The sequence below is a fragment of the Cololabis saira genome, chromosome 4 (assembly GCF_033807715.1).
Source record: "Cololabis saira isolate AMF1-May2022 chromosome 4, fColSai1.1, whole genome shotgun sequence".
NCBI classification, from domain to species: domain Eukaryota; kingdom Metazoa; phylum Chordata; class Actinopteri; order Beloniformes; family Belonidae; genus Cololabis; species Cololabis saira.
Genome location: NC_084590.1, coordinates 9,229,591 through 9,373,769, shown reverse-complemented (window position 1 = coordinate 9,373,769; position 144,179 = coordinate 9,229,591). Strand labels below are relative to the sequence as shown.

General features: G+C 42.2%; 5 protein-coding genes across 6 annotated transcripts; 2 read left to right on the top strand and 3 right to left on the bottom strand.

Annotated features, from left to right (window-relative positions):
• Positions 1-31,651: 31,651 nt before the first annotated feature.
• On the bottom strand, positions 31,652-34,735 carry kcne4 (potassium voltage-gated channel, Isk-related family, member 4). Its single transcript, XM_061720192.1, has 2 exons — positions 34,633-34,735; positions 31,652-34,037 (listed from the first exon to the last, which is right to left on the bottom strand). The coding sequence occupies exon 2, from the start codon at positions 34,021-34,023 to the stop codon at positions 33,496-33,498; it is 528 nt and encodes a 175-aa protein (XP_061576176.1). The 5' UTR covers positions 34,024-34,037; positions 34,633-34,735; the 3' UTR covers positions 31,652-33,495.
• A 2,450-nt stretch (positions 34,736-37,185) lies between these two features.
• acsl3a (acyl-CoA synthetase long chain family member 3a) lies at positions 37,186-70,688 on the bottom strand. Its single transcript, XM_061718770.1, has 15 exons — positions 70,631-70,688; positions 63,462-63,950; positions 61,182-61,359; positions 57,756-57,865; positions 56,624-56,762; positions 50,624-50,774; positions 49,820-49,943; positions 49,083-49,154; positions 44,250-44,389; positions 43,984-44,156; positions 41,742-41,816; positions 41,325-41,516; positions 40,754-40,868; positions 39,413-39,570; positions 37,186-38,832 (listed from the first exon to the last, which is right to left on the bottom strand). Exons 2-15 carry the CDS (start codon positions 63,834-63,836, stop codon positions 38,675-38,677), a joined length of 2,160 nt encoding a protein of 719 aa, XP_061574754.1. The 5' UTR covers positions 63,837-63,950; positions 70,631-70,688; the 3' UTR covers positions 37,186-38,674.
• A 3,829-nt stretch (positions 70,689-74,517) lies between these two features.
• Positions 74,518-99,597, top strand: farsb (phenylalanyl-tRNA synthetase subunit beta). Its single transcript, XM_061718769.1, has 18 exons — positions 74,518-74,635; positions 76,127-76,182; positions 76,314-76,468; positions 79,568-79,640; positions 79,757-79,872; positions 81,090-81,240; positions 81,330-81,438; positions 81,721-81,791; positions 81,870-81,931; positions 83,020-83,071; positions 83,175-83,236; positions 86,062-86,263; positions 86,340-86,420; positions 86,512-86,604; positions 89,057-89,174; positions 89,389-89,541; positions 98,147-98,294; positions 98,642-99,597. The coding sequence occupies exons 1-18, from the start codon at positions 74,578-74,580 to the stop codon at positions 99,408-99,410; spliced, it is 2,529 nt and encodes an 842-aa protein (XP_061574753.1). The 5' UTR covers positions 74,518-74,577; the 3' UTR covers positions 99,411-99,597.
• Positions 99,598-100,932: 1,335 nt separating this feature from the next.
• On the bottom strand, positions 100,933-131,935 carry sgpp2 (sphingosine-1-phosphate phosphatase 2). 2 transcript variants are annotated; one of them, XM_061720191.1, is made up of 5 exons: positions 131,628-131,935; positions 130,530-130,691; positions 116,573-116,752; positions 107,756-107,845; positions 100,933-102,028 (listed from the first exon to the last, which is right to left on the bottom strand). In XM_061720191.1, the coding sequence occupies exons 1-5, from the start codon at positions 131,919-131,921 to the stop codon at positions 101,483-101,485; spliced, it is 1,272 nt and encodes a 423-aa protein (XP_061576175.1). In that variant the 5' UTR covers positions 131,922-131,935; the 3' UTR covers positions 100,933-101,482. The 2 variants fall into 2 exon arrangements, with proteins under 2 accessions (XP_061576175.1, XP_061576174.1); XM_061720190.1 differs by having other exon boundaries at positions 100,935-102,028; positions 130,530-130,694.
• A 5,799-nt stretch (positions 131,936-137,734) lies between these two features.
• On the top strand, positions 137,735-140,632 carry LOC133442233 (E3 ubiquitin-protein ligase RNF182). The gene has a single exon (XM_061720188.1). The coding sequence runs from the start codon at positions 137,995-137,997 to the stop codon at positions 138,829-138,831; it is 837 nt and encodes a 278-aa protein (XP_061576172.1). The 5' UTR covers positions 137,735-137,994; the 3' UTR covers positions 138,832-140,632.
• Positions 140,633-144,179: the final 3,547 nt, after the last annotated feature.

The following is a 144,179-nucleotide window of genomic DNA, read 5'->3' as shown; positions in this document are numbered from 1 at the left end:
TTCAGATTTATAGCTGATAACATTCTCCCGGGTCCTTTCCATCTTTGATTCAAAGTTCATGGCAGCCATTTCTTCCAAATAAAGATCTGGAATACTGATTGATCTAACCAAGGTTTCTGTAGTGATACCTTTGTGCTCAACAAAATGAACAAACTCTAATAAAGTCAACATGAGCCATCCTTTTTGCACAGTACATTTTCCTGGGGTGTTTGTGAATATGGCTCCATATTGCTGAGCTTGTCACATGTTTTTACAAAGTAATTCCTTGCCCATGTGGTTATATCAGCTATTGACAAGACATTTATGAGGTATTAAAGATATTTTATCAGTATTCCAGCTTAGTCTTTTGTCACTGCTCTCTATGTTCTTATTCTATAGATTCCTTATATTGTTTAGATATAATGCTTTGAAGAAAAAATACATGCAATTCCTTCCAGTCTTTCTCAAAGGAGCAGTATTTTTAAAACATTTGTTCCCAAACGAGAGCTCTTCCGCCCGTCTTTGATCCTCAGTGACTCAGCCTTTCCTTGATGAAGCTTTTGCATCAAACGACCTGGTGGCATCCTCAGTTTAAAATAAGCATAGTAATGTTTTTTTTTCTTGGTGTCATCCTTACTAGCCCCAAGTCAGCTTTTTTTGGAAAAGTGTTGCACACCTGAAACTCAAAGATGGAGCCTTATTATTCCATTTATTTCCAATGTGGTATTGTAGATGTTCACAGTATTAGTAGTAGAGTATTACAGTTATTACAGCTACCACTGATAAAACCTGAAATGTGGGTGTATTGATGGACTCAGAGCTGAACCTTCAGAGACATTAAAACAATTACAAACACTTCTATCACCTGAAGAATGTCTCCAGGATCAAAGGACTAATGTTTCAGCAGGATCCTGAAAAACTCATCCATGTGTTTATCTTCAGTTGAATTGCAACAGGCACATCTAAATCGAGCTATTGGCAATAATCGCGCTAAGGATTTAGCTGGAGTTTCCGAGAAATCCAAGTATACATGCACAGGAAGGAAATCGAATTATTGAGTGAGGTGTGTTCAACTCTGTGATGCTAGGTGGCGCCACACACCCTTTACTGTTGGTATTCTTCCAGTTAGTTGGAAGAATTGGTAAATAATTGTGGCAGATTTGAAGCAGATGTAGAAGGAGGACAACAACAAAAAAATATGGACGCCAACGACGGAGCAGCCCTTTCCTGCTGCAACTGTCTTGTTATGATGCCGTGACTGTTGTTATTCCCGTTTCTAGAGTCTCATCCTTTCTGGGAGGGGGAGTCCCAGACCAGTCAGTCGCTCGATTTAGAACCACATTATCTGTCTCCAATAGCTTGATTTCAAGATCTCCAGTTACAGCCTGACTAAGGTGTATACATGGATTTTAAAACAACATCAGTCGGACTAAGGCTATAATTCGACTTTTTCTTAGTGCATGTAAATGTACTGAGTGTCTTCACATGTCTGCCTAAAAAGTCAATCATACAGATACAGCTGACCCAGAATGCTGTTTCCCGGGTTCTCACCAGAACTAAGAAGGTGGAGCACATCACTCCGGTTCTGAAATCTTTACACTGGCTCCCTGTACTCCAGAGAATAGACTATGAAATACATCAGAGACTGGTTGCTGCCATAGCAACCATCCAGACCTCTCAGGTCTTCTGGTTCAGGTCTGCTTTGAGTCCACAGAATCAGAACAAAACATGGAGAAGCAGCATTCAGCTTCTATGCTCCACAGATCTGAAACAAAATTCCAGAAAAATGCAGCAACTGAAACCCTCAGTTCCTTTAAATCAAAGTTAAAATCTCATTTGTTTACAGCTGTTTTTGACTCCATCCATCCATCTTCTTCTTCTTATCCGTTCCCGGGTCGCGGGGGCAGCAGCCTCAGCAGAGATGCCCAGACTTCCCTCACCCCAGACACTTCCTCCAGCTCTTCCTCCAGCTCCTCCGAGGGGAGTCCGAGGCGTTCCCAGGCCAGCCGAGAGACATAGTCTCCCCAGCGTGTCCTGGGTCTTCCCCGGGGTCTCCTCCCGGTGGGACATGCCTGGAACACCTCCCTAGTGTTGTGCGCGCCCATATGCTCATGTGAACTCTGAACTTATAAAATGTATGAACACTTTGTGAATGTGTATATTCAAATTTGAAACTGCTCAGCTGAAAATCGGCTGTAATGTGCCTCCAAAAATGGCCGCCTGGTCATGAACTACAACCCCCAGCATGCCTTGCGTGGGGGGGGTGGCGCCTACAAGCAGCGCGCATCCAATCGCAATGAGGCACCGATGACGTCACCGCAGCGCGCGTAGGATCAAAACGCTGCGCTGCTCGTTCATCTGCCTCTTTTTCCTTCATTCAACTGGCGGGTCAACACGTCTTTCTGGCTCCGGGCCAAAGGGACCACGGCCTCCCCCCCCCAAAGGGGGGGATAAGAGGAGAGGTCTGCAGCGTGGTCTGGCCGGAGGATCAGCGAGGACCCGCGGCGCAGAATCCCTCTCTCTCCTTTTCCTCTCTCTCTTCCGATCAACCTCTCTTCCTGAACAGCGGGACTTTTGGCTCCGGGCCAAGGTCCCATCTTCCTTTCTCCCCCCGGCTGGGGGGAGGTGTAAGCCCCCCATCGGATCGGGCCGCTCCGTTGGACCTGCAGCCCGTTGAAGCCGCGGAGCCGCTCCCATTAACTCGGTCTCAACTTTTCATCCGGAGCTCCGACTCCTGCTTCACGTGTCCCCGGTCCCTGGGAGCTGGAAAGGGGGGGGAAGCCGCTTCGAAGCTCGGCCCCGGCCCAGGGTGAGACCTGTTCCTCTTTCCTAACTTCTCTCTCTCTGCTCTTGAGTTCACCTGAAAGGACCTGTGGACAGCCTGCCCCGCGCAGAACCGAGACGCATCCCGCCGCCCCGTCCGGGGGCCACGCGCTCAGGCCGACGGGCACCCGCACTCTGGAAGAAGTGGACCGGCCCCGCGTGCACCCGAGACGACGTGATAGCCTCCGGACCGGGGGGGGAGCGCCGGCTGCTTCAGCTGTACCCCCGTCCTCTCGTGATTCCAGAGTCAGGAGGAGGAGCGGGAGAGGCGGGAGGACTCTCTTGGATCGGACTCCGACCAAAGACCCGGCAGGAACCCCTGATCGGCACCCGGAGACCCGAGGAGGCGTGAGGTTTTGAGACCTGGGTGTATGAGTTTAACTGGGAGTGTTACAGAGCTAAATCTGTGGTCAGAGCTGAGATTACATCAGCATCATTATCATGACTGTTGTCATTAATTTGTAGTCACTACTTTCTGCTAGTCATTCATGTTTTAAAGCGCTGTTTTCTGCCGTAGTCACGTTTAAAACACCGGGAGTAACATCCGGTCTAGATCTGCACGGGGCGTGGTTACAGTCCCGCCATCTTTATGCAGCCACAATATTTTAAACCGTACATGTTCGTGATATCATTTTTATTATTGCTTTGATTTCTTTTTCCCATTCCATCCATTTAACTTTCATTTAATTTTTATTGATTGTTGTTTTCCTAGTTAATTAATTGTTTTATAATACTTAAGTTCTGCCATCAGGTTTATTTGGGGTGTTGCGTTTATCATCTTTTGACACCTGTATGTAAATAAATCCTGATTGATTTTTAATGAGTGGTTGTTGTTATTTCATGCAAGATTTGGTCACAAATTGATTTGTTTAAGCAGAGCCTAGTGTTCGGACATCACTCCTTCTTCACCACGACGGTCCAGTACATCGACCGCATAACTGCGGACGCTGCACCGATCCGCCTGTCAATCTCACACTCCATCGTTCCCTCACTCGTGAACAAGAACAAGACCCTGAGATACTTGAACTCCTCCACCTGAGGCAGGACTTCTCCACCCACCCGGAGAAGGCACGCCACCCTTTCCCGATGGAGAACCATGGCCTCGGTCTTGGAGGTGCTGATTCTCATCCCTGCCGCGTCGCACTCGGCCGCAAACCGCCCCAGCACATGCTGAAGGTCCCGGTCTGATGAAGCGAACAGCACAACATCATCTGCAAAAAGCAGAGATGAAATCCTGAGGTTCCCAAACCGGATCCCCTCCGGCCCCTGGCTATGCCTAGAAATCCTGTCCTTAAAAATATGAACACGACCATGTGACAAATGGCAGCCCTGCCGGAGTCCAACATGCACCGGGAACAAGTCTGACCTACTGCCGGCAATGCGAACCAGACTCCTGCTCCGATCATATAGAGACCGGACAGCCCTTAATAGAGGGCCCCGGACTCCATACTCACTGAGCACCCCCCACAGAATGACACGAGGGACACGGTCAAATGCCTTCTCCAGATCCACAAAACACATGTAGACTGGTTGGGCAAATTGCCATGAACCCTCGAGCACCCTGCGGAGGGTATAGAGCTGGTCCAGTGTTCCACGACCGGGACGAAAACTGCATTGTTCCTCCTGAATCCGAGGTTCAACTATCGGCCGTAATCTCCTCTCCAGTACCCTGGAGTAGACTTTCCCGGGGAGGCTGAGAAGTGTGATCCCCCTGTAGTTGGAGCACACTCTCTGGTCCCCCTTTTTGAAAAGAGGGACCACCACCCCGGTTTGCCACTCCAGTGGCACTGTCCCCTTCCTTTTGTTTTTGACTGAATTATTTAAACCTTTCTGAATTATTAAAAAAGAAAATTCAGTACTAAACTGTAACTTAGTTTGCAGCTTAATTTGTCTGCCTACACTGTTACAATAATCCAGGCCTAGACCTAACCCACTGTTTGCTATGATAGTTTGCTGGTTGTGGTTGTCCGTGTGTTCATGATTGTAGAAGTGTAGTTTCTGATGTAGGAAAAAAGAGGCTGAGCATTTTCAAAACTCATTTCTTTCTTGCCCGGTTTCCAGGTCAAATCCATTCCACCTTTCAAAGAGTCATTTACTCCTTTAATCCCAAAGTCCCAAAGAAACAAGGTGTGAAGTTGTGAAGTGCAGATAATGATGTGGAGGCTGGATAATTTTCCTCTGATATGTCTTTGATGTTACAGTAGGTTGCAAAGTTTGATGGCTCATAAAGAGACATTGTTTCAGGATCAGATGGCCCAAAACCAAGTTACAGGGTTTTGTTAAACTGGACTGTCTTGTTAGTCGTTGCCGCACGGTCAAACATATGCAAGTAATTTCAAAAAGAAATGGGTAAAAGAATACATTTGTGATTCAGACAGATTAACCCCACTCATCTTTCCAAATATTTATACCTAGGATCCATATAGCATAAGCCTATAGCACTGTGCACATTCACAAGTCACATTCATCAACACTGATACCAGCTAACGTTGCTTCTGTGCTAACACAGTGTGAAGATGATTAACGCTCACCCGTATGAAAACATCTGGAGGGAACTTCCTTCTGCCTCCAAGCAGTGAAGGTATTAAACATAAGCGCTGTGGGAACATTCTAAATCAATCATCACTCACTTCTTAAAAGGGGAAATCCACCACCTCTCTGGAAAAACATCCATAGATACAGAGGTGGACAGAGTACTCGACCCCAGTACTTGAGTAAGAGTACAAATACTACTGGTCAAAATTTACTCCGTTACAAGTAAAAGTAGCTCAGTCAAAATATTACTCGAGTAAGAGTAGAAAAGTACTTGCTTTTAAAGGTACTTAAGTATCCAAAAGTAAATGCTTTTAAATTTACTTTAAGTAAAAGTAAAAGTAAGAGTAAGAGTAAATTTCTTATTTTCCACATCAGTAAATTACTATATTTTTTCTAAATTAATTTAAGGATCTTTTAACTCTTTCTGAGAATTAACTCTTTGAAACCAGCTGCACTGATGTGCTGCTTTTAGAACCACAATGTTATATAAAACCTGCAGAAACACCAAAAACAAATCAAATGAATGGGATCATAAGAGGACAGCAGATGATGCAGAGTTTATTAACAATCATGAACTGAAACCAAATGGTACCTGCACCATCCAACTAAGTCTGGATCCCCCTCAAAGACCACTGCTTTACAAAAAACTACATCTCTGCTTTCAATAACTCAATGTTGAAGTCACTTAACTTTACAGGAAGGACATGTACCAGTACAATATAGCAATATAGAGCATAACAAACTGTCTCCCCATGTCTGTCTGAGAGCGTGCACTGTGATAGATCTCCTCCTTTGACAAAAACAGCTTGTGTCCAATAGGATTTTAGGGAAGAAGAAAAAAGAGCAGACCTGAAAGTAACGAGTACTTTTCAGCCTTCCTAGAAATTTACTCGAGTAAAAGTAAAAATATTTGTCTTGGAAATGTATTCAAGTAAGAGTAATAAGTACCAAAGAAATCTAATACTCAAGTAAAGTACAAATCCTCTGGATATGTACTTAAGTACAGTACTCAAGTAAATTTACTCCGTTACTGTGCACCACTGCATAGATATTCATCTATAACTAATCCTACTACCAAATAAAAAAAAGAAAAGACAAAACATTAAGGACACATATCTAGAGGTGAAGATATGATTGCACAGTATGTCTGAATTCACTTCTATAACCAAGAACAGCAATCTGAGGGTGTGATGGAAAGAGACTCACGAGACAAAAGACATTTGTCATACACTCAAATGAATCTATGAATGAAGCCGTCATTCTGTCACAAATCAAAGCTTGGTGCCAGAGATGTTATGTTAGAGGATTATAGTTCTTTTTTCATTTTTATGCAACTATTTGGGGCATTAAAAGCAATCTATATTTCTCTGATTAATACATTGAACTGTGCTATGGTTATAGTTCCTACCAAGATCACCCCTTTACAATATTTTACAAAGACAACTTTCAGATTTGTAATTCATTGGTTTCATGAACACGACATGACAGTCTGTGCACTTGACTTGTTCTCCCAGACACCAGATAGGTCAAATGTAACACCTCTAGGATGTCACGGGACAGGAGAAATGGTGTGATTTAATCCTGTGAGCAAATAGCAGACTCTTGTGGCATCTGTGACGCCAAGGGCCGAAGCTACACACCCTTTGCAATTTTCACAACAAGTTAAAACAATAGTCATTCTGGGCTCTGTGAAGTAATTTTACAATAAAGTGACATTCTTGACAGGATGGAAGTTAGTCGTCTGTATTCCTGGCTGAATGTAATCTCAGACAAACTGAACCAAACGTCAGCGTCAGCGACACAGACACACCTAACTGAACTGATTTATGTGACCGCTGACGGAAACTGGTATTTCATTTATTTATTTTTATTTTTTTCTTGAAATAATCATGTGAATTTTAGTTCACCAATTACAGCATGTTAAGTACATCCATTTCATGCACATAATTATAAGTTCAGGTTGGCATGGCAACAACAAAAAAGAAAAGTAGAAAATGAAAAAGGAAAGAAAGAACGCCAAGAGGGATTAATATGTTCTCAAGACACATTTTAAGGTGCCCGACATTTCATAATTAAATGAAGAAGGAATGAAATACACATAAACAGGACTTTTTTAAAATGATTTACAATCCTCTTCTAAGATTAGATGATTCATCAGAAGCTGCACTGTGGGTATGAAATTTTATGGACTTCCAGCCTTCAGAGTTTGTGTGTGTGTGTGTGTGTGTGTGTGTGTGTGTGTGTGTGTGTGTGTGTGTGTGTGTGTGTGTGTGTGTGTGTGTGTATATATATATATATATATATACAGTATGTATGTGTGTGTGTGTGTGTGTGTGTGTGTGTGTGGTGGTAGTGGGGGACTTGAATTGGTACAATCAGTGAGCTAATTAGAAGCCTGAAACTTACAAGTATGATAGCAAAGGCTTGTATCCCTGGTGTGTTTTCTAATGTGAAAACATAATAGAAAGATAATAATAACATAATAAGATTATTATGGGTCTCAGCATTAGACACATGCAACCTCAGATGAACAACAATGGGCCATTATTTATCTAACAAAAGAGACAAAAAATCATGTGAGCATTAATGAACGTATCCATAAATCACTTGCTTGTTGATGCACCTTCAGCAGAGATAAACTAAAACAACATTTCCTGTTTGACTTAAATCTCTTAAATCATTGTGCAGGAATTTTGACCCCTTCTCTATTACAACATTACTTCAATTCATTGGACTTCAATTATGTCTTCAGGTCCCACCACCTCAATTGCCTTGAGGGGTGAAGTTTGACCAAACTATTCAAAACCTGGATTCTTTTATTTCTCAGCCATTCTGATGTAGATTTACTAGTGTTTGACATTATTGTCTTGTTGCATGACTCAATTCCACTAAGCTTTAAGTGTTGAGCTCACCTATGTCTCTAAAATACACTCACCTCAGTTAGTGGCTGAAACAAACCCATGTCATCATCATCCTTCCCTCCTTGTGCTTGACAGTGTGTATGAGGTGTTTCTGTTGAGATGCTACTGTATGTTAGACCAGGGGTGGGCAACTCCGGCCCTCGAGGGCCGCTTTCATGCAGGTTTTAGTTGTTTCCCTGCACCTGAAACAAATGTGTCATTAACAGACTTGTGCAGACCTTTATGACAAATGAATGACGAGCATTAATGTGAATCAGGTGTGTTATTCAATTCAATTCAATTTTATTGCTACCGTTAGAATAACCGTTTACACTACGAATAAAATAATATGAACCGTAGAAGGTAAAATAACATGCCTGAACAAAAAAACTTCACACACAAAAGAGAAAAAAAGGGGAGGGCAGACCAGCAGAACTGTTACACCATGGAAACATCTAAAAGACCCTGTTACACTCTGTTTGCTTTCCTTTTCTTCCCTGTGTGTTTGTGGGAGAAGACTCCAGCACACCTGCTACCAATTCCACAATCACCTGTTGCCGTATGAAGCCATTAGGCTTCAATCAGGTTTCCATCAATTATTTTTCCTGATTCTAATTTTCACTTCTTCACACCAGATTCTGAGAATAATTAGTTTTTGAAGAACATGGCACTGGCTGTTATGATCAAACAATGATGGATATTGTCTATTGGTTTGGTTTGGTATCTGTGTGGAATGTTATTCCCTTGCATATAAACATTCTGTTCAATTTCCATTTGTTTTGTTTTGCACCAGTTCACAACAGAAGTAATTTCAAGACTGTTTGCAGATGACAAGTCCAATAAAGCTTAGTCAATCCCATTCATTTAAATTATATTCCAATTAAATCCAGACCATTGTTATCCAGGTAATCCAATTTATTCTAACGTAACTCAACCAGTTAGGATCTGAGATGGCAGGAAAAGTAGACCAACAACTTAATTACGTCTTATCCAAGGTGGGACCGTGGAGGCCAGGGCCCTGTACTACGAAGCAAGTTCAACATATCCAGGATATCTTTTCCTTATCCAGATTCACTAAGCGGGACAATTGCAATCACGCTAAGCGGTCACACGACGGCGGTTATCAACTCGGTATATCAACCCAGGTTTCTCCAATCTGGATATGAGCGCGTGCACATAAAAGGGGCGGTGTTTTCAGCGTATGACCAATCGCAAGCATGGAGAAGTCCGCTGTCAGAGCCGCTTACTTCAGCAGTGAAGAACTATAATTCTACAGAAATACGATGAGTATAGGAATATTATAAAGGCAAAAAGCAACACAGTTGCAGCTGCAAAATCCAGGAAAGACAGCTGGCAAAAGATCGCTGACTGTATAAATGCATAAGTTCATAGGGATATAAACATATATTTGAATATTCTGGGAATCTTAATCTTAAACTGTAAACCATGATCAGCAATATTAAAATAATAAAAGGCTTGCAATATTTCAGTTGATTTGTAATGAATCCAGAATGTATGAGATTTTTTTTGTTTTTGTGTTTGCATTACAGAAAATCACAATATTCTAATTTTCTGAGACAGTCCTGTATATATTGGTTCTATAAGTATTGTTGTTGACCGATAACTTGTGCTGATGCTGTACCAAAGAATTGGGTTTATTTATTTATTTTATTTAATTTTTTATTTTTTCAGGAGGGGGGTATTTAGTATTTTAAAGTGACTTCTCTGAATGTTCGAGGGACGAAATTGAAAATCCCTTTTTTGCTATCCCCTTACAAATGCATCTTCTTTTTGATTTCTTCTTGATTTATTTATTTAATTGGTATTAGTTTTGGATTGACTGTACATCGGATTTTGGGTGATGATTTGTTTTATTTATTCATTGATTGATTTATTTTTTATTTTCTCCTCCACCTATTTTTTCTTTTTTTCCTTTTTTTTTGGATCGTTCATACAGGTACTCATCAGGGAAAGCAAAGGGGTTTTGGTGGTCCCTGAATACGCGTTCTCTTCGGGATCCTCTCACGATCCGCGCACCAAGCTCCACTGGATTCTCTTCGAAAGGGCATGCCATTTTCCAAGAGAGCTGATTGGTCAGTGGGCGGTGCTTTTATACCCGGCGATCTGTATCTCGAACATAACCTGCTCCGGAGCAGGTTAGCTGTTCAGCATAAGTTACCATGGCGATGTACCCCGGTGAGAAGTGAACCACCGTCGTAGTCCTGAAAACTCAGGGTTAAACCTGAAGTTACCTCGCTAACCCCAAATCCCGCTTCGTAGTACAGGCCCCAGGCCTCCATCTCCCTGGACACCACCTCTGTCCAGTGTCACCTGGGTCTTCCCAGAGGTGTCAAGTAACAAAGTACAAATACTTAGTTAGCTTACTTAAGTAGAAATTTTGGTTATCTATACTTCACTGGAGTAACTTTTTACTTTTACTCCTTACATTTTCACGCAATTATCTGTACTTTTTACTCCTTACATTTTAAAAACAGCCTTGTTACTCTATTTCATTTCGGCCTTTAAAAAAAAACTATCCAGTTAAATTGCTCCATCCGGATAGAGTGAATTTGGTTGTGGTTGTTTCAGATGTTCTTGTCCAGTTTTGTTCTTACATCCGTTCCCTCAGATTCCTGCAACTAAACTTGGATGTACATTCCAATAAAGGTTAGGATAAATGATAACATGAACATGAAGTTTGACTTTTTGCACCATTACAATACTTATAGGCAACTAGTCATCATATCTGCTGCTCTCTGAAACACATGTTAATGCTCAATAGTACACATGTATGGTTCTTTAATATATTTGCATTATACTAAGATGCATTCATTTTCAATGGCTTTTGTCCTTTTTTCCTTACATTACTTTTACTTTTATACTTTAAGTAGTTTTAAACCTTTTATACTTTTACTTGAGTAAAACACTTGAGTTGATACTTCAACTTCTTCAGGAGTATTTTTAAACTCTAGTATCTATACTTCTACCTGAGTAATGAATGTGAATACTGAAGACACCTCTGGGTCTTCCCCGGGCTCACCTCCCAGGTGGATGTCTGAGACACCTCCTGAGCGAGGCGTCCAGGGGGCGTCCTCACTCAAACTCTGCACCTAAACTGACTCCTCTCGATGTAGAGGTTCCAGTCCCTTCCAAATGACTGAGCTTCTCGCCCTATCTCTAAGGGGGACCCCTGCCACCATACGGAGGAAACTCATTTCAGCCACTGGTTTGCACAATCTTATTTTTTGGTAACTGACCACAGCAACAAGGTTACCAAAGTGCTTAATATACTTAAGATACTAAAATACTTCCATCCCTCGCGTGTTACGTGAGCTCAGATATTGAGGCTGGGTTTGGGGCTGATTCACTGACTTGTGTAGTAGATTGCTACTCCTCCTCACCCCGTACTGTGTCAAATGTGAACATTTAAAGGACGAGGACGCGTTGATTCATTAACGCTACCATGATCCTCCTGCCACAGCCAGGTTTCTGTAAGATTAACTGTAACAATCACAAATCATTTACCAGCAGTTTCAGATGAGAGCCAGAGCCCTGGCTGAACGATACAACTCGTGCTGTCAGACAGAAAAGCTGAACGTAAGTGGAAGAAGGACGAGTCTCCGGTGTCATTTCAACTGTTAAAAGACTGTTGGCACAGATATCAGATGGTTGTGATAGGTATTAAAAGGCTACACTTTTCTCATATCATTCTGTTGAATGTTGATAAGCCATGTGTATTATTTAAAGGAGCTTGAGGCTCCTTTTAAGAAATGAGACTCTCTAGCGCCACCCTTCACCACGACGGCCGTTGGGGGTACTGCAGCCAACAGTGAAGCCGTCACGGGAGAACGGGGAGAACGCACATGCAGCGTCATGTGACGTCACATCCGCAGCCCAGCGCGGGAAATTCGGCACCGAATTGCAGCACATTTTGCAGCACACAGCCTGTTCAAGGCAACGGAGAGATACATTAGAGGGCTCATTCTTTTGGGTTTGGAACGCTTCATCTGACATTATTACTAGAAAACTTAAAATGTATACAGATTTTTTTCATAAATCCTGCCACAATCCGGCCTCAAGCTCCTTTAATGTTGTTGATCGTGTTCTCAATACTTCTCAGTCTGCCTGTATTAATCCCTCTCCTGAGGTATGTGAAAGGTTTAACTTTTTTGTGGACAAGGTGACTAATACTAGGGCTCATATTCGGCCTCCTGCCTTTGACCCTTCAGTCTCAGTTCCTTGTTCTGCTGTTTTTGACCAGTTTGAACCTGTGACTTTGTCATGTTTGTATGAGATTGTTTGTCATCTGAAGCCCTCTGGCTCCCTCACTGATCCTGTCCCGCCTCGATTGTTTCAAGAAATGATTTCTGTTCTGGGACCATCAGTTCTTGCTCTTATTAATAGCAGTCTTTCCTCAGGTGTGGTCCCTTAAAGATTTTAAACATGCAGTAGCTCAATCACTGATTAAAACACCTGGACTGGATCACACTGTACTATTTCCAAGCTTCCTTTTCTCTCAAAGATTTTGGAGAAGGTTGTTTGTGGTCAACTGAAAGCCTTCTTGGACAAAAATAATATCCCTGAGATTTTTCAATCTGGTTTGAAGCCTCTCCGTGGCACAGAGTCTGCGCTGTTGAGGGGTTTTAATGGCATCTTCTTGGCTACAGATTCAGAGAATTATGTAATTTTAGTTCTTTTAGATTTAACAGCTGCTTTTGACACTGTGGATCACACTATCTTAAAGCCGAGGACACACCAACCCGACGTCGCCCGCTTTTAGCCGACTGCTGTGTCGCCTCGCGTCGCGTGTGTTGGGCTGGGTCGGGCTCAAAAAGAAGCACTTGGACACACCGCAAAGACGACACCCAGCGGCCGACTAGCACGTACGTTCTGCGCAGTCTGCGTTTCAATTTGCTGCAATGTTTTCGGAGAAGAGCTGCCGGTCCGGGGCGCAGCAGCAGCTCATGTACAGACGTGATCGCCAGGTCAACCTGCCGTCGTCCTGGGGAGAAACCTGCAGCTCTGTTGAGAATTACCGCTGGCTGAAATAAATCATTTAAGAAGATAAATGTTGGTTTAATAGATGAAATAACAGTTGTAGCTACGCCTGTTAAGAAATTTGCTCCGAAAATTTCGGGACTTCCGTCTGCCTGCCGGCTCCGGAGCTGATTTATGGTTCCACGTTAAATCGACGCAGAGCCTACGGCGTAGGGTACGGCGTAGGGTACGGCGTAGGGTATGGCGTAGGGTACGGCGTAGGGTACGGCGTAGGGTACGGCGTAGGGTACGGCGTAGGGTGCGGCGTAGGGTACGGCGTAGGGTACGGCGTAGGGTACAGCGTACGGCGCGCGTCGCCGCGTTACCTACGCCGTAGGCTCTGCGTTGGTGTAACGCAGAACCATAAATCAGCCTTTATTCTGGCGAGGTTTGAAAAAGACTTCGCAACAACAACCAAGCGAGTGATTATATACATTCACTGAGTGAATATTATTAAAGTAAAATATATATTTCTCACTAGAAATGTAATCAAAACGCATTTTTATGCAGAAACTAACTCAAAATATTGATTTTATTCACTAAAAAATAAGAATTGTCCGCCATGTTGTTTTTTTTTATTCAGTCCGCAAATGACGACGAAAAGATTTCTGGGAAATTCTGGGAACAGCCAATCACAGAGTGAGCTGTTGACCGACGTCCCGACGCCGGCTGAAAAGCTCCCGACGGGAGGCCGACCTGTGGCGACGTGCGGGACACATCGGGGAAGCTAGCCCGACAGACGCGCACCGACGCTCATCGATGGCCCGACGGCCGATTATCGGCTTGGTGTGTCAGGGCCTTGACTCGTTTAGAGCACTGCGTAGGCATCCATGGAACGGCCCTGAAGTGGCTCAGAAATCTTTTTGTGTTGGTCTCAACGATTTCATGTCCTCATTTGCACCTTTGTCGTGTGGCGTCACACAGGGCTCAATACTCGGGCCTCTGCTTTTTCCTTTGTACAGTACGTGCTGCCTCTTTTTTTTTTACAAAGCACAATTTAGCCTTTCATTGTCATGCAAACGACACTAAGGCCTAAAACAGGAGGATGATAACTCCTTGCAAATTTTAACAAAGTGCCTTGAAGAATTGGAAGCCTGGATGGCACTAAACTTCTTAGTTTTTAATGAAAACAAGACAGAAGTGGTCATTTTTAGTCCCAGTGTCACTAAGGTTTCTCTCTTCCTGATTTAGTAGTAGGACAGTACGTCAAGCCGATTGTAACTGACCCAGGGGCCTCATCTATAAAGCTTGCTTGCGCAGAAAAAGCGCCTGAAAGTTGCGGAAGCCACCTTCTACGCAAATCCTCGGATCTAAAAAGAAAAAACTAACCGAAAAATCTGCTTATCTTTACGGCAACCCTGACCCTCCCGTAAGAATTTACTTAAGACACGGGGAACTGGCGACGCAGGCTGTGAGGTGGTGAAATGAAGCCAGATTCATGTCATACTCTTAATAATGTCATCACACATCACAACATATATCAGACTTAAAATAATAAAATAATAAAATAGAATAAAATAGCGCTGATCGTGTTCCTCTGTGTGAAGCTCAGTCAGTCAGGACTCTGGTGCTGCTGGAGCTGCTGCCTCCTCTTCACCAACCGCTTTACAGAACAAATGAGGGGCTGCGTTTAGGGAGCCCCACGGAGCCCCTAAAGGGACTCAGATTTTTTTTCATATATATGAGTTTTACGCGCGCGTGAAACCTTTAGGTGCGTGTATGGTGCCTAAATTAGGGTCCCGCGTTAAAACGACGCAGAGCTACGGCGTAGGGTACGCGGCGACGCGCTCCTACGCCGTAGGCTCTGCGTTGGTGTGACGCAGAACCATAAACCCGCCCTGAGCAGCTCTGAGGGGAGACGGGAGAGGAGGAGGGGGGTGAAGCGGGGCTGCGGGGCTGCAGGGCCGTTTTCGTATCGCTTTCATACAGTGTCTTGATAATTTGCAATTTAAGGCTGAGCCTACCGTTAGTTTTTAAACTGTAAAAAGTAAGGGGAAAAAAACATGATTTTGAAAAGACGGGGGGACGTGTGTCCCCCTGTTGCACCGGGGAACTCACGGCGTTTAGCGCAGCAACGGCGTGCTGCCACTCACTCGCTTTATTTTATTGTATACTATTTATATAGTTATTCTAACTTTTACTGTGACCACCAAATAATGTGGTTTTCCTGTCCTCCACATCATCTACAACATCTCTGTCTCCGTGAAAGTCAGTGTCACGGTAGCTGCTACTTCTAATTAATTCTGACGCCAAACAGGCTGCAGGAAGCCACTGCGCATGCTCAGTAGGCTCATCCATATGCATTTATGGGCGTGTAGAGGGCGGGATTAGAGGCGGATTCAGCTGCGCAGGTCTGTGATTCATAAAGGAACGTTGCGTGCAAATCTGCGTGCACATGGTTTTATTGATCCGGATTTTTTTTTGCGCCCGGCATTTTCGGCTTTTGAGCGTACGTGCACTTTTAGTATGACTGCTACGCAGTCCATTTTAAATGAGGCCCCTGGGTTTTAAGCTGGACCAGGATTTTAGACTGAACAATAAGATCAGTGCAGTGGTGTAATCTAGCTTTGGTCATCTGAGACAGTTATCAAAAATAAAGACTATTTTATCAAATGATAATTTTAAGGCCATGATCCATGCTTTTATCACCAGTAGGCTTATTGTAAGTCCTTGTACGTTGGTGTTAATCAGCCCGCCCTGTCTCGTCTGCAGCTGTGCAAAACGCTGTTGCATGGCTTTTAAAGGGAACACGGAAGAGAGGGCACATTACTCTTGCTTTGTCCTCACCGCACCGGCAGCCTGTCCACTTTAGAGTTCATTTTAAAATCCTTTTATTTGTTTTTAAATCTGTAAATGGCCTTGCCTCACCCCACCTCTCTGAGCTGAGCCACCTCAGATCAGCTGAGCAGCTGATCCTGGATGTACCGAGGACTCAGCGGAGGCTCAGGGGGAAGGAGCATCTGCTTTTGTAGCCCTCAAAAATCGTGGAAGACATTACCAGTAAATATCAGACTGTCTTCTTCCTTGGGCATTTTTAAATCATGTCTTAGGACCCACCTTTTCTGCTAGGCTTTTAACCCAGTATGAGATGTTCACCTTAGCTTTAGCTTATTTTAATTTATTTTCATTATTTTTATCTTAATCTTATTTCTTTGTGTTTTTTATTTTATGTTTTTGATTTTGTGTGTTTTAGTGGTGTAAAGTGTATCTTATGTTCAGCACTTTGGTCAGTGTTTGCTGTTTTTAAAGTGCTTTATAAATAAAGTTGGCTTGGCTTGGTTGGCTTATATTTAATAAGCCACATTTGGTCTTGTTCCTTGGTCCTACACTGATCATTAGTTTAATCTGTGTGGTTAAGGAACAGGCACAGTACCTATGGCGAGGTTGCTCTCAGTGCTGTAAAGCTATGCTTCAAATTTGCGAGCCTACCTCCAAAGCTCTAAAAAGACGGCATTCATTAGACGTATTATTATCTATAAAGGTGGCAGAGAAACATAAGTAGTACAGGAAAAGCAGAATGAGAACTAGCAACCATGCTTAAGCTGTGAAACTTGGTACATTTTGATATAAATATAAATAAATAAGCACAGTGGAAATCTCCAAAAAAATGACACCAGGTGGTGGACCAGAGGTTAAATAAATCTGTTGAATTAAAATATGTGACTAGGAACCTCAACTCACCACTGCTGTTATCAGCTAAATTGTGTTTTTTGCTAAATTCTAATAATGCATGACTCAGGTGTTGCAGAGAAATATTAATATAAAACTTGTACATAATCAAAACAAACTACATGGCCTGAACTGGTAATCTATATCAGTTGGCCAGTAACATAATCACACACTGTAGCTCAGTTAAACATTTCATAGGAAGGAGAAGAACATTTATGTGTTTCCCTAACACGCTCGAATGCTTGGAATACTTCATCTTTACAAACACAAACTGTTCCGGTTAAAGGTTCCAAGAATAAGTGCAATTCTTTAAAAGTAACTTCCGCCTACTCCCAGCAAAGCGGAGGAGTAACCTTTAAGAACCGCTCCCCAGTGATACACTGATTAATCACACATAAGCTCGGAGCAGGGAGAAAGCACCAGGGTTATGTGGGCAAATCTCCAGCCAAGAGCTTGTGTGACGAGCTGTGTGGAGCTTGAAAAACAGAACGATTTACTGTGTTTGTCGTTACCCATTCTGGACACTGAAAGCCAAGCTAAGCTCACTTCTCCAGATTAATGTCCCTTTGAAAGTATGAGGGTCCGCCTACTTTATAAACCTGAAAGTGCTGAAGTAGACGGTGATCTTTCCTTGGTTCTGGCTTTTAAGTTCTTGCATAGCCATTCACACCCTGACAATCTGGCAGGGAGGATATGAGACCTTTATGTAAGGGAGACAATCCATCTCACTGTGGCATCACATATGAACAAAAACTGATCAACTCATTGCATAAATGAGTGTTCACTTGATTTTCCTCTGACTGTGGCTCTAGCCCCGAAGCAATGCTAAAAGCATTACCACTGTCCCAAACACTGGTACTTCAAAATCCTATGTTTGTAATGGCAAAATGAAAAAGGAGGCTCCTGGTTCCCCCAAGACCCCCAAAAGAATAAAGCAACTATGGAGGACAGAAGAAGAGAGAGGAGAAGAGATTTTTGTTTTTGACATGAAGGCCGAAAACATCTAATGCCATGTTTGGTAATTTCTGATGAAAAATAAAGAAACATGAACCTACCATACAGGACTGTCTCAGAAAATTAGAATATTGTGATAAAGTTCTTTATTTTCTGTAATGCAATTAAAAAAACAAAAACGGCACACATTCTGGATTCATTACAAATCAACTGAAATATTGCAAGCCTTTTATTATTTTAATATTGCTGAATATGGCTTACAGTTTAAGATTCCCAGAATATTATAATTTTGTGAGATAGGATATTTGAGTTTTCTTAAGCTGTAAGCCATGATCAGCAATATTAAAATAATAAAAGGCTTGCAATATTTCAGTTGATTTGTAATGAATCCAGAATGTATGACATTTTTGCATTATAGAAAATAAAGGACTTTATCACAATATTCAAATTTTCTGAGACAGTCCTGTAAGTCCTTGCCACTGTTTGGCTTAAGGCTTTTCTCCCACTAAGGGAGTTTTTACCTGCCATTGTTTATATAATAATTGCTCGGGGGTTTATGTTTATGTTTATGTTTATGTTTATGTTCATGTTCTGGATCTCTGGAAAGCGTCTAGAGACAACATCTGTTGTATTAGACGCTATATAAATAAAATTGAATTGAATTGAATTGAATTAAGTAAAATATGGTATATTTGCAAATAGCCAGATTCTAAAAGAGAAAAATATCTTCTACTAGAACCCTGACCCAACAGTGAGTACCGGTGGAAAGCCATGACGGAAAAACAAAGATATCTGTGTGAGTTTAGCTTATCGGTGCTCTCGTGCGGATAAGCTGAAGGCTTTGCTGGATTCCCATATCCTTTATTGCAATGAAATGAATGAATAATTGAAGAAATAGTTCATGTGTGAGAATGTGATGACGTTGGCAGACAACCGTTGGGGCCTCTAACTCCACAGAGGAAACAAACACACAAATAGACAAAGATCTTACAGGTATCAGCTATAAGTACACTATTACTGTGAACCACAGTAATGTGCTCACAAATATAACTCAGACCCATTACACACATTCAAAAGATCTGACAAGATCCCCGCTTTAAGACTGTAAAGAAGACTGCAAAAACTTTATTTTTTAAATGTCTTTCTGGTAGCAGTTATGTTTGTTGTTAGCTGTAAACATGTAAACGTTTCATGCAAATAATTAAGACAAATTATTATTTTTTTAATTGATGCAGGGTTGTTGTGGTAACAAGCCCAAAAGGAGCAGCTTTTTGAGTCCATAATTGGCAACAGTGTGGTTCACTCTGGCATTCATTAGTGAGGAGTGATTATACAGAGCTTTGTATGCCATCAAAGACGAGGACTGCAGCTCGTCTGCTTCGGTCCAGGAAAAAAAGCTATCGCTACAGCTCGAGAGTAACTCCTGGTTGTGGTCATTAGCTGTGATTTAGGACAATGTTGTGTGAAGGCTCAGCACCTCCTATAGACTTGGAGAAATGTCACACATGAGCAGACATAATGAGATGTGGATACTGTTTGATATCTCAGTGATCCTGCCAAACACACATCATATTGGTAGTTAAAGGGCACCAGCGCATGCACTGGCTGATACTGGGTGACAATAATAGACACTGCTGACAAAACAACAGGGAGGAAATATCATTTATGTAGTTTTTTATGACAAATAAATTAAGCTGATTAATTCCACAATGCTATGAAGACAAAACAGCTAACTAAACACAGCCTGTTTGATGTATCCTTTTTCCATTTGGGTATTTGTAGTGCATTGATCATGTACATGTCAGGAAAGCCATTGTAAAATAAATAAATAAAATGAAAACTGCTTGGCAGTGGCCCTGGCTTGGCAGCTCTGGGTGGATCTTTCTGGCAGCGATGCACAGGTCAAGACTTTTCCAAGCTGAGCTCACCCGTCCTCTAATATCACTTGACCATGACCTGAACCACAAATATTACACATGAACAATGACTCTACGCTAGACCTGATTGAAAGGAGGAGGAAAGTCTGGGTAGCTGGCTCAACAGCAGCCAAGAAGTTGACGGTTCAACGGCTTCCTCCTCACTCTCTCTCTGATCAAAAGGGTCTGGGTTATTTTCTAGACATAGTGATGCTGGAACTCTCTACAGCAAGGATAAACGAGGCAAGACTTAAGACTATTAACCTCTGGAGGGATTTGGCAGTGTGGGTTTCTAATATATGGGCAGGTGAGTGTCATGCTGGTTTGGTACTAAAGCAGTATTTTTGAAAGGCTGAATGTGAGTTTCAAAAATTGAAAGGGCATTTCCACTTTGCTGAAGAAATGTGTTAAGGAATAAAAACGTTTTTTGAAAACATTGTTCCTCAAATGATTGGAAGGGATGCTCATACTTCCCTCTTTACAGTAGCCTACTAATAAACCTGAAAAGTCAAGCATTCTAGTGAATAAAGGGCGAGGTGCAAAGTTTAGCTGGATTTCTCTAAGAATATCATTTTTCATCACCGTCCATCCATCATCCATCCATCATCCATCCATCATCCATCCATCCATCCATCATCCATCCATCATCCATCCATCATCCATCCATCCATCCATCATCCATCCATCCATCATCCATCCATCATCCATCATCCATCCATCCATCCATCCATCCATCCATCCATCCATCCGTCCGTCCGTCCATCCATCCATCCATCCATCCATCCATCATCCATCCATCATCCATCATCCATCCATCCATCCATCCATCCATCCATCCATCCGTCCGTCCGTCCATCCATCCATCCATCCATCCATCCATCATCCATCCATCATCCATCCATCCATCCATCATCCATCCATCCATCATCCATCCATCATCCATCATCCATCCATCCATCCATCCATCCATCCATCCGTCCGTCCGTCCATCCATCCATCCATCCATCCATCCATCATCCATCCATCATCCATCATCCATCCATCCATCCATCCATCCATCCATCCGTCCGTCCGTCCATCCATCCATCCATCCATCCATCCATCATCCATCCATCCATCTATCCATCGTCCGTCCGTCCGTCCATCCATCCATCCATCCATCATCCATCCATCTATCATCCATCCATCCATCCATCATCCATCCGTCCGTCCGTCCGTCCATCCATCCATCCATCCATCCATCCATCCATCCATCATCCATCCATCCATCTATCATCCATCCATCATCCATCCATCCATCCATCCATCATCTATCCATCCATCCATCATCCATCCTCCATCCTCCATCCATCCATCCATCTATCCATCGTCCGTCCGTCCGTCCATCCATCCATCCATCCATCATCCATCCATCCATCATCCATCCATCCATCTATCATCCATCCATCCATCATCCATCCTCCATCCTCCATCCATCCATCCATCCATCCATCATCCATCCTCCATCCATCATCCATCCTCTATCCATCCATCCATCATCCATCCTCCATCCATCCATCCATCCATCCTCCATCCATCCATCCATCCATCCATCCATCCATCCATCCATCCATCCATCCATCCATCCATCCATCCATCCATCCATCCATCCATCCATCCTCCATCCTCCATCCATCCATCCATCCATCCATCCATCCATCATCCATCCATCCATCATCCATCCTCCATCCATCCATCCATCCATCCATCATCCATCCTCCATCCATCCTCCATCCTCCATCCATCCATCCATCCATCCATCATCCATCCATCCATCCATCCATCCATCCATCCATCCATCATCCATCCTCCATCCTCCATCCATCATCCATCCATCCATCATCCATCCATCCATCCATCCATCCATCCTCCATCCTCCATCCATCCATCCATCCATCCATCATCCATCCTCCATCCTCCATCCATCATCCATCATCCATCCTCCATCCTCCATCCATCCATCCATCCATCCATCATCCATCCATCCATCCATCCATCCATCCATCCATCCATCCATCCTCCATCCTCCATCCATCCATCCATCCATCATCCATCCTCCATCCTCCATCCATCATCCATCCATCCATCCATCCATCCATCCATCCATCCATCCATCCATCCATCCATCCATCCATCATCCATCCATCCTCCATCCATCCATGCATCCATCCATCCTCCATCCATCCATGCATCCATCCATCCATCATCCATCCATCCATCATCTATACCGACATATTCCTTCTCAAGGTCAGTGGATCTGCTAAAGCAAAACAAATACTTCCCTCCACGTCAAAATACAAAGATAAATGACTTCTCTTTTTACATTTATTTACATTAACTTGAATGGCTCTATTTTATCCAGTCATTCTTCATATTTTAAGTTCTCTCTCTCTCTACTGAAACTGCACAGATGCAAATTAGCCTTTGGCTTACGTTTCCATGGTAACACCCATTAGGTAAAAGGTTGTCTCCTGATGGGTGTTTGTATAATGGAAAACAAGACGGTCCACACTGAAAGAAGCACACGAAAGAGTGGACGAGCCAAAACACAAGTCCATTTGCTGCTTCTTTTGTTGATGCTGACAGTTTGTGTGAATGCATTTTGAAGATAAAGGTTGTTGACAAGAAAGACCAAAAAAAGTGGGAATGCTGCACATTAAGCAATACAAACTGTGCTGCAGTAAAACCAAAAAAAAACCTGGAACACCTTGTAACAGCGTAGCCAAAACTCATTCATTCAGTTACATTAGGATCCATTCAAACAAAAGGCTACTTTAACAAAGCAAATACAGTTTAAAGCTTTTAGAGATTAGACACTAATGGTCTCCGAGATGAAGATAAAAAGGTCATGGATGATATCATAACTTAGAAGACATTTATGTTTTTCATAATAAGCTGAAGTGGAGTCTCTGAGCACGTTACCGTCCTCTGCTCACGTGTACAGTAGAAAAGAGGAGTCATACAAATCTGCAGCAGAGGAGTGTCAGCTCCTCTTTACTGCTCGCCATCACAGTCATGCAAGAAAAGAAGAGAAATGGAAAGACACCACTCAGAAAGAAATCATTGACAGAAAAACAGCTAACGCAAGAAATGGTAATGCGTCATCCAGCTGTGGGAGTCCGTCTTTAACGGAGCGGCGTAACCACAATCAGACTGTTCCCTCATATCAAACCCTCAGCCCCCTCAGGAGCGTGACGCAGACCTGCCGTACTGACCATGAACACATCGCAGCCAGAACCCAGAGTTTGCATATCAGCTGGAAACAGACGTATTAGACTCTAGTGGCTCTTATCAGGTGGATTGGGTTAAATAATCCTCAGGCCGCAGAAAGAAGAGGAATGATTAGCCGTATTTCTCTTGTCAGAACTGTTTCAGGAATCAAGTCTGACACACACATTACTGTACTGAGATGAGTTAGACTTATTTCCCTGTCTTTCATCAGAATCACAAATCACAAAAACTCATTTTAGTTACTATGATGAAACCAAACAAGCGAATACACTAAAACAGACATGGCTACTGTGACATCATCAGCTCGTCTGTGGGTTACTAGCTTGAAGTCTCATTTTTGTATCTTGTTTCTTTTAAACCTCCCATAAAAGCCCACTCACAACTAGACCTACATAACAGATACCATGTCAGCTAGTGTGAGCACAGGTGTCAAAAGTATTCACATTCATTACTCAGGTAGAAGTATAGATACTAGAGTTTAAAAATACTCCTGTAGAAGTTGAAGTATCAACTCAAGTTTTTTACTCAAGTAAAAGTATAAAAGTACTGGTTTCAAAACTACTTAAAGTATAAAAGTAAAAGTAATGTAAGGGGGAAAAAAGCCATTAAGGACAAAAGCCATTGAAAATGAATGTATCTTAGTATAATGCAAATATATTAAAGAAGCATATATGTGTACTATTGAGCATTAACATGTGTTTCAGAGAGCAGCAGATATGATGACTAGTTGCCTACAAGTATTGTAATGGTGCAAAAAGTCAAACTTCAGAGGCATGGTATCATTTATCCTAACCTTTATTGGAATGTACATCCAAGTTTAGTTGCAGGAATCTGAGGGAACGGATGTAAGAACAAAACTGGACAAGAACATCTGAAACAACCACAACCAAATTCACTCTATCCGGATGGAGCAATTTAACTGGATAGTTTTTATTAAAGACCCAAATGAAATAGAGTAACAAGGCTGTTTTTAAAGGAGTAAAAAGTACAGATAATTGCGTGAAAATGTAAGGAGTAAAAGTAAAAAGTCGTCTGAAAAAGAATCACTCCAGTAAAGTATAGATAACCAGAATTTCTACTTAAGTAAGGTAACTAAGTATTTGTACTTCGTTACTTGAGTCCACACTGCTGAATGATACTGCTCTCATGCTGCCGTCCATATCTATATCCAGGTACCAAAATGAACTTTGACGGCTGCTTCTACACTGTACTTCTAAATTTGCGCTTTGAAAAAAAAGATAGGAAAAGCTGCCTCTCTGTTGAGAACTGCTTCTAATGAGTTGATGAGTCGATGGTATCTTCCAAATCACCGTGGAGGACATCAGAGGAGAACAAACGGGCTTCACAGAGCCCATCAGTGCCAGAGACTGATACGGCAGTGTTGCTAAGACCATTTATCGCTTCCAATTTTTATGATGTATTTTAATTGGCTGTGTGTTTTTTCAAATCAAATCAAATCAAATCAAACTTTATTTATATAGCACTTTTCATACAGATAATGAAACACAAAGTGCTTAACAGAAAAAAAACAAGAAAAGCAAATAAACATAAAACTTATTAATGCTAAAAAAAAAAAGAAAAAGAAAAATTTTTTTTATCGTACTTTCTTTTTACCAACGACCAAGCTAGCTGCTACTCTTAAACACTGGGGTCCTAACGTCCTCCTGTATGCTCAGGACAAGAGTCTGTCAGGAGAAGAGGGTGGGCAGCTCATTACTCCCCCAACCCCTGGTGTAGGTGTAGTTAGTGGATAGTAGGGGTGTAACAATATATCGTGCCACGAAATTTCCATCCATCCATCCATCCATTATCTATACCCGCTTTATCCCTTGCGGGGTCACGGGGGTCTGCTGGAGCCTATCTCAGCTATTTTCAGGTGAGAGGCAGGAGTTACACCCTGGACAGGTCACCAGTCCATCACAGGGCCACATATAAACACACAAACCATGCTCACAACCACACTCACGCTCACACCTACGGGCAATTTAGAATCACCAATTAACCTAATATGCATGTTTTTGGACTGTGGGAGGAAGCCGGAGTACCCGGAGAGAACCCACGCGAGCACGGGGAGAACATGCAAACTCCACACAGAAAGGGCCTGCCTCTTGCTGTGAGGCAACAGTGCTAACCACTAAGCCACCGTGCTGTAGTAGTGCGATATTGAATTATTAATATTAATATATTGTGTTTACTAGTAACATCCTATTGGTGCAGCGGGATCACGTGACGACCTCGACCCGCGGACCAAAATCTTTCTACGCTCAGAAGAAACTAGTACCGTTTTGCGGTCCTGATCACGGGACTCTTGCGGGGTTTTAAGCTCCAAACTTTTACTTCTAAGATGAGCATGAATCAATCTTTTTTGTGATGTAACGACAATTGTGTCGTCCCCAAAGATGGGAGGGATGAATCGATAACGGGGTTCACCTTACGGCCTCAGGCTGGAGCAGGTGAAGCTCTGAGCTCTGGCACAAGATAAATAACAGTCATGTTGCATTTGGAGTTTGGGACTTTTCATAGTTTATTTATTTACTTTATGTATTCATTTAATATTAGTTTACATTTCTGGAAAAGAAAAAATCATACATGAGAGAAACTATTCAGTTTGTGGCAAAAGATTTGTACTTGTATGAAACTGAAGATGCATAATGACATTTACTTTTAGTTCAGTTTGTGGAAAATGGTTGGCCTGACTTGCTCTTTAAAACTTAAACAGTTATAAAGCATTACAAACTGTAACAATAGGGCAAACGCACAGCATTGTTTTGTATTTTGTGTCTTTCAAATAAAAGACATTTTTTTCCAGTCATATGTTCCTCATTCAAGGTTGTTAAAAAAATACTGCTATAATATCGTATCGTGACCTCAATATCGTGTATCGTACCGTATCGTGAGATTAGTGCATCGTTACACCCCTAGTGGCTAGTGATATTTGGAGTAAACTGATGCCACATTCTGGGTATTGTGTTCCAGCTGAATCTTCCCAGTTTCCCAGAATCTTCCATTTTTGAGCACTCATGGAATAACACATGGGTTCAACAATGTCAACAGAATGAATACATGTATATATGCACTCAGGATCAGTAACACTTACTGTATCTGTGATGAAATTTCCTTGTAACAAAAAGAGGTTTAATGAGACAAAAGAAGGGAAGACGGGAACGGGAGTGACTCATTTCCACCCTCATTATTGATGTATATGTGTGAGGCCGCGGGCAGGACGTGGATCCCACCATCCACTCCCACAGGACGACACTAATGACAAACATCCTGCTTTACGATGAGGGAGGCGCTCCATGCATCACATCTGCTTCTTATGCTCACCCTGCTTACCTTCACTTGCTTTTCTTCTTACTGTTCCAGAGACAGATGTTTCTGCACGACAAAAGGGAACAAGGCAGCTATCAAATATTTGTCCTGCTTGCATCACAGCAGCACATCCCCTTCAACTTCCTCATTGATAATAAATAAATGGCTTGCTGTTGCGGTTTCGTGTTTTTGCTGCACATGAATAATTCAGCGGGGTGTTTATGGTGTGTAGGAAATGAGATTTAAAGTACGTCAACAAGTCTGTATGTGTGTCAACCTCTCCGGAAGATAAGAAGTGGAGAGAAGATCACTGTTGCTCTTCTTTTTGTCTTTTTTTTAATCTCAGTGGCGACAGTAGTACTGAAAAAGGGACCTGCTCTCTCTTTTATAGAGGAACTTGGAGCTCTTGTTGGAGAAACCTTAGCAATGATTACAGTACAGAATTGTTTCTTTCTTTTTTTTACAAATCAAATGTGTTCTGTTATTTTATTCAATTATTTTATTAATAATGTTCATAAAAGCCTTTAGATTTCTGTGAAATTACTTTTATTACACGGTGGGAATTTGTGACTGGCTTGTTATCTAATAGGATGAATGGAAATGGGAATACACCTAATATCCACCTGGCTGACATGTAGAAAGGCTGAGTGAGGACCAGAAGGAGAGAGACGTCTGCTGTTGAGGTGGGACGGGATTGTACTGGTATTTATTCAGTCTATCATTTTATGAAAACAAATAGGTAAGATAAAATGGAAACATGCCTGTCAAACTGTAACATAAGGATTAATTGATGACATTCATCGATTAAGAAAATATAATATTAGAAAGAGGAGAGAATCTAGAGTTGCAAAGTGTGAACCAATTTGTTGGTACCTTTCAATCAAAAAACAGGGGTCACAGAAATGACTAAATACGGATAAAAGTAAAAATTTTAAATCATTTACTAAACTACAACTAGTGAAACTTGTGACTTCTCCACACAGCATGTTTCAGCTCTTTGCAAAGATGTTCAAAGGGATTTAAAGGAGCTTGAGGCCGGATTGTGGCAAGATTTATGAAAAAAATCCGTATACGTTTTAAGTTTTCTAGTAATAATGTCAGATGAAGCGTTCCAAACCAAAAAGAATGAGCCCTCTAGTGTATCTCTCCGTTGCCTTGAACAGGCTGTGTGCTGCAAAATGTGCTGCAATTCGGTCCCGAATTTCCCGCGCTGTCCTGCGGATGTGACGTCACATGACGCTGCATGCACGTTCTCCCCGTTCTCCCGTGCCGGCTTCACTGTTGGCTGCAGTACCCCCAACGGCCGTCGTGGTGAAGGGTGGCGCTAGAGAGTCTCATTTCTTAAAAGGAGCCTCAAGCTCCTTTAAATAAGAGTTCGTAGAAGGACACCTCAAAAAAGTCCACTTTTTTATTCTGAGTCATTCTTGGGGGCTTTCAGTTGTGTGTTTGGGGTCATTACCCTGTTGGGCGACCTATGACCTTGGACTGCGACCAAGCTCTCTGACACTGGGCAGAATGTCTCAACACTCATTGGACTTGCACAGATTCAAGGCACCCTGTACCAGACGCAGCAAGTCTCTGCGTGGCTCATCACATGGTGCTAAGCCGGATACAACTGTTGCCTCAAACTTCCTGGTTCAAATCTTGGCTCGAGACAGTTTTTCTGTCTGGTGCTGGTTCTGGTACTCAGCCTTCTCCCAGAGTCTAATGGCACGCATGTTTGTTCATTCTAAGCTCTATGTGTGTTGCTCTTGTTTGTCTCTGTGATGCCCTGATTGACTCGTGACTAAATCATGACTGGTGCAAATGGTTTCAGAAGTCAGGCTATAGTTACAGGGACTAAAGAGAAGATATGCCAGAATCTGTAAAGTGCAACTTGTTTTGTTTTGCACTAAATGGATTACAACCATCACCATAGAGAGAAGGGAGCAGGAATAAAGCAGACAAGAGAAGCAAGTCCAAAGGCAAAGTCTTTCGATTTGGTGGAGTCCAGACAAAACAAGGACAGGGAGCTGCCATGCCTAAAATAATACCTCCTATTTTGCGCTTGAACGTCGACAATGTTAAATTCAAACGTTATTAAATAATGGTCGGTTAGGATGGAGTTTACAGGCGACACTCACAGATCATCGGGTTCAACACTGTAGACGAAAACGAGATGGACGGTTTGTTTAAAACAGTGCATCGGTTTGTTTGTGAGATGCCCATTGATTCTAGAAGAGAATCAAAAGCTAATATACGATTATCACATTAAAGCATTTGAGAACATAGAGCTGATGTGACTTGTCAAAAGCTCCAGTTACATCTCATCTGTCCAAAAGACATTCTCCCAGAAGCTTTGTGGCTTGTCGATATGCATTTAGATAAAGTCCAGTCTTCTTTTTAACGATTTGCTTTAAACAGTGGAGTCCTCCTTAGTTGTCCACTTTGATCCAAAAAGAACTTGTTCTGGGCTCTTTCGTCACTGTTCATAGCTCTCTCTTTGGGTTGTCATTAGTTTCTCTTTTGTGTCCATGTCCAGGGAGGTTGACTAACACTCCTGTCGACCCTAAACTTCTGGATAAAATTTAAAACTGTAGTCACAGGACGTCTGCTAGCCTTCACCTTTAACATGCTTGTCCAGAATGCTCCGATCTCCTCAGACAACCCTCTCGTTTGCGTTCTCTGGTCCGTGTTCAGTGTGGCGAACAGTACTGGAGTTGAGGGGGGATGAGGGGGGATGGCATCCCCCCTGAAATAAAAACGGTCCAAATCATCTCCCCTGTAAAACTGCCATCCCCACTTTCCATCCCTTATGTCATTTCATCAATGAATGTGGTTTTACTGATATTTCAACATTTAGAGTCATCACCAGAAAAATAACTTATTTGACAATTTTCACCTGTTTCAAGTCAATTTTCACTTGAAATAAGTAGGAAAATCTGCCAGTGGGACAAGATTTATCTTCTCATTACAAGCAAAAAAATCTTGTTCCACTGGCAGATTTTTCTACTTATTTCAAGTGAAAATCTACTTGAAACAGGTGAAAATTGTTTTTTCCAGTGATGAGTCTTGTTTTAAGTGTAATGAGATTTTTTTTACTAAAATGAGACATTTTAACTAGAAATAAGACAAATATTCTTGTTAAGATTGTGAGTTTTTGCAGTGATCCATGTTACTTATCCTGTGAAGGACAGAGTCATATTGATAAGTTCAGAAAAGTGTTTTTTATTGTTGTGTTTTGATGTATTTGATGTAAGCCCAGTGGATATTTAAAGCTTACAGAAGGCTGCATTTAACTGCTGCTATGTCATTCCTGCAGTATTTCTGCAGCTGTTTTGGTCACTGCTATTATTTGTAATATATTTTATTATTTGTAATCAGCACAAATGATCTGTCCCCATATGATCAAATCCACCATCCCCCCCTGATCTTTTTTTACAACTCGAGTACTGGTGGCGAACACCACGATACCAAACAGCAGAGGGACGACTTTTCATCCTGTAAATAGTCACACTGACTGACTAAAGATTGGCAACACTGTGATGTTAATTACAGGACACGCTTAAACATGTCACCATGGTCCCATTATTTGACGTTTTCTAGAGGTACCAACGTATTTGTTCAAGTCAGTTTAATTCATTTCTTTTCTTTTTTTAAATATTCTGTTGAACCACAATTCAAAAGCAAAGTTTTCAGTAAATGTCAAGGTTTTTCATTGACGATTGTGGGATTTAATTTGTTAAATACTGGGATACCGACACATTTAACCACCTGCTTTCAAGGTCCATATCAGCCTGATCCCAAAAAACTTTGGTAATGCTAGTGACACACTGATCATTTAATAACTTTAAGCCAAACCATTATGAAAATGTAACTAAAATCTGTAAATTAGTGGGTAGTACTAAAATAATAGTACATCCATTCAGTGTCTATACCCACTTCATACTGTTCATGTGTGTGGTGGGATGGAGACAACCTCTGATCTAAAAGAAAGCGCCTAGAGACAACTTCTGTTGTCATATAGACACCATATAAATAACATTGAACTGAACTGAATCTATCACATGTCCAAAAGTCAGTCATGATTCAAAACCATCTCAAGTTGACACATGCATTAATCATCTCCCCGAAACAGCCTGTCAGTCACCTCTTATGTACATCAAAAACAGAAAGGACCAGTCTGAGGGATTGTGTTGGGCCGACTCCTGCTGACTACCACGTGATCTGCGGTTGTTTGAGGATATTCTACACTGGATTCAGTTTAATAATCCACATTTATCATGGAGCCTTGTGAAGCTTGAGCTGTTGTCCAAAGGGAAATGCTGGGAGAAATGCAGTCAGGCCAAGCTCTTAACATACTTGAGGGCCCATAAAAACTAATTAACAAACAGTTCAAACGGATTGCCAGTATTTATGCAGTAACAAGAAAAGAGGAAGTATTGCCACGCCCACGCGTGCTGGGAAACAAGCCAGACCTTCGCACACACACATCTGGGACTGTCAGGGCTACTTCACGGTCAATACGTGTACGTCACCAAGTCTATGCGTGTGTTCCCTGTGGCCATTATCGTGGCTAATGTTTGTGTGGCTGTCACTTCAGTGGGTTGAGGACTCGGAGCCTGCAGTGATGCTGATAGAGCGCGTTCATGTGCTTTGTGTGTCTAGAAAAGTGAGTTTGCGTGCGAGAGAAAGGGCAGTGTCTGAGCTGGAGAAAAGAGAAAGCCTGAAACTGCCTCTTGATATCTGTCCCTTCCAAACAGGATGTCATTTTTATCAACAGAAAAGAAGAAAGCATTTATGTGCCATTGCTGGTGTCTGCTTGTCTTCTGCATCAGATCAACATGTGATAATTCTGACTGATGGGTCTATAAATGCAGTTCATCATCTCCCCAGGGAGCTTGTGCATGACCTTAAGTCTCCACAGCAGCCAAATCTTAAAAGATAAAGAAAGAAAATCTAACAAGTACAGGCTTCTTTGTTACCATGAAAGGGTTTTTGTTCTCTATTTGATCATGCAGACAAACATTAAGGTGTCTCTTATAGACGATGAACAAAGAAGTTGTGCTTCGGTGAGCTTTTCCAGTTATGAATTGCAAGATTCTGCATCATTCTAATGATAATGTAGCTATTCTAAAAATAACGATGATAATAATAGAGTCAGACTACCCATTTAATCTCCATTTCATCTCCCCTATTAGTAAGAAGCAGCTACTGCAACACTGTCCTCTGCTGGGGAAACAACACAATTCCAGAAATGAAAGATCAAAGTAATGCTTGAATTCAAAAGAATACATTTATTTTCAATGAACATCTTAAATTAAGCCTGACAGGGTGTAAAATATAGAAACATGTAGCCTACAGTCATGGCTTTCATCAAGTAAACCAAACGCATTGGTATTATGTGAACAGTGGGTGTCCGTCATGAAGCCACCGACAAACACATGTGAGTTCAGACAACCTTTCAAGTGTGTTCCAGGTTCGTTTCAGTCTTCAGGACCTAGCTGGTCCCAGTGAGTCAAGTTCAGTTAGACGGCAACAGAGCCAGTCTTGCTCTCAGTCCCCTGCAGGATGAGTCATCAGCCCAAACCAGTGAGGCGCATCAGGAGGGGGTCCGACAGGGAGGGGTCGCCACGGAAAGAGGCAAAATCATACAGTAGAATGATATAGCACAAAAACAAAGCCTTCTACGTTACTTCTGCTGGCAGTAGTGGAGTTTAATAGTGAAACAGAATTGCATCTTATACCTGCAAGTGATGCCAACACTAATATAAAACGACCTTTGTATTTCTTTTAGAATTGTAGAAGTGCATCAGTGTTTAAATGATTACAAACGCAGCCTACCGTGATGTGTGTGTGTGTGTGTGTGTGTGTGTGTGTGTGTGTGTGTGTGTTTGTGTGTGTGTGTGTGTGTGTGTGTGTGCTTTCATGTGGATGCAGAATATGGTGTAGTGTGCCATTGAGGTGTTCTTAAAGTCAGAAAATGCAGAGCACATCTAAACACATTACACAAAAATTGCATGACAAAATACAGTGTGCAATCGGTAGGAATGGGCGATATTTTACCGTTCGCGATATACCGTTAAAAAAATTCCCCACGGTAAGAATTTGTCATCCCGCGGTAAAAACGATAAATTCCCGTTGATGACGTTTTTGTGTGAAGCTGATTTATGGTTCTGTGTTAAATCCACGCACAACGTAAGTGAAGGAAGGAAGGAAGGAAGGAAGGAAGGAAGGAAGGAAGGAAGGAAGGAAGGAAGGAAGGAAGGAAGGAAGGAAGGAAGGAAGGAAGGAAGGAAGGAAGGAAGGAGGAAGGGAGAAAGGAAGGAGGGATGAAGGAAGGAAGGAAGGAAGGAGGAAGGGAGAAAGGAAGGAGGAAGGAAGAAAGAAAGGAAGGAAGAAAGAAAGGAAGGAAGAAAGGAAGGATGGAGGAAGGAAGAAAGGAAGGAAGAAAGGAAAGAAGGAAGGAAGGAAGAAAGGAGGAAGGAAATGAGCCAGAAAGAAAGAAAGAAAGAAAGAAAGAAAGAAAGAAAGAAAGAAAGAAAGAAAGAAAGAAAGAAAGAAAGAAAGAAAGAAAGAAAGAAAGAAAGAAAGAAAGAAAGAAAGAAAGAAAGAAAGAAAGAAAGAAAGAAAGAAAGATAAATTCCCATTGGTGTAGTTTAGTATTTAGTATCTTTTAGAGCAGTGTTTTGGCTCCAAAGACTGAATGTAGTGATAGATTTGTAGTTAAAAAGGTGGAGTTGAATTGGTATTTTTTTTATCGTCATTTTTATCGTTATCGGGATAAATGCCAGAAATGATCGTGATACATTTTTTAGTCCATACCGCCCATCCCTAGCAATCGGGTCCTCTAAATGTTCTGCAGATCAAATCTGACATGTTTCAGCCCAGTCATCTTTGCTTCTCTGTTCATGGACGTCAGCAGATCGTGCTCATGTGTGTGTGTGTGTGTGTGTGTGTGTGTGTGTGTGTGTGTGTGTGTTTTAACAGCTGTTTATTGTCCTCTTTGACCCTCTAGAATAATAATAAAGCCTCCTCGGGGCCTCCTGGTCTCCTCTCAGGTGAAGTGTCTCCCGTGTTTTCATCCCTGGATCGTGTCATCTTGGTGGGAGGAGGAGAGTTCAGCCCGAGTTGTCCCCGCTGCTCTCCGACCCCCCCTGGGCGCGCTCCCGCGGCGGCTCCGGCGCGCCGCCGTCCGCGTCCTCCTCCTCGATGGTGAAGCGCGTGTCCGCGGAGGAGCACAGCGAGCTCACGCTGCTCTGCTCGATGCACAGCGCGCACGCCAGCGGGGACGGGAGCGAGCCGTCGTAGCGGACGTGTGCGCAGAAGGGCAGGCTGACCTGCGCGCAGCGCGGCCCCGCGGCGGCGCAGCGCGGCCCCGCGGTGCCCAGGCTGCTCTTCTTGGGGAGCGCGCCCCACTCCCGCTGCTCCTCCTCGTGCAGGAGCCGCGTGAAGATGTTGATCCGTCTCTTCTCCCTCCTCTTGGAGCGGAAGTATCCCAGCATGATCCCGCACAGGAACACCACGTAGAAGGACATGACTATGAGGATGTAGAGGTGCGCGCTCCCGTCTCTGCCCGCCGGCGACTCCGCGCTGCTCTGGGAGAACACGCGTCTGGATGAGGCCGTGGAGTTCTCCACGTGTTCCATCTTTATCGTGAAATCTGCAGAAAGTAAACAAAATAAACATTAAAGATTTAAAAACATTAAAAAATTACATTGGTAAATGTAAAGCCAGGTATCTTTTGCGCCTTTACGCACGCGTTACGCATAAAACATGCTTCCAGTCTCCCTTTCCATACAGCTGTGTATTTGAAATGAAATAACAATGGTAACCTTTTTTTAAACTTTAAACTAAAATATTATTTAATTTAAAGCCAGGTATTTTATGTTAGTGACTTTATATCTTTTGCGCCTTTACGCACGCGTTACGCATAAAACTGGCTTCCAGTCTCCCTTTCCATATAACTGTGTATTTGAAATGAAATAACAATGGTAAACTTTTTTTAAACTTTAGCCTTTAAACTAAAAGAATATTTAATTTAAAACCAGGTATTTTAAGTTAGTAACTTTATATCTTTTGCGCCTTTACGCACGCGTTACGCATAAAACTGGCATCCAGTTTCCCTTTCCATACAGCTGTGTACTTGAAATGAAATAACAATGGTAAACTTTTTTTAAACTTTAAACTAAAAGAACATTTAAAAAAATAACAGAGTTAATATAGGACTAAGGAATTACAACAACTTCTGAACTCACCAAACTTATGCGAACCTCCACTTCGTGTATCTTGTTGCAGCGCGTCTGGAGTTTGGCACAACTGGAAAGTGGATGATGGTATTTATACAGAAACCCTGTCGTGTCATCAGGATCCACGTCACACGGTCTGATGTGTGTATGGAAGCCCTGAGGAATATCATGCTTAAGAATGGAGGAAAAAAGGGACGTCTTTAACTTTATTTACACCTCCGGGGATTCTTAAGACGATATCATATGCTCACGAGCATATTGGAATTAAAAACTTGCTGAAGAGGAATGACGCCATGTCTCCAGAGTGCGACAAAAAGAAATCCAGAGGGGGTGTGATGGAAAAGTACTTTTTCAGGAACATTTTTGAATTGCTTTTGAAAAACACTTGCATACAAACATATAAACAAGTGTCCCCATATTTTCTTTTGATCAAGTCTGTTTCTTTGCAAATGATATATAAACTATTTGAATGAAATCTCTAAAAGCTGTTGATTTCTAAAAACATATTTCAATAACAAATCTGGCTTTTGTTTTTCTTAAAAAAATAAATAAACAGAACTTAAATTACATTAAGTAAATCATAAAATCATTTTTGGGTGGAAGGGTTTTGGCGATACTTTGTTATCTACCATTAACCAAACACAATTTAAGACCTAATCAAAATTAAAACTAATTCTTATCAATTTAGACAATTGCTCTAATGGAATATTAGCTCATTGTTGGAAAAGCAGTCCATTTAAAAAGAAAGAAAAATATCTGAGTCCATGAGATTGTTAGTTTAATCAAAAATATAATTTTATTGTCTGTTTTATTGCTCATGAAATCCACAATAAAGGCTACCTCTGTCAGAAGAAAAGACAAGCACAAGGTGTGAGTGAGCTCAACGGACAAATCTGCAAGCAGCTCACAGGACTGAAACGAAACGAAATTAAATATAGTCTGTACTACACTGAAACTGCCTGGTTTCACGCTGCCTCATTGTGCATCAGTGATGTGCACATTATTATGCATGATGGGCTCCTGTCAATTTGTCATTTCTAAAACCCAGAGCAAGGTCAGTTTCAAAAAACAAGTGAAGAAACACATAGCTCACAAAAGGTAGTGTATCCATAAATTATTTATTTACGGTGTGTCTTGCTGTATCTGAGTGTGTTTTTTGACACTGTATATGTGTGATGATCCCCCACAAAATCACGTCACTATATCTGATTGGATGTTAAGACTATGCTTTGCTGCTATTCGCTTGCTAAATGATTTGCTAAATTTGCTGATTTGCTAATGGCTGGTACTTTTATAGACTGTTCGTTGTCTATCTAAATCTTTTTGTGATGTTTGTTAGTGTATTTCTGAACTATTTTTATCATATTTTTATTGATCGGACCCCAGGTAGTTGATGTAAACTACATCAGCTAATGGGGATCCAAATCAAATCAAATCAAATCAAAGGCTGCAAGATGCCCCGGCCCCCTGGCTGCAGAACAAGCTGGAATCATCATCCCTCCCCGCATGCTGGACAGTGAGATGTTTGAACTTTGTTTAGTACCTAAAGTACCCAACTAACCATGGACCAGTTGTAATAGAACATTTACTTCTCCAGCTGATGGATAGTAGCTACAGATATATTTTGTCCCATGTGATATTGGCAGTACATTTGTGCTCCCCCCCCTCTCTGTTCTTCATTATCTCTTTCCGATCTTCCTTTTCCTGCCTGACCTAGCTGGCCTTTGGCAGGGGGGGTAGGGGTCCCCCCTTATGGTCCAGGTCCAGGACCAAGGTTTCTGCCTCTTAAAAGGGATGTTTTTTCTCACGATTGTTTGGCTCAAATCTTTTTACTTACCATTGTTTTGTTTTTTTATTTGCTTGGGGGTCAAGCTACGGGTTTCTGAAAAGCACTGAGGGACTATTTGTATTGTAGTAGACGTTATATCAATAGACTGCAATTGAATTGAACACTTGCCACGCCAGTTGTGGTGTATAGAGTCTGACATTTGTTTCAGTTTCTCTGAGCATTACCTGGTCTGACCTTGAGGACTTGCAAGGATGTCCAGCCTGTAGAAATTTGTTTTCAGCATCTTCTACTTGTAAATAATCTTTGTAAAATAATGTTCTCCAAATTAACAACCTAACTATTCCCAGACTGATAAGATCTTTTGTTCTTTGGCGTTTTGACAACACGCTCCAGAGGGTGTACTTTCTTTTTCCCATCACTGTAATTCAGTTACTGATCTTAATTTCACCAGAACAGCAACCAAAGATCAGCCCAACAGTGGGAGTTAACGCCTAAAATCCGTGATGACGGCTGAGCGATGATGGTGGAATTGAATTACGTTTCAGTTTTTTCTTTTATTACAGTTATTGAATTAGTAATGGCTGACTTCATATCCTTAGCTGAAGTTCAGACATAAAACAAATACAATCATCTGTCTGTCTTCTGGCAAGAGTTCTAACTTTGTGTGGCTTGTGAAGCACTTTGTGGCTTTTAACCTATGAAATGTGCTATATAAATAAACTTTACTACTTACTTGTGGTGGCAGAAATAAAACACTGTCACATGTAGTCCAAACAGTCTTTATTTACTTCATTTGAGGTTTTATTTTTTCAAAGACAGATTACAAATAAATAGTTGGATGAACTTGTTATGAGGCAGACTCTCAATACAGAGCGGGAGCGGAGTTAATCCCAAACCCATCCATTCACTTCTCTGCTGATCACAGCACCACCCAATTAATAATCAGTCTGGAATCACGAAGGCGACTTTCAGAATCACAAAAAAAGGCACCAGGTGTCACACAGCGAGGGATGCTGGGGCCGTGTTGGTGCTGTGAAAGGACAAACTGACTCACACACTCTGTCACACAGATGGCAGAAAATATGTGGCAAAGCTTTAAACAGAATGTTTTCCACACACACCCAAACACACGAGCAAGCGTGCTTCCTCTTCAGCTGCTTCACCAACAAACTGGGACAGTTTTAATTTTGTCCTGCATTTAATTAACCGCCTTAATTGGGCAGACATGGTACATTTTCATATTGCACTATGATTTATCAAATACGACAACGATTACACAGTAATTCCATCTGTTAAACAAGCATTTTTCCTGCAAACTGTGTTCTGCACATTTGCAAAAGTGTCTTCTGTCACTGTAGGAAGATTCAACAGACTAACAAGCATGCAGTTTTGTTTCTTTCTTTTTAACCCATACAGAGGGAGACTCCTCTCTTACCACTGGAACAACACACTGCATGGTAATGCATTCAACAGTCCCAGTAGTGGCAGTTACACTACATACATTTCTTACATCCACTTCACTGAAAGACATATCATTAAACCAGATAACAGCTACATATTTCATCTGCTCGGTCTCATTTGTTGTGATGTGATTTTGTGCTTTTGTTATTAGGACATCCCACAAGTGTGGGGGAGTCGGTCTGAGTGTGAGTGGGAGACTTAATAAATTAATGATAATGCTCTAAACAATTTAAAGAAAAAAAGGAGAAACAAAACGGTTAACTGTCTCCTGACCTGCAGGAAAAGCAGAAGGAATCCAAGAACACATCTGAAATCTTTAAGTTAAAAGTAACTTAAGAAAAGACTCAAGAACAGATTTTTAAATGTACCAATCCCAAACCGGATTTCTCGTGGAAGACCACAGAAAAAAACTGAGGGAACAAACAGACCTGAGTTTCTGCTGTAGCACTCAGACAGGAGCTCAACAGACAACATCCACTAAAACATGCTCTGTTTCATAACTCACATCTGGAACAATAAAGCTTTCCACAAAAAGGGTCTGACACCTATTCACTGACAGGGCAGGCGAGGACGTTTCTGGTTTTCTTTTAGTATCTCTTTTGTAAGAAATTCAAGTAAAACATGCTTCCGTTGCAAGTTGTTAAACCTCCTTTCTGTGAGATCTTAGGAACCTTAAGATGTAGGTCACTACGGCCTTTTCACTGATGGGCTGGAGGGCTGGTGGTTGGGGTTAGGAACTCTGGGAGTGTTTTTTTGAGTCTAGTGCTGGTCTAAGAGACAAAGCTGTGCTGGTCCTGGTTGTTACTTTCCACCGTACATTCTTTCAATATCATCCTTGTAATGCGATTTCAGCTCCTTGCGTTTGAGCTTGAAGGCGTCAGTCACTAATCCCGTCTCCGGGGTCCACGGCTCTGCACTCAGACAGATCTTGCGAGGTATCTCAAAGCGCTCTAGCTGGGCTGCAACGAAGAAGACAAAAGGTAAAGTTGAAATGTGGTAAAAACTACAAAAAAGAGCTACTAGTATTATTATTACCGTATTTTCTCGACTATAAACCGCACCTGCATAAGCCACATTCGCTCTATTTTTAAAAAAAATAATTAAAAAAAGATACAAGCCGCACCTGCATACAAGCCGCATCCGCTCAATTTAAAAAAAAAAAAAAAGATATGCAAGCCGCAGATATTTATGTTGTTAGATTAGATATTTACTACATGTACAGAACAATTTTGAACTGTAAATGATGTACATGTATGTACCTAAATAGATCCTTTCCTAACAGTGTCTTTTAACACGGCAGCAACTTTGCAACTTTGCTTCTACCTACTTCTATCTGCTAAAGAAGAAGTAGTGTATTCTTCTTTGCCTTTATTTTGTCTTAGTTTTGGTTCTAATTCCGGTTAGAGCGCCCCGAGCGGTGGAAGGAAAATCCACAGAATAGCTGCACCTTTGTATAAGCTGCTGGTTCAAAACCTATGAAAAAAGTAGCGGCTTATAGTCCAGGAAATACGGTATTATTATTGATCGGCCTCCTGTTACCTGTCAGCGCAGCCTCAGTGATGACCTTCAGAACCAGCTCCTCCATGGCCTTGCTGTTGCACAGCTCCTCCCGTGACCCGCGGATACCGTACTCACCAGCTAGAGCCAGCAGCTGTCTCTGATTGGGCACCACGAAGCCAATCGCGTACGTCTCGTCACTACAAGCAGGGAGGAGGAAATGAGGTGTCAAAGGTGAGGAGAAACAGCCTTGTAATCATGCAACACTAATCCTTAGCAACTGGGCCAAATAAGGTGGTGCAGGACAAACAGAGTGAAGGAAGCATCATTTATTCACTGGAATATCTACCCTTGTAGGGAGATGAAAACTGAAGTGAGAATGATTAAAGTGCAACCTCCACACTGATGAGAACAGATTTGTATGACACGACAGAAGCGAATAAACAAGCTTTGATCAGGTTGGGAGTGAGGCAGGCCAGACACGTTGCCTCTTGTAGCTGTACAGGATACGAGGCTGTTACCTGCAGAGTACGCTGCAATGTACAAAACCCAATCCAAACTAAAGATGCAACACTGTGTAAAATAGAAATAACCCAAAAACCATGATAACATGTTGTGTTCTGTTTTTATGTACAGAAATGTCTCAGAAAATGAGAATATTGTGATTTTCTGTAATGTAATTACAAAAACAAAAATGTCATACATTCTGGATTCATTACAAATCAACTGAAATATTGCAAGCCTTTTATTATTTTAATATTGCTGATCATGGCTTACAGCTTAAGAAAACTCAAATATCCTATCTCAAAAAATTATAATAAGATTAAGAATCCCAGAATATTCTAATTTTGTGAGATAGGATATTTGAGTTTTCTTAAACTGTAAACCATAATCAGCAATATTAGAATAATAAAAGGCTTGCAATATTTCATTTGATTTGTAATGAATCCAGAATGTATGACATTTTTGTTTTTTTAAAATTGCATTACAGAAAATAAAGAACTTTATCACAATATTCCAATTTTCTGAGACAGTCCTGTATAAGTTTTGGTATTTAGGTTCCCGTTTTATTTTGAAACCCCGTGTCCTTGTGTTTCAATTATGTCTTGACTTCCCTGGTTCCCATCTGCCCTGATCGTTTGCACCCGTGTCTCATCAAAACTTCTGTGTCTATCTTGTCTTTCCCTTGCTCCCTGCTGGTCCGTACTGTTCCTACTTGCCATTTGTCACGTCATGTTTTGGGGGATTTTTCATGATCAAGCTCTTATTTTTTGGAGATCCTGCTCAGCAGCGCTGAGCAGTGTCAACATCTTTTGTAAATGGAGTTGTAATTGAATTAATTGTAATGTGTGTAAATGATCAGCAACTATAAGCAGCACAGACCTGTTGGCATAGACACAGATGTTGTCGACCAGGGGACAGTTCTTTAACACGGCCTCCACCTTTCCCAGGGAGACGTACTCTCCTGCCTGCAGCTTCACCAAGTCTTTCTTTCTGTCTGGAAACACAGCAGAAGCAGGTGCTTGTAACATCACCCGTGTATCCATGTGCATATATGTACATGTCTGTTTGTAGACATCTAAAAAGGAATGAGGGTGTATGTGTGATCATCAGGGTGTATGTGCAGGAGTTAGGTTCCACTGAACTGGCTGTGGTGTAGATAAAACAGAAAAGCTGGAAGTTGTCCGGCTCACTGATGTAAACAGTAACCCGGACAAGTCATTCTAGGAAGTGAAGTCAGATCTGATTTGTTAAGCGCTTTCCTGCCAGATGAAAGAAGCGAAGCAGAGAGGTTGTCTGGAAGAAAGCCAATAATGAGGGATGAAGCACTGACAATTTACAGCTGAACGAAAGAAAAAAAAAAACCCTAAAAGGAAATCTGCATCTAGCAATGACTGATCATCTTCTAATCTACAAACTTCATCAAGATATCCTACTTCCCATGCTCCCTCACCGATTATCTTGAGGCACCCATCTTCATGAAACTCTCCAATGTCTCCCGTGTAGAACCAGCGCTGGCCTTTCTCATCCACAAAGAAGTCTTCCTGGTTTTTTGCTTCACTCTTGTAGTAACCCATGGTTACGTTGGGCCCACCGATGACAATCTCTCCTCTGGGATGTGGTTTGTCAGTGCGTCGATAACCACCTGAAAGGAGGAGCTGAAAGTCAGTTCAATTCAAAATCATTTATTATCAGAACCGCTGTCAAACAATTCTTCTGATCGTGATAAAAAACATGGCTACTTTAAATTCAAAATGAGTGTTGGATGGACTGAGGGACTCATAAGTATGGGTGTGTGTGAAATGAGGACGCAGAGTAATGAAACATGAGCAGTATGCGTGGATGCAGCATGTCTGCCCGTCTCACTCACCCTCCACCCAGTCTTTGAGCTTGATCTCACAGCAAACCAGTGGTCCTCCCACTCTCCCAGTGCTGTAATCCCAAACTGGAACGCACACACACACGGACACACAAAGCCACATCATTTGTTGCCATGGCAACATGACCTCACTTGCTCCCTCGCCATGGAAACCTCATCCCAAAGGAACTCTAACAACTTGCAGTGTTTTCCTGGTTGAGCAGAGTGGACATCAGTGACACTGGGCTGTTTTACGGGTTCGTTTGCCTGGGAAACGCTGAAAGCATTTTCTTTTAACTCACCAAATCCATCAGATAAGCTCCATAGCGTACAACAGTGTGAATAATAATCTTTTAAGCACTTCATTAAAAATTGTTGTCATAATTACAAAAATCAAGAAATGTGTTTCTCATCTACATAATCACCATACAATCTGAGAATGAAAACGCACATCTATCACTAAAAAACAAACAACCCGGCTGCTCATTGCACAATGATTTATTGCTAATGTTGTTTTTTCCTAAACAGATAACCTACTGCCCTGAAACCGACACACTAAAGAGCTTCTTATTCTCCTCCCTTCATCTACGACCCCCTTTCACGTCCTCACTCTCTTTTTAGCATGCTTTCAGGATGTGGAAACTTTTATTGTTTTAGGAACTTCCTGCAATTTCTGACAGATCTGCAACTTTTCCAAGTAATTAATCTTCACATGCAGTGATTATTATTCTAATGTCATTCTAACTACAAATCAGCTGATATGTGTATCAGTTGATATAGTCCTGTTTGCTCGTGTTGAATAATAAAAACATAAAGGTCTTGTTTATGTTTATAAAACACAAACAAGACTAAAAGCCCAAAGGCTTAAAGGAATCCGTCCATCCATTATCTCTACCCACTTAGTCAGGGTCACAGGGGACCGCTGGAGGCAAGGTGAGAGGCATGCTACACCCTGGACAGGTCTCCTTAAATAAATGATGAATTTTAATTTAAAAACAAACCAGCACTAGTGAACTAGTGAACTAAATGACTGGGTTTGATGTGGATCAAGAATCCGTTTATGACTAAATGTGTTGCTTCCATCAACAAATGCTAATGCCAACAAATAATAATTGGCAGTATGCTTCCCATCTGTGTTTTTATATTTAATATGTTAATTAAAAGTTAACAAAATTCCAGTCTAATAAACAGTTCTGCAGTAAATGATTGTTATTTAGGGGTGCTTGTACTACTTAGTTTAGTCTTATTTACATACATGGTTTGGACTAAATAAAAGAAAGACCTATTTGTAAAACAAAAGTTAAAAGCACCAAAGTTATGGGCTCAAATTAAAGCCATAAATATTTTGTATCTGTGAAAAGATGTTCACATGTGTAATAAGGTTTTGCAGCTGTATTAAACAATTCATGCTTGTGAAAATAAACTTTGTACTTGTAGAAATATTTTGTGCATGTGCAAAAAATATTTGTACTTGTAGAAATATTTTGTGCATGTGTAGAACATTTTTGTAGCTGTGGAATTAATTCGTCTGTGTGCAACATTGGATATACAAAGCTACAAAGTTCATTTTGCACATGCACAAAATATTTCTAAAAGTACAAAGTTTATTTTCACAAGCACAAATTGTTTTATACATCTGCAAAACATTATTACACATGTTAACATCTTTCTACAGATACAAAATATCTATGGCTTTAATTTGAGCCCATACAAAGTTTTGCATCCCTCCGTGTTCCTGCAGCTGAATCAGCAGATTTCTAAATGATCTGACGTGAAAACAAGGAGTGCTGCAGCACTGTCATGGGTAAAGCATCTTTAGAACTGGGGAGTGAGTCTGACTTTGGACATATCTGGTCATTAAATTAGAGAAATGAAAGATGAATAAAAACTTTTGATGGTAAAACAGGATTTATGGGCCCCACGAGAAATTCAGTATGTTCAGTTTTTGACTTTTAGTCGTGATTTAAGTTCTGAGGCACTTGACTTGCAAATTCCTTAAGTTTTCACTGATCCTTTCTCGGTTTTCACAGGGAAACTATTCTAAATATTTAAAAAGTGTCATATATTGAAGAACAAGTCCAAGTGCATGAACATATGCTCAAAAAAGACGATGAAAGTAAATCCCATCCCATAAAATGGAATACTTTGTGAGCCATATGCAAGCTCAATGACAGAACTGTAAGGTCATTTATTAATGTGTGATATGTTGGATTGTTCTAGATCTAAGTGATCTAAGAGCGTGAATTCAGCTTACCTTCGCAGACTGTCCCGGCACCACAGGTCTCCGTGAGGCCGTAGCCCTGACCCACCGGGCAGCACAAACACACGTTCATGAAGCGCTGCGTCGCTGCAGAAAGTGGGGCTCCGCCCGATAACAGCACCCGCGTACGACCTCCCAGCAGAGAGCGAACCTTCCTGAACACCAGCCTAGTTGGACAGCAGTGGGACCATACTGGACAAGTCCTTCCAACTCCCAGAAATCTACATTACACCGTCTATAGCAACAGTTCAACTACATACCAGTCACACAGCGGTGTGGCGTTGCCTTTGGCAAGCTGCTCCAGTTTGTAGTTGTATGCCAGAATGAAGAGCGTTCGCTGGATACTGTTCATTTCTTCCACTTTGGTCATTACATTTTTATAGATGCGGTCCATAATCTCCTGTAGATAAGAAGAGGTTCAGCGTGAGGATGTACAATGAAACAGCAGGAATAGTATACAAGATGAGAAATTCTGCTGCTCTACGTAAAGAATAGTGGTGGCGGGAAAAAATCGATATTGCAATATATTGTTGCGCTCTCTGTTGCGATAAATAATCGATAAACTGACGATAAATATGGATATTTTATTACAACACACATAATGTATTTACGCAGTTGTCACCGCACTATTGTTCATGCACTTCAATTTGTCCAGCTGTTCAGTGTTTACATTTACAAGCCTAGGAGGCAGTGAGGAAATAAACAAATGCACTTTCTTTGTACATTATATGAAGTTTTGGCATTGAATAAATGCATAACTACAGATATTTTCCTTTCTATGGGTATTTCTTTCTTTTTCAGTCACATATATCGTGATATATCGTTGATGAAATTTCTTACAATATATCGAATATCGTAGATATCGTGTATCGTGATATTATCGTTATCTTGGGCCACATATCGCCACAGTATTGAATCGTGAGTTACCCGTATCGTCCCACCCCTAGTAAAGAAGCAGTGTTTTTTGCGGAGATGGAGGATCAAGTCTGTGATTTGAACTTGGACATCAGTGACTTGAGATTTGTCCTGCCCTCAAAAGGACCCAAGACTCAACTCAGGCTCATTTTGAGACTCATGAACAATGTTTAGCATTTCATCTTTCCAACATGACCTCCTTTCTGTTGCAAAGTCCTTCCCCTTCTCAGCTTCCACATGTGCAGCCACGGACAGCACCAGCAGTGGCTACCCCGCGTGTGGCTGCAGACACTACATATATTGGGCAAATAAGAGATATTTGACTGACTACATCTGATTTTCTGTGACTTTTCAAAAATGAAAACAGTGAGTCACCTAATAGTTTGAAAAGTTAACATTGACACTGAACTGTCAGAAACTTTTCAAATGTAGCAAAGGGAGGTTCATTTAATTAGACAGGTGTTCAGTGAACCATTTGTAAAATATTTTTTTTTCAAAACATTTATTAGCTTGATGGATTGGCTCAATATTACTGTATATTCTGCCCATTTACGCCAACTGAGAGACCACAGATTAGTGCAGCTACTAATACAGGATGTGAACAGAACAATGGGACATTTATTCCACATATTCCTGTTCTCTGTACCTTTTTTAATCTATGCATCAGTAGTAAAAAAGAATACAATCAGTCAGTAAAGCTTGATGAAACTTGTCCCCGTTGATGTTTTTACTCAGTATCTGAGCTGGGACAAGGTTAGGAAGTCCGACCACTACTAGTCTACAAAGTGGATTTAAACAAACAAACAAACACAAGAATCATAAAGAACAAAACTTTCACAAAGCAGAAAGTACATCAAGCATGTGAAGGAGAACAAATGAGCATAATTTGGACCATATGTCAGTCTAGTACTTGTTGTATATCAGTGGCATCCCCAGTGACTAACATAAGTGCTCTACCAAAATAGAGGGAAACCAAATAAATTAATCTCTGGTTAATCTTAAGGAAACGCTTGAGGGAATTCCACTGAGCTGCAGGGACGAGAGAAATGTGAGTCTGGCCTGCTGTGATCTGGATCGTCCTCCCTTGGAGCTTGTTACAAAAAGGTTTGGCATGATATAAAAATGAGACAGATGTGACTCCCAAAAGGCAGGATTTCACTCTGACCACAACAACAAAGCACAATTTACAGAAAACATGGGATTTATGATTCCTTAGATTTAGGAATGGGACAGAGCATATTACAATTCACTCAGAATATTTTGTGACTATTCCGTATAAGTGGAGGAGCTTGTAGAAGGCTACCCAACATGTCTGACCATAACTGAATAGTTTAAAGGCAAATCTACCAAATACTAGCCAATTGTGTGTAAACTCTCCTGATTATTAATTATTATAATCTAATCTAAAAAACTATTATATATAACTATTCTGACATTTAAAAATTAAATAAAAATGGGGAATCCTGACCGACTTACAGCAGGAAATGCTTCATCAACTTCACTGTCACAGACAGGGAGGAAAAGAAGCTGTAAATGTTTGGTTGCAACTGTCTGGTGGAAAGTAAATAAATCTTAAGTGAAATTATGTTGAAATGTGGAACGCCAATTAGAAAGTACTAATATAATGTTCTCTTAAGGGGGACTACAACGCGTTCTTCTTTGAAGACTCAGTGAAATGGGGGAAAGGACACAAACGCAAAACAATAAAAAGCAGCTGGTCTTGATGGGTGTGTACGTGTGTGCGTGGAGCTGGAGCAGTGAGAGAGGAAGTAGAAACAGGATTCATGCAGCAGCCAGTTACCGTATCACAGCAAACAATTTGGATGTGTGTGCGTGTCATGGGGACAACCACATGGGGCTTTCTCACGTTCTGTTTACAGCTGTGAATGGTTCCAGAGACTGGGGCCCTCTGACCTCTACACCACCACCACTGGGAGATGGGAGGGCTGTCCTCATGACATGAGAGAGCAGGACCATGAAGCAACATGTAGCCTGGATTCAACTCAATCGAGCGTGAACCCATTAGAGCCATGCCAAGAAATTTATTTCATCTCCAAGTATTAGTTTCAATTTCATTTGAAGGAATGTTTGATTATTTTTAGGAGAATTGTCTTGCTCTTGCCGTTTCTCGTCTCTTCTATTGGCTCAAAATACCCAAAATTAACTCTGGACTACCATCCAGCTGGTGTCTAGTGATGACCGCGTGTCGCTTGCAACGATGTTACGCATCAGAAACGATGGTCATTGACAGCTATGCAATGAAGCCGGGCCATAGTAGAGCTGCAGTGGAAATCATGGCAGAGGCAACTAAAAGAGGAATGTTGAGGAAGTGAGGAAGAGAGAATAAAAGTTGCACAGCAGAGATCGACTAATAGTAAATGTCAGACCATGTTGTAAAACCAACTAGACCTCCACCTTTATAGTTTTATTTAGATCCCCATTAGCTACAGCAAAACTGCAGCTATTCTTCCTGAGGTCCGACACATAACACACAGCTCAGTTATAGAGCGACCATCTGAGCTAAAAACAACATTTATTTGGGGTTATATCTGCCTGCGACTGAATTTCCGTCTGTATTTTCTTCTGTTTCGATATCAACCATCTCCTGATGGAATCATCTTGGTTTGTACCACCAAAATCCTCACTATCTGACCAGACACACGATAAGCCCAGCTGTTTTTACACCTAACCAGATCTTTACACCCTTACGCTGTTCTTGTGCTGTTCATATAGATCGAGCTAAGAGAAGTCCGGCTGATAGCCCCGTCAGGCCCGGTTGTTAGTTCCAGCACCAGCCTCTACCTCTGCTGCTGCTGGGATTTCCACACGTGACCCGTCCTAACAGCCAGTGTTGCTCTTGCCACTCCTATCTCTCTACAATGAAATTGCTAAAACGAGGATGTCTGCAAAAACCTTCTACAGATAAAAACTTTAAACAACACTGAATGCTCCAGTGTTCCAAAATGTCATAACTAAAGCAGATAACATTGACTTTTTCTGAGAAATCATTGACTACGTTTACATGCAGTCAAAATTCAGGTTAAGGTCAATGTTCCGGTTACTGAAACATTGGGAATAATCTGTTTCCATGCGTGAGCAAACAGGGTCATCCCTGTATACATGGTGATTAATCATTTGGGATATCTGGATCAAACCAGCGACTCAATTCCCGCCATTTCCGCTTCTTCTTCCTGTATCCAAATCCAAAGCAACAACAATAACAGCAGCACGGCGGATAATCAACAGCCTAGTAGAAGTCGTTTTGTTTCTTGTCCCTGTAGTTCACCTTTTTCAGCGTCTTCCAGCAGTGCTTGATCTTGTCTGGCGTTCAACAAATCCTGCTTCGCTCACCTTTTTGTAAATCTCGCTATCCGGTACTTTCTACCGTCTACAAATGCCAAAATGTTCATATCTTTCATTACATTTATGAAGTGATTAGTCTCCTCCTGGTCTTGTGTTTCTCCGTGTTTATAAGAACTTCCTGGACTCAAAAGAGCAAGATTCCTTGTGAAAAGAACATGCGCAGAAAACAAATTCATGCTCCTTTTGATGGGGATATCCTGTTTGGCTTTTTTTCTAACCCGAACCAAATATTCGGGTTGGAAAAGGAGTAACCCAGGGGTCATATTCGGGTTTTAAAAACCGGAATATGAGCAAATTCCGGTTATTCAAAGGGGTTATTGGTGTTTACATGGCCGTGCAAAACCAGGTTATTGCTAATATTCCGGTTAGAAAAGGGTTATTGATGCATGTTAACGCAGTAATTTTTGTCATGGAGAAATCAAACAGTGTCACCTCAGTTTCACTATCATGTGAGGCAGCTCTAACTCATTAACACGAGCACCAACATTTACAGCTTGAGGCTCAGTAACACAAATAGCAGGGGAACAATATGACATCATAAAGATGAACTCAAAAGTGACTGTGTCATTATGCGAGTTGTTCATTTGTGCAATATCTGTATAAAATGAGAATTACACAGGCTCCAGTCCTGATATGCTTTGTGTCCTGTCACATTAAACTCCGAGTGCAGACAGATGTAGCAGACTCAGACCTGCTGGAATCTGATCTGCTTGTAGAGCAGACCTCAGTCAAGCCACAAAGACTTATGGGACGGTGAGTCAGAGGGAGATACTGTAAATGATAAGGTTTCTCAGACATGAGTACTCAGGACATACCGGGACGGCTGCCATCAGGGTGGGCTGCAGGACACTGGTGTCTCCCTTGCTTCCTTTTTTGATCTTAGATGACTTTAAGTTAGAAGAAAGAGACAAAAAAACAGGGTCAATATAACGACTGCTCACATCAGATCTCTGGTGTATTATTTGCATCAAAACAATGACAGCATTTCTTAATACTTGCTATTAATGGACGATGGACATTTTTACAGGTGAATGGAGTGTCTGTATTATTAATAAACGGCTAACAATTATTCTTTTTAATAACCATCTTTAAGCGAATTTAGAAATAATTGAGATGTTCTGTTTTGTTGCAGCTTTTTAAACTTTGCAATTACGACTGTAAAAGCTGCATCAATTGCTCACTCTGTGTCTGTAAGTGGTGCAACTTTCTGAGATGATTGGATGCTAAGTTCTTTGCAAATTTGTCTTCTACGGGTGCAATTTTTTTGCAATTTGAAAATGTCCCTGAAAGGCTTATAAGTCAAACTTCTTCATCACATGATGCAGTCTTAGAATAACAATATTTACTTTCCATCATACTTCAAAAGACGCTTTTAAATCTTTTTAGCAAAGACATGGATGGACCCCTGCAGCTTGACTGCTTTGCTTGCTTGCACCCAAACGCCCAAATGTGAATATTTCCTAAAGTGTCAAATCCACTAAACGTCTCTGAGCGAGCCAGTTTTCCATTCTTGGTTGAAGTTGGCTGTTCTTTGGTGTCGGGATGGCTTTACTTGGTCAGCGAGAGTCTGAGGCGAGGAATAGCCGATCCTACATCCATGAGAAATACACAGGTGCTCTGCACACAGCTCCAGCACATGGGCCAGAGGGAGGTATCCGATGTAGGTGTCCTCCTCACTGCAAACACAAACAAAGTCATGAAGCAACCCTGACATGTAAAACAACATCACTGTATCTCGTTCCACCTGATTATGTACAAACTATACACAAGAAAGAGAATCTGTTCAAAACATAGCCCCTTTTTTCTTTGCTCTTTGGTTAACTATAATCTGGTCACATTTGATCTTAGTAGAACTTGTACTCAGATGAAATATAGCCTTTCAGCATTCATGTTTGATATTCAGGGGGCGCACATGAGGAGGAAGTTTAATACTGAAGAGCCTGGTCTGTCCCAGCTCCATCCATCTCACCCCGACTTCCACCCTCCCACATTTTTTAAGCTTCCTCTCACGTGCATTTCCTCTTAACCCCATCGATCTTTAAAGAAATGGGTCAGAATATGTTTAAATTGGACAATTTATATAGCTGTAAAATGAAAAAATAAAGTATTTTAAAAGAGGAAACTTACAATTGAAAAAAAAAAGACAAAAAAAGGGAAAATAATATTGAGCAATAGAACAAATAGTCATGAAGTAAAGTTATTGCAGTGGACAAGAAGGAATGAACTATTGTAATGTTTCATATTTCAGGTGAAACTGAAAAACACACTTAAAATAATGAAAAAACATGGAAAAAGTATATGCAGCTCTTACAGGCATCACATGCGGTAACAAGGTAAGGGAGGTGGATGGCTTTACCAGAGGTTGGGCACCCTTTCAGCTATCCCTGTGATGCTGGACATGATGTTGCTGTGGGAGATCACCACTCCCTTCGGGACCCCAGTGGATCCACTGGTGTACATGATGACGGCAACGTCTGAGGGCAGTGGCTGCTTGCGCTCACGTGTCGCTGGAGTGTCAGAGGAAACACACATGTACATTTTAGATGAGTGTGACAACACTAAATGACAACACGACTGTGACTGAGTCCATGTCTGCATCAGACCAAACGGCGTTGAGGGTTTGCAGAGTTGTTCCCAGCTGAACAGCGGAGCACAGACAGCACGTGCTGCTCTGTGAATCCTTACTAGGACTCTTTTTGTCTGAATAAAAAAGTGAAGTCTAAATCCATTTCAAAGTTTACAAGTAACCCCCCCCGGTACAAAAACAGAAGTAAAACGTGACATCTAAGCTTAACAGGCCCCGGCAAACCAAACAGAGGATAAAAGGCTGAGTGAAGTTTACAGTCACGAGGCCGTTGAAGTGAGTGCTACTAGAGCTGATGTCATGTGAATTTAACAATGCTCTGTGTAAACATGGTCCTCCCTTATTTCTCTGTGCTCCATCCTCCCTTCCGGATCCTCACTCTTTTTCCCTTTTATCTGTGCAATGACAGCACCAGCATGTCCTGTTTGGGGTCAGTCAGTTCAAGGAGGCCTCAATAGGCAAGAGGGGTGAGGACTCCACATCCCTGCACTACCATAACATGCATGGTCTCAAACTTAATCTGACGCAGATGTTAGAACTTCCTCATTCACACGACCTAAAGGGAATTCTACAAATCCACCCCATGCATGTGAGAGAAAGTCCACCATGACCACTAATTTGGAGGAGGAGTCTCGACCACATCAAGATTCTGTAGGCTGCTACCAACATACGAGAATTTTCATGAGATACTTTATGTTTGATTAACAGTGGTTCTGTGGAGGGTTTTTTTTTGGGGGGGGGGATAAAACATCTGGGTCAAGGGTTTTGGTGGTTTGATGGTTTTCTTCAGAAATCATGTCAGCAACTGCCTGCAAATTCATCTCAATCTGTTGAGGTAAACACTTGCCTCTGCCTCCCCCAAGAGGCAAAGAAAAATCATTTATAAACTTAATTAGGCGTTAATAAATACACGGTATGAAAACTGATATTGAATTCTTAATGTTTCGGGTTTTTTTACTGAGAAAAAAAATACATTTAGTCTCATACAACTTCATTCAAAGGTCCAACAATAAAAAATAAAATAAAAACAAACCTGACAAATCAATCACAACTAAAACCCAGCAGCAACTACCTTCAAGGCACGCTATATCTGCATAAAACCCCCCATCATTTGAAGGAAGCATATTATGGGAGAGTTCATCCTTCAGTCCCTGACACAAGACCAAGGAGCTTCATCTGGTAATAAAGTTACACCATTGTAGCATAATGTGATGCTTTTTCTTTTCTTGTGCTTTTTACATTTTTCCCAGCTTTTCTGTGTTCTTTGTTTCTTTTCTTCCCGTTTTTGTTTGAAAGTTTGTTATTTCTGTGCATTTAGTTCTTGTTTGACTTCCTTCGTCCGATCAATCACCTTTGCCTCATCAGTCACTATGACCATAAATGCTGTCCATCATCTACAGGACTGTCTCAGAAAATTAGAATATTGTGACAAAGTTCTTTATTTTCTGTAATGCAATTAAGACAAAAATGTCATACATTCTGGATTCATTACAAATCAACTGAAATATTGCAAGCCTTTTATTATTTTAATATTGCTGATTATGGCTTACAGTTTAAGATTAAGATTCCCAGAATATTCTAATTATTTGAGATAGGATATTTGAGTTTTCTTAAAGCAGCACAACGTAACTTTCAGCTTTTCTGAGTTTGGCGGCATCTTTTGGACAAAAGCGGTAGTGCTTTACCAGAAAGAACACTACGTTTCCCATGAGCACCAGCGCATACTGCCGGAAAACTCCTGTCCCCGTCGCGTGCATTTGTTTTGAGAGAAGACGGGACGCTTTTCTGTTTCACCAAGTGAACAGACGGAACGCAAAAAAAAAAGATGTTAAACTGCTGGAAAGGAACTGGAATTTACCGGGATACCTTAAACAAGGAAGCCAGGGAGCCGTATATGGAGAAAATAATGATTATTAACGGTCTGGATCCATATGAAATCCCTACTAAAGAATGGAGCTCCTCGTCGGAGCGCCACTCTTTAGAAGGACTTACTGCCGCAGTTCTGCACAACCCACGTCTTAGGCTACCTTGTTTAGGAGTGTTTGGCAGCTGCTTTGGTAAATGTTTGATTGCCATGTGTTTCAATAAATTTGTATAATAGTACAACATACAGTACATGTTTTGTATTACTCTTACTTTTCTTTTCTTTTTTTTGACTGCTTTGAAGAGGCTCCGAGGCGTGAGCAATATTTTTTTTTCCTCTTGAGATTATCTTTTTCCTCTGCAGCTACAAATCAAATAGTTAATATTTTTTCCTCAACAAAATGAATCGCACCGCGGAGAGCTGGCCAGCAACTGCGTTTAGCTGGAGTAGTGGGGAATAAAACCCGTTTGAATGATCCGACCCCGGTCTGTGAGTGTTTGTTTGTGGTTTAATAAACCCGTGTTTTGATCCGACGCCCGTCTGTGTGCGTGTTTGTTTGTTTACTGAGGAACGTTATGTTTGGTCGGACTCGTTACAGCCGCGATCCAACCGAGCTGACGACTCTTTCACTCTTTTACTCTGTTATATCAGATACTTGGTCTCCGTGGTTCTGCCTCCAAGCAGTAAAGCGGTGAAAAGTTAAACCATTAGCGATCTTTAAAATAATAAAAGGCTTGCAATATTTCCGTTGATTTGTAATGAATCCAGAATGTATGACATTTTTGTTTTTTGTAATTGCATTACAGAAAATCACAATATTCTAATTTTCTGAGACAGCCCTGTATACCTGCTAATACCTATTTAGAGTCACGGGACCCGCTGGAGCTTAGCCCAAGCTCTCTTCAGGCAAAAGACACGTAAATACTCTGTTCAGGTCGCCAGTACGTCACAGGGCCACATAACAACAACAAAAAAACAATCTGTGCATGAAGAGAACATGCAAACTCCACATATTAAGGCCCAAGCAGGGAGTCAAACCAGACAGCTGCTCGCTGAGCCTCCATCTCCAACTGGCCTCTAAACAATGTTTTGTCAACAAAAACATGTGGTAAAAGAAGCATAACCCTGTGCAAAACATAAGCCGCATATTGCACTATCAACAGCTTGGCGGAGGTTTATAGTTTAGCCCCCGACCATCATGTGATGATGTAATGTGCTTAAACCACATTACACCCTTGTTTGTGCCTGTCCTCAGAAAAATGTCACAATCACAACTCAAGGTCTCCTTTCTCTGACAAAGGTAAGTTTTAACATGAGACCAAGTTGCTTAAACTTCTTTACCCTCATTTAGTCCCATGTGAAGAGTTGTATCTAAATGAAAGACAAACAGGAAAATTCAAACTGTACTTGTAGCACATTATGTATTCAAGTGGAGCAGCAAGGAAACACGCACATGCTTAGCCTACGATCTTATGTGACAGGATGAACCACTCTGTAGTGCTGAAAATGCTTTCAAAAAATAATCAGCAAAGGATTTGTTACGGGTCATGATTCAGGAGAAGAAACCCGTTGTGGTTGTCAGTTTTGTAAAAAGAGTGTGTGACCCAGACTGCAGATACGAATGTTATGTGCAACAACTTGTAATGTCTTTATAGAGTTGATTTCTGTTACTACAACTCTGCTTAATCTGATGCGTACTCATAAAGCTTATTTTCTTTTATGTTTCACTTTTTTTTTGAGGGAATTATGCTAGGTTTACTTTAATAGGTGATTCAGTAGACTGACACGTAGCATTTCTGGCACTGCTTGATATCTGTCGCAGCCTGTCTTTGGTCACCGTGGTTCCTTCTTTCACCGCTGTCTCACATTGAGTGTTGTCTTTGAAAAAAATGTTGTAAACATCAAATACGAAATGAGTGAATGAATGCAAAAAAAAAATTTGTTTGAGTTTGAACATTACAGATCTTGTCTTCGACATTAATTCAATTGAATATAAATTGACAAGGATTGGCGAATCATTGTATACTGTTTTGTTATTTGTATTTTACTCAACATCACAACATCCTTGGAATTGGGGATTGTATCTGAAAAATATATTTTTCAAACATTTAAAAGTACAAATCCTAGCTATATATCAGCTCTAATAAGGTGTTGGGCCACCATGTACGTTTCAACAAACATTACTTTAGACTGTTTGGCAGAGTTTGATCTAATGCTTAACAAGGTAAAAGACGATTCACAATTTTTTTCAAACAATTTAGAGGACATCATCATCCTGAGAGACCATCAGGATGAAAAGGTTCCACCAATGTATAAAGAGGACCAGTCATAACACCTTTTATTGTGCAGTAAGCCTTTCCTCTAAGGAGCAAAACAAGCCTGCAATCTGCTTCCACAGCAGAACACAGACACTCATTGTGGTTGCTAAAGGGCTTGGATTTTCCTCTAATTCATTTGCCTGTGGCACAATGTTCCTCAAGACGGATTGTGTTGCAGTATTATCCCTGCTGTTTCTCAAGACGCACAATACCACATGTTTTCTCATGTTAAACATACAGAAGGGTGCAGTGGGTTGTGTACAACGGGTTTGAATTCTGCAATATACACTTGACAGAAAATGTATCGCTTCAAACATCCACTCAGTCTGAACATCTGAAATGTTCTTTTGTGATATTTCCAGCTAGGCTACAATTAAAATCTATTGAACATTTACATCTGGAATAGGGATTTAAAGACTTATGACTATTACTTATCGTCGATAAGACGTTGCTTGATAAACTTAAATGTAATGTCAGGTAATGGCCCTTTCCACTAGTGGCGTCCCCAGTAGAGAATAGCTTGGATGCTTGCATGGAGCGCGTGCATTATCTTCACAACCTGCGATCACCGCGATGTGGGGATGGCAAGTGTAGTCGCTTTCTATTTCCCCTAGATTTGCGTATACTGAAATATCGTGAAGAAAAACCTGTAATGGAGACGCCTCTCATTCGAAAAAACTGACAAATATCGCAAAAACCTTACAACACTTTCACAACAAAAGTGTAATGGAAACATTATTTGGCAAATTTCACATCTCTGGATGTCTAAAGTCATCAAAATCTTATTTTAGCCGTTTTGGCGTCTGTGTTATAACACCACTTAATCATTGTGCATTACTGCATTACATCATTACATAATGGCCTTGTTTCTGAATAATGACTGACATGATGATCTGCTGCTTTCATCCTCTGTTGACTGTTCTCGCAACAGCCATGGCGGTAGTAGCAATAATTAATAACCAAGTGTGGTTTTTCTTTTGAGGAAAAGTGTAATGGAAACAACTTTTGTGATGATAGGAGAGCTGAGAGGCTTCTGAGAGGATGCAGCATGGTTGAGCAAGTTTTGATAAGAAATAATCTGTGTGGTTTTCTATCCAGAAGTTCTTCAGTAAAGTTGCTAAAGTTTCACATGCAACAAATGAGCCAGTCCACAATATATTTTCATGTTAAAGCATTATACATATTTTATTTAATTTCTATAAAGAATGTATTTTGTTATACTACATAAATGTAATTGTCTGTACTGCCGCTAATGCTACGATAATAATTAATTAAGGAATACATACATATTTTTAGTCGGTATATAAACTATATTTATTTATTTATTCTCTTAGACCTTACTGAAACATCTCTGCTTATCCACTAATTGTTAATCGATTGATAAGGTCAACCAACTAATGATTAATTAATTCATTGACAATTTGCATCCCTAACTCGAGGTCCAGAGCAAACCTGGCAACTTCCTCACATCTCCAGTGTCCATGAGTGAAAATGAGATTATAATCACATATTCACAGTTTATAAAACCCTATGAAGTCAGATATTTTTTCTTTGACAGCATGTGCACGTAAACCCAGTCACAGCACTTACCGTTCTCATGCCTGTCCCCCAACTTCTGAACAGCAGCCATGTTGTGGATGTGAACCCCAGCTGGATAGCCGGGCCACGTGGTTGGAGTTTTGTCCACCACGATGATGTGATGCAGCTTTGGAACTTCAGACAGGATATCCTGGACACACAGACACCAAGCTGAAAGCTCAAACATAACGGGCCTGTGCTTCCCCTCCCCAGACAACACTGACATGTGTCCTCTCTGACGGCGTCTTCAAAGTTACTCTTTGGTTGTCGTTCACATCAAAAGTTGAGATGTGATGTATGGCAGCACAGATACGGCTGTTACCGTTCACTAGGGCTGGGCGATATATCGAGATTTTAATATATATCGATATATTTTCAAACGCGATATGGTACGAAACAATATCGTTTATATCGGTTTAAATTTTTTTTTTTTTTTTTTATGATTTTGATATAGCTTATTTTGTGACAAATTGACTTGAATGTTTTATTTGAGATTTGCACAAATGTTTTGTTATTTGCACAACTGTCAACCTCAGTGGAAAAGTCTGCCTGTTACTGTCTACATTGTATTAATTGCACAGTGTATTTTAATTTAATTGTTATGCAGGAAAGGGATATTTGTTTTATTTTATTCAAGAAGCATTTTATTCTATATATGCAGGCAGTTTTTTTTATTTCATTTGTTTTATACATTTTGATATTGTGCAGACCTCTGTTAATAAAGGAACCTGTGTGACATTTGGCACGAGGCTTTGTATTAAAACTGACTGTTTTTTTAAGGGTTTGCCTCAGAAAAAAATGAAGCTAACAGAGATGCTATGCTATAATGCTTTGGGGGAAACCCCAATTATGGCACAGAAAAAATATCGATATATATCGAGTATCGCCATTCAGCTAGAAAATATTGAGATATGACTTTTGGTCCATATCGCCCAGCCCTACCATTCACTGCTTTCTAACATACAAATCTGTCCATAGTTGCACCTGACCTGACAAATCTGTTATCAAGTGATGCTGAAAACCTCATGTGCTATTGACAGAGTAAGTACAAATACTGTGTGCTATTTTCTATCTGCTGTGTCTATAATTGCACTGAGCAAACAGACAGTTCGCTGTGTTTTTCTGCATGTTAGTGTGTTGTTACCTTTAGTCTGGACTCCAGGAGCTCTGTGCTGGTGATGATGTGGGTGACTTGTGTCTCATTCAGGCCATGAGCAATGGCTGGACCTCCCAATGTGGAGTAAAGGGTGACCACTGAGAAAAACAACAGCCCATATGAGATGCATACAGGAAAACATGATTATCCTAATATTTCAAAAGTCAAAGTGACTGTTAATTCATTTCTTTTACTTTCCATGTCACCTCATCTTATTCTGATGTGGGGTTTATCATTTGCCTCCACTGCAATGACAAGTGATATTTCTTGAAACCAGCTGACAGAAAACACTACGTCTGTATGCAAACCGAGTGCAGATGCGACGTGCCAAGACGGACAAAGTACGTGCACTACGTCAACGCTGCTCAGTGGCCTGGATTGGGATTCCCACCCACGTTTGACATCTCCAGGCACCTCCCGGGGCCTCAGCTCCGCCCCCGAGCTGCAGGGACAGAAGCTTCCGAGGATGTAAACAGCACTGGTATGTGGGGGGGTGTAGCATTTTGATTTAGTGCTTTTGTGTGACGGAGAACTGAAAAGCGTGTTTGCATGAAAATAATCAGTTTATGAATCCCAGTCTTTTGAGGATAAAAGGTTAAGTGTTCAGTCCTTTTTTTGATGATTAGTGGCTACTGTAGCTCCGTATCTGATCATGTCTTACAAGAGACTGTAGTTTGAAAATCCAAACACTATAACCTGTTTAATTATTGAGGATTTTAACATAAACTTACAGGTTAGGATTTTTAGAGGTAGTACAGGAGGTTAAGATTAGCACTCTTTGAAGATTTGTCTTTGTTGCTCACTACATGGAGGTGTATATTGTATGAAATACACAACTGTTGCACAGTGTCCAGTTAGTGCTGTTCATTACAGGTAAATCATCCATTATTCTGACATGGAAATCAAAACTTGACTGAATATAGCAGGTGTTTTTTTCCTTTTCCTCCTTTCCTCAGATCTTTACATATCTATAAAAATATCTTACCGTTTAATCCTTATAAATTACTCAATTGAGATGACGGGATTTTGGATACAATTCGGTATTTGGCAGAAAAAACTGACTAAAACACAATCAAAATGTGATGTCCAGGTTAACGCTGTGAGAGAAGGCAAGCAAGGTGATTGGAGGAAATAACAGTGTTGTTGCATCTTGTAGAGGCAACAACACTGCATACCTACTCTGACACAGACATGGGGACTGATAGGACACGGCGACGGTGACGTCACGTTCTTGCGTCATGAAGCTCCATGCTTCCTGTACTGCTACTATGTCCGTGTGTGTGCGCGAGTGTGTGTGTGGTTGAAGGCCATGACACTTCTAGCCGTGAGATCTAAACACTAGATCGAGCCCCATGTATTTAAAACCACACACAACTTGCTAAAAGAAATATTACGAACAAAAGCTAAACAGATGCCCAGACTCCATTCAAAAGCAGCAGAGAGAGAATACGAGAAAAATGTGTAAATTGATCACCAAGCACATTTCAGTAAATCATTTGAATTTCCCTTGAGATTAATTATCTATCTATCCATCCATTCATCTATCAAAACAGTCTTACAAGAGCTTCAAGAGACTGATTTCCTCGACTTTGTGAGGAGAGTGTTTGCAGTATAACTGTTGCATATCATGCACAGTTTTTCTAAGTGACAAGTACCAACAAAAGTTAAACACAACTGCTTCTTCACAAAGACCTAATATATGTAGTGATATCCAATCTACACACAAACACACACACAGTGTGTGAGTTGACTGGGGGCCTTTGGCTGACTCCCCGGTGCCTCTGTCAACATCAGATGCTCACACAGACTCTCTCACCCCTCTTATGACGCCATCAGCCCTCACTCGCCTCGTCCTCCTTCCTCCCCTCTGTTGCTCTTTCTGAAACCAAACTCCTCTCCTACCCTTCAGATTGTGTTATCCGCCGCCCCTGGCTTTTCCAGGGTCCCAGTGTTTGTGTTTGCAAAAGAAGAAGGATGCCTCAGAAGGATTCTTTCTGGCTCGTCCTGACACCATATTTTAAAAGAGTGACAGTTTAATGGAGCCTGAATCACAGTGCACGTACAAAATGAAGTGTACTCTATGGGCAATCAGAACTATATGCTGAACTGCTGTTGACACTTGTGATAAACTAGAGAGTGCTGTACTTTTTAATACAGAACATATTAAAGAGTAAATCTGCACAGAGCACCTCAGGGCAGAGATCTGCAGCGACATTGCTCTCTGCAGGCAGATTTCCACCAGGTGAAGAAAACGCTTCCCATCAGAAACCCTGTGAGCAGCTATATCAGCTCTGCCCTCATAACAAATCAATTCACCTGTCAAAATGAACATCTAAGCCCAGAACCATGTCCTATTAGTCAAAATGCATTTTTATATACGCAGCAACATGATGCATGGAGAAACAGATATGGAAGAGAAAATTAAGGGAAAGAAATGGGACACTTGCATCACAGTAAAAGCAGAAAGGACAGGCTGACCTTCTTGTCTCAACACACGCAAACACAGAAACGGCTATAAATCAGCTGAAGTCTGACACATCTGGAAGCTGCTCGGTGGGAAAGGCCAAATAGGAGAAAATTAAGGGGATATGGTTATCTTACAGTTGCACAACAGTGCAAGTTATACTGAAAGTACAGATAATGGATCAAGATAATTAAATACTATGTTAGGTTTAAACTTGAAGCAGAGGCCAGAAATGACTTCAATGTTCTGTCTGACTGGTGGTTACATGATTCAAAACCCTTACTATTAAATGTCCTTCATGACCAAAAAAGTGCATATAAAAGTAAATCTGAAGGTTGGAGTTGAGCATCTATCTCCCTGCAACAGTCCAATGACCAAAACGGGGTACGAGCTAATGCTTGGCAAAACAGGTTCTGTTCAATGTGTGTTACTTTTTGGAAGAAAGAGTGCAAGTCAATATACTCGTTTTTTGTCCAAAGGACTCTGGGATGACTTTGTTTGAATTGGCACCACCACATGAGCAAGAGCTGAACTAGTTCTACATCGTCAGTGGAGGGCCAGAGTTGAGGCTCGTACAGAACTGAGACGGGTTGCAGTTTCTCGGTTGGAGGCTGGCCCCAAAAGAGAGTCCATCCCTAATGACCCCCATGCTAAAATGTCCAACTTTAGAGCTAGTGGCCCGTCCAGGGATGATGGATAGAGATGTAAGCATTATATGATCTAATAATCTGAAGATAAGAATAACAACCCTCAGTATATATGCAAAGGCTTGATGGAAACAAAGATGCAGACTATAGAAGTGAAGCTTCAACTGGCATGAAACCTGATTCAGTTGGACTTTTTTGGACTCAATTTTACTTTAGCATTTTCATGAGATGTTGGGCTGAAGTGAGGTGTTTGTCATACTCCCTATACTACCTTTCAAGTACTGTTAGTCTTCTTGGACTTACATGGGAAGTTGTATGCGAAGCAGGCCTGGGCAGCTATTAACCACTCCGCTCGTGTCTCACAGAAGATGGCGATGTTGGTTTTGGGCCGTTGCCCCAACGCTGCCAAACCACTGCCCAGCTGAACTGCTGCAGTCAGAGCTTCCTTGTAGGAGAGCCACTGGTACTCACCCAGAACTACCTGAAGGGATTGGGGGAGAGAGACGATGGGTGAGGGTTGAGAGGAAAAAAAGAGTGCTTATGAGTAATGGAGGCCAAAGTATGAGTAGAGAGATACATGTGCTCTGTATTGACCTAACCCCTAACATTTAAGCCAGGAGCCTCCCACTCTTTCTCTCTTCGTGTCAAAACAAATGTCTGCTGCATGCCATTTTCAACCACTTCATTTTTCAAGTCATCATTTGGCATTATATCCCTTTCCCCCTAGACCTGTGCCTTATCTACCTACCTACATATTAGATAGAAGATCTAGATAAATATCTGTTCTCTATCTATTTAACGACAAGATCGTGCAAAGCCACATTCTGCACACATTGCACATGCAATGCTGAAGAAGACCAGGATGCAAGGACTGGCCTGCCTGCAGTGCTGAATGGTCCCCAGCAGAAAATGCGAGTGCAACGAAAACAAAAGTTGTGACAACTCTGAGCTGCAGAAAGAATGGGACAAAACGACACTTTAAACTCTTCATCACTTGGTATCCTCAACAGCAGAACACCTTTTAAATGTTGTGAGAAAAATCACAACATTATAAAGAGGATGAAGTCTTACTGTGACAATTTTTGTGAAATATCTTGCAGACTTGATATGCAAACGTGGATTTATTTTGACAAATTGAATAAAGTCGACAAGGAAAAAACAAAACTTCAATATCTTGAGTTTATACTGTCGGCAAAGTCAAGGTAAATCTAATCACATTTATAGTCATTACATTTACTATGATTAATTAATTGAGTGTTTTTTTTGTTTTGTTTTTTACTTTTGCCAGTTCTACCACCTCCTCTATTATAATCCTCATGCTGCAGCATGTAATGGACAAGACAATCCAGAAACTTCCTACATCAACCAGCGAGGTTATAGCGACTCCTATTGGCTGATGAGTGCTGGTGCACAGAAACAGACAAAGTGACACAAAGTAATGACAAATGTTTCCCATTCGCTGGGAATAATATCCTGCAAATAAAGAGTTAAGCTATTTACTCTTGCACTAATAACTGTTTCAACAAGAGGGTGTAAATGGATCAGCAGAATTAGGCTGGTGGGATTAGTGTTGTAAATCAGAGGTAAGAAAACTGCATTTCAAAGTCTGAAAGTGAAAGTTTGAAAATCAAGTGAAGGAGAAGCAATAATTCAAACCATCTACCGGTAATTTGAATTTAGAAAATGCCCCTTTTATTTATTATTATTTTAATTCACACAATTAATTTAATGCCTGGTATAAAAATGCAGTTCCCACCACTGAGCTTACTGATAACTTGCCTAGTGACAGAAAAAAATAAAAAAAATAATAATGTGCTATACAACACTGCTGTATACTAAAATGATGTCTAACATCACATTGGTGTTCCTTCATTATGATAAAGACCAGCCCTGCAGTGGAGGGGCTTTTTCCCATGTGGACCAGCATCTGTAAAAGCTCACGAGGGTAAAGAATCTGGTCTTAGAAATACAGTTAATACATTGCTCATCAGTTGTTTTGGGAAAGGATTCCAAAGAACATGTGTATATTCTCTTAAGCTCAATAACAAGTGCAAGAAAAACTAAATCTTCCTAACATCGTTGATGATTTGCAGGACCTAGTCATAGAGAGATGGTACTGTAAATCAGACTATCCTTCATTTTTGTTGACGCTCATCCTACACCACCACCACGCAATCAATCAAAACTAATTGTCTAGTAAGTTCTATTTAAGCTTAGATTTATTAAACAAGTCCACACTACTCATTACACAACAGATAATACTACATGTGTCAGCAGATGTAAACTGCTTTTTTTGTATATTTCAAATTGAACATCATTTCAGGTATGTTATTCTGAGTGCCTCCTTCACAGCCGGCCATACTGCATCAGAACAATAGAGGTTTTGTTGTGCAATGTCTGTAAATCCTACTCATTAAACCTTTAAGAGACAGTTATTGTATGAAAGTGATCAAAAATAGGCCTTTTCGGTATCTTGCAATGCTTTTAATACTAATTTTCCCTTTAATATTTTTCTTTGACTACCTTTAATACTCTTCAATATTACAATATTATTCAGCTTTCACATCCACAATCACTTTGTACCTTCTTGAAGACTTTCCCATTGCTCTGTCGCTCATCTTCCTCGCTGATCACCTCCCTGGTCCCGAGACAGTCTTTGTCAGGGAACCTGGTGGCAGCGTATTCAAACATCTTATCCAGAGTATCCACTCCCGGGTGCATGGACACAGCGAGCCTCTTGGTTGCGCTCACTGCTCTGTACGGCCCCTCTGGACGTCCCTGGACGGAGCGAGCCTTTGCTCTCTTGGCTCGCTCCTCCTCCGAACCATAGACGCCTCCATCAGTTCTGGAGGCCCAGCTGAGGAGGTAGGAAGGCAGAAAGGTGATGATAGTATAGGTCCACACCATAAGGTGGAAGAGGAGCAGCAACATGGGGTTTAAGTCCTCTTTCAGCTTCATTTTGGTGAAGGTGTGAGATGCAGGGATGATGGGGTGTGGAGGAAAATACCACTGCTGCCCTCTCCTTTTTGAACTCCCCTTTAGCAATAAAATGTCCACTGGTCCACAGCACCCCTACAAAATAAATAACATTAACCTTTTAGAGTTAGAGCAACAACTTGTATACAACCTGTCTCAAATGTAACATAAAACCACCTGAGGTTTTGCAACTTATTCAAAAAACAAAACATTTTGTCACATGTAGAGATGCACCAATTGATCAGCTGGTGATCACAATAGTCTGATTTTTATCAGAAAGTCTCTTATCCGTATCAGCCAATATAGGGTGCCGATAATACCTGACTTTGTTTTTTTTTTCAGTACATGTCATATGCCCATCTTTGAAAATATTTATCTCATCTAAATTGAGGTGAAGAGGTAATAGTAAATCAATCAGCTTAGAAGCATAAAATACAAGGAAAACCCATTGTTTCCCCACATCACACAGGCGTAGATCCTGGGGAGCATGTTGCGAAAGCTTTTCACTTTCAGCACAGAACAGAAAATTAAAGAAATTTGTATAGCCTGTAAGGCAAAAAAAAAAAAAAAAAAATGAGTGAAGCAAAAGTAACCAAAACATTTGAGAGAATTGGAGATTGGAGAACAGAGTCTGTAACATCCGCTGTCTTTCATTTAGACTAAGGTAATGTATGCAGTTGATTACAGGTCTATGGAAGAAAATCAGAGGTGGCAGAGAACATTGCAACCAGAGCATGTCTGGTCACGTGTTCTGCAGCACTCAGACTGCAGAGGACATGTGGTGACACACCAGGTTTCCTTCTCTGGAACTTCACCCACACTGATGAGGGAAACATGAGCACAGCACATCAATGCCACCCACTGTTAATATCAAAAACAGCTCAAATTTAAACAAACGGGAGGGTTGGGGGTGTGAGAACAAAGCAAGAAACAATGAGCACATAAGGCATATCTGAGTGAGCATAAGTGGATAGGGGAGATGTGGTGTAAATGTTTCAATACATTTCAGAGCTGCAATTGAGACAATATCTTTGGAGATGCAAAGACTAACAACAATCTATTCATGTATCTTATTATCATGCCCACTTGATCCTGTTCAGAATATGGGTTGCTGTTGGAGCCTATCCCACTCTGGTCACAGGTCATACAGAGACAAGTGAGAAATAACCATGTACTCTCACACTCAAACTCAGAAAACTGTTAATTATTAATCAAGCAAACATGCTTTTTTTTATTTTGGACTATGGAAGGAAGTTGGCATACCCAGAGAAAACTCATGCCAACCAATAACTAGTGAACGGTTTGGGAGCTGTCCAGAGTTCTGAACAGAGCTAAACATTAAGGTTATCTCATCAAGCTTCCAACTAGTTCAAGATGTTTCCAGCTATTAAAGGATTTGCAATGAATTTAGTAACATTATTCAGAAAATAAAAAGCTGTCTTATCAAAAAGCGAAGGTATTGTTGAAACATAATACTTGAGTTGACGCAGCCATCAGCTAATAACGGCACTTGGAAAAATAACAAAACAAAATATGTGGACCATTATTATACTCCATTGAAGAAAGAAAAATCCAAAGTCTATGCAGCAGACACGTTTGGATTATGACGAAAGCAGATGGCTGTCTGATACAGTATATATATATATGCTATATATATATATATGTATATGCTTAGGGTATCAACTTAATCTAACTGCAGAAAAAAGGACAGTTTGGACATTAGAACTACGGTATAAAGGGAAACATTTTGTCACGGTAAGTAACTAATGATTCCAGTATCAATACCAACGGCAACAATACATGTTCTTTCTAACAGATTTGACTGTTGTGTCTTTATTCTGCCATCACTCTGAATGGGCAATATCTTGAATGGACTGTCAACTAACTGGCTGAAGATATTGAATGGTTCTGTTTTTTATTGCTTTGTCAGTGTTTTTTTTTTTGTATTTATTTATTACTTTTATTATTATTTTTGGGGCTCAGACAATTAATTTGCTTAGCTGTGTTATGAGTAAACTTTGCCACTACTCTGCTATCCGAGAGGTTCATATTGCCGTTAAATATGGACTCATCATATCTGACAGTCCCAGTATGCAAAAACTAACATCTAACATGCAAATGATATCACAAACACACAGTCCACTTTAGCTGAAGGAATTAATTATTAATTCATACGGAGGGAGAGGCTCATAAAGCAGCAATTTGTTAAACTGCTCACTTTACAGACATAAATGTCTTTTACTTTGACTCTCCCCACTTCCCTCCCGTATGCTCTCATCCGTCAGCTGTCCCTTTAACGCTCATAAATAAATGAAAAGAATTTACCAGCAGTGCTCTCCCATCCTACCATCTGCTCCCTGTGGGATACGGCCTCCTGACTGTGAAACACTGTTTGTCTAGCTGGGGTCTTGTTAGCCAGCCAGGACTTCTTTTTTCACTGCAGGATGCTACAACTTTCCAGTGCTTACTGAATCCCACTGGAGCGCACATTTTACCCAATCACCTTGTATTACCGCTGTGTGCATTTCTCCCTCTCTCTCTTTTAATAAATTAAGTTGTTGTCAACAGAAAAAGAGGCCAAAAGACTGTGGCTGAGTCCAGAGGAAAACACTCAACAGACTTGGATGCTGGCAGAATTCAACTTATTCCACTGTTGCTTCATTGAAATTATAAAACAGGTATTATGTCAGCAGCAAAAGACTAAGAGGCTGAAAAAACAGCTTTGAATATGCACAACTTTTTTCTCCACCGTCTCCTGCCAAGCATTAAATAACATACTGATCTTAACTTTAACAATAAACTGAATTAAGCTTCCTTCTACAGACTGATTTTGTTTCATATGGTGGGGCTGGAACAAAGTAATGAGCAGCCACATCGGTAGTAACATCACAAGGCAATAAATACTGTATAGTGGCTGTAAGAATTGTATATAAAATGAGGATGTCAAACAACATGGTGTCGTATAATTGTGAGAGAGACAGATAAGAAAGAAGAACAAAGCTGAGATAAGTCGTGAGACTTCAGTAACATGTAAACTCAGTAGTCTTTTGGTTTGTAAAAGAGTATGTGACACAATTTAAACAACCACAGCACTGGTTTTAAAATGTGTAGTCGCATCGCATCACAAAGATCCAGTGGCGTGGGTGACACACAAACATCAAATAAACAGTTATGAGTCACGCTGCAGCAACAAGGAGACTTATAAAGCAAACAAAAACAAAACAACTACATTGATACATGCTCTCAACTACTGTCTTTGCCCTTACAAAAAATACATTTCACTTTAGATTGCTGTCGGAGTGTTGAATTTTCACAAGAAGAAAGCCAGGATAGACCTGTTAGCATGAACGGGAGGTGATCTTGATAACTGTAGCTCTGTTGGTGATTCACTGGAAGTAGCTGGCCCTGCGTTGGCAGCTCAGACACACAGCAGCAAGCTGGAGAGGAAAGTGAGCCTTCATTGAACAAATCCTCCTCCTGCAGGTCAGTAAAGACTGTTGTATATACAAACAGCTGAGCCGAGATCCTGATCTGAGCCTACTTTTGGATCGTCTGTTCCTTGTCCAGCGAGTAAAGGAATGCTTGACTAAGTTACAGTGAGTTTGTATTTGTGCCCCCTAACACCACATGGGTTGTAATGGAAGAAAGCAGGATGGCACCGCTGTCTCTGGGGGAAGCCCCGGGGGTTTGGAGGTCCCAGACATGGGGACACTTCTGTAAGGATTCAGACCAAATGGGAACTGCAGTCTGCTGGTACTTGGAGGCACTAGCTCAGGTCTTTTGTTCAAAGTCCATGTGCTTAGGACTTTCACTTTAACATGCAAGCCTCATTCTGTGCCAATACCAATCCATACCCCAAAACCCCAAGAATTGTTGTTGTGGGACAATGATGTCTACTGTGTAAATTATGTCTTTTCCCAAGTGGAAAACATTCAAGACAGTTGTCAATCTCCCCAGGAGTGCATGCCCCAGCAAGTCGACCGCAAGGTCAGACCATGCAATGTTCAGAAATACACACAAAAAAACCCCAACAGCTATGTCTCAGACCAGGCCTTACTGAGCAGGTGCATGACACCACAACTTTGGTTTGTTTGGAAGGATCGTCAGGAGAAAACCTTTTCCGTCTGCAAAGAAAACATGTCCTGCGATTCAAAAAACCACATCTGAGCAAACTGCAAGTCTTTGGAACAGTGTCTTACAGACATAAAGACAATCAACGTGGAGTTGTTTTGCCTTAAAGCCCAGTGGGATGTTGGATTAAAACCAAGCAGCATTCCAGCAGAAAACAACTAATACCCACTGTCAAGCATGGTTGTGACAGGATGCTGATTTGGACTTGCTTTGCAGCCAGTGGACCTGGGCACCTTGCAGTCATTAACTTGATTATGAACTCCACTCTAAACTTCAGTGTTCTTGATTTAATATGAGGCCATCTAATCTGAAATTGCTTGAAACTGGGTCATTTATCTGAAATTGGGACAATTACCTGAAGCACATCAGCAAATCATGAGCAAAAGCCCAAAAACCTTAATGAACTGAAGCAATATGACAGAGAAAAATAGGGCAAATATTCCTCACAACAATGTGCCATACGGATTAGGTCATAGAGAAAACAACTACTTTAAGTGAATGCTGTGGTTGAACTATTGGGATATTTAGTGTTTCCAAAATGTTTAGTTATTTATGAATCTTTGTTAAATAAATAATGGGACAGTGTAAAAAAGGGATATATGTTGCTGTTCATATGAAGTTGAATTTGCCTAATGCTTAGACCCACTACAGTCAGCTGACTTTGGATATAGTTTCACAAAAAAACAACAACATACGATTTACAAGGACTTATTCCCTTTTGCACATGAATAATACTCACATTTTATAGACAGGGGCAAAACAAAGACCTGTAAACTATTTATTTAAAAATCTATTGGGGGGAAAGAACATTTTAGCAAGCCCACTCTAATCTCCTATGTGTGGTAAGTGAATGATTCTCTTTACGCAACTACCAGGTGGTTTGCAGTTAGCCTCCACACGCTGAATTAATTGAATAAAACTGTGGCATGGCCTACGTAGTGGTGGGGTGAGCAGACATGTGAGCGTGCCCCGCGTATGTGATGGAATCATTGCTTCCTCAAGAGACTGTGTGAATGGGGTCTTTTGTGTGCAGATGTTGTCGTGCTGACACCCACTCAGCTGAGCAGGCAGTCTGTCGTCCTGCAGAAACTTCAACATGGCCATTGTGGAGAAAACTATGAAGCAACACAGGACTGTCGCAGAGGTCAGACTGTGGCTGCGTCTGTGCCTGAGCGTAGGTGTGTCAAGAGAAAGAGGAGAAGTGCTGTCCAGTATGTGGTGCGTATATGTGGTCAGGCGGCGGGGGCGTCGCAGGACAGACCAGCTTATGCCAAATAGTGACATAATCGAAAGCTCTCAACACAACTGCAGTGTTTTAATTGTGATTTCATTAACTGAGAAAGCATAAAATGGAATTGTGTGGATTATGCGGATAAAAGTGCAGCTTTACTCTGCTTTTGTGTGCACAAACTGGTGGCAGACATGCCTGTCACCAACCTCTCTGCTGTAAGGCTCTTAAAGCCTCTAAACTGGATCTAACATTTTTTGCGCAAAAGCTACAAAAGCCCCTAAACATGTAAAACCTTAGATTAAGAGAGGCAAATCAATTTTTAAAAGCATTTGCACTGATTTTTCTTTTGAAATATTAAAATGTGTAAATTCCGATGAGCCTCATAATGCCATTCCAGAGCAGACATGTTGATTCCTGCCTCTCAAGTCTGACAAATCAGGCTTCTCAGGAGGAGGAATGTGTGTCTGTGTGCTTTCTAATCACATCGGACGATCCCTGAAAGACAACAGTGTCTCTGTCTGTTTGTATAAGACGACTCTAATGACCTCCATCATTTGATAAGTATTGCCACAGGCAAGTTTAAAAAAAAAATCATTAGAGTGGGAAGCAGGCCAGAGTTCAAAGTTAGACAAAAGGATTTACCAGAGTAAGATGTGGAGTTCTTGATTCAAATGTATCCCATTTGACTGTTTTTCATAACACGATAAAATTCACAGTAAACTGAATAATAAAATAATAATTAAAAAAAACTGCTGGTGTTAATACTGTTACTTTCAATACTTTAAAACTTCCTTTACTAAGACGTCCATGCCATAATATTATAGTGCAACAAATAGCCCTATTAATCCAGAATTAGTAAAGATAGACTAAATAACTTAAGAAAGGCAAAAGGCATTTAAAAAGTGTAATGTTGAGCCTTGTGGTGCTTTCATACAGGTCAGCCCCAGATGTTCCAGCAGCAGCATCCATGAGAATTATTAGCAAGTGTAAAGCACTCATCAATCACAACCATTTCCGGCCCAGAAACAACCCCCGACCACTTACAAACTCGACTTTCAAGTTATACAGGACAGGTCTAAACTCGTTTTACGTGGGAAATAAACTTCTTCTAATAGGCTTGTAAATTTGGAAGCCAACATAAAGATTAAAATGATGTTTAATTAGTTCCCCATGGTGCTCAGCCAGCGTTCGCCGGTTTGTTTTCATTTTTAATCTGTTGAATTTCATAATTAGGTCACACAAGTGAGTCTGTACTATGTCTCAGATGACAAGTCATTGCACCGTTCTGCATTCATCAACATGACTTGTATTTATAATTCTTTTTAAAACCAACGTTATTAAAGATGTGACTTTAAAAGGAAAAGTGTCTCCTTGCAGAGTCTCTTCTACCGCGTCTGTCCTCGCGCAAACTTACCTGCGGATCTGGCTCGCGCTGCTCTCTCTCACGCGCTCATCCTCACCGGCACCGGCTGCGTCTGCGCGCTCCCGCGGCCAAGGAGGCCGGAAGTGACCCGGCGTCGTGAACGTGCAGCGCGGAGCGGGTGGGGGCGGGGGGAGGAGTGTGTGTGTGTGTGTCATGGATGTGTGTATGGGGGGGGGGGGGGGGGGGGTGATGTGTTGTGATTGGACTCGCGGAGGTGGCGCGTGCGAGGGGCGGTGAGTTCACAGCCCCTCGAGGAGGACACATGGAAATACAATATTATACAATATTTGTTGGATAGCGTTTGTTTGGGCTCAGCTCTGAGATAAGCGTGTCAGTTTAGTCTGGACATGTCACCGTTGCCAGGTTACGGTGACATCCACGCCAGATAAGAGCTGACGCCTGTCCCCTCTGTTTTTATCTCCACTATAACTTCACATAGATAGATAGATAGTTAGATAGTTCTTTATTGTCATTATAACGTATGTACAACTAAATTAAAAGTGCTCTCCAGTCAGCGCATCATATATAAAAAAATAAAATAACTGAAAAATAATCCAATAAAATGTAATTTAAAATATAAACAAATAAATTAAATATATATATATATATATATATATATATATATATATATATATATATATATATATATATATATATATATATATATATATCTAGACACATTCACCCTTCCACATCAACACACGGGCCCCACAAGAACCTTCATCAGCATACGATCATTTTTGTTATTGTTATTACACATTAGCTTCTGTTTTTGTTAAGGGTTGTTATTGCTGTTGGATAAAAGCTGTGTTTGAGTCTGTTTGTCCTCGTTTTCATGAGTCTATCTCCTCCCAGATGGCAGCAGTTCAAACAGCGAGTGTCCGGGGTGTGAAGTGTCTTTTATTATATTTTGGGCCTTTTTCTGGCAACGGGAGTGGTGGAGGTGTTCCAGTGTGGAGAGAGGGCAGCCGGTGGTGATGACCCTCTGGAGGTGTTTCCTCTGAGCTGCTGTACAGCTGCTGGACCAGATGCAGATACAGTAGATCAGAATGCTCTCCATGGAGGCTCGGTAGAAGGACACCAGCAGCCTCTGTGTGATGTTCTCCCTCCTGAGGGAGAAATGTTGCATTTCAAAGTGAAGCAGCACTGTCACCTCTCGTCATTAAGGTCACCTGATTCAAGGTCACCTGACACTTGAATCAGGTGTGTTGGGGTAAATGGAGACCCACGGTGCGTCCGAAATGCCATACTAAACAGTATATACTCAAAAAGTATACATTAGTTCGTCACACTTTTGAGTAAATATCAGTAGTATGCATTCATTCGGACGTATGACATATACGTATCTGCACAGCACTTAGCAACCGAACACTGCTGCATTGCATTGTGGGAAGTTTCTGCTTAGTGTCCATCAGTCCCCATACTAATACATTTCTTCGGAATGAGTATGGATAGCGTATACTATTGTGTACGTACTAATGTTTCGGACGCACTAAAAAATCTCACACACTGTTTTTGCTACTCATAAGGGTGGAAGTATGGGATTTCCGACAGAGCACCAGTCTCCCTCTGCTGGAAAACCATGACTCCCACCATTCAACCTCACAGTCAGAGTATTTAAAATTAAAATAAAATAAAACTACATCATCATAGTACGTTTTCCATCACACTGTTCACCCAGGTTTCAGTCGTGCAACATTTCAGCATAATTATTGCCCCTGCGTGTCCCTTTGAAGCAACTCTGACAAACATCCAGCCTGGGTTTCAATCAGCTGGAATTAGTTCCTGTAATAGAAGTGTATTTAAGAATAGAGATGTAGCCCCGTCAACAGACACAGTTGCTGTCATTTACTTTAACTGACTATTGCTCAAATGTGCCAACATTTCACATTTTGAAGGTCCTTGTAATACTGGTATTGGGCCACCAAAGTAATCAAGAAAAGCACCTTTCAGGGCCCCCTGCACATGGAATTGGAGTTAAAGAGCCCAGCCTTATGTTTTTTAATCCCACAATACATTTAACATGATGTAGCATGGACCTGTCCAGGGTGAATCCCTGCCTCTCACCTGTAATGAGCTGGGATAGGCTCCAGCAGACCCCCGGGACCCTGTACAGGATTAAAATCGGTATAAAAGATGGATGGATGGATGGATGGATGATGTAGCCTGCCATAAAGCATGCCATAAAGCTCAGTTGGGCAGTAGGAAACACCTGGCGGGTGGTCTCTGCTAATCACTCTCACATGAACACAAATCATGTGAACACAACTCATTGTAACCTATCGAAATAAAAAAAATGTTGCTGCGACAACATTTGATGAAGTTGGAGATTACAAGAAAAAAACTTAGATGTGACCAAAGTCGGTTCAGGTCCTGACAAGGGAGGTGAATGGCTGGTTGGAAAATAACATCTCTTGTCTCTACACACAGTCTGGATAATGTTTTCTCCTGATGTACACAACATCAGCAATGCTCCTCCAGTCTCGTCTGTTGTTCAAGTGGACACATCAGCACTTGTACTTTTTCTGTTTACGCCACATTTGCCTTTATGATATTCCAAAGTTGGTACTGAAAGGAATCTTCAATATCTTGAGCACATCATCCTCCTTCCCACTCCGTCATCAAACATGAACCGGACACTGAGAATGTTACAATCACCAGTGTGGGACCAGACTTTTGCTGAAGAAAGCACTGCATTCTTACGTTATTTAATATTGGTTAACAATATTATATAGTAGCTGTTTCCTTTTCTTTCTTTCTTTTTTTAATGTTGAAATTAACTTGATATATCTCATGTTTTGCATTAAGGTTCTTTTCCAAAGTACTACTTAAAAAGTGCTTAAAAGTGCTCTTTCATTGTGGTGCGACCTACAACAAATCCAGTTTGTACCTGTATGACATTTGCTACAAAACAGTTATTCTTATAAATAAATATAAATATATATAATATATATATATATGTGTATATATATGTGTATATATATGTACAATTTTGACCCTTCTTTTCATACACTAGTCCTCACTATTGAGCCAAAATTCTAATGCTGTTATCTTAGAACCACTTGATCAATCTTGAGCCATCCAACATTTGAACAAGCCAAGACTGGTTCTTGTTATTCTTCTCCAGTGAAGCACTCTTCCAGCTGTTTTGTAAATCTGTAAAACTGATGGTCAGCAGAAGAAAAAGTGAATGCCATCATGAGTCCTGTGCCATGCCAAAAGGGAAATATTCGGAGACATCCATGTTTCGGGTTCCTTCTCATCAGTCTACTGGACTTTTACTGCTGTTAATAAAGAATTGTATAAAAATGTCTTCCAAAACAAACTTCTCCAAACAATTAAAGCAGATGCAATATGTCGATGAATCATTCATTTTCCAGCATGATGGAGCACCATGTCATGAGAAAAAAGACTGGCTCAGAGAGATTATAGCAATACAATTTTGGATCAGGAGAAAATTCCTATCTGCTGGAGAAAACTGCAGATGTTTTGAAGAGGTCAGTGCTGTAAATTTAACTTATTTAATACATCTAATGATTTTTGCAATTGAAACGTAAGAAATGTCTTTAAATATTATTTTATTATACCAAGGAAACATGAAAAATATGATACCAGAATTAGTATCACTGACTCTCAACCTAACTTTCTTTTCTAAAGGGAGATAATCTGAATCTGGCTGTGTGCTCATTAACATAAAACATAATTCAATATATTACAAATATGTTTGAGGAAAGTAAGAAATAATATTTTTATGAAAAAAATAAAGAAATAACCTAATAGTGTTCTAGTATTTACATGCGTGTTTATGTAAATAATAATGCTTTTAAACCGAATAGCGTGTTGGATCGAGGAGTTTCAGTCAGGCAGGGCTACGGGCAGCTCCCGCCGCTGCTGGGGTCCTTTCCGCTGAGCTGTGCAGGATTAGCAGCAGCAGCAACATGCCGACTGTCGGAGTAAAGAGAGATCTTCTCTTTGAAGCGCTGGGAAAAACTTACAGTAAGTTGTTTCTGCTGTGGTGGACAAGCTGTCTGCCGGGTTTGGGGTTTAAAACATCAGAAGAAGTGAGAAAATCCTGCCCGAGCTGGACTCAGCCGGAGGGTGGGCGACTGTAACGTGTTCAGCTCATCAAAGCTCAACCAGACAGACAGACGGCAGGGTTCTGGCTGGTTTCTTCTGTGAACATGTTAATTATTTTAAGGCTTATTTGATTATATTTCTGAAGCCGTTTCTTGCGACTAGAAGGAACGCTGTGGCATGCTTGTAGGTGATGTCAGCCAGGTTGCATCATTCTGACAGCAGCTGACTGATGGCTGTCAACACTAGAGCAGCCTCTCTTTACTCATGAGCAGCTTTTGCTTCAGGTTTGAATTAATGAATAAATGAATGAATGTATATATGTACAGGACTGTCTCAGAAAATTAGAATATTGTGATAAAGTTCTTTATTTTCTGTAATGCAATTTAAAAAAAAAAAAAAAAATGTCATACATTCTGGATTCATTACAAATCAACTGAAATATTGCAAGCCTTTTATTATTTTAATATTGCTGATTATGGTTTACAGATTAAGATTAAGATTCTCAGAATATTCAACTTTTTTGAGATGGGATATTTGAGTTTTCTTAAGCTGTAAGCCATGATCAGCAATATTAAAATAATAAAAGGCTTGCAAATTTTCAGTTGATTTGTAATGAATCTAGAATGTATGACATTTTTGTTTTTGTAATTGCATTACAGAAAATCACAATATTCTAATTTTCTGAGACAGTCCTGTAAGATTTATTCCGATCATGAGAAAACATACAACACACAAGTCAAAATAGTCAAAACAAAAAAATAAAACAATGTTACCATGTCCGAAAAGGAGTAGATAGAAGCATGTGCTTAATTAATCCTACCTCTTCTCCCTTCTCAGTAATTAACAATCCTCAGTTGATTTCAATATCCTTTCTTAACACACAGTCACAAACTACTGCATGGACCTGAATATACATAGTTACATATTTACATTACATATGTACATATTACAAACAAAGAAAATAAATAATGTAAGTAAACAAGTGAGTAAATGATGTGTGGAAACACCTGTGATCGTCAAAGCCCTTTATCCTCCCTGTATCCTGTGAAAACCATCTTTTTGTACCGCTGTTTGAACTGGCTCATGCTTGGACGTTGCTTGAGCTCCGCACCCAAACTGTTTCACAACTTCACTCCACATATGGTAAATGTTTGTAGTGTTGTGCGGACACAAAGATGTTTTAAATTGTTCTCCCTCCTCAAATTATAATCCCCATCTCTGTTAAAAAACAATTTTTGAATATTTCCAGGAAGCATGTGGTTTTTGGCTTTGTACATAGTTTGTGCTGTTTGAAAGTGAACCAGATCAGTAAATTTGAATGTTTTGGATTTTAAGAAGAGTGAATTTGTGTGATCTTTGTCACCGGCATTATGAATGATCCATATGGCTCGTTTTTTCTTTATGTTTCAGCTGATGAAGAGTTTGACGAGCTGTGCTTTGAGTTCGGGTTGGAGCTGGATGAAATTGTGAGTAGTTTTCTTAAAATTTGACCAACCAAAAGGTTTTTTTTCTTCTGCTGAAAGCACATTGACTAGTTCCACGAACCTTGTGCATAAACTAAAACATGAAGAAATCCCTCCACTGTTTCCCACAACAGACGTCGGAGAAGGACATCATCAGCAGAGAGCAGGGCGACTCCAAGGCCTCAGGAGCATCTGATGTGATTCTGTACAAGATCGACGTCCCTGCCAACCGCTACGACCTGCTGTGTCTGGAGGGGCTGGTCCGGGGACTGCAAGTCTTCAAGAATAGGTAGGTCGTGGAAAGTAAACCTCCTGCTGCCTACACCACAATCTAAAGGTGTGCAAAAGGTAGTACCCTACGGTGGCCGAGACCCGCCGTTGCTGAAAATTAAAGAAACGCTGCAAATAAAAATAAACGCCGCTGCAAATAAAATAAACGCTTTGCAAATAAAATAAACGCTGCAAATAAAAACAAAGGCCTCTTCAAATAAAAGAAACGCTGCAAATATAAAGAAACGCCGCTGCAAAAAAAAAAACAAAAAAACACGCAAATAAAAAAGCCACAACGGAAGTGAATTACCGGGGACTATTTTTGCTGATGCACTAGTGTTTTTTACGTGAGAGGAGAAGAAGAAGACGAAAAGGAATAAATAAGAAGAGCGAGGAATAACAATAACAACGAACGAGAAAATAAGTGAAAAGGTTAGTGTTCACCGTCGCTACGTGTAATTTTTAATGTGCAACACTGGTGCATCGGCAAAAATAGTCCCCGGTAATTCACTTCCGTTGTGGCTTTTTTATTTCCGTCGTCTTTTTATTTTATTTGCAGCGGGGTTTCTTTATATTTGCAGCGTTTCTTTTATTTGCAGCAGCGTTTCTTTTTGTTTGCAGCGTTTATTTTATTTGCTAAGCGTTTATTTTATTTGCAGCGGCATTTGTTTCTGTTTGCAGCGTTACTTTTATTTTCAGCAATGGCGGGTCTCGGCCACCGTAGTACCCTCTCTTTAAATCATTGTTTATGATTTTAGGGGGGGCGGGACCCAACAATCCTCTGATCATTGTGGTTTTAGTATCAGTTAAATGCAACTTAGGTCAACAACATGAAACTTGTTCTCCTTTTTGTTTTCTAATAATCATTTGGATGATACCAAGTGCCCCCTTATGCAGACATCTATGAAAACCATCTTTTGGGAGTGTGGAGCATTCAGTTGTGTGCTAACATCAAACCACAAGGTGAAGACATAAGCAGTGGACCAGTAAAGATGTAAAGTGTTGCTGTCCATCGCTTTGGCAAGGGATCAATCAATCAATCAATGTTTATTTATAAAGCCCTTTACAACACACAGGGTGACCAAAGTGTTTTCCATTAAAATCCACATTAAAACAAAACAATTTAAAAACAACATAATGAAACCATTAAAATTAAATGAAGAATATTTCACATCAATACTGTGTATTAAAAGCCAGTCTAAATAACCAGGTTTTCAGTCTGGATTTAAAAACCCCAAAGTGAGTGATGGTGCGCATTTCTGGGGGCAGCTTATTCCAGAGTCTGGGTCCAGCAACCGATACGGCCCGATCAGCCCAGAGTTTAGTCCTTGTTCTGGGGACTTCCAGCAGGAGCTGATTTGAGGACCGTAGGCCTCTAGTGGAGTTCTGAACACGCACTTGTTCACATAAATAAACAGGGGCAAGCCCATTGAGGGCTTTAAAAACAAAGATTAACATTTTAAAATCAATTCTAAAAGAAACAGGAAGCCAGTGAAGAGCAAATAAAACCGGGGTGATGTGTTCGCGAATTCGAGTATTAGTTAAAAAGCGTGCAGCGGCATTCTGAACAAGCTGAAGACGGCTAAGAGACGACTTGGAGACACCAACATACAAAGCATTACAATAATCAATTCTCGAGCTTATAAAAGCATGAATGGTTTTTTCCAAGTCTGCATGATTTAAAAATTGCTTTACTTTTGTTAAAACCCGTAACTGATGAAAACTGGTCCTGACCACGCTGTCAATTTGCTTGTCAAACTTTAAGCTACTATCAAAAATAGAAAAACCCAGAGAATTACTCAAATAGTTTTGAGTTCAACATTCTGGATTGACTAAGTTTATTTACATGTCAATCTTCCCAGGCATGAATGTTACCCCAACACCAGATCACGTAACCCAGAAAACACCCAAGTGCAACATTTCCTTGTTAGAACATCATGGTTAGAAGTAGTATGATGAGTAAACCCCCTCCTCAGATTAGTATCCACCACCTAGCGCCTGGATTCTGTACAGTAGCAAGTCAGCTTGCTCAGCCTAACAGTCAACGCGGTGGGAACTGAGCAACCAATGGGAAAAATAAGAACCGAGGAATTCTTCTTTCTTTTTAGAATTTGGGAGACAGTTGGTCGCCACTGGTTTAGCATGGTTAAATGTGTGTGTATGTATGTATGTATGTCTGTGTATATTTATGTGTATATATGTGTCATCCAAATGGTTCTGTGCATGTAAAATAAGGCTACCATGAAAGCAGTTATGAGCCTTAACTCAGTTTAAAGGAAGCAGCTATTTTGAAAGAAGAAAGTGCGTCAGAAGTCCTTAAACTAGATTCTGAATCATAAGATCTGTCATTAGGGAGTGTGGGTGGTGGGAGGTGCTTTTCTTTCATTAATTTTTTATTCCTACTTTAGTTTCCACTATGTGCCAAGAGAAAGTGTTGAGAATTTAAATGGTTTACAGTTTAAAATAGTAAGCTTCCTTGGCTTACACCTCATGTGGCTCAACAACTGTGCTTGAATATTACGTTATTATGTTTTAACTACAGTATTTTTCACATGTAGTTACATAATGCCAGTAAAGGGGGCAGGTTGATTTTGAAATCTATCTTCCATTGTGGAAAATGGCTAAGAAATTAATTTGTAGAGGTGATTTTGGGTTGTTTTATAGCCACGGGAGGGAGGTTACCTGCCGCAGTCACCGAGTCAGCCATGACTCAGAAAATCACTATAAAAAGTAATTCTGGTGACAGACTGAACTGAGCGTGTCTCTTGCAAATAGAGATTTTTTATATTATACACACAAGCCCAAGACTATTTATCGTTTTTCTATCTTTTTATTCCACGTACTGTTTTATTTTTTTATGCAAATTATTCATGCACTATGCACTTTGTTTTTATGTCTATCTTTTAACTGCAATGCTGCCATGTTACTCAGTAATATGATGTGACATTAAAGATTGATTGATTGATGCTAAAAGTGAGTCTACAAGCTATTTAATCCTAATGCTACTTAGTATGGATCATGTGACATAAAACATGTTTATGTTTATGTTATTTGCAGTGAGTGTAGTGTAATAACACGTGCTTCACTGTTGACGTGGACTATTGCATGTGTTCTTCAGGGTGGAGGCCCCTCGCTACACCCGTGTGAGTCCGGTCGGCGGCGAGACTCAGAGACTGATCATCACTAAAGAGGTGTGTGGAAACATTCAGATCATTAAGTGAAGAGGGTTTGAAACTGAAAACAACCGCTTATAAAGTGAATCCACGTTCGTCCATGCATGTTGGTCATACTGGTTGGTTGTGTGCAGACGGCAGCAGTACGGCCCCATGCTGTGGCAGCAGTGCTGAGGAACATCACCTTCACTCAGGAGCGCTACGACAGTTTCATTGAGCTGCAGGAGAAGCTGCATCAAAATATCTGCAGGTGAGAGTAACGGGAGCAAATATACAAATCAGAAAAGGTTCTCCTCCCCTTTTCCTAGCCGTGTTTTTCGTCAGCAACTATGGTTGCATATTTACATTCTTATTGGTGTGCATAGGACTCTAAATGTGTAGATTCTTTGTTTCTTGCTTATTTCTGCTGCTCACCGGGTTGAGCAAGTGCAGCATCTGCAGTCACGCGTTCAGGTTTGACTCGTACCTAGTGTTGTTTTTGTCAGCCTGTTTCAATTTTAGTTTTAGTCCTGTCTTTGGGTCGAGCTATCATTTTAGTTTTTATTACATTTAGTTATGTTCATTCTCCTTTTAGTCGTGTCAAGTTTCAGTCGACTAAAAGTCTGAGTATTTTAGTCTTTGTCCATGACCATTTTAGTCTAGTTTTAATCAAAGATTGTATTTAGCCAAATCCATTTTACAATTCAAACAAGGTTATCTTATTATTATAATATTGTTACCTTGTAGACTCAAGAATACATTCATTCCAGATACAGAAGACTCTAATTTGAGTTTACAACATATTTATTTTTCAGCATTTCCCCCCATCTTTTCTTTTTCAACGACACTTTGGGTTTTCTTTTCCACGTCTATGTAGGAAAGTGTATCCAAAGATGGATCTTCTTCTCCTCCAGCTCCAGAGCAGATCCCCGCGTTTCTCTATGTAACTTTGTTTTTAATTGACGTGAACCTAGAGCTCTGCGTTAACGGCATCAGCCTCTAAGTCTGCAGCTGCATCTTCTGGATCTGGGATTGAGGACTAATGTCACCCAGCAGCAGCAGAGTCTAAACCAGAGGAAACTACTTAAAACATGGAGATTAAGGATCTTTGTTATAACATTTTGTCTCATCTCATTTTGGTCAATGAAAATGAAGACACACTTTAGCAGTTTTTATTTTGTAATGCACATTTTAGACTCGTTTTTATTTGTCTACAATATTGTATTATACATTTAATTATCATTATCGTTACATGACCAGCATTTTTGTTGCGTCTGGTCTCGTTTTCCTCAGGTGATAAAGGTTCGTTGACGACGATATTTAGTCATAATTTTCATTGACGAAAGCAACTTTACTCGCACCCTGTACGGTTCTAGCAGAGTTCAGTTCACATTCACCTCTCACCTTTCACACCTGCGTTTTCAAAGGAAACTGCCCTTCTAGTTGCCATTGTCCTCTAATGTGTTGCCGCTGGGCAAATGACTGCAGGAAGAGGAGCCTGGTGGCCATCGGCACCCATGACCTGGACACCATCTCGGGGCCTTTCACGTACACGGCCAAACCCCCGGGGGACATCAGCTTCACGCCGCTCAACCAGACCAAAGAGTACACGGCAGCCCAGCTGATGGACCTCTACAAGGTGAGTGCTGACACACTCCATCCTGCTCCACCAATCAGCTCGTGCCTTTGAGCCGTTCTGACCCAGTTCTGTTCTCTCCATCCATCCAGACGGACAGTCACTTGCGGCACTATCTTCACATCATCGAGGACAAGCCCCGGTACCCCGTCATCTACGACAGCAATGGCATCGTTCTGTCAATGCCTCCCATCATCAATGGTTTGTATCCGGGTTTTAAGTCTGGTATTATTTCCTGCACAGCCTTTTCTCAGCATTGGACCTTCTTAACCTTCACAGTTACGTTTTATGGTACACATCTTCCAATTTGTACCTTTTTTTTTAAACTCCAGGTTTCAAAATAAAGGGAATATTATCAACATTCCTGGTTCTGATCAAATGTATTGAGAGTTAGTTTTACAAAAGTTGAAAGGTTAGCTTCTTTTAAAGGAATTTTGGCACAATAGAGTCCCATTAATACTAATGACCTTTTCCTTTTTCAAGGGGACCATTCAAAAATCACCCTGCAGACGAAGAATGTCTTCATTGAGTGCACAGCGATGGACCTGACAAAGGTGCAGCAGAGAGGAAAACACTTACGGTGAAACTGTGGTAATGACAAACTGACCTGAACACAAGCGTGTCCTCTGCAGGCCAAGATCGTGCTGGACATGATGGTGACCATGTTCAGCGAGTACTGCTCACAGCCTTTCACGTAAGTCACTTCTGTGTTGTGTGGGAGTTGTGGTGTTTTTCCACTAGTACCTACTCAGCTCGGCTCGGCTCAGTGGTGCTTTCCCACTAGGGGTCTAACGTGCAGAGTAGATACTTTTTCTGTAACTATTCTGCTGAGGTTCTAAGCGGCTGAGTCGGCTGTATCTGACGTCATCACACTACAGGCCACCGATTGGTCGGGGGGTTGGAGTCAGACGTCTGAGTCAGGATGTGGAAATCAGAGAAAGAGACTCTGACGGATTCTTCTTCATTTTATTGGACAGGCAATGACAGCGCAAAAGTCTGTTTCATGATCCAACTCTGAGGTGCAGATGTTCATAAACCTGGTGCTGAGGAGAGAATTAAAAAGGGATCTAGATGGAGATAAGGAACGACCAGATCTACCAGGAACTCTGTCTCTTCATAGCTGCTCACGGCTACCAGACTTTTCAGCAGCGCCGAGACAAACTAAAACAAATTAAAAAGCGTCACCGCTTGAAGCTTCTCTCACTCTCATTTTTTAACTTGATATCAAACACAAGCCACAGACCCAGCAGCACATCTATCATCTCCTCCAGGTTCTACATCTTTAGTGTTGTTGTCTTCTTCGTTTAGATACACAATCAAATACGTCACAGCAGCTTCACTCCAACCTCCTACTTCTGCTCCAGGTGCTGATTGTTATGGAAAAGAAACCAGGCCGAGCTGAGCCGAGTAGGTACTAGTGGAAAAGTGCCATTGGACTTCTAGGGTTTTTACGGTGGAACGATTATGAAATGTGCACTGGCTTAGAGTCAAATACAGTGTGGACCAAATACCCCAAAAATTACAGGCCTCATCTTTTTAAGTGGAAGAATTTGCAAAAATTGCTGGCTGACTAAATACTTTTTTGCCCCACTAGTATGTTCATTGTAAGTTGCTGCATTAAAATAGCAAGTAGCCTCTGTAGGGTAGAAATGTTTGAGGAGTTTAAAGAGGATTTCTCTGAAGAATTTCTCTAATTAAGTTTTTTTTTTTTTTCATATATATCAAATACTTGTACTTTATTTCCACAAAGGTCAATTTACACATTTCCATGGTGTCTTTCAGGGTGGAGGAGGCAGAGGTGGTGTTCCCAGATGGAAAGACCTGCATATATCCAGTTACGTATCACCTTCTTCTCTCATCTTTTGTTGTGTGTGGGGGATGTTTCTCTCTTTTAAGGAACCACTTTGATTTCTTCTATCGTCTTCTGTGTGCTTCAGGAACTGGCTTACAGGAAGGAGAAGCTGTCCCGCGACTTCATCAACCGAAAAGTTGGCATTAAGTAAGTCTCCCCTAAGTGGACGTAATGATTCCTCTTGGTCCACCTCTGGAAGGAAACCCAGAGCAAACGCAGGACACGCTGGGGTGGTCGTGTGTCTCCGCTGGCCGGGGAAGGCCTCTGTTCTAACCTGGAGGTGTCAGGGGACGGTGCCGGGGAGATGGAGGTCCGGGCCCAAATGTTCTATAAGTGGGAGGTGATGGATGGATTAGATTGAAGTGACTGCACAGACCAACCAGTTTGGTTTAACTTGGTTGGGTAGCCCTGATACTGGTCCTGTCTTTTTACATTCTTTCACTTTCACATTATCATACTAAATCTTGGTCTGTGCCAAGCATCTGGTCTGCACTCTTATCATTTTATTGAGTGTGTTTTCATAGATGCCAGGGCTTGAAATGAACACACTGGGCAGCTGAAGTCTGTGTTTGGGCAATAGAAAGTTTCACACTGTTTTTTCAGTCTAGGGGGAAAAAAATTCGGTGATTTTATTAGTGCTGTCAGGCGATTTAAAAAAAAAAAAATCTAATTAATTACAGGATTTATAATTAATGAATCACATTTTAATCTAATATTTGCTAAAGGTCCCCAAATAAAGGATTCGAATTCTAGGACATTACAAAATTGCAGTGCATGACTAATCAATTGAATACACTAAGAAGAGAAGATTTGAAATCCACATTTTTATTGGTGAAGTGTGTTTTCATAAATGAAATTCAAAAGAAAAAGCTTGAGCACATCAGCAAACCAATTAGGCCAGGTGCATTATTCAAAAATGCAATGCAAATACAGTTAAATAAAATTCATAAAATAAGGCTGAGTCTCAAATAGGCACTTAAAGGGGACCTATTATGAAAAACACGTTTTTTCTTGTTTTAACATATATAAAGTGGTCTCCCCTCACCCTGCCAGCACAGGGGAGACAAAATACCATGAATTTCTGCAAGCTCTCTATCCCCCGCCGGACAGAGTCCCCCAGTGTCACGTGGTTTTTTTTGAGCCGATTAGAATCTGCTCCTGTCGTTACGTAACGACAGGAGCAGATTTCCAGAGGTTCAGCCTCCGCTGCTGAAACCACGCCCACAACCAGCTCTCTCCGCTGCTGGAGCGGTCCATCCTTCAGCCAGTCGGACGCGGCGCTGCGGCGGAGCGGATCCGGGTTAAATCATCCAGGTTCCCAGGTGGTTTGGGAGCTGGGTCCTCGGGGGTCTGTCGCAGGCTGGACCAGCTTCACCCTCCGAGATTTTCAGGCAAATCTGTCGGTTTGATCCCCGGTAACCGACGATGCGCCGCGGATGCGCTCCGGAGCCAATCTGTGCGCCGGCCGTGCGGTTGCAGCGCCCGTCGCGCAGCATCCGCCGCGTAGATCCGGCTGAAATTCCGCTGGTCGGTCCCCGGGAGTCCCTGCTATCAGTCCAGGCCGGTTCCTGCGGTCCCGGCCGGTCGGAACCGGTCAGATTCCCCCGTTAAAGCCGCGGTGATGCGCGCTGATCCAGCAGCGCTGCTCCCGGGCGCCTGGCGTGGCTCCGGGGCCAGCGTTCAGCATCCGCCGGGTAGATCCGGCTGAAATAGTTCATACATGTTATTTATATACAACTCATATTTTATTTTTTTAACAATAAAGTTTCCATTTGTGAAAATTCAGTGTTGTGATAATTTACAGGCTCGGGCTGCTCTGGCGGAGCGAGGTTTATGCTCCTCCCCTGCTACACGTCATTCAGGGAGCCAATCAGCACAGAGCCTCATTATCATACCCCCCCCTTCCCTAAAAATGAGGCGCAGAAAAAGAGGTTAGAAGCGGTAAAACTAGTGACAGGGCCCACAGGCTGAATTTATGATTTATGTAGAAAAAACAAGCTTTAGATTGTTTTTAAGACATTCAAGGCCTGTTTAAAATATACATTAAATGCCATAATAGGTCACCTTTAAGCAGACTCTCAATTCAAAATTAAAACTAAAGCTGACTCAATACAGCGATTCAAGCACTCGTACCTGTAACGTTTACAGTGGAACTTGTCCGACATGTTTAGTGTTTAAATGATAATTCAGGCTGGAGCAGCTCCGCTGATTGGAAAATTCTTTGTTACAAAATGTACAAATCACCTTGTTCTTGTTGATAGTCCCGTCTTCTTTCTTTTTATACATCAACTTGCCGTTCAAAGGCCCCAGCAAAGATGTGCTGAGTCTCCCCTGAGTCGTCCAGGTCTGTCACTGCTTTGTTAGTTTGACCAGCAACAGGAGGGAAGTGACCTGTTACTGCCTAGTGGCCTACGGGTCCCTCAATGGGACAAATTTAAAATGCTCACGCATTTTGTCACTCATAATTAATTGCGTTAATTTTCATAACGTGTTAATTAGCAGTGTAATTAATTATTCTAATTAACGCGCTAAACTGACAGCCCTAGACTTTATTCAGTTTTCTGTATTTAGGACTGTTTTTATTCTTATAGTGACCCGCTAGCCACCCATGATGCTTTGCATTGAGCCTGTCTTTGTCAGCCACAGATCCGTGAACACCATCAGTCTGCTATTTACAAATTCAATCACTGTATTTTCAAAAAAAAAGAAAAAAAAGATCAATAGACAGAATTTAGGTGTAACATCGTGCACCAAACATTTAAAGTCGTCCCAGCTTCTGGTAAAAATCCCTCTGGCTGTTGAAATCTGACATGGTGTTGATGTTGTGCAGACAATAATCACATTTACTTCTATTTCCCAGCATCGGGCAAATGAAGTTAGGAGTGAGCACAGGGCTGTGCTGCGTCAGCGTGTCCTCGGTGGCTCGGCCTGAATCACCCGTTACTGAAGCGTGTTCTGGTTCTGCTCCTCAGCGAGTCCACGGAGAGGATCGCCCAGCTGCTCACCAGGATGTGCCTGCGCTCCACGGCCGCCGGGGACGACATCGAGGTGGAGATCCCCCCCACCCGCTCCGACGTCATCCACGCCTGCGACATCATGGAAGACGCCGCCATCGCCTACGGTTTCAACAACATCACACGCACCACGCCGCGCACTTACACCGTAGCCAACCAGGTCGGCCGCCGCCCGTGTTTATAAACCGCGTCCGGAACAGTTCCAGGATCTGATCCTTCGTTCTCTCGGTTCACAGTTCCCACTTAACAAACTGACGGAGCTGCTGAGACAAGACATGGCTGCAGCCGGGTTCACGGAGGCTCTGAACTTCGCCCTGGTGAGAACGTCACGGACATGTACAAATACAAGCACTGCCACCCCCCACCTTTATATATGACGTGCTCTTTTCTTCTTTTCTCTTCCTGCAGTGTTCCCAAGAAGACATTGCCGAGAAACTTGGAAAAAAGATCTCCGAGATCAAGGCGGTCCATATTTCCAACCCCAAGACAGCAGAGTTTCAGGTAACGTATCACAAAGGCGCTCTGGAGAACATGTCGTAATTACCGTTTTTTCCGCACCATAAGGTCAATTTAAAAACTTTCTTCATATATAATGCGCACCGCATTATAAGGCATGTGAAATATACGGTAAGATACCGTAGTTTAGTGGCTGGAGTTGAGTTACGCATCTACCTGATGTAACTGCGCTACAGGGAATTAAAAATAAGACAAGAAGAAAAGTACCGTAAGTCAAACTTTATTTTTGACTTTAACAAAATAAAAACCAGCTTTCTGAGAACTTTGTTCACTCCCAAAACAAATGCGGAGGGGAACTTTTCCAGTTCATTCCTATCCCTGAATCCCTCGAAATCATCTTCTTCTGTGTTGGAATAGAACAGCTGGGCGATGCAACATCCCATGGTCTCAGCTCCGTCTCGTCAGTCGCCATGATGCGAGTCAGCCTAGCTGCTGTTGTCTTGAACGTCTGTGGCGATTCCTGCCTTTGTGAAACCGCTGTTACTGCCGTTTTTAGCGCTGTTACTTCGGCGACACCAACTACATTACCCACAATCCCCCTGACTACAGTAACAGAAATGACCGTAATGATCCTATATAAGGCGCACTGCCAGTGTTTGAGAAAATGAAAGACTTTTAGGTGTGCCTGTGTGGAAAATACGGTATGTACTTTACTGTCTCAATCAAATATTGCAATTATTTAGAATTATTGTAAAGAAAAAGATGGTATAGTGAACACGAAACTTAAAAGTCCTATTTCCGGCTTCCTCGCATACACGCAGAGCTTCTGTAAGTTGAACTGGTATTCCTGGAACAGTTCCTTATTCCCGCTCGGCTGGTCATTCACATCCTCTGCAGACGGAGCAGTGCGAGACAAAGGATCAATTATCACTTCCATTAGCTGTGTTAACGCTGAAGAGCTGTGAACCACAGCGGGGGCTCACATCCACATGTGAGCTGCTGGTTTACTGCCTGGCTCCAGGAAACTATGACGTGAGATAAGGAGGTTAGCAAGGTGTTTTAAGGTGGCTCTTCTTTAATCTGGATTTTCAGATTAAAATGCCTGTAAAATCTTTCCCAGGTTGTTTTTACGATCACATTCAAGATCAACTTATGCTGAACAGCATTTAAAAACACTAGACGGGTATGGGGAGCACTGATGTCCCACATTTTAGCCAAATTGAAAACACTTGACTGGTGTTTGATAAACATTGGGTTGTTGAACAACAGACAGAAGCTGAACGATTCATCTGAACATTTAGTGAGCACTTTTACTATTTGATTTTCATCATAATAGGATGATTCTTTTCTAGGATGGCTGGTTATGCAGCAGCTTTGACCTCCGCTGAGGGAAAAATGGCAAATATCCAAACCTGATGAGTTTGTACATTATGCCATCAAATAATTTTTGCAGTTAAAGTTTAACAAAATGTACTTTGCATGCAGAATTGTTTGAATAGTCCTGATTTTGCTAACATGCCCATCTAAACTGCTGATATTAAATGAATAATATAATACAGATTAGAAGTATTCATTTATTTTCCCTACCTGCTGGGTCAGGGGGATGCTGGCGCTCATCCCAGATGCTGCTGGGCAGGAGGCAGGACACGCTTCAGACGGGTCCACACTTCATCACAGTGGCAGATTATTAAATGATAAAACAAAACGTTTGATGGTGCAGCATGAGGAAAAAACAAAACGCTCTTCTAATGAAGCAGGAATGCACTGATCCACTGTTTTTGAATTCCTAGCCAATCCTGATAACTGACAGTGATCCCAATCAATACAGTGACCAATGGGGGTTGTATGTTTCATGTTCTATCTAATACAAGTACAAAAACTATTGGATTTTTTTAATTTATTTTTTTATTGAAAATTCAGTTTTCAATAAAACCTTCAAACCTTTCAAACCTCAATTTAGTTGGATTAAAAAACAATACGATGCCTCATCCAAACAGAAGAGACTAAGTAACGCTGTTACAACAGTAACATTGACTGATCAGTGAATTATGACAGTACTGATGTTGGGTCATCATCTTTATGATGAAGGAAGTGCCAGGAGTTTAGTGAGTTTAGGGCTGAGATGTGCCTTTCAATGGGTATGCATACAGTTGAACATGGACAGCCCGGATTAACAAATGCAGCTGATAAATCAGTATTTACCCCTGATTGTATGTCATGTTTTTCACTAAACTGCTGAAATTAAAGAGTGAGGTCAGAGTCATAGTGACTTCTCATATAATGTCTATTGCTCCTATTTGAAAGTCAAACAATATTTCACATTAAACATCCTCAGTAAAGAATCTCACATCCAGAAGTGGTGTTCTTTATTAAAACAACAGAAGTTTAGGTAAGAGTTGAGCCTCGGCTGGCTGTGTGGATAGAGGGCGCTCTCTCCCCAGATATCCCTGCAGCAGCTTCACTTCTCATCCGCTGCTTCACCCTTGTTCTCCACCAGGTGGCGCGCACCACGTTGCTGCCCGGCCTGCTGAAAACCATAGCTGCCAACAGGAAGATGCCCCTTCCCCTCAAACTGTTTGAGATCTCAGATGTGGTGCTGAAGGATGAGACCAAAGGTGGGTGTTCACACATGGGGGGTGAAAAAATCTGTGTTGTTTAGTTGTATTTTTCACATTTTCCTCATTGTGGATCAGAAAACTCCCTGAGAAATCCTTTTAAGATTAGATTATGAATAGTGTATTCTTTCTAAATGTTGTGTTATATCTGAAGATTCATTCACCCAAAGTTTGAACATCCTCACTTAAGTCCCTCATGCTCTCCAACATCCAGATGTCGGCGCCAGGAACAGGAGACATTTCTGCGCCATTTACTACAACAAGAGCCCGGGCTTTGAGGTGATCCACGGCCTGCTGGACCGAACCATGCAGCTGCTGGAGGTGAAGCCGGTCCGGGGAGAGGGATACCACATCCAGGCTGCAGAGGGTGAGACGCTCGGGGAGGGGGGGGAGCGGAAACTATCAACCAACTTGTTACGTACAAACTCTGTCTGCAAACATCCCAAAGCTCGCCCGGCCTGCTGCCACACACCTGATTCAGAGAAACCCATCACCGTCCGCTGGTCATCCAGCAACCCTCTCATTTACATCAGCTGCAATTCATGAATGAACATCAGGAGACATGTATGTCCTTTTTTCAGTTTAAAAATGTTATTCATCAGAGCAATTGAAAAAAAATCTTCTGGCGCTTACTAGGTCTTAAACTTTAGTAAATACAGTATGCCATTATTTAACATAAACCCAGCCAAAAGGAAGAATCGTTAAGTACATCTCTGCTGTTTTTTTTATTATTATTTTTTTTATTTCTTAAAACGGGTAACAATACAGTTGCCCAAAACAAAAACAGAAACGCATAAAGGTACAGGACAAGAGGGTGCGCTAGAAAACAAACAAAACAGTACGAAACAACAAAATCAATGTTTGTTACCGTGTATGTAGGTGTGTGCATGCGTGTGTGAGTGCGTTTATGTATGCAAGCACGTGTGTATGAGCATGATGGTTATTCTAGGAGAGACAGCAGCCAAAAAAAAGTAAATAAATAAAAAAAAAGTAATATTTAAGTAATTAATAACAAATAAAGTAAAAGAAGGGGGCAATCAATCAATTAAATAAGTAGTGTAAAGTATAATATCTATCGTCATCAATATCATAATCCTCTTTGAACATACAAAGCAGTAATAATGGCGATCTATAAAAAAGATACACGTATTCATTCAGAAAAGAAAAGGAAAATAAGAAAAAATAATTATGATAATGATATTGATTAATAATATAATAACAATGACAGAAGTAATAATAGTAATATTCTAACAATTATAATTATTTTCAATTATTATAATTGTAATCACAATTACAGTTGTCATAGCAATAATAACAGTAATATTAATATAATTAATATTATAATCATAATGCACACCTTTATAATCAATAATAATAAGTAAATTAGTTTATATGTATATATAAAGAGAGCGGGGAGAGAAAAAGAAAAATTACTTTAATAATAAAACCAAAAAATAAACAAATGCATGAGGAAATTAAGAAGAAGAGTTTATTATGGGCTTGCAGAGATGTGCGTAGGCTGATCTAATACGGTAGAGTAAGAAATGGATTCCAGGTTTCCTTAAAGGCTGACATATTGCTTTTGGTAGAGGCTTCCCTGTTTTCTCCAATAATATGAATATGTGAGAAGGTTGGTCCAGTGGTTGATGTGTAACGATTGTTTGGATTTCCAATTTAGCAGAACTGTTTTCTTGGCGATAGTTAGAGAAACGAGCAGTGGGTTTCTGTATCTGGTTGGGAGGTTGATTTGTGTGATGTCTCCGAGCAAGCAGAGGGATGGAGATGGTGGGATTCTGCAACTCAATATAGAAGAGGTTTTTTTTGTGACTGCTACCCAAAAAGTGTGAACTGGTTGGCAAAAGGTGGTTGGCATGTCCAGGTTGCGTGAAAGTAATCATTGGTGCTGTACATGTACATTATGAGCGTATGTCTGTGCCAATTAAACCCATTTTTAGCATTTTGTGTTGAGTGATGTAAGTCCTATGTAGTGTCTTATACTGTATAAGTTTTAAGTTTGTGTTATTTGTACAGATTTGTGTCCAGAAGTCGGTGTTGGGAGAAATAGCCAAATGATTTTCCCATTTTAAAACCTGCTGTTTCCATGGAAACGAAGAGGGCCTGTACTTGGTGGATAGCACCTACCAGACTAGCAGCATGTGTGGTCACCTATAGAAGCAGGGGTTTAGGCAGTTTGCAGGGGGGATTCAAAGGCTTCTTTGGAGGGGTTATTTATCAAAACTGCCTCTACACAAACCACAAGACTTCAGAAATCATGTCCTATGGTGAAATGTGACCAAACAAGACCATAATGCCACAAAAATCAAACACTAGAGGAAATTGTAAGCCCCTTGGCTGGTTGGGTCACGTAACAGGAAAACACTCCCAAACACGGCAGCAAATCTACGACAGAATGGCTGAAAAAGCAAAGAGTGATGGTTTTGCTCGGGTCCAGTGAAAGCCCAGACCTCAGCCCTGGTTGGACCTGGTGGGACCTGGTGGCCCGTCACACCGGGACAATTCACCAGCTTATGCTGACTCATGGAAGATTTGCTGAGGTCATGGGTAGGTTTTGCATAAATGGATGGATGGATTCTCTTTGCCAGGAGATGTCTTGCCAGTCTCTTCAATGTTTTGGGCATGAGGGTTAGAGCTGGGCGATATGGACCAAAAGTCATATCTCGATATTTTCCAGCTGAATGGCGATACTCGATATATATCGATATTTTTACTGTGACATAATTGGGGTTTCCCCCAATGCATTATAGCATAGCATCTCTGTTAGCTTAATTTTTTTCTGAGGCAAACCCTTAAAAAAACAGTCAGTTTTAATACAAAGCCTCGTGCCAAATGTCACACAGGTACACAGGTCTGCACAATATCAAAATGTATAAAACAAATGAAATAAAAATAAACTGCCTGCATATATAAAATAAAAATGCTTCTTGAATAAAATAAAACAAATATCCCTTTCCTGCATAACAATTAAATTAAAATACACTGTGCAATTAATACAATGTAGACAGTAACAGGCAGACTTTTCCACTGAGGTTGACAGTTGTGCCAATAACAAAACATTTGTGCAAATCTCAAATAAAACATTCAAGTCAATTTGTCACAAAATAAGCTATATCAAAATCATTAAAAAAAGCTATATCGATATAAACGATATTGTCTCGTACCATATCGCGTTTGAAAATATATCGATATATATTAAAATCTCGATATATCGCCCAGCCCTAATGAGGGTGACGTCGATGTAGAAATTGCGACTACTGTGATGTCTATTGGCCGCAATATCAAGTGGCAGCTTTTAATAGGCTGCGATCATCATCATGTGCGATACGCTGACATGCGCTCTGGATATTATGGGCTATAGTTGGGCATAAGCTGCGAACGCTGGCAAGGCACCAGGCCGTGTTTCTCCCGCCGGAGCCAGCTGGCGTCTCCTCCCTGCACGCGTGGTGGCAGGCCAAACTCCAGAGGTGGTGGGGGAACCGGGCCATCACTGTGTCTCAGTGGAACAAATGGCTACTATTTATTTTCATTTTACTTAGTTGCCTTTATTTAGCAGTGCATTTTTATTCAGCACCAACTTTTTTCCTTTTTTTTTTGTGTCTGCATATATATGCATATATATATCAGTGGTAAGCACCAACTTCCTTCAGCAGCCAATGAGCGGAGACATTAGGGACCTGTTGCAGACTGTGTGTGTGGAATTCATAATCATATGGGCGGTGGTCCAACACCCATAATGTTTTATGGAAGCAGGGGAGGAAATAATGCACCTTCATGGGATCACTGTGAATGCAGAGCTGAAGCAGGGATCTCTAGAGTGTCTTTATACCGTAATGGTAACAACAATGATAAAACTTAAAGACACCAATTACTTCAAGTTATTGTTGCTGCTAAAACTGCGAGCTGTTGAATCTCTTTTCACCTGAATCCTCTGCCTTTTGGCTTAGTTGTTGTTAAATAAACATTGGCATATCGTATGCTGTTTTCCTCTGAGATTGCATTTGCCTCATTGCCTCAGAACGGCAAGATTTATATCATTAATTCTTATATCACTAACCAAAAAGATCAAAGCTCTAAACTGAAAAATACCAGCTCATCATGCCATGTCACTCCTGCAGTAAAAGTAAAGCTGCTCTTTTTGATCATTTCTCCTGCTGTTACTCTCATTGAGACCGGTAATCGATTACGTTAGAGTCCAGTGTTTGAAGCGTCACACGGGCGAGTCTTTGCTGCATCAGTCCCTGCAGTCCCTGGTTTGTCCCTCACTTCCTCCATTTATCTCCAGTTTCTCACTCCTCATTCTGGTTATCTCCCCGGCTCTCTTCCTCTCTCCTCTTGGCTGCCGTGCTTCAAGGTCAGTGCACCTCGCACGCTGCAAGGTCTCCACCGCCTCTCCGGCAGTCTGACTGCAAATCAATGGGCTCAAGTATCGGCCAAGGAGAGAGGATGGAGGCAGACAGGAAGCCAGGGAACTGGAGAACTAGATGAGACTGCAGAGAGCAGAAAAACAACCATAAAAAACCGAGGGAAGGATGGCGGGGACGAGCAGAGCTCCAGGGCTGTGTGGAGTCTGCGGTGTCAGGGATTGCATGGAAATAACGTCATCCACTACAGTGGCGAGCAGTGAAGTAAATGAGCAAATGCAGCCTCCCATCAGCACTTAGTAATATATAATCACATGTAGGCCTGTGTTGATAAAATCGATTTCCCAATTCTAAATCGATTCTCATATTAATTCCTAAAAATCGATTCATATGTCTAAAGATCGATTTTCGGGGTTTATTTATTTTATTTATTTATGTTTTTTTTTTTTTTCATCATTACAACTTTTGGTTATTTTTTTGTTTATCCCCAAAAAAGGAATGTTTTGTTGGACACGAGAATAACTGGTGCCATGTTTTTGCCTTTAAATATGTTTAAAGGTACGAAAACATTAAAGTGTTAGGTTATAATTTTCATAAATTGTCTAGATTTCATTACTTTATATACTGTCTTGGGGCTACATTTGCAAAAAATGCTAAAAACCAAATGCTCAAAAATTAAAAACCAAAAATGAACAAATAAAAACGGAATGTACGAAAAAATAAAACCGATTTCATACGACTCATTAATAATAATAATTATTCTGACCCACACGATGTTTCTGAAAGCAGTTCTATCAGCATTCTGGGAGCTGATTGATCCTTACAGCATCATTAGCTGCAATACTTGCTGTTGAATCTCAATATAATACTAGTATTAATATGTTGCAAAACTACAGTCATATAATTCATGCAACAGCTCAAAAAACTGTTTTAATAACACTAACCCAAATCAATATCGGAATCTGATCGAATCGATTCTTGACATTGGAATGGATCCCCAGCCCTAATCACATGTAATGTCAGATGTTTTAAGGATGTAGACACGTGCCCCCTCACATTTCACAGCCCTGCCCTCAGGCACACAAGACCTGGCTCACATCTCTCTATCTATCTCTAATAATTGCTCCACGCTCGGTTTCCTCCCACATATGTCAGCGTGTCTTTAAGCCTTTTACAAGGTTGTGACCTGGTGTAAGAGCGTACCTGCCCCGTATTCCGGGGCCGTGTCCATCAGCAGGGTGGAGCGCTGCTCCGCCTTCCTCCCAGCCACTCCTGGGGATTCCCGGCCAGCTGAGCTTCCACCGCTCGCTGTGGAAAACGGAGTGTGTAATGAGTCTGGGGATCAGAAATGGAGGAAAAATCACTTAGGAGACAGATGCCCGTGTTTCACTTAACAACTGTGTCCAATGCAAGGTCCCGGCCCATTTGTCAGGGCAGAGACTCTTTCTGGTTCATTCATTGACCTTGTGTGATGAATCTGTGTACTTTTGAAGGTTAGTTATTAAAACTGAAGTATTCAAGTACAATTCACGTGAACATAAGATATTTCTTTATTCAGCACACAAGAAAAAGGAGGAGCATGCATTTAAAAGATATTGACATTTGAGCTTTGATGCAGGTGAACGAGTAAGAAAAAACGCCTAATGAAAGCATTTACTCTTCGTTTTACACTTGGGTTAGGGACTATTCAAATGTATTTGGTATGAAAAGGGAAGCAGTTGCGCTTTCAAAAAATGGTACGAATAGATTAGCTTCATGCAAAGTGGATTAAATGTATAAAACAGTCTCGCATCAGCTTTCCGTACCACACCAGACAGTTTGTTAGCATTATTAAACTGTTGTAATACAGGCTGTTGGAGGAAGGATGAACTCTACTTGGTGTATTTACTACATGGCAGCTTCACTGACTGTTTAACCTGGTTTTCATTTAGGTTTTCTTTACAAAAAATGGGTCAAGTTGGTATGGTTTGATTTTATTTATTGTTTTATTTATTGTTTTTTAAATTCCTATTCTTTTACATTTTTTTTAATATGTCTTTATTAGATTTTCCACATAATACACAATACAGAAACTCCATTTGGCAGCACAACACAAAAACATACAACCAAAAACAAGACAAGGGCATTAAAAAGAAAAGAAACACATTAACAAAATGAAAACAAGCTCGTAACAGAAATCATAATAACAATAACAAACTGAATAGAAAAAATAAATAAATAAAATAAAAATAAGGGGCATAATTAAAATGTAAGTATTTATATAAAGTATAAATTATCTCCACGATGCCTCTTCAGGTCACCTCACCATATATTCATGCTTATAAGGCCTGATCAATATCCCCATTTTTAAGAAAAGCTAAGAACTTTCCCCATATATCATCAAATTCAAAGGGCTTTTTCTTGACACAGTAGGTGAGTTTTTCTAGAGCCAGACATGACGTTAGATCTCTCATCCAGAGGCCTAAGGTTTGGACCGTTAGCACCTTCACAGCACAAGGCTATTGATCGTCTAGCTTGTAGTAAGCATAAGTCCACCATTTTCTTTTTAATTCCTAATGATAATGATGATGATCATAATAATGGAGCATATAGAGCGTACAGTGCCTTGCGAAAGTATTTGCCCCCCTTGAACTTTGTGACCTTTTGCCACATTTCAGGCTTCAAACATAAAGATATAAAACTGTAATTTTTTGTGAAGAATCAACAACAAGTGGGACACAATCATGAAGTGGAACGAAATGTATTGGATATTTTCTCTCCATCCAACCTCATTGAGCTCGAGCTGTTTTGCAAGGAGGAATGGGCAAAAATGTCAGTCTCTCGATTTGCAAAACTGATAGAGACAAACCCCAAGAGACTTACAGCTGTAATCGCAGCAAAAGGTGGCGCTACAAAGTATTAACTTAAGGGGGGTGAATAATTTTGCACGCCCAATTTTTCAGTTTTTTATTTGTTAAAAAAGTTTGAAATATCCAATACATTTCGTTCCACTTCATGATTGTGTCCCACTTGTTGTTGATTCTTCACAAAAAATTGCAGTTTTATATCTTTATGTTTGAAGCCTGAAATGTGGCAAAAGGTCACAAAGTTCAAGGGGGCCGAATACTTTCGCAAGGCACTGTATATCCACCCACCTGCTTTGGAACCCTAAATAATAAAGGCTAGGGTTATAAAAGCAATATTTTAAACATGTGGAAATTTCCCAGGGCACCATTAAATCCATTAGTAGTAGTATTACTATTAAAACCACAGCAGCAGATTCTGTAATGTTATTGGTGCGAGGGGGCGGTCCTCCCGCACCAGAACACCCCCCTCACTCTGGAGCAGAGCGGCGGCAGCATCACGCCGTGGGATCCACGTGTTACACTTGGAGCAGAGTGGATGAATGTTGTGAGAAAATATTAATGTTTACAGAGAATCCTCGTCGTCTTCTTTGAAAGCCACTTGTAATAATGTTGGCCGTGTTGGCTGCTCGCTGGTATTTTGTAAAACATTGATGATTCCTATGGCAACATCAGTCAGTGTAAGTGCTGGCACTGGGGTATAAATCTCCCCATCCCTTCATCTCTGCTGGGAGCTGGAGGCTGGGTGGAGCGTTGCCAGGCTCAGTAGAAGCTCCTCATTGACTGACAAGTTATTTAAGTTACAGAAGAGCTATTATTATTGTTGCCATGGCATCCCACTTTTGGGTGTAAGGAGATGATGCTCGAACTGACGCAGTCATAGTCCACCGCTTTAATATCCGTAAGAGAAACGGAGCGGCTGAAGGCGGCTGCTTCAGCAGCATCCGCACCAGCGCCAGCTCTCGCAATTATTCACCCATAATAATGAGTAAGCAGTGGGCTCTGGAAGCCATTAGCAAGGCAGTGTGGGAAGGCCTAGTGCATTATGGGAGAATGCCATGTTTGTGTGTGGGGAGCTGTTGCCATGGAAACCTTGTCTCTTGTTATCTCCTTACAAGTCTGTTCCAAGTCTGTTTGCTTATGTTTCTGACCACAGGGAGCCAGTGTCTTTAACTTGTGGTTTGATATGACCTCTGGACTGATCTCTGACCTCGTACACTGGTGCTTGGTGCGCCTTAGAATTATTATTAGCTGGAAAGATACAGGACTGTCTCAGAAAATTAGAATATTGTGATAAAGTTCTTTATTTTCTGTAATGCAATTTAAAAAAAAAATAAAAAATAATAATAATGTCATACATTCTGGATTCATTACAAATCAACTGAAATATTGCCAGCCTTTCATTATTTTAATATTGCTGATTGTGGCTTACAGTTTAAGATTAAGATTCCCAGAATATTCTAATTTTTTGAGATAGGATATTTGAGTTTTCTTAAGCTGTAAGCCATGATCAGCAATATTAAAATAATAAAAGGCTTGCAATATTTCAGTTGATTTGTAATAAATCCAGAATGTATGACATTTTAGTTTTTGTAATTGCATTACAGAAAATCACAATATTCTAACTTTCTGAGACAGTCCTGTATGTGTTGATGACCAAATCAGATAAAAATAATTTAACATTTTCAGTGTTCCCATTCCTCAGCATCCAGTTTTTTCTTATTAAATCACGTTTCTTTTTCTCTTTCAGATCCCACCTTCTTCCCCGGGCGCTGTGCGGAGATCTTGGTGCGTGGAAAGAGCGTCGGGCGCCTCGGCGTTCTCCACCCAGACGTCATCAACCGCTTTGAGCTGACCCTGCCCTGCTCCGCCCTGGAGATGGACATCGAGCCCTTCCTGTGATTTCACCTTCCTATACCTCTCTCAAAAACCTGCACGGATGCTTGTATCGCTAACATTTGTGTGGGATTTAACGGAGGAAAAAAAGAGCTTGATTTGTAATGTGATGCTGGTCACCTGGAGGTCTAATCTGTACTGCATTATAATATGGAGCCACTGTTTTATATGAGTAACAAAACTGGTTTTACTCAAGAGGAATTAAAAATGAACAACAGCTCGCCGTGTTTGTGCATCTGTGTGTGGGCTTGTGCATGCGTGCCTGGTCTTAATTTAGGCTTTTTAGTCCTTAGTTAGTGCATGGGAATGAAGCTCAGTGACTCATTACCTGTTGCTTTGATTCTTTCAGTGGCCACACGGCTGAAACCGTCCTCACACACGACGTCCCTATGCAGGAAACCGTCCAGCATAAGTTCTGTACGCAGGGCGAACCCCACCGCCCACTTTCCACAAAAACTGTGTTTGGTGACATGAGCACTCAGGAAGGCCTGAAAGCGCTGGATCATTTCCTGGCCGACAAGAGCTACATGGAGGGATTCACCGCGTCCCAAGCTGACGTTCTCATGTTCGACGCCGTCCCCGCTCCCCCCTCACAAACCTTCTGCCACCTCTGGCGCTGGCACAGCCACATCAAGTCTTTCCAGACGGAGAGAGCTCATCTCCCATTAGCCGGGAATCAGTTCGTGCTCCCTCCCGCCAACCCCTCCGCGTCAACAAACCCCACCAGCGACGACGACGACATCGACCTCTTCGGCTCCGACGACGAGGCCGAGAGCGCCGAGGCGGCCAGGATCAAGGAGCAGCGCCTGGCCGAGTACGCCAGCAGGAAGTCCAAGAAGCCGGCCGTCGTGGCCAAGTCCTCCATCCTGCTGGACGTGAAGCCCTGGGACGACGAGACGGACATGGCCCGGCTGGAGCAGTGCGTCCGCAGCGTGAGCATGGACGGGCTGCTGTGGGGGCGGGCCAAGCTGGTGCCCGTGGGCTACGGCATACACAAGCTGCAGATAGGATGCGTGGTGGAGGATGAGAAAGTGGGCACGGATATGCTGGAGGAAGCCATCACCGCCTTTGAGGAATATGTTCAGTCTGTGGACGTGGCTGCTTTCAATAAAGTCTGAATCAATCACCTGGATAACCGTCAGAATATTTCTGGTTTCATTTCTGGGTGAATGTAGTTGAGATGTGAAACATTCAGGCTGTACTATCAGGATATATTTAAATGCACTCTTCCATGGAGGTAGAAAATAAAATAAATAAAGCCACTTTTAATTAAGTGCTCTGTTTGACCTACTTTTTTTCTTATTTTTTTTTTTAAAGGGGACCTATTATGGCATCTAATACCTATTTTAAACAGGCCTTGAATGTCTTAAAAACAAGCTTTTGATTGTTTTTGCTAAATAAATTAGAAATTCAGCCTCTAAACCATGTCTTTATCTTCCCATTCTTTAACCTCATTATCTATGCAGGATTCTGAGTGGGCGGGGCTATGATAATGAGGCTCTGTGCTGATTGGCTGCCTGAATGACGTGATACACCGCTACGGAAAAATGGCGGAAGCTCCAGCTGGCGGAGTTACCATGTCATAACTGCGAGCATCAGCGACAAAATCAATTCCATTGCTTTATTTTCTATTGAACTGTCCTAACTGGCTGCAGCGACGCAGCACGACGCGTCGTTTTGAGCTGAACATTTGTCGAACTCCCTGCTTCTATTTTCTTCCTGTCGCTCACGATGAAAGCCGGTTGAAAGCGCTGTAGGAAACGGTCACGGATGAGGAACGGCTGATCCAGTTAGTTGAAATGAGAAGTTATCTCTATGATTCCTCCTCATTTCACTACAAAAACCTCAAAGTGGCAGCTGCTGGAGGGAGATGGACAGAGAGCCTCTGAGAGCGTTAGTTGTGGGCGTGGTTTCACGCATCGTTCCTGTCGTTACGTAACGACAGGAGCAGAATCTTATTGGCTCGTAGATCCACATCACACTGGACGGCTCATCCGGGCGGCTGTACAGACACTGCAGAATTTGGTTGCTTTCCTCCTTCTCTGAGTTGGCAGGCTGAGGGGAGACCACTTTATATATGTTAAAGCAAGAAAAAACCTGTTTTTCATAATAGGTCCCTTTTAAGTCAGGTAATAATGCATGAAGTTTCTAGTGGATTTCTAACAAGCCATCTTATGAATGAAGTCGGGCAGGTGTTTCAGCATTCCTGCTCCCCCAGTATCAGCCGGGTTAGCTCCTTCCTGCTGCTGAACCGTCACCAGGCCGCCGTGACGCACTCCAGGGCTTGTTCCAACCTGCAGGACGATGACACTTCATGGAAAGGAACTGGTTAGAACCAGTTTAGACCTGACTGGTGTGAGCTCGTCAGCTGTAGGAGGGGTTTCCTCCTTTCAAAGAGGAGACAGGTGTACTGCATGCTCAGCAGCTCAAACGGCTCTCGCCTTCCCTCCAAATAAACATGATTTAACACAGTGGTTCCCAACCTTTTTTCCTTGTCCCCCCCTACTTGAGTCTAAGACCAGCCAGGCCCCCCGACCCGTACGTACTAGCACCAAAATAGTCTTTAATTGAAAAAATGAACATTAATTATGTTTTTTGATACATTTCTCTTTGGTTTAACCTGTATATATATGACTTTGTTTTTTTCCAATGTCACCAATGTATAAAATACGCATAAAAGGACATAAACATTTTCTGAAAAATGTCTCTTTTAATATGAGACCAAAATCTTTAACATTTTTTCTTTAAAAACCTGTCGGAGTAGATTAAATGTTGAGTAATGATATAATAATAAGGAATGAAATCATTTCCTGTGTTTGTCACCAGTGTATAAAAAACACAAAAAATATTCAAGACATTCATAAATTATTCCTAATAATGTCTTATGAATGACTCATTCGCAAATATAATTTTTACAACTGCATAATTTCAAAGCAGACAAAGTTTCGCGCCCCCCCAGAGATCTCTGGCGCCCCCCCAGGGGGGCCCGGACCCCAGGTTGGGAGACACTGATTTAACAGACAAAAAGAACACTTGTGAGCACGATATTTTCTTTTTCATTTCAGCCGCAGGTCAACCACTGCTGTGAATCCTTCCTGCTGAGGACTCGTGCATGCAATACAATTTAATGAAATAAATATGAGGTTTCTTCTTTGTTCAGATCGTTACATATCAATGAGACATTCACAGGTTATAGAAGACCAAGTAGAAGGAAGACCCGGTTCACCAGTACTGAATTAACAAGTCCAACAGCTGTGTACGTGCTGAACTTTGAGGGCACTTCTATCTCCTTTCTCCTTCTGGCGCCGCCGTCATCGTTTGGCACCTTGTACCATGAGTAAAGCATTCGTACACTCAGACTTTTCATGATCTGCCGCGTGCCCACCAGTGCCACGACTCCCACCAGGAAGCGTCCGGCCCCCAGGGCCAGGGCCGTGGCCGTCAGGGTGGGCAGGGGTACGGGCAGAGTCCCCGGGGGCTCAAACGTCTGGCCCAGCTGCTGGTTGAGCCAGTAGCCCACGGAGCAGCCGCTGCACACCCCCAGGATGGTGGTGGTGTCCCCCCGGGTGGTGGTGTAGTGCTCCAGCTCCGGGTACGTGTAGCTCAGCAGGAACAGCAGCAACGGTACCACGACGGGGGAGACCCGGCTGCTCAGCTGGAACCGGTCAAAGGTTTCCCAGTAAGGGTAAGTGAGCAGGAGGAGGACGCCAGAGATCAGGACACCGCTCACCACGTCCTGGAAGAGGAACAGTCACAGTATTTGTCAGAAAAACACCTGAACCATGGTTAGCTGATGATTGCAGACAATTACTGCTCCTGCTTCAAGCCGCTTCATGAAACCTCAGTCTTGTTTTGTTGTGAGCATTACAATTGCATATCAATATGATAGTTGACAAAAACTGAAACCTGTAAATTGTTAGATTTGGTGACTTTCAATTCTTTTCAGACAGTTTCAACCCAACATATTTGATATTTTTTATTTTTCCTACGCTTAATTTCTTTTAATCGGTCATACAACCATTTTGGGGCACACTGACACATTAAAGCTTTATATAAGGTTACCAGTCATTTAAAAGCTGTTCTTTTGCCCTCTTTTACTTTAAAAAAAAAAAAATCTTTTTATCTTTATATGGGTGATTGTTTTTTGGGATGTTTGATTTGTATATGACAGTGCTGAGTGAGATGGAGATGTCAATTTCCCCGAGGGAACCTCCCAAAGGGATTAATAAAGTCGTCTGAATCTGAATCTAAATCTTTCTCCTGCTGAAAAGAATTAAGGTCAGTCTGGATGGTCCTTTTTGCCTTTTGTCTTGAGTGCCATTCAAAATATATTCTGGTCAAAATACTCATGTGGCATGTGGCATGTGGAGTGGAAAGCACCACTGTGCTTTCCACTCCATTTAGTTATTATTCATCATTTATACAATGAAATGAATGTGCACTCTAGAATCTGATTAAGAAAAAGTCACACTATTAAAGTAACACTTAATAAATATAATACAATTAATTCCACTGACAAGCACACAACACACCAATCATTCACTGCCACCGTATACATAAAAACATAGCCCTTTATTGCACATTAAAACTGTAACAGACTAAAAATGTATTACTGTAGTTGTGTTTGAGTCTGTTTGAGTACTGTGTGTCTCAGTGGATCAAATGGGTACTATTTATTTTTATTTTACTCATTTTCCTTTACAGTTTTTCTCTATTGCCAAAACACAAAACCCAGTACTCTAAACCAAATGACCAGTTGCCTAAACACATTTAGTAAAACTACCCCCCTTTTGCCACAACCACAAACACAATTCACCTGTAGACACTTTTCACAAAACCCATCCCCTTTTTCTCAAAACTCTAAACACATTTTGCCGTGCTAAAACACATTTTGCATATAACTCTGCTCCAATATGCATTGTGAAGCTCATGTGATGCAAAATGCTACCCACAATCAGCAAAACTTGAACACAATGAACATACCTGGTGTCAATCAGTAAACACAACTACTCATAATTGAAAACACCTATTGCAAATGATGTGACCACACCTATATAAGTCAGTGCAGTTTGCTGAAGGCTCAAAGACAAAAATAGATGATCAAGACAGGAGAAGAGGAGTTCGTGTCAGATGTGTTTGGCATTTGAGAAGGAAATACCATTTAGTGAAGAGTTAACACTGTTTTGAGGGTAGAGTGTGCTTTTCCAAGAGAAGTGTAGGATTTTGCGTTTTGTGTGTGAGTTTTGTAATTTGTGTTTAGAGTTTTGAGAAAGTGAGGTAGTCTATCAGGAAATGTGTTTAAACAATTGTGAAAAACTGTAACATCAATCAGCAATTCATTAGTGTATGTCTGCCACCCTACTCTCCGTTCCTAAACCCAATAGAGGAGTTCTTCTCATCATGGCGGTGGAAGGTCTATGACCGCCAACCTTACACCAGAGAGAACCTTCTCAGCGCTATGGACCTGGCCTGTGATGATGTGGCTGTGGAGGTGTTCCAAGGCTGGGTGCGGCATGCCAGGGCATTCTTCCCACGTTGTTTGGCTATGGACAATATTGCCTGTGACGTTGATGAGGTCTTGTGGCCCGACCCAGCCCAACGTGATGCCGCCCCATGATTTCGGTGTCAACATACAACATACTGTGTCAATTTTCAAACGTACTGTAATAAAAGAAATACCCTGAACCCTGAACATTGTGTTCTCAATTGTTACTGTACTGTATCTATTGTGTGTAATGGATCCTCTATGGAGTTTACGGTACTAATTTTTGCATTGAGTTGTGATATTACTGCATTTTCTGCATTATGTAACTATTCCCATGAAATGCACAAATCTATAGTAAATGCCCAAAACATATTTGAGAATAAATAAGGGTTGCTCAAATGCATCCTGGCAGTTGTGAAACTGTAAAAAGAACAGTCTCACAGTGTGAACATTGTGTTTTAAATTTTTTTGGTAATGTGGTTAATGATGCTCAGTAGTGTTTACATTTTCACAGGCCTTGAGTGGTGTTTTGGTGTCAGAGTTTGCTTTTGAGCATATGAGCAACTGTTTTGGTGTGATGGGTTGGTTTTTGAGCATATGAGCAACTGTTTTGGTGTGATGGGTTGGTTTTTGAGCATATGAGCAACTGTTTTGGTGTGATGGGTTGGTTTTGAAAAGAAACTGTGAGGTTTAGTGTACGTAGCTTTAGAAAAGTGTTTTGTGTTTAGAGTTTTGTGAAAAGTGAGGGCAGTATCGTGAAATGTGTTTAAGCAATAGTGAAAAACTGTATGTAGTAGTGCATTTTTATTCAGCACCAACTTTTTGCCTTTTTTTGTGTCTGAATATCAGTGGTAAGCAATGAGCGGAAACATTAGGGACTTGTTGCTGTGTGTGTGTGTGTGTGTGTGTGTGTGTGTGTGTGTGTGTGTGTGTGTGTGTGTGTGTGTGTGTGTGTGTGTGTGTGTGTGTAGGGCTTATCAGCTCATTGTTGAAGATGGTCATGGCTTTTGAGTTAAAAGCTGATAATTAATCATGTGATGTGTGTTTTCAAATTCATTAATTAAAAAATCCTTTATTTATCCCTGAAGAGACATGAATTGTTGCAGTAGTAATTTCCGTCTGGTCACAGATTAACTCGTTGACATTAATTAAGAGGGCGTTATGCCTGTGGGCAGGAACGGCAGCGGTCTGTGTTGCAGCAGATCTGATGAAGCTTCTGACTGAACACACTCTGTTCCTGAATGACTGGGTCGTGAAGATGAAGCTCAGGGTTGGCCATGATCTTTATTTTATGACACAACGAGCTCCAGAGCCTCCAGAACCCTCAGAACAGAGCCAGCCTTGCTTCTCAGTTTGTTCAGCTGCTTTAGGTCACTGGCCCTGATGCTGCTCCCTGTACAGATGATCTGACTGAACTCTCCACAACAGACCTAAAGACATTCAGCATCTCCCTGCAAATGCTGAAGGACCTAAGCTTCCTAAAACAGTAAAGGCTGCTCCGTCTTTTCTTATAAGCAGCACCAGTGTTGCATCTCCAGTCCAGTCTGTTGTCCAGGTGAACATTGAGGTAATTATACTCCTCCATCACCTCCATTTATTCTCCCATGATGGCGTTTTCTATTTAACTTAATCCTGACTATCCTAAAAATCCACAATCATCTCCTTTGTCTTGTTCATATTCAAGATGAGATGATTGATCCCACCATGCCACAAAACAGTCCAACAGCTCTCTTACTGAGTCTCTAGTCCATCACTGATACACCCCTAAACTGCAGAGTAATCTGAGTATTTCTGCAGGTGACAGGACCCCAGCTTGTGCTGGAAGTCTGAGGTGTCCAGTGTGAAGAGGAGTGGTGAGAGTACAGTCCCCTGTGGTGCTCCAGTGCTGCTGAACACCTGGTTGGACACACAGATATTCAGGCTCACTAACTGTGGTCTATTTGTCAGATAGTCAGTAATCCAGGGGTTAGTGGAGGCATCCACCTGTGTCTTAAGTAGTTTTTTATGAGGTAATGCAGGCTGGATGATGTTAAGGCACAGGAGAAATCAAAGAATATGATGGTCACAGTGCTCCCTGCTTTGTCAGATGACTGTGGGTTTGTTGAAGCAGGTGTATGGTGGCACCTTTAACTCCAACCCACCATAAGTAAACTGCAGTGGGTCCTGGAAAGTGCTTGTTTTCTTATTCAGGTGGGTCAAGAAAAGTCTCCCCAGGACTTTCATGATATTGGGTTACACGTCTATAGTCATTTGGAGAAGATGGATGAGGTCGTATTTGTACTGGAACAAGGCAGGATGTCCCAGCACTGGAACCTCCACCTGGCTCAGGCTGAGGTTGAAGAGGTGCTGCAGAATCCCACATCGCTGGTAAAAACAGGCGTTCAACACTTTAGGCCTGACGTCAGACCTGCAGCCTTTCTACAGGCGTTTTAATGGGCCGGCAACATTATGAGTCCAAACAGGGAATCAACAAGATGAGAGGAGTCTTCCAGGATGGAATGTAGCTTTTTCTGGAGGTACAGTTGTTTTCCAGGGCAGGTCATTCTCTGCAGAGATTTTGTGTCTGCTGCAGAGCTGCTCCAACGCCAAACAACAATGCCATGAGTGAGGACACTCGATGCACCTATAGCAAAGACATCAGGAGATGTTGTGAGAGGTGAACCTTCCTGAGGGCTCTCAGGAAGAACACCAACATCTGTACCTTTCTACCCGGTGCCATGGTTTCTAAGGTCCTTTGAGATGTGTGTCCAGAAATGTAAATGTGGACACCTTCTCCACCACCCGCCTGATGATATATGTGTATGGACACTCTGCTGCTTCCTGACATCAATAATCATTTGTTTTTAAAGTTCACAGTGAGATTTCTGACAGTGCTCTGTGAGCATCAGTACCTCCTCTTCATATGCAGACTCACTGGTGATGAGCCCCATCATGGCCGTGTCATCTGCAAATCTAACCAAGGTGTTATGAGATGGTATGCAGTAGTGGTGGGGGGAAAAAAAAAAAAATCGATATTGCAATATATTGTTGCGCTCTCTGTCGCAATAAATAATCGATAAACTGACGGCAAATATCGATATTTTATTACAACACACAATGGATTCACGCGGTTGTCACCGCACTATTGTTCATGCACTTCAATTTGTCCAGCTGTCCCTGGACAGAAGAAATACATATCATTCAATACATAGAAAAATTATTTTTAATTCTTTAACAAACACTTTTTGTACCAGATTATTATGATCACTTGTAAATATGTTTTTATTATTAATTTTCTTTGATCTTCTTTGCAGCACTAAATTGTCAATTATCCAGTTTTAGTTGTTGTTTTTTTAATCAAGTGCTGTATTTTTTTAATTAAGTGTTGTAGGCCAAAGTAGATGTTTATAATTAATTAATTTAAAAAAAACATAAAATATCTTTGGTTCTTACTGTCTCCAGAGAAATAGAAGTCTGTGTGAAGTCTTGCTTTCTTTCTTTTTTTTTCCCATACTGTCCCAACATGTATTTATCTTTTCCAGATTTGAGGTTGTTATTTGATATGTTGTAACTCAGTTATTAGTGTTATTAGGTTTGTGTATGTGTATGTGTATATATGTGTATGGATATGGACCAAACATTAGTCTATATTTATCCATGAATGTTTATATACATAATATTGTATATTGGTTGTTTTCTCATTTTTGTGCAGAATAAGGGATACTAGGTTTGCACTGAACTTTCCTAAATAAATAAAGTTGCATTGCCAAACCCCCTGCCCCACAGTTTCACACATGTGAATTATAAATCCTGCATTTGCCATGAATCTCTCAAGTCATAACATGTACTGTGCGTGTGCGTGTGTGTGTGTGTGTGTGTGTGTGTGTGTGTGTGTGTGTGTGTGTGTGTGTGTGTGTGTGTGTGTGTGTGTGCGTGTGCGTGTGCGTGTGCGTGTGCGTGTGCGTGTGCGTGTGCGTGTGTGTGTGTGTAATAGCTCACCAGAACCGAGTGCATCCCGGTGTACAGCCGGCTCAGAGACACCAGGGACGACAGCGTCACTGCAATCAGCAGTCCCACCTCGAACTGGAACTGGGACACAAAAAAAAGTCATGGTTCTGCCTCTAACCACGACTAACGCAGTGACGAACATCACTCCCTGCTTGATTGATGAGGGATCACAAGCGTTAATGCAGAGAGTTGTTTGGATACAACTCGTAAAACACAATTGCTCCTGGGGGATAACACTGGATCATCATTCCATTGGTTTGGTCCTGTTGGTTTGAAATGATCCGTTTGTGAACTCCTTTAATTTCTGTTAAACTCCTTCCTCTGCCATCTATCAAGTCTGTTTGCTTGATGTACTGTCATCACCTCACAGCTCTTTTATTCCTCCACAGTCTCTTTGTCCATTCCCGCTTCCTTCTTTACCTACGGCAGCAGGTTTTGCCCCCCCCCTCCCCACGCACCCCAATTTCAATAACAGTGAGAAAGGAGGCATCATGCATTCATTTACCTCCCCCACCCTTCCTACACCCCCTTCTCCTCCTCCTTGCCTTTTTTCCTCTGTTTCTTTTTTTTGTTGTTGTTCTTTGCAGCTGGAAGCCTATTCAGTGGTAGTTCATGAAGAGAGTTTTCTTTTTTTCTTTCTTCTATGAATAGCCACAAAGGATGCCAGGGACAGGAGGGGGTCAGTCCGTGATTGACTGTCGTGACCTACGACCTGCTTTGGGAACGGGCCGAGTTGCCTGGAGGACTTGGGGGCTATTCAGAAGCCTCTGTAACAGCCTACTACTCATCTACAGCTATGAATGCTCTTTTCTTCCAGGGGATTCCTTTGTAAATGTCAGGGCGTAGTTAAGTACACTACTGTACGTGAGTGTCCTGGGTGTTGATCTGATGTCTCTGACCTTGAGAAACTGCTGCAGCTTCTTGATATGACGTAAGCGTAAATCAGCCCAGACAGCTCAAGAGACTATAAACTGCCAACTAAAGGATTTTATACGTGCACTGTTCATCAAAACAACGCAGTGCTTGATTAAGACAGCATGTAATTGAGACTTGGAGTGCCTTATTGACTTGACAGTAGAGCGGCGGAGATAAAGAGAGGAAGACTCGGGAGCTGGATGGGGATGTAGAAGTAGACTGACAGTCATTGACTCAGTCCAGTCTATCAAAGGATGAGAGAGCAGCTCCATGGGTGTGGCTGAGAGTGACTGATGGTGACTGCTGGTCCTGACTCCCAAAGCTTATTGTCCAGCAGCTCAGTCAGGTCTCTATGATTGACAGCAGGGCAACTCCCTTCATCCCAAATTGCCATCCGAGGGCTCGTACTGATTCTAATCCAACCTAATTCTACACTTATTAGAGAGAAGAGCTCACTTGGCTCAATTAATTCAGCAATTTAAATTAAACTGGTGTCTCGTTAATCTTGGAAGGAACCCATGAAATGAAAGGCAGCTCAAAAGCTCGTCTAATGAAACACTTCATATGCGGAATTACGGTTCAACACCCACTTAAACTCGCTTCCAAACTCTAACGAAGGTGGATCTAATTCTGCAATAAGTGATCTTTATCAAGCCATTCTGCATGGTGATGAGCTGTGTTTCGTTAGTAACAGTTAACTATCACAGTAATAAATAACAATAAAAGTAAATATGTAATAAATAAGAATAAGGAAAAAAAGAGCACAAACGTCATCTGCATAGAAAGAGGCATTGTACATTACGATATTGACTTAGCTGGCTAAGATGTAGCACATAAATACTTAAATGCAGGGGGAGTTATATCTGGGGAGGAGCAGATAAAGTAACTCAGAGACAGAAAAGGTTCTGGTGGAGCGATATGAGTACAATAATCCAAGACTGACATGTTTTTTTTTTTCATCTTGCCAAATCGTCTAACCTAGGGGTCGGCAACCCAGAATGTTGAAAGAGCCATATTGAACCAAAAACACAAAAAACAAATATGTCTGGAGCCGCAAAAAATCTTGTATAAAAGTCTTGTATAAGCCTTAGAATGAAGGCAACACATGCTGCATGTTTCTATATTAGCTATAACTGGGGGAAGATTTTTTTTTTCATTATGCACTTCGAGAAAAAAGTCAAAATTCCAAGATTAATGTTGAAGACTTGAAGTACAATTTTGAGAAAAAAGTCGAAATGTCGTAAGGTCCCCACCACAGGCGATGTCCTGACATCAGACACACTCCTAAAAGCCAGGCCCCCCAGGGTGCCCAACCGGGAGAACAGGGCCCAAACACCCCCCAATCAAACAGCCAGCCCTCCTCCATACCAGTCAAATATCTAATTTGCCTCATTTTAAGTTAGTCTGTGTTTATTTTAGCCTGTATGTGTCTGAATGCATAAAAAAAAGAAGGATGTGGGGGGGTTGGAGGTCCTCACCAGATCTTTAAGAGCATGCTGTGATCAAAATGATCAAAACAGTCATCTAAAATGAAGTTCTATGCAAACGTTTGTACATGAAACTTAAAACTGTGGAAAAGAGCCAGAACCAGAGTGCCAGAATGATGAGGAACTATTAATAACAATAAACTCATCTCCAAAAAACAGACGGATTATGTAGTTTGGAGTTGGTACTCGTCTCGTTTCCCCCTTAAAATGGAAGTACTTTTTAATTGTTTTTTTTTTTTTTTTTTTTTTTTTTTTTACCTTGTCTGCACACATATTATTGATTGATACCATGACGGTAGAAACCAAAAGTGTATATATGTGCATTATTACTATATGTAATATATACATATATATACGCACACATATGCGTACACATACATAAATATACACATACAAACCCAGTGTTTTTTTTTTTTTTGGGGGGGGGAGGGTGTGGGGGGGGGGGGGGTGACGACATCCACTGCCAATCCAGGAAGCAGGAACACACGGAGACCCACGTCAAGCACTGGAAATCTGCAACAAAAAACCACAAACAAAGCACGAAACCGGCACGGAGCCATCCAAAACACGAACAGCAATCGACCTAAATCTTGAGATCTGATCGCAGTCTGAGCTAAGCTATCGCTACCGCTACCTAAACCCAAAAACTAGAGAGCCAGCATGCAGGTGAACAAGCCAGTGTGTATGTCTATGTGTGTGTGTGTGTATGTATATGATCATGCATGTGTGTGTGTGTGTGTGTGTGTGTGTGTGTGTGTGTGTGTGTGTGTGTGTGTATGCATGTGACTAAATGACTATATGTGTGTATGTGTGTGTGTGTGTGTGTGTGTGTGTGTGTGTGTGTGTGTGTGTGTGTGTGTGTGTGTGTGTGTGTGTGTGTGTGTGTGTGTGTGTGTAATAAACCAAACAAAGCTCCACCTGAAGTGTATCTATAGTGGGGGAGGGGAGGGAGCAACCCCGCCACCCGCGAGACCAGAGGCCGACAAGGAAGAGCCCGGAACCCAGGCCACCGGCAACCCCACAGAGGGGAGAAGTAGGAGGGAGGCAACCCACCGCCTGCGAGGCCCCCCCCCCACCCGGCGGCGGCCGAGGGGGCCCGCGGGCGGGGCCCCCACGGCGCGGAGAGAAGCAGCCAGGGATCCCGCGGCGGCGGACCGCGACCCAGGCAATCCCCGGCCACCCGGTCCGGGCCGGACACGCGGCCAGGAGGCCCTCACCCTTCAGGCCAACGACCCCCACCCGGCAGGGGGCCAGCCTGCCCTCAGTTTTTTACTTTTTAATTGTTGAGTACATTTCCCATCATCAATCACAGCAATTATTATATTTAAAGAAACAACTGGAACACTGGATAGTTGTTCACTTGTTAAGATTATAACTCTCTAAATAAGGCAGGAGCCTTGCAAGCTGCTTCCTCTGCCATATCATTAACCAGCGCAAGTGGGGCGCTGACAAGTACAATGAGAAAGGTAAAAGTATTACAGATGTAGAAAAACTTAAATGCAAATAAATGATCCAGTGTCATTCACCATAAGGCAGGAAAATGGCTTAGAAATAATTAATCATAATATAATTTTTAAACCACAAATGATAATTTGTATAAATATCTATGCAGTGAAATGCAAAGTTAAAGGTTTCACATCTTAATCTGGTATTAATTGATATCAAACATACATTTTAATAAAAACTTCAGGCCAAAATTACAGAGGCTGCCAACACAAATTAAAAACACACGCAGACATATTCATAGTCAGTAGCTTTTATTGCTACTAACGGTTGATTTGCAACCTGTTGACTTGAAGGTCTTTTACAGACAGGTTCTGCTTTTTAGTTTTGTTTGGTTTCGTTTAAAATAAGAAATAAAAATGACATCGCAATATTCCATGGGGTGTTTTTTTTTTTTTTTTTTTTTTTTATTCCCCTCCTTGAACCGCCACCTTACTGTGGTGGAGGGGTTTGTGTGCCCGAGTGATCCTAGGAGCTATGTTGTCGGGGGCACTTTCGCCCCTGGTAGGGTCTCCCATGGCAAACAGGTCCTGGGTGACGGGCCAGACTAAGAGCGGTTCACAAGCTTGTTATGAAGACGAATAAAACAAGGACCGCTACGTCGCCCGGATCGGCGTCACCGGGGCCCCGCCCTGGAGCCAGGCCTGGGGTTGGGGCTCGATGGCGAGCGCCTGGTGGCCGGGTCTTTGCCCGTGGGACCCGGCCGGGCTCAGCCCGAAACGGCGACGCGGGTCCGCCTTCCAGTAGGCCCACCACCCGCAGGAAGGACCATGGCAGGCCGGTGCATTGTGGGCTGGGTAGCAGTCGTGGCGGGGTGCCTCGACGACCCAATCCCTGGACATCAACCCTCACAGTGGGGACATGGAATGTCACCTCGCTGGGGGGGAAGGAGCCGGAGCTTGTGCGTGAGGTTGAGAGATACCGGCTAGAGATAGTCGGGCTCACCTCCACACATAGCTTGGGCTCTGGAACCCAGCTCCTTGAAGGGGGCTGGACCCTCTACTACTCTGGAGTTGCCCAGGGTGAGAGGCGGCGGGCTGGTGTGGGCTTGGTTATAGCCCCCCAGCTCAGCCGCCATGTGTTGGAGTTCACCCCGGTGAACGAGAGGGTCGCTTCCCTGCGCCTTCGGGTCGGGGATAGGTCTCTCACTGTTGTTTGTGCCTACGGGCCGAACAGCAGTGGGGAGTACCCGGCCTTCTTGGAGTCCCTGGGAGGAGTACTTGATAGTGCTCCAACTGGGGACTCCATTGTTCTACTGGGGGACTTCAACGCTCACGTGGGCAATGACAGTGATACCTGGAGAGGCGTGATTGGGAGGAACGGCCTCCCCGATCTGAACCCGAGTGGTGTTTTGTTGTTGGACTTCTGTGCCAGTCACAGTTTGTCCATCACGAACACCATGTTCAGGCATAAGGGTGTCCATCAGTGCACGTGGCACCAGGACACCCTAGGCTGGAGGTCAATGATCGACTTTGTTGTCGTTTCATCTGACCTTCGGCCGCATGTCTTGGACACTCGGGTGAAGAGAGGGGCTGAGCTGTCAACTGATCACCACCTGGTGGTGAGTTGGATGCGCTGGCGGAGGAGGAGGTTGGACAGACCGGGCAGACCCAAACGGATTGTGAGGGTCTGTTGGGAACGTCTGGCTGAGCCCTCTGTCAGGGACATCTTCAACTCCCACCTCCGGGGAGAGCTTCTCTCGGATCCCGGGGGAGGCGGGGGACATCGAGTCCGAGTGGACCATGTTCTCTGCCTCCATTGTCAACGCGGCGGCTCGAAGCTGTGGACGCAAGGTCTCCGGTGCCTGTCGTGGCGGCAATCCTAGAACCCGGTGGTGGACACCGGAAGTACAGGATGCCGTCAGACTGAAGAAGGAGTCCTACCGGGCTATGTTGGCCGGTGGGACTCCTGATGCAGTAGATAGGTACCGGCAGGCCAAGCGGGCCGCGGCTCGGGCAGTCTTGGAGGCAAAAACTCGGGTCTGGGAGGAGTTCGGGGAGGCCATGGAGGAGGACTTTCGGTCGGCCTCGAGGAAATTCTGGAGGACCGTTCGGCGCCTCAGAAGGGGGAAGCAGTACTCTGCCGGCACCATTTATGGTGCTGGTGGGGAGCTGTTGACCTCGACTGGGGACATTGTCGGACGGTGGAAGGAATACTTCGAGGATCTCCTTAACCCGACTGACATGCCTTCCACTGAGGAAGCAGAGGGTTGGGGCTCGGAGGCGTGCTCATCCATCACCCAAGCCGAGGTCACCGAGGTGGTTCGTAAGCTCCTCGGTGGCCGGGCACCGGGGGTGGATGAGATTCGCCCTGAGTACCTCAAGTCTCTGGATGTCGTAGGGCTGTCTTGGCTGACACGCCTGTGCGACATTGCATGGAGGAAGGGGACAGTACCGCTGGGGTGGCAAACCGGGGTGGTGGTCCCTCTGTTTAAAAAGGGGGACCGGAGAGTGTGTTCCAACTACAGGGGGATCACACTTCTCAGCCTCCCGGGGAAAGTCTACGCCAGGGTACTGGAGAGGAGATTACGGCCGATAGTCGAACCTCGGATTCAGGAGGAACAATGCGGTTTTCGTCCCGGTCGTGGAACACTGGACCAGCTCTATACCCTCCGCAGGGTGCTCGAGGGTTCGTGGGAATTTGCCCAACCAGTCTACATGTGCTTTGTGGATCTGGAGAAGGCATTTGACCGTGTCCCTCGTGCCATTCTGTGGGGGGTGCTGAGTGAGTATGGAGTCCGGGGCCCTCTACTAAGGGCTGTCCGGTCTCTGTATGATCGAAGCAGGAGTCTGGTTCGCATTGCCGGCAGTAAGTCAGACTTGTTCCCGGTGCATGTTGGACTCCGGCAGGGCTGCCCTTTGTCACCGGTCCTGTTCATAATTTTTATGGACAGGATTTCTAGGCGCAGCCAGGGGCCGGAGGGGATCCGGTTTGGGAACCTCAGGATTTCATCTCTGCTTTTTGCAGATGATGTTGTCCTGTTGGCTTCATCAGACCGGGACCTCCAGCATGTGCTGGGGCGGTTTGCGGCCGAGTGCGACGCGGCAGGGATGAGAATCAGCACCTCCAAGACCGAGGCCATGGTTCTCGACCGGAAAAGGGTGGCATGCCTTCTCCGGGTGGGTGGAGAAGTCCTGCCTCAGGTGGAGGAGTTCAAGTATCTCGGGATCTTGTTCACGAGTGAGGGAACAATGGAGCGTGAGATTGACAGGCGGATCGGTGCAGCGTCCGCAGTAATGCGGTCGATGTACTGGACCGTCGTGGTGAAGAGGGAGCTGAGTCGAAAGGCGAAGCTCTCGATTTACCGGTCAATCTACGCCCCTACCCTCACCTATGGTCATGAACTTTGGGTAGTGACCGAAAGGACAAGATCGCGGATACAAGCGGCCGAGATGAGTTTCCTCCGCAGGGTGGCTGGACGCTCCCTTAGAGATAGGGTGAGGAGTTCGGTCACCCGGGAGGAGCTCGGAGTCGAGCCGCTACTCCTCCACATTGAGAGGAGTCAGCTGAGGTGGCTTGGGCATCTGTACCGGATGCCTCCTGGACGCCTCCCTAGGGAGGTGTTCCAGGCATGTCCCACCGGGAGGAGACCCCGGGGAAGACCCAGGACACGCTGGAGAGACTATTGGCACTTTTCCACTAGTATCAGTTCAGCCCGGCACGGCTCGGCGCGGCTTTACACGGTTCCACACATGTGTTTTCGCACTGCCAGGGGAGAAGCGGGCAGGTTTGGGTGAAGCTGCTGTGACGTACTCGATTGCGCAACCGCTTTATTCATGTCGGCGCTGATGAGAAATCAGCTGGAGCCGGGAGCGGCTGAGAGTAAAACAGCCCGTCTACATCGCTTTTTTAATTTTTTCTCGACAGCCACCAGGTTTATGAACATCTGCACCTCAGAGTTGGATCACCAAACAGACGTTTTGCGCTTTATAATAAAATCGCCGCGAGTCCCCTCGCGCTGACTCCATGGATCGGCTCACTCCCGCTTCCTGATTCAAACGTCTGCCGGCCCCGCCCCCCGACCAATCAGAGGCGTGGAGGGTGGTGACGTCCCCGCCCCCCGACCAATCGGTGGCGAGGAGGTGGTGACGTCAGAAATAGTCCCTGCTCAGACCGCTTTCAGAACCTCACTGAAATGGTTACAGAAAAAGGTACCGGCTTGGAGCGGCTCTACTCGTCTCAGCCCTAGTGCGAAAGCGCAAAACGGGTAGAACCGAGCTAAACTGATACTAATGCAAAAGCGCCATATGTCTCTCGGCTGGCCTGGGAACGCCTCGGACTCCCCCCGGAAGAGCTGGAGGAAGTGTCTGGGGTGAGGGAAGTCTGGGCATCCCTGCTGAGGCTGCTGCCCCCGCGACCCGGTAACGGATAAAGCGGGAGAAGATGAGTGAGTGAGTGAGTGAGTGTTTTTTATTTTAGGTTGGATTTATCTGACTATAGCACCTTGATATGACACAATGATTTTTACGTCCTGATACTTAAACTCTATTAGAGTTTAAAAAGGTTTTCTTCCTATTACCCAGACTGTCCTCTATGGATAACACCTTTAGATGTGTGAGGGAGTGACTGAATCAGTGAGTGTTTTTGGACATAGCGCAGTGATTTTCTTGCTACTATGTTAGCAGCTTGACAACAATATCCACAAAATGTCAAATATTGCTAAACATATCGTCTTCTACTGAACATCTTGACAACCAGCTAGCAATTAATTTGAAATGTGTGTCTGGTTTTAACATGAGTCAGCATGTTTTCTCACAAACACTTGAAAAGATGGTTGAAATCTCACAAGGAGCTTATATATAATTAATACATGCAGCCTGTTTATAGTTGTTTTTTTTTTTTTAAATAAAGTGCTTTCCAGCAGCCATAAAGGCCCATTAGAATGCGTTGTGCTCATCCTCACCTGTATTCTGGAAACAGCGCTCAGCAAAAGACTGAAGGAGATGGCCGTTGCGGCCATGGCGTGGGTGGAGGGCAGCCCGTATTCTGCCTCCACACGCGTCTCCAGCTTGACCACCGGGGGCGAGGGAGGCCGGGGCATCTTCAACAAATCCTTCATCACCTGGCCGATATACATCACCAACTAGAAGGGACGGAGACAGCACATGTGAGGTGTTGTGCGCCGTCTTTGTGGTGCAAAACACCAGTTTTATCATCCACTTCAAACTGGACTGGCGAGACTCCAGTTTCTTCATGTTTAAACACTAAAATGTGACAAAGAAAAATAAAAATCAAGTGTAAATGAAAGTCGATTTAAAAATAAGATGAAGTCAAAAATCATCATCGGTTTGTGCTCTAAATCTAACCCCACCCGGTCATGAATAAATAAAGACCACCCCAGCTTCAGAAGAAACAAGCTGCACAGAAGTGAAGACCCGGCACTAAGTGCAAACGCTGCAGTCACAGTTACTCAACCTATTGTGAGAAACAGACAGCAGACTTTGCTGACACATGGTCTTGAGCAGGTAGGTAGAGACAGAGTGCTCATCACACAACGACACAATCAGTGTAAGGTGTGTGTGTGTGTGTGTGTGTGTGTGTGCGCGCCAGCCAAATGCACTCTCCTTTCTCTTTCATGAGATCCCCTGCTGAGGGGCAGCATGCTTCAGTTCCAGGTTTATTTAAAGCTCTGCTTTGTATATTTAATGAATGGCTGTCTATGTCAGGAGAAGGGAGGCCGTGCGCACAGAGGGAGCGAGGTACTAATGTGTGTGTTTAAGGGACAGAACAGAGAGGTTGTTATTACTGTCTCCACCGACATTGTAATCAGGAAGCGGTTGTTACCATGGCAAATGAGATATGAAAGTACATCCACTGACCAACTGTTACTGTGCGCTTTTATGACCGACAAATGCAGACGCGCACGGATCTTTCCCTGTAGAGTGCAGGCAGAGATTGGACAAGATTTAACAAGGCTGCAGGGATGTGCTCATCTCAGCCACAAGGGCATTAGTGAGGTTCAGCACTAGAGCATGTTGGGAAATCAGACGATGTCTCTAGCTCCATCACAACAACGCATGATCAGGCTGGTATCAGACCTCTGTGAAAGCAGCCAGCGGATGGAAAGTAAGATCGTTTCATCCCCCGCAGGGGCAGAGCTGGGACTCCAGTACGGAGAGGGGAGTGTATTTTCACACCCCGGTCCTCGAGGGCTGCCGTCCTGCATGTCTCAGATTTCCCTTTGCATCAACACACCTGATTCAAATGAATGCTCATCATCAGCTCATCATCCAGGTCTGCACAAGTTTGTTAATGACAGTCCTTTGTATCAGGGTGTGTTGAAGCAGGGAAACATCTCAAACCTGCAGGACAGACGTCCACGAGGACTGGAGTCCAACACCCCTGGAAACAGGCACTGTGGCATAGAATTGTCAAATTGGTTTAATTCACTGTACGAATTGTTACAGATTACTTTTGTAATACTGTATTTGACCCGGTCTTTGTACGTTTTGACCGTACAGAAACGTAATTCTTGCCAGTTTAAGAATGAGATGTACCTGTTGTACTCTACTGCCCTTACTTTTTAACGTGTGTTTTTTATTATTTTACCTCTTTTCTTATCATTTTATTTGTTATTTACTGTTTAATTGTGTCTTGCCGCTTTTAATGTTGATGTAAAACACTTTGAATTACCTTGTGTTGAATTTTGCCATACAAATAAACTTGCCTTGCCTTACCCCTGGCATAAACTATCCACAGGTCGTATGCAAGATTATGAATACATTAGTACAAAAATTACCCATTATAAGTAAAAGCCTTGCAATAAAACGAAAATCATCATGTATCAATGTCAAGTCGTATGTAAACAAATACTGTTATTTGTATCACTATACTATTAAACCAAAGTGGAGCCCAGTTACAGATGTGCATATACAGTTGACATAAAGATATAGACCTTTAAGTATATTCATCCTTTTATTATTCACTTTTTTTTTTTTTTCAATTACCGGTATTTTTTTATCCCCGATTTTTTACCCATTTTATCACCTAGTGCTCCTACCTAAGTCAGTCCTGGGCATTGCTCCCCTCTGCCAACCCCGGGAGGCCCTGCACTGAGCTCAGGTCTCCTCCTTATCCTGAGGAGTGACGGGCCGCTTCTTTTCACCAGACAGGGTGGGGTTTCTCTGGCCGGACGTAGCGCGTGAAAGGATCACGTTATTCCGGCCGGATCCCCCCCACCCCATCTGTCCATGGTTGGTCAGAGGGGGCATGTATAACCCAGGTCTGTTGCATGTTTTTGTGAGGGTAGCTCACATTAGCTACCCAACGGAACACGGGGAGAACATGCAAACTCCACACAGAATTATTCACATTTTTAAATGTATTTATGTATAGTAAAATGCAAGAATAATAAGAGCAAGAGATTTAAATTTTTTTAAGCCTTTCTTGACATCCCAAAATCTTTTGGTTAGTATTTGGCACAGTTGCCTTTAACCTGTATGAACCCAGACCCAGTTCTACTTGTAGAAAAACTATATGGTGTACTATATGTGTAACAAACTCTCCAGGACATTTAAAGGCAGGGTGACACCTGTGTTTAACCCGGCTCAAAGGTGTTGGGCAGCCCCTGACAAACCTCTCACAATATTTTGCTGGAATTCTGGACCATTCCTCCTGACAGAACTGATGGAGCTGATGTCAGGTGTGTGCCCTGTTTATCTTGCACATGTTTCTGTTGGATTGAGGTCAGAGTTTTCCTAAGGCTGCTCCAATACCTTAAGAATGTTGTCCTTTAGCCACTTTAGCCACTAATTTAGAAGCTTGCTTGGGTTATTGTCCAAGAAGACCTATTTGTGGCCAAACTTTGACTTGTTGACTGTTGTCTTAAGATTTTCCTTTTGTGTATTATAACAATATTCTTTCACAATAATGTCAACTATTTTCCAATGTGCATCAGTTTATCCTTCACGAAAGCAAAAATAATTAAAATAATTCTGCCACCTACATATTTCAGGATTGGGATGACGATTTGAGGCCTGCAAACCACCTTCTTCTCTACATCTGCAAAACATAACAATGATCTCTTCGACCAAACAGTTCAACAGGCAACAGAAGATGGGACACCTTCCACAAATTAACATATTTGTGCCCATGTGCAGCTGCAGACTGTAGAATGTCTTTTTTATGGTGACTTTTAAGCCATTTCTCTCTTGCAAACACGGCAAAATACGCCAAACAAGCCAAAATATCACTTCATCCTGTAGCATTGACATTTCAATTAAATACAACACTTTAGGGCACACAGAAGCATTCCTGTCTTTAGTCTGGATTTTTTGCATAAAAGACTGGCAGCTGGGGAAAATGGTGAAATTGACCTTCTGGCTACCCGTCTCATTTACATATAACCCAAATGTATTCTAATTAAATAGACTTGCTAGCTTTCTGAGGCCACAGTTTGGCAGTAAACAATACTAAATAAGCAAACTGACATGCTAAGAAAGCAAATACCACAAATGTTTGTTTGTTGAAATATTGTTGAAACAACTAAAACTGGGTTCAGAACTGTTCAATGCATTATGAAAACCTGGAAAGGTAGTGGTGAACCATCATCTTTGAGGAAGAAACGGGACACAGCCCTCCATCATCAATGCAAGTTCTTGATGAAAAGGTTATTCAATTCAGGATAGAAAATGGTAAAGCACTGCATATGCTTAGAAAAATGTTATTTAACTCTCTGCCTTAAAGTATCAGTGTTTTTTGTATTTTTGTGGGCTTTATAGAGGATAGTAGTACTGTACTTTGTGCGCTTTAGAATTAGGAAAAAGGTGTGGTATAGCAGGAGGAAGTCAGGATTGGCACAAAAGTACATCTCATGTCTAGGAGATCAGCATGACAGAGATGAGGTGAGGAGTAGGCATGACAGAGGGATTCAAGGTTTAGGTGGGGCTGCATCAAGGATGAGCTCTGAGCCCATTCTTGTTTGCTATTGTGATGGACAGATTGACAGATGAGGTCAGGCAGGAATCTCTGTATTCTATGATGTTTGTTGATGGCATTATGATCCATACCAAGAACAGGGAGTGGCTTTAAGAAAAACCTGGAGGGGTGGAAGTAAAGAGAAGAAGAATGAAAGTCAGTGGAAGCAAGACAGAATAAATGTGTGTTGATGAAGGAGATGAGTGGAACGGTGAGATTAAGGATGGAGAAAGTGCGGGAGTTCAAGTACTTGGGGTCAACTATTCAGTACAATGGAGATTGTGGAAAAGAGGAGAAGAGGAGAGTGCGGGCAGGGTGGAATGGGTAGCGAAAAGTGTCAGGAGTGATGTGTGAGAAGAATTGAAGGGGGAGTCTATAATACAATGGAGAAACCAACAATGTTATGGTTATATGGTTTAGATATGGTGGAACTGACAAAAAGACAGGAGGCAGAGCTTGAGGTAGCAGAGCTTTAGATGCTGAGGTTCTCTTTAGAAGTGATGAGGATGAATGGGATTAGGAATAAGCACATCAGAGGGACAGCTTAGGTTGGCTGTTTTGGAGACAAGGTTAGAGGGGCCAGACTAAGATGGTTTAGACATGTGCAGAGGAGGGCCAGTGGATAAACTGGTCGAAGGATGCTAACAATGGAGCTACCAATCAGGCGGCAAAGAGGAAGACCAAAGAGAGGATTTATGGATGTGGTGAAAAAGGACGTGAGGCTAGTATCTGTGAGAGTGGAAAAGGAAGAGGACAGGGTCAGATGAAAAGGAATGATTCACTGTGGCAAATGTGTGAGCTTTAGAAGGTGTTAGGATCTAAAGAGCTGCATTTCTCTTAGGGCAGCCTTCTCACACACCGAGTAGCACTCACACCATTTACACTTTTTGTTCTCACTGCTGTCACATTTTTTCACATAGTGAAAGACAAATTCAAAACTGTTTAAGTCATGGCATAAAACAGAAGACTGACTCAATAAAACTAAGACAGAAGCAGCTACAACAAGATGGTAGTCAGAAATGCACACTCGGCTGCCACAGCTCTTCACAGGTCACAGATTCAACCACTAGAATCCTCTATGGCCAGCATTATGCTGTGGGCCCTTATAGCTGGGAGGGAATTCATGACAATCGTGCACTTGGTGACAGGTTTTTGATATTTGGCATGATGTTAGGTATGGACATAAGGTTTTCAAAAACCACCGCAAACAAATTGGGATGGCCCCCTAGTGGCTGGTTTGCAGAAAATTCAAAATGGCTCCCTCCGAAAAAGACCAAAGGTCATATTTCAGCTTCTCTTAGTCCTAAATTGTTGTATATTGTCACTTTCTCTACTTTTTTTGGTGCTAGGAATTCAATTCTGAGATAAATGTCCTATTTCAAGGTCATGTTGAAGGTCAAATTTAATTTTCAAGGTAATTTTTTGCACAAAAAACTCCATATCTCTAGAATTAAGTCACATAGAAAGGTTATATAGGGCTGTAGACTCCTATTTTCACCCCCAAGGAATGCAATTTTCTGTTTATTGGACACGTCACTATCACTGTAGTGTCAATCATCTCATTGGGTGAGCACAGTGGCCTTCATTCAGGCTTAAGATGAACGTAACCTCAGAAATAAGTCACAGTGAAAGAATAGGATTTTATTAAAATAACACACACAAAAAAAAACATCAGCTGCGCATATTTAAACTCACTTAACACCTACAATGCCTGCCTCTATCGCCTCGCAGCCACAGTTGCGCATCCCTTGCTGCCATCTTCCAGATCTGTCCAATATGACACCCACACTTTGGTTCTGGCATTCCATTCCCAACCCCAATCACTTGGGACCGGAATATTAGGAATTTTGGAGAAGGATTGCTTCCAGACAAAAGCTGCAGTGTGCAGGGCTGCCATGCTGGAATAAGGCGTGCTGGGTCGGGGGGAATTGAATCCAGGGACGTGAGGCTATGGATGAAAAGAAGCTTCCTGGCTTCATTGACTGGCTCTACACTGCAGTCCTTGCTATACATTAGAACAGTCCAGCGTTCGAGATGTCGCATATGCACTGATTCCAGTGGGAGGCTGGTTGGGTCTTGGGTGATTTCAATGACGGTGTTGATGACTATTAGGTGAGCCTTTGGTGGCAGGCAGGACCCCAGAGAGTCACATGATGTCCAGACAGTCAGTCACATGACCACAAGTCAAGAAGTTATAAAGGTGAGCTCATCAAGTCAGATGGTATTCTTTTGTTTGTTGCTGTGCAGCTTAACTTAACCTTTTGATGCAGCAAGTAAAACTTGTACCTTTATTTGAAGTTAAAGGTTTTAGATGGTTAACTAGGGAAGTTGAAGTTGATTTTGCTTTTGTAGTTTTTATGAGGGTGATTTTAGAGGTAGCTGTTTCCGCTCACAGAGGACACCATTGTTTCAAAGCTGCTGGACACTGATATATGGAAATGGGACTTTCCTCCTTTGTGCCTTTAACTGCTGTGGAAATTGCTATAAAGCACTAGGCCAGCCACTGTTTGACCTTTATTTTTATATTGTTTCGCTGCTGTGTTGCATGACCTGTGCGGTGCCGAGACTGTGCTGCTGCTTTTTATTCATCCCACCAGGGACCCCATGATCCTCATTTAGATTCTGGTATGGTCAAATATTTTACATATCACACTGATTTTGCCCTGAATTATTAATACATTTACATAACGTGTTACAGGGGCAAACGTCTCTGTTATTTGCTCCTTCAAGTAAGCTTTACACCACATCATAATGTGTAAAAGTAAGGGTTCTTTCCGTCTCTTAACAGGAGGTGGAAGGTCACATATGGTACAATGTAGCAGTTAATACAATACATTATAAAAAATATGTAATTTGCCAGATTTAAGCTTTTTGTAAACTTGCATCTTGTTCTGCATCCATGTAGTTTTAGCATCAGTACTTAACTTCAAGAGGTCAAACCTTGTAGATTTTTCCAGATTTTTCCAGTCTACACCCTGGCCAATTTGGCGTGTGATATTTGATTATGTACATATTTTCTGTAAGATGCTCAAATGTTAGAAAATGTTAACATGCAACTGGATGCTTTATTGAGAGTTGTGATATTTGTGTACTTCAGATAAAAATTAAGCACTTAATCTTCAATTTACAAGTGTTCTATCTGAAATGGCTTGATATGTTATTTAATGTTTACATGTAGAAATATGTAGAAACCATGCAACTATGCAATGTCTGCAACTTTTTTCTTTCAGTGAAACACTTAATGAAACCAATTTGTCTTTATTTAGCTTTTTTCATGTTGCTCCTTAAGAGTGTGTGACAGAATTCAGTTCCCACCTGGAACGAATACGACTTATTAACGGCAATGGTGCCCAGAGTCTCACTTAGTTTCGGTACTACCGCCCCATACCCTGGATAATGCCAAAGTAGTGCATCAAGGCTAGTAGCAAACCCCTGCATATTCTGCTTCGTTTGTTGCCTGGCAACACAAATAATTACTCTTCAGGTAAATTTTCCCTCTTTGCTGTTTCCATTTCTCCACTTTTCCATCAAATTTGAAAATTTTGATCAACTTTACCAAAACAAATCCAAAGCTATCCCAAGCAACAGTTTTCCTCACAAGATTGAGCTCCCAAATACACACAGCACTCTCTTTTATTCTAATAATAATCTTTAATACTCCAAATATTTGAAGCCTTCTTGGTTTTTATAGCCTCATTACTTCATCTTGACTCATTGCAAGGACTGTTTCTTGACTTTAACTGAGATGCTGAATATAGCAAATTTGTTTTAAATTTCTTCTTAATTACATAAGAGTTTACCTCACTGTTCTTTAAATTGATAAGTATCCTTTATTTGCTGTTGATCACATTAAAGCTTGAACAACCTGCAGTCTAAATACTTTTTTTTTACTATTTGAAAGGAGAAGGTTTTTTCTTCTCACAAGAGGAGATGTTCTGTTCTTAAACATTTTCCATTCCTCCTTGACCTTAAGTCTTGCTAATCCAAATGTTTTTAATTTCTTTGCCTTCACATTGTCTTATAAAATAACTGTTTTCAGAAAGTATATGATTTTAAAAAGAAGGAGCATATCTGACCCACGATGGTTGTGTATTCATCCAACAGGCCATACTTTGTACACATTGTTTTCCCCCGCTCTCTGCCTTCACAACGGGATCTGCCAACCATCTTTGCTGCTTAAATGATATGATACCCTCACCTCTGCACTCAGCATTTGCACAAACATGGCATTCAGCTGCCTCCAGCGAAGCTACTGCTCCACTGCGTCATCGTGTCACTCACATCAAAAGGGTTGACCCTGCGAGAGTCTGGTCACATTAAGAGAAGAGTTAAAGACTGTCTGACCTTGTGAATAAGTATATTGATCGAGGCCAGAGAAGCTCTGGACTTTGATCTGTCAACATGTGGATGAGGCTGATTGTTAGTGTGTGTATATATAGAGAAGAAGGGCTATCACTCAGGTCCGTTTTTGCAAGGAAAAGCACGTGACGAGTGCCTGGTTCCACAGTGACATGATAAATGGCTGGTTTTATTGCTAACTTTTATTTTTGTGGAGCATTGTGGCTCCATGGTATTGGAAAAAAAGTTATGTCAATGGAAACGGGTAAAAATAAAAGTTCTCTTAGATCAAATTTTCTGTTTATCTGTGCTCATAAAACTGTCAAATAATTGCAAATAGCATTTTATACTGTGGCGATTTTAGTTTTTAATGGTTAGGTTCAAAGAAAGCTTGGTTTTACTGACCTTACAACGAAAAATAGTCCCATTTAAAGCAAATAGAGAACATTTTGGGAGGTGTGCTCCCCCATGAAATGACATTTAACTTAATTTGGCAAAATCCCCCCGGCACTGTTTTATGAATGAGACCGTTTTGACAAGAAAGCAGAAAAGGTTTCCTCTTTAGTAAAATGTCAAGGTTTTATAATAAGTTTTATAATTTCATTTTCATGACTTCACTTTTTCATTATAAGACACATAGCTGTTGCTCTGATGAACTCTCATCACACATAGAGTCTCAGAGTAATCAATCAGTGTGCAATAAAATAATAATAATAATAATAATAATAATAATAACCACAATCATATGCTGTAACAATGCACCTTTCAATAACCATGTCTACTTCATACTGCTGCACCTTTCACTTTTTAAAAATTGTATATATGTTAATAAGAGCTGTCATTTGTCTATTTACTGGACAGTGAGCGAAAATAACCAAGTCAAATTCCATGTCTTGTTTGACCTGACCTGGCCAAATAAACATGATTCGGATTCTGATAATAATTATGGATCTTTTCTTTTTTTTTTTTTTTTTTTATATTTTTATCCCGGTTTTTTTCCCATTTTTACCACCCCGTGCTCCTACCTAAGTGACAGTCTTGGGCATTGCCATCCTCTACCAATGGCAATGCCCCGCACTGAGCACAGGTCTCCTCCTTACCCTGAGGAGTGAGCAGGCCGCATCTTTTCACCAGACAGGGTGGGGATTCTCCGGCCGGACGTAGCGCGTGGAAGGATCACGTTATTCCGGCCGGATCCTCCCCACCCCATCTGGAGCCCCGGTTGGCCAGAGGGGGCATGTGTAGCCCAGGACTGTGTGCATGTTTTTGTGAGGGTAGCTCCCATTAGCTACCCAGGGGAGAACATACAAACTCCACACAGAAAGGCCCTTTCGCCAACCCCACCCAGGGTGTGGGCACTGAAGTCATGGGGGAACTAACACGCACTTCAGCACCCACAGCTTCCCCCGGCGGGAATTGAACCGAGGACCTTCTTGCTGTGAGACCGCTGCACTACCAGCTGCGCCACCGTGCCCCCGCAATCTTTTCTAATAATGTATATGAGCTGTTAAGTGACTGAGGCTGTGCAGCGAACAATTCTGGTCGGCTGTTTACACTTGCCCTTAATTAATGTCATGGGAATACTGGATTTCCAGTGTCTTAAATGGGTTTTCTGAAATCAGCAGACAGCATGGAAAAGACTAAATATTTAGTTTAAATACACAACTAAATGAATAATTCGGCTGTTCGAATAGTAGTGCCTCAAAGGTTGTCCGGTTAGATTTATATTAGTCACTTTATTCCATGTATTTGGTATCTTCTCTGTCAGCACTTACTGTAGCCCTTGGATTGGCCAATATTTAAATCCATGAAGCTCAGGAGAAGGCATGTCCATTCACACAACTCAGGACCGCCTCATGGAGAGATTTCTAAACGACTGCAAACTTCAAAATCTCCATCTTAAAACGATAACAAGTGTAAGTCACGGGGAGATGTTCACAAAAGAGATCTAGACCAATTATCTCAGCTGAGGAGAAATGTGTTCAGACTGTCTGGAGCAACCACGGAGCAACTCAAGAAAAGGTCTTCCTCCAACTGAAAGCTGTCTGAATATCCCTTTCTCAAACAGTACAGTCAAAAACAAAACAAGCAAAAAAAAAACAAACTCTGAAAAATGTGGCTCATCTTAGGGTACCCAGGAGACAGCCTCTTCTCTTCATGAAACACATTGCAACACAGCTTAGTTGCATCTGAAACCAACCCCATGACTTCTGGAATAACGCCCTCTGGACAGACAAGAGACAAAGCCGAGCTAATCCGCACACAGACACAAACAAACACATTCTAGACTCAAATTGATTCTCTTTTTCTAGTGTTCTCTATCTTCTGGGAATAAATCTGTTCATGGCTACATGCCATTATTAACTGAATTGTTAAAGAAAGATAAATACATTTTTTTTTTAAATCCCTAACTAACGTACAGCATCTTAATCGGGCCCTTTGTGATGGTTTTTAATAATAACAGCAAAGTAGAATTTGAGCTGCATGCTATGCTTCAATAATACCACATATGATACAACACTGCATTAAAATTCATGACCATATGGTTTATGACAGTTGTTGTTTTGGAAGTCAACCAAAGTCACAGAGCGAGTAACACCGTTAAACGGCAGCAAAGGACATAAGAGTAGGTGAGTATACGTCTTTATGTGTGTCTGCCAATTTATTTACATACTGTATACAGTACAGGCATAAATGGTGCCAAGAAACCACACAGGAACTCTTTGGAATCTATTAGTTTCCTGTAGTTGCTCCAAAATGTTACCTGATCTAGAATCTACGTCACAACAACAGACAAGCATGACGTGTCCAAGCTGATTACAAACAAACAGTTATAGCTTATTCTGTCATTATTGAACACACTCATTAAACATTCACAGTGCTGGAGGCAAAGATACGTAAACCCACAGACTCATTCTTTCTGTGAAAGATAACGCGAGTCAAAAGGCAAAAACCTGGAGTGCAATTAAATCTACAGGGTCTGTACCCAACTTTAGGAGCAAGCTAAAGACTCAGCTCTTTAAGCTCTCTACCTTCACTCCTTCATCCAGAGCTACACTTCGTCTCCACAGCTCCACTCAGCCAGTGAAAGACGCCTGGTGCTTCCACCACCACGTGGCGGGAAATCAGTAGCCAGACTCTTCTCCTCCATTGTTCCCTGATGGTGGAACGACCTACCAAACTCTGTCCGATCCGCAGGGTCTGTACCTACTTTTAAGAGCAAGCTAAAGCTCTTTAACTTCTGCATCTAGCAAACTTCTCTGCTCATCAGAATTAGTTAGGAGATCCAGCTCTTTGCAGGACTCATCACTGAGTAAGCTGCAGGCACTTATGACAAGATTGTGTCTTTTTCTGATCTGGGCACTGATCCAGCTGGACCCTCCTATGTGATTTCTTGCTTGTTTTGTTCTCTCGGATATAAGTCGCTTTGGATAAAAGCGTCTGCTAAATGACAATAGTAGTAGTAGCAGTAATTACAGAAAATGAGTTTGAAAGTGTGATTTAGAGCTTGATTGATAAGACACCAGATATTTGAAGTTTGATGTTGATAGATGCTTATGTAAACCATGCCTCACAAAGAGGAGATCTTCATGCAATTAAGAGTGGTTAGTCTGTGTTTATGCGCTGATCAGTCCATCAGCTTAGTGCCTCTAAATGGAGACATTTTAGTACTTGGACGACCAGTACTAAATCTTGGCCGTCCAGCCAAGATGAGTCCAGAGACAACCCAGAATATTTAGAGAGGTAAAGAAGAATCAATCAGTATCAACGGCTTGAAGACGTCACTGAAGCTGGCAAACATCACTGTCCATGAGTCTGCCATAAGTACGTTACTGAAGAGGCAGGGTGTCCATGCCTGAACACCACTGAAGAAGCCACTGCTCTACAAGAGAAAAGCTTTTCTGCATGCCTGATGTTTGCCAAGCAATCCACAAAGCTATGGGGAAATGTTTTCCAGATTGGTGAGACAAAAGATGAATTGTTTGGCAAGAGTACAATGACCCTACACATTGAGGTAAATCCACCACAGAGTGGCTTCAGAAAAGAGAATCCACCCTTTGGAGTGGCCCAGTCACAGCCGAGACTTTGATCCTATGGAGAAGCTGTGAAATGACCTCCAGATAGGTGTTAACACCAGACATCCAACACATGTACGTATCTGAGATGAAGCAGTTCTTTAAAAAGTAATGGACCGAAATTCCTACTGAAGTCAATGCTGACAAAGAGAATTTATAACCAGCTGTTAACTCCAAGGGTTCCCTAGGATTCTCAGTGTTCAATAAAGACATGAGAAATAATAACTTCTGATTCTCTTTCACACTTGACTGCAGACGACTCCAGAGAAAGCTGAAGATCAACTTGATGAAGTCATCAAGATCTCATCGTCGGAAATAAGCAGAGGTGGACTCCTGAGACCACTGACCAGCTTTGGCCGCTGGCTGAGCCAGAAAACTCTGTCCACAAAAGCCTCGGACAGAATCAGTGATAAAGAACAGCCACGACAGAATCCTTAACACCAGCAACATGGACCAAACTCTTGCTCCGTTTGTATAGGGGTTGAATGAAGGTAGCAACAGATCCAGCATGCCAATTAAACCTCTAGTTCTGACAATGTTGGGAATCTTCAGTAAAAGCATGAGAAATTATAATTGTGTTTGTCTGTTATTGTAATTTAGATCAGATTCTATTCAAAGGATTCATATATAGTGTTTGTGTGTCAGAGAGAACAGGGAGACACACACAGCACAATGCAGTGTGCCGCGAGACGTTGGAGGTGCAGGGCAACACCCTGAGGGCTTGCAGACCAAATGGTCAGCCCGGAGAGAAAGCTCCGGCGCTGATGGGGCCAATAAAACACTGCTGGCAGAGAGGGGGAGAGGAAAACACAGAGTAAAGCTGGTAATGTCTAACCAGAGGGAGGGCAATGAGCGAGTTTAGCAGGAAACATAGTGAGTGCAAGTATGAGTGTGTGTTGGAGTTTATGTGTGCGTTTGAAAGGAGTTCACACGGGGCCACGATACAGGCAGGATTCCTGAAGAATGGTATCGCTTCCCCTGGGGGGACAAACGAGAGGTTCAGACACAGGGCAGCCACCAAGCGCTTGTGGCAGGGACACAAAGGGCACAAAAACACAGTGTCCATCACATACACGGCGGAAGTGAGGCTACACGGCTTCTATCTGTCCTCAATAGTGTCATACAGGCTCCTTGCGGGATCATGTTTGACATGTTTTAAGGGCCTTTGCTCACAGTGGACTGGAATCTGTCTGATGTCTGCTCAAGCCTGCTTGGATCTCTGAAGGAGGGATCCAAGCAGTCCTTTAGCAATGAAATGTCCTCGTATGTGGCCTCTTATATGTCAGGGGCCCCGCTCCCATCCCCAGTCCGGCTGGCCCTTGTGTCCCCCATAGGCATAGGGATATATGGACCTGTTGGTGTCAAAGGCAGGTCACTGGAGGGGGCAGAGGGATGAAAGGAGGTTGAAAGGTGAAAGGAAGGAGACTGGAAGGAGGACTGGTGGAAGAGAGGTGGCATTGTGAAGGGGATGGATATGAGACTGAAGATTTACATTTGGGAAAACTAAGGGCAACTTTCTCCGAGACGTACCGTCCACATGTTGACGAGGCGGCGGCAGAGGAAAGGGTCCAGACTCCAGTGTATGCAGGGCAGGCAGGTGATGTAAAAGGTTTCGTGACCAAGACCAGCTGACAACAGGAAGAGGAAGTGCAGCAGCCGGTTCCTCACCTCGTACTGAGGCTTGCTGCAGCCCTGCTGCAGAGAGCACAGATGAACACACAACGTGATGAGAGCTGGTGGCCCTGGACTGGAACCAGATCCAATCTGAACTCCCATTCAAACTCGCAGTCACACCCTTTGCTTTTTTTTTTTTGTGGCTTATTTTATCATCAACACATGAAATTTGAAAGCAATTTAAAATCCACATGATTTATTACAACAACTAAAAAATGAACTCAGTTTAGCAATTTCTTGAAGTGACATGGTAATAAATTAGTAATAATGTCATAAAAACAATGAAACATGAGTTTATGCATGCTCTGGCATCTCTGACGTAGGTTGAGCTTGTAAAAACTGTCACTTTCCTCCCAAGTACTAACTTCATTCAGACCCCACTATTTTCAATTCGGACTGTTATACTGTAGTTTTTTGGTTTCCACACTATGCTGATGTTAACTTTAGCATCACTGATTTTTATTCTAAGCCTCATCTGATGGAGCTGAAAAGGTGAATAAACAAATTCATATTTTTAAGTAGTGCTATGGTTACATTATCGATAAATACTGAAGTTCTGTGCTACAATCAAACTGCACTGCTCTCTTCAGTACAAAACAATAAAATAGTGAGAGAAAAAAAGTTTCACAGCCCACACACATGTGCAGATGAGGATCAGGTGGCTGACAGATCCACCCAGACAAACAAGAAAAGCCAGTCAATATGGTTTGCACAATTTAAATAAATGAAAAGCTTTGTTTAAGTGTGCCATTAAATCCCTGGATGAGCCTCTAGGCAGTCAGGGTTTATGTTCTACAACAAGGCCGAGGTGTAAAGAAAATACATATAAAAAAAGTGTATTTGAACTAATACGTTGTTGGAAGCAACTGCAAACTTTCTCTCCATATTTTGATTCTTGTTTCCTCTTTGATAATCAGTTTGATCCCCATAGTTTTACCCTCTAAAGCTACTTACAGCACCAGCACATCCATTCTCCCGGTGTGTGTAGTTGGAGTTGCGGTCCTGGCGGTTCCATCTCTCCTGTAGGTGATCACGTGGTTTCTCGCCGTTCACCTGCGTCCCGCCCGGACTGCTGGCCGGGAAGAGACCGCAGCGCCTCTGGAAGCGGGCCACCAGCTCCGGGTCGCCCAGGTGGGCCAGGTAAGCCCGGAGCTCCGACATGTCGGCGGCACGACGCACGGAGACGGGAGGATCGGTGCGTCGGGGAGCAGCAGGTCGGGGATAACGATCTGGCCGGGCAGGGCGCATCCAGGTGCGCCTGCGGTGCGTCACAGGTGAGCCCGCCGGGGCGGGGCCGCACCAGCAGGGCTGGGCGGCTGACCTTTACACTGGGAGGGGCCGGCGGCAGTCAGAAACTCTTTTAAAGGGGAAAGAAATGGATTGCACGCAGAGGTCTGTCCATTAAAGAAGCCTCCTGTTCACAAACCATGAACATGACAATGACTTTTTAGGGCCTTCATTTTTTTTTCTTTTTAGTTTGATTGTGTTCCTTTTATAAGTGTGTTAATGCATAAAAAAAAAAGAAAGATGTGGCGTGCAGGATGGAAGTTCCCAGCATCCTACTATATTGATTTATAGTTGCATGTAGACATGTCGATATATAGTGTATGTATAGCGTATCTACTCTTATACAGTCATTCAAGTATATTGTTATACCATTGCTGTCTATTGTTCTCTATTATATTGTAGTATTATAGTAAAGTAATGATAATGTAATAGGCTACTATGCATTATAATTACTTCTTTTAGTACATACATACATAGTAGCACAACTATAGGCTACTTGGCGTTTGTTTTGTTTTCTTTTGTTTTCCTTGATTTGTTTTGATTTTGACTATATTATATATACATATAATTGAGTATTATATCACTGTATTGAACAGTTATTAAAGTGGGTATGGGTGTTTTGTAAGTAAGTGTCAGGGTGCGGTTTGTTGAGAACCCAAACGCAGTTGGCAAAAAAAGCAGGATTTATTTCAAAGTAACAAAAGGCGCTGCTTGGCAGGATACAAAAAACTAAAGCTTTACACAGGGATCAAAACTGGGCTCAGGAAAAACACAGAGGGAGCAAACAGTACGGACCGACAAGGAGCAAGGGAAAGACAATATACACAAGGGGGTAACGAGACACAGGTGCAGACAATCAGGGCAGATGGGAAACAGGAGGGACAGAACTGAAACTCAAAAACTGGGGGGAAGTGTCAAACCCTGATATTAAGCTTATTGAAACTCGTCTTATTATATGTAAGAATGTATGTAAGATTAAGTGGTAGGACTCGATAAGTGTTTACTTCATTCCTACTCCGTTTCAAGCATGTTGGTGGATCCGTGGGTCTGCCCAAGTGCTGTACACACACACACACATATATATATATATATATATACATATATATATATATATATATATATATATATATATATATATATATATATATATATATATATATATATATACATATATATATATATATATATATATATATATATATATATATATACATATATATATATATATATATATATATATATATATATATATATATATATATATATATATGTATATATATATATATATATATACATATATACATATATATATATATATATATATATATATATATATATATATATATATATATATATATATATATAACTTTTTTGTACTCTTTTATTATTATGCATGTTCGAAATAAAATCAAAAATCTAATCCCCAGCTTTCCCCATAACTGAAATGTTTTATTTATTTATTTATTTATTTATTTATTTATTTATTTATTTATTTATTTATTTATTTATTTATTTATTTATTTATTTATGTATTTATGTATTTATTTATTTGAGATGGAGGAGGGAGTCATACCTCAGCCCCCCATAAAGCAGTAAAGCTCATTCAAGGACCCCCAAACCACCAGTGAAGCATGGTGGTGGTAGCATTATGCTTTGGGGCTGCTTCTCCTTTGCCTGGGGCACTTTTAAGATAGATGGAAGAATAAATTACTGCAAATATCGACATATTTTGGTGCAAACCTTCTATCTGTTATCAAAAATCTGAAAACGTCGAAGTCATTGTCATTCCAACCTGACAATGACCTAAAATACATATCAAACTCAACTCTTCTGACGTCAGAAAAGGATAACCAAAGTTTTGGAATGGCCCAGGCGTAGAGCTGTACACCAGCCATTCTCTTGGAATTCAAAGGAACCTGAACTTTGTTTTCGCAAAGAAGGATGCACAAACATAAAATCCAACATCTAGATGAAGTTAATAAAAGCTTGGTCACAAAGACTTGATGATGTTAAAATGGGCAAACAAAGTAGTTGGACATGTTGTCTAAGTGTTGTTGCAATTTGGATTATATGGGGGGTTTATTTTACTGTTTCAAATAATACAATATTTATTTTATTCCCCTCTGTATTTGTGCTTTGCTGGAATATTTCGTCAAACATGTAGTTCAGCATTTATTTTTGGTGCGGCGCGGTGTTGTGTGGTGTAGTGGGGTGGGGTGTGGGCTAACATAAGACTCAGTGCAGTACTTGTCATATCAGCAAGGAACTTTAACCTGCAGGCCTCCCTGTGTGCTCAATTACACCTCTGCAGATGACCCAGAATGCAGCAACAATACTGGTTTTCAACCAACCCAAGAGAGCTCATGTCACTCTGCTGCTAATCTCTCTGCACTGGCTTCCAGTTGCAGCATCAAGTTCAAAGCTCTGCTTCTGGCTACCAAACACTTACCCAAACGGATAATAATAATTCCTGCCTACCTTCACTGCTTCATCCAGAGCTCTCCCTCTACCTTCACTCCTTCATCCAGAGCTAAACTCCCTCTACCTTCACTCTTTCATCCAGAGATAGAGCTACACTCCCTCTACCTTCACTCTTTCATCCAGAGATAGAGCTACACTCCCTCTAGCTTCACTCCTTCATCCAGAGATAGAGCTACACTCCATCTACCTTCACTCCTTCATCCAGAGATAGAGCTACACTCCCTCTACCTTCACTCCTTCATCCAGAGCTATACTCCCTCTACCTTCACTCCCTCATCCAGAGCTACACTCCCTCTACCTTCACTCCTTCATCCAGAGCTATACTCCCTCTACCTTCACTCCCTCATCCAGAGCTACACTCCCTCTACCTTCACTCGTTCATCCAGAGCTACACCCCCCTATCTTCACTGCTTCATCCAGAGCTACACTCCCTCTACCTTCACTCCTTCATCCAGAGCTACACTCCCTTTACCTTCACTCCTTCATCCAGAGCTAAATTCCCTCTACCTTCACTCCTTCATCCAGAGCTACACTCCCTTTACCTTCACTCCTTCATCCAGAGCTACTCTCCCTCTACCATCACTCCTTCATCCAGAGCTACTCTCCCTCTACCTTCACTCCTTCATCCAGAGCTACACTCCCTCTACCTTCACTCCTTCATCCAGAGCTACTCTCCCTCTACCTTCACTGCTTCATCCAGAGCTACACTCCTTCTACCTTCACTCCTTCATCCAGAGCTACACTCCCTCTACCTTCACTCCTTCATCCAGAGATAGAGCTACACTCCCTCTACCTTCACTCCTTCATCCAGAGCTACACTCCCTTTACCTTCACTCCTTCATCCAGAGCTAAATTCCCTCTACCTTCACTCCTTCATCCAGAGCTACACTCCCTTTACCTTCACTCCTTCATCCAGAGCTACTCTCCCTCTACCATCACTCCTTCATCCAGAGCTACTCTCCCTCTACCTTCACTCCTTCATCCAGAGCTACACTCCCTCTACCTTCACTCCTTCATCCAGAGCTACTCTCCCTCTACCTTCACTGCTTCATCCAGAGCTACACTCCTTCTACCTTCACTCCTTCATCCAGAGCTACACTCCCTCTACCTTCACTCCTTCATCCAGAGATAGAGCTACACTCCCTCTGCCTTCACTGCTTCATCTAGAGCTATTCTCCCTCTACCTTCACTCCTTCATCCAGAGCTACACTCCCTCTACCTTCACTCCTTCATCCAGAGCTACACTCCCTCTACCTTCACTCCTTCATCCAGAGCTACACTTCCTCTACCTTCACTCCTTCATCTAGAGCTACTCTCCCTCTACCTTCACTCCTTCATCCAGAGCTACACTCCCTCTACCTTCACTCCTTCATCCAGAGCTACTCTCCCTCTACCTTCACTCCTTCATCCAGAGCTACTCTCCCTCTACCTTCACTGCTTCATCCAGAGCTACACTCCCTCTACCTTCACTCCTTCATCCAGAGATAGAGCTACACTCCCTCTGCCTTCACTGCTTCATCTAGAGCTATTCTCCCTCTACCTTCACTCCTTCATCCAGAGCTACACTCCCTCTACCTTCACTCCTTCATCCAGCGCTACACTCCCTCTACCTTCACTCCTTCATCCAGAGCTACTCTCCCTCTACCTTCACTCCTTCATCCAGAGCTACTCCCTCTACCTTCACTCCCTCATCCAGAGCTACTCTCCCTCTACCTTCACTCCTTCATCCAGAGCTACTCTCCCTCTACCTTCACTCCTTCATCCAGAGCTACACTCCCTCTACCTTCACTCCTTCATCCAGAGCTACTCTCCCTCTACCTTCACTCCCTCATCCAGAGCTACACTCCCTCTACTTTCACTCCTTCATCCAGAGATAGCGCTACACTCCCTCTACCTTCACTCCTTCATCCAGAGCTACACTCCCTCTACCTTCACTCCTTCATCCAGAGCTACACTCCCTCTACCTTCACTCCTTCATCTAGAGCTACACTCCCTCTACCTTCACTCCTTCATCTAGAGCTACACTCCCTCTACCTTCACTCCTTCATACAGAGATACCTGTACCTACTTTTAAGAGCAAGCTAAAGACTCAGCTTTTTAAGGAGCACTTCTGCATCTAGTAAACTTCTATGCTCATTAGAATTAGTTATCCAGCTCTTTGCAGGACTCAGCACTGACTAAGCTGCAGGCACTTATGTCTAGATGATCGCATGATGGTGTCTTCTTAGACGTAACTTTATTATTGTATAAAGGGACTGTTGGGTTGGTGGGAAGGGAACAAAACATTTCTAGCACTTGCCTGGCAGCACCTGCGGCCAACTGGACTCACAGCAGTCTGACCAGCACTGATCCAGCTGGACCCTCATGTGATTTCTTGCTTGTGTTGTTCTCTCAGATGTAATTTGCTTTGGATAAAAACATCTGCTAAATGACAATAGTAGTAGTAGGTAAAGTGACTTATAATCAAAAAGGACCTATTTATATCGCAGTAATCTGAATTGCAGGCACGTTTGGACATCGACACAGCTGTTTAGCAAAATAAATCCGCTTTCCATATACATATTGAGGAAGGCTTCAGGACTGACAGCTTTCTGAAGTGTAAAGTAACATTTTGCGTGTGCTCAAATGTGATTAGAACAATTATAATCACAAAAATGTTCGGTTTAAGAAAGCTGTCAAGATTCAGGCTGTGGGATGAAAGTCTGGAACCATTTGCGATTACTTTAAAGGCCTTTACTGAACAGGCTTGAGATGCTTTATTGTTGTTATTTTCAACATGCCTTTAATTTGATGTACAACAGGTGCAGCTCAGCTCAGTCTCATTCAAACGGACAGTCCTCTCACTCATTTTAGGGGCTAGAAATAGAACCGGGTCAGCGTGTGCGTCTGTATCAGGGACGCACTTTTCAAACCCTGGCGTCTCCCATCTCCTACTAGAGCCGGTGACGTCAGCGGGAGCTGTGATGGGTGCTGCTGAGGAGGGAGACGCGGAGATGCTTAATGCTGTTGCAGGAAACAGTGACTCGACGCTCCCCAGCTGACCGAATGAGCGCATCCTCGTGCACGACAGTGTTACGTAGCTGGGCTCGAGCACGCGCCTCCTGCACACCCAGAGCACTCAGTCTCCTCCGCGGCGGGTGCCAGTGAGTGTGTGTGTGTGTGTGTGTGTGTGTGTGTGTGTGTGTGTGTGTGTGTGTGTGTGTGTGTGTGTGTGTGTGTGTGTGTGTGTGTGTGTGTGTGTGTGTGCGTGCGTGTGTGTGTGTGTGCGTGTGCGTGTGTGTGTGGGATGCCCGGCTCTCCAGGCGGAACCACCACCATTACATCATCCACATCATCCGTCCCCTGCGCCGTGCGTTGGACGTGGGCGCTGTTTTAATCCCCGGGTCCGGGGGAAAGGGACGCTGCTGCTGCGCGGATTATTCCAGCAGCGCATCCACGCCGTCTGCGGGGAGGGATGGCGTCTGAATGAGCGGGTGGGAGGAGGAGGAGGAGAGACGTGCACCGTCATCAGCATCTGTCCGCCAGCTCCCTTTGTGCTCACCGGAGAATGTGAATGGCGAAAGATGCCATGATGGCAGAGGTAGACTCGGACCCCCCCGGTGGAGGGCCTCCTGCCCCCCCGCCGCCGCCACCACCACCACCACCACCGCCGTTCCCCTACGAGGAGTACGAGTGCAAGATCTGCTACAACTACTTCGACCTTGGCCGGCGGGCGCCCAAGATCCTGGAGTGCCTGCACACGTTCTGCGAGGAGTGCCTGCACACGCTGCACCTCCGGGAGGAGCGGCCGTGGCGCGTCAGCTGCCCCGTGTGCCGCCACCGCACCCCGGTGCCGGACTACCGCGTGCAGAACCTGCCCAACAACACCAAGGTGACGGAGGACTTCCCTCTCTACATCGACTCGGACCCGCTCCCGCAGGACGCGCTGCCGCCGCAGCCGCCGCCGCTGCACCCGGCGCTGGTGGCGCTCCGGCGGGAGGAGGCGCATCATCACGCGTCCTCGGCCGCCGGCTCCAGCAGCCAGGCCACGGCCACGGCAACGGCCACGCCGTCCAGCACCGTGTCCACCGTGTCCACGGCCACCACCCTCTCCCAGGACTCGGTGCGCCACGACAGCTGCCAGAGCTGCAAGCGGGTGGCGCTGACCACCGGCTGCGTGTGCGTCATCTTCTCCTTCCTGTCCATGCTGGTGCTGCTGTTCATGGGCCTGATCTTCGTGCACAGCCACAGCATCCCCCCCTCGCCCGCGGGACCCATCTGCCTGTCGGTGGCCAGCATCCTGGCCATGTTCTCCGTGGTGGTCACGTGGCTCATCTGCTGGCTCAAATACAGACCGGACCACGAGACCGGCCGCGCGTCCGCCACCGGCAGCTCCCGCAGGAACGCGTGACGGGCTGATGCTGATGCTGATGCTGATGCTGATGCTGCTGATGCTGATGCTGATGCTGCTGCCTGGGACTCCTGCTGGAGATCATCATGTACATAGTAGTAGCCTCCTGGCACCTGAGGAATCCTGCTCCCTTTAGCTTTTTTTAAGGGACAAATCTTACCCAAAATAGCCTTTTATCAGAATAGCAAACACCCAAAGGCCTTCATGTTGTATGGAGCAATAGGCCGACATGATCCTTGATAATCACTTCCTAAAGTTATGCACTTAAATTGAAGCACTGGGTATCTTGAACTCACAGACCCTTTGCTCTTGGTCTAGGTTGGATATGGTTTGATGACTGAATGTGAAGTGCTTAGTCCAGGCTTTGAGCCCCCGCCCCCCCCCCCTCCACTTTATCCTGCTATATATGATGCATTTCCCACTATGCCACTCTGTATGATAAATGCCCAGGATGATTCACACACATCTTAACAAAGCACTAGTGTAATGTTCACTTCTGAGTTTTTAGGTGATGGGATTTATGGTGGTTTACTCTGTATATTTATGTGCTGAGCCTTTAATCTCATTCCATCGCCAATAAACTGTATCCACAACCCAGACGTGTAAATAGTTCACCAGAACCGAGACCTGGTGTGATCAGCCTTTCCTATGGACCTCGTGCTTTAACGTTATCTTGCAGGATGGCACTGCTTCCACTGTCACCTTGAATGTGTCACTTAGACAAAAGAATGGCTTGGGATTTTGGACCTGTGTTTTTTTTTTCCTTTCTGCTTTTGTGCATGTTTGGCTACTGAAAGTTTGTTGGTTTTTTTTTTCTTCCAAACAGAAGGGACACTGTGCCCCCTGACTCATGTGCCTCTCCTCATTTTCCACTGAAGAAAAATTCCACTGCAGCCACAATCCAAATCATAGATGGGACCCCTGCCACATCCAACCTGGAGTGACCTCCCTCCACTCCTGTCATTTATTTATGCGTCAAAAGTTCAAAACAGGGTTCATGATGGTTAGCACATTTCTTTATCCCCAAGAAAAGATGTCAAGTCATTGTATCAGGCACTGGAATGAAAGAGAATGATGGTAATTATTTGTATCCAATTCCAGCTCCAAGTGGACCCTTTTTTCCCTCCGAAGCCATATTGAGAATCCAATTAGTCACCTTGAACAAGCTCCAGGAGGATGCATTTGGTCCCGCTGTGGTCCGTCCGAGTTCAGTGGCAGTCACAATTACCTTTGAAAACTTAAGTGCCCTGTGACCTGTGTGGCTTTTATTAGGCAGAAACATTTAACACAGCAGAGAGTGGGTGGTGACAGACTCTTATCTCATTTCCTCTACTAACCGCTTCCAGATGTTGAGCTTTCCTAAACTAAAAGTATTCACTTTTTAAGAATTTGCACTCTTGAGATGGATTTTTGGTCCTTATGATATGATATGACAATATTTCAGTGAAATCAGCATCAGACAATGTAATGTAGTGAGAATACCCTGAACTGAAGGATGGAATGGGAAGACTTCATTATTATGTTATTTATCTCCAACTGACATTGGAATAATTACTTCAATCATCCCGTTCAACCTTTTTCCCAGCTTCGATATAGTGCACTTTCACCCTCTTATTTGACACAAATAATGGGGTAAACCTTTGACCAGTGTCAGCATATTGTATTTATTTCAGAGAACCTAGAAAATATTGTTGGTTTTTATGAGAATTTGTGGTTGTTGTTTGAGTACCAAATGTATTTGCACAGAGATTTTTTTCTTTATGTGCTGTTTTACATCAATAAACACATTTCAGTAATAAAGGAAACATGAATACCGATTTGCACTCATGATATTTCTCACATGGAGGAGAACATCAGCTGTGGGACTGTCGTGCTGCTAAGGCTGATATTTTAGCGTGTTCTGTCTTACATAATGGCTCATAGTAGGCTGATTATAATCCTACATGACGCATTAGTCCCCTGCTGTGCATCAAACACGCCCCCTACTGGATGGAAATGATGCTACAGGCATTAAAAAAAAAGGAAATACCAATTCAGCGTCAGCGCTGTTGCGCTTCTCATGTAGGTCTGATTGAGTAAACTTCTGGTGGCTTATGTCTGATTAAAAGTAAATACATTTTTCGATGTGAGCTGGATGTTGATGTGCCGTTAATATCACAGGCTGCGATTTGTCACAGACTACCTGTTCACACAAGGTTCCCTTGTAGCTGATATGAATGACGCTATTCAGCATGAAAAGTTTCCTTCCTGAAGAAAAAGCAGAGGAGATAAAAGCCAATGCTGGCTGCTCACCAGCCTATTGCTGGTTCCGGTTCAGCTCACGCATACCGCACATCATGTCTTAACCAAAAAGTTCCGTGTCCAACATGACCCATAAAATTAATAGCCCCCCCCCCCCACACACACCAAAAAAAAAAAAAAAAAAAAGTTCCTCCCCTTCATAATCAGAGCACCATGTCAAGCAGTCTCTGCTTCCTGACAATCAGGGCTGCTGTGTCTTGGCCCAGCTTTACTTCTTCATACAGACAGCAGGAAAGGTGCTTGGGGCACATATGGTTATACATTTGTGCAACAAACAAGATCAGAAACCTGTTTGTGAGGAGGATGGTAGAGTGACTTTTAATGCGTCAGACCGGCTATTTAGGCAGGTGTGAGACTGGACTTCATTTTCATCACCAGTTTGATCATCCTCAAATTTCCTGCCGTGACTTTTCCAAGTATTGTGGGGAAAAAAAAGCTGTGAAATTCACACACGCACTGGAAAAACACATTAATGCAATAACAAAGTTAGCTTACTATCTAAAGAATATAAGGTTACCTACTGACTCCTCTGCTCTAAATCCCTGTGGGTAAAGCTTGAAGTATTACTCAACAAACACGACAGGTTTTCCAACAAAGATCCGGACCTGTCCTTTAGAACGGTATATATATATATATGTATATATATATATATATATATATATATATATATATATATATATATATATATATATATATATATATATATATATATATATATATATATGTATATATATGTGTGTGTGTGTGTGTGTGTGTGTGTGTGTGTGTGTGTGTGTGTGTTGGTTTTGTGTTCAAATTACTTGCCTATTCAAGCTTCATATCTTAAAACTTATAAAATATATATATAATATATAAAAATATTTAAAGCACATCCTATAGAGCCACCAGAGGTGCTTATTCGTTTTAACTTTATTTTTAAAACACTTAGCTTTTGTAATACTAAAAGATGGTGATAAAAAAATAAAGGAAACTCAGCGATTAGTTCTATTCATCGCAACGAGTTTGACAATATTTGCAGTATATATGACAAATAAAGATAGGAGGCGATATGTTAATTAAAGGTATAGGCCAAATATAATAGGAAAAAAAATCCTGATCCTTCCTATTTTATGTTTCATCAATGTAAGACTCTTATTAACAGAGCTTGTTTCATTAATTTTGTTCATAAGTTCGGCATGCGACGGGAGTGTACAAATAGTATATCAAGACGACAATCCTCTATCGAAAATTATATAAGAATATTTTAAATATAGTTTGAGTTTATCCTTCGTGCTTTGTAGCATTTCTACAGGCTAGTCTATATGTGTATTAAACTGGGAGAAAACCAGTCATTTCAACTGATAGGTATAGGAAAAAACGCATTCACGCTTAAATAGAGGGGGTTCATTTTCTTTTTCCTTGACAAATATTCTAGATTAATTAATTATTTTGTCATAGATTAATTGAACGAGAAGCCCTCATATGTGACTTTGAATGTCCTCCCACAGAGCACATGATGTATCTAATTCATTTCTCATCGGGAAAGATTTCTGACTTTGAATTTCGTCCCCGGTAATGGATTGGACACGGAGATTCAGTGTCGTTTTAAAAGAAAGGGCCGAGGTATCCCTCTCTCTGTTTTCCATTTGCCCCCTCTGTGTGTATGTGTGTCCTTTTTTTTCTACCATATCGAGTTTCAATAAGATCACCCCCAAATTGTCACGTTCTTCAAACCCTTCTCCCTTTAGAAGTCATATCTCCGGGATCCTCACATTTACACTCCTGCTCCTAAACGGTGGCGCGCAATGATTTATAAGACTTGCCTCAGTCAGCATATGTTTGGTGATAATTATCCTGATTAAATAGGAGCTTAAGTGAGTGTTGCATAGCAGACTGGCATTTGTAAATCATTACAAATGTCAAATCACCCGAAAACAAGCTCCCAATCCCCTCCTCTTTGAAGCTGTGTTATCATGGAAAACCTACAGGATCCGTTCATTTCACGCGTGATAATAATCCGTGGCCTGAAGATAAGCCTAATGAGAGCCTTTTTAGCAGGTGGAAGAGCCGAGTTAGTGCTGCATTTTAAAGTCAGCTTCCATGCGTTTGTGACAGCAAACACGTTATCTGGAGAGCATTTCCGCGCAGAGCCCATAAAGAGGTCGATGTGGATTGAAACTTAACTCTGCCTGATATCTCCTGCAAACATCAGGTGAATGGCCGGGACCCCCCCAAGCCCCCCCATGGGGCTCTCTGTTGGTCATATATCACAGGTGAGCGGGCTGGGGGTTAAAGTGGTGATCAGGTGCTCGGGGGCTTTACAGGTTCCTTTTTTTGCATCAGTCACAGAAAAGCTTTCATGGGATTGAGTTTTGGAATAATCACGGAGAGTAAATCCTGTCAAGGAATATACTTCTACTCAAACAGGCGAGTGTTTTATTATTGTGTATATTTTTGAATGCTATGCATTTTGAAAAGTTTCTTAAATATTTAATTGACAAATGACAAATGTCTCTCAAAAAGGAATCTCCACTATTTATTACAGTGCATATCCTTTTTGCGCAGTTCCCTTTGAGGCTGCAGGCTGGTGATTATGGGGCTCTCTGTCAGTGTGGAGACGAGGCTTTGTGTTGTTGCAACGTCAGTGGCTGCTTGTGGACTTAAAGGATGCTGTGACCCGAGAGACGGAGCCCAAAACAAAGAGAAAATCGGCTCAACTTTATAAAAGCAAGGCGTTGTGCCCCTTTGTGTCTTTACTGACTGTCGGAGATATTGATTATTAAACGTGGAGTGTAAATACAGCCCACTTGTCCTCATGGCACTGAGCTAGACTGGTTTACGGCTGCCCTGGCGTCGTACCCTGCTGTGGCGCACGTCCCCCTTCGGACTGTTCTCCGGCTGGCTGCTGCTCGCTCTGAAAACCACAATAAATTCCTTGAAGTGCGCACTCTTTTGCACCATTTGTGTCATATGTGGGACCGCAGGGTGCAAACAAATTAGAGGTCATGCGCACTGGCATGCGTGAAACTCTGGAGGAGATATTACGCACAGGGTAGAAATTGGATGCG

Bases quoted from the DNA above. Each gene is read 5' to 3' on its own strand.
- kcne4 (XM_061720192.1), bottom strand. From the start codon at position 34,023: ATGGAACACGTGGAGAACTCCACGGCCTCATCCAGACGCGTGTTCTCC.
- acsl3a (XM_061718770.1), bottom strand. From the start codon at position 63,836: ATGAAGCTGAAAGAGGACTTAAACCCCATGTTGCTGCTCCTCTTCCAC. The intron at 49,944-50,623 runs GTAAAGCCATCC...TTGTGTTTGCAG, and splicing joins GAAAGGGTGCCCAACCTCTG to TGAGGAGGACACCTACATCG. The intron at 44,390-49,082 runs GTATGTCCTGAG...TCTTATCTACAG, and splicing joins CCCTGATGGCAGCCGTCCCG to GAGATTATGGACCGCATCTA.
- farsb (XM_061718769.1), top strand. From the start codon at position 74,578: ATGCCGACTGTCGGAGTAAAGAGAGATCTTCTCTTTGAAGCGCTGGGA. The intron at 76,183-76,313 runs GTGAGTAGTTTT...TTCCCACAACAG, and splicing joins GGTTGGAGCTGGATGAAATT to ACGTCGGAGAAGGACATCAT. The intron at 81,792-81,869 runs GTGCAGCAGAGA...TGTCCTCTGCAG, and splicing joins CAGCGATGGACCTGACAAAG to GCCAAGATCGTGCTGGACAT.
- sgpp2 (XM_061720190.1), bottom strand. From the start codon at position 131,921: ATGCGCCCTGCCCGGCCAGATCGTTATCCCCGACCTGCTGCTCCCCGA. The intron at 130,695-131,627 runs GTAAGTAGCTTT...TGCTCTCTGCAG, and splicing joins AGAATGGATGTGCTGGTGCT to CAGGGCTGCAGCAAGCCTCA. The intron at 107,846-116,572 runs GTGAGGATGAGC...TTTGTGTCCCAG, and splicing joins GCGCTGTTTCCAGAATACAG to TTCCAGTTCGAGGTGGGACT.
- LOC133442233 (XM_061720188.1), top strand. From the start codon at position 137,995: ATGGCGAAAGATGCCATGATGGCAGAGGTAGACTCGGACCCCCCCGGT.